Here is a 144,179-nt window from a genome sequence, read left to right as displayed (position 1 = left end):
CTCCTCCCCCCAAAGTGTGTGTGTGTGCATAGATATATATTCTAGGTAAATACACACAAAGGAAGTAAAAGGGATCTATATCAAAGGGGTAGCAGTGATTAGTTCTGGGTGGAATTACACACAATTTTAATTTTCTCAGTAATAAAAATATACTAATAAATACTTGCTAAGTATCTTGTGAACTATCAGGGACTGTTCTAGATTCCTTCATCTACCTATCTATCTATCTATCTATCTAACTAACTAACTATAAATTAAATTGTTTGATTCTCATAAAGACCCTATGAACAAGGGTTAACTAACTTCTTCAAGGTTACACAGCTGGTAAATGGTGAAGCTGGGATTCAAACCCAGAGACCATTTGCAGAGTCTGAGATCCAACCATTATGCTGTAAGATGTTTTTGTTTAATCCATACATTCTAAATTTTCTTTGATGAGCACATCACATGTAAAAGGAAAGAAAGTTACTTGAAAAAAAAAAATCAACCTAACCATAAATTGTAAGAGCCGTCAGCATTGTGGGGAAGGAAAACAGATATTTTTAAATTCTCCTATTTTCCAAATGTCCTGTAATGAATACAAATTGCTTTTAAAATGGAAAGGAAAAACACCTCTCAACTAAGGTAAAACAAAGGATGGGGTCAGATTTTACATGCCTGAAAGGACAAGTCGAAGGACGCTGCAAACTCCAGCCCTGAAGTGACCAACTGCTTATGGACCAGAGCTGGGAGGGAGGGGACAGTGGGAGTCCCGTGTGAACTCAGCTGGTGGAACAGAAGGAGTCCGTTCCACACCCTCCCAAGTGCATCTTGTCCTTACCTCTCAGGGCCTCCGCGTGCTCTCCCTCCAGGACTCTTCGCTGTTCATTCAGTTTCTCTCCAAGCTCTAGTTCCCTCTCCTTCTCCACCTGGGGGCGGAGGGTCCAGAACAGGATAAGACTGAGTAGGTTCAGGGCAGCCTCACTTATTCACTCACCGACACTGGAGCCTTTTGGAGGTTGGTGATCAGAGTCCTACCCGCTGATCGGAGTGATGGGAATGACATGTGCCCAGAGAGGGCACAAGGCCTCCAAGACATAGCAGGTGTGGCTGACTTTGCCCTCTTTAGGGCTTAGAAGGGGGTTCCCAGAGATTTACCAGGTGGAAAGGGATTTTGGAATCTTCTAATCCTGATGCCACTGAGGGCAGGAAGCCCTTTGTTATGTTAGTGTTTCCCCACCTTTTATTGCATAGAATGAATATAATGAATTATATGCCAGCAGTTACAAATATTTGTTCAACAGATAAAGGACTCTCTTCCTGGTAAAACAAGTAAGAGATACTCACACCAACAATAAGGACAAAAGATGGCCTCACTCTGGGATTTAACATGGTCAGCAGAGCAGGAGGAAAAGAGAGGGGCTGGGCCTTACCTTCTGTGCCCATTTCTTCTTGTCCTCTTCGTGTTGCTGGAGAATTCTGGTGAGAGCCTTCTGGTGCTGCCCAGCCTCCTCAGATGCACAGAGATGGACAGTTGTGGCTATAGGTGAGGGAGGAAAAAAACAATCACAGAGCAGAGGCTGGGACCAGGCCCAGCAGAGAGGGTGTATGAGGCTCAAGCTAAGGGCTGGGGAGCCTGTCTCCTCCTCAAGAATGGTCTCAGCTCGGGGGTCAACCTCCAGAGGCAGCTCCTTAAACCTCCCTGGCTTTGGAGACCCTCCTTCATAAAGTGCAGAAGCCAGGGGTCTCATTTTGCCCCTGGGATCTATAGCAGAGCCGGTAACTCACAGGACATGTTCAGCCCATAAAGGTGCTATTTGCTCTACCCCAGGGGTCCCCAACCGCCGGGATCTAATGCCCGATGATCAGAAACGGAGCTGATGTAATAATAATAGAAATAAAGTGCGCAATAAAAGTAATGCACTTGAGTCATCTCAAAACCATCCCCCCCCCGCCCCCGTCATGCCCCAGTCCTTGGAAAAATTGTCTTCCACGAAAACGGTCCCTGGTACCAAAAAGGTTGGGGACGCTGCTCTACCCAATATCTAAATTAAAAACAAATAGTGGCTGACGCTTAATAACTGGGCAGATTTTACTTAATACGACAGATTTCCAACTTATCTTGAAGAAGCCAAAGAAGTGGCGGTGTGTGCCTTAGTGTCAAAGCAGGAGCTGGGCTGAGGGGCAGCTGCCTTCCCCTCCGTCCAGGATGTGGCTCTGCCCTTTGCTCACAGAGGACGCGTGTAAGGGGCCACTTGGTCACACACGTTACTTGCTGGACCCTGTGTCTGAGTGTGTGACCCCTCACCTTCAGCATCCCCCGAAGCGGGGGGCAGAGAGGCTGCTGTGAACAGTGAGGAGACGCAAACAGGAAACCCCCAAACAGGCCTGGTGATGCCACTCTGAGTCCAACAGGCTCTGGGTCTCACCTAAGGCAGGGACCCACCCTCTCGGGGCTTCAATTAAATCAGGATAATGATAATACCTACCTCATGGGGCTATTGAGATAGTTAAGTCAGAAAACAATGGCGATAAAAATAACAACAGCAGGTAAACAATAAAGAGCGCTTACCATGCTCAGAAACACACCCAGCTCTGTTCCAAGTATCTCACAGGTATTACTCACTGAATCCTCACAACCACCCAGAGTGGTGGGCACTGTGATTATCCCCATGTCACGGATGAGGGAACTGAGGGACAAAGAAATCATGCAACCTGCGCAAGATTACCCAGTTCACAATCGGGATAAAGGACTGTGAACCTACACGATGTGATTCCACAGCAGACATTCTGAACTACCACCTTGTTCTACCAGCTTATGCATAAAAAGCAGTAATTGTACAATAGCCAACACGTGGAAGCAACCTAAGTGTCCATCAACACATGGATGGATAAAGTAGATGCAGTATATACGTGTAAAGGAGTATTACTCAGCCATGACAAAGGATGAAATTCTGCCATTTGCAACAACATGGATGGACCTAGAGGGTATTATGCTTAGTGCACTAAGTCAGAGAAAGACCAATACTGTATGTTACCGCTTATATGTAGAATCTAAAAAATACAACAAATGAATGAATTTTAAAAAGCACTAAGTGTAGTGCCAGGCATTTGGAGGTGATCAATAAGTACTCTTCATTGTTCACTAAATGTTCTCTAAATATTCCTCAGTGTTCATGACAAGCACTGGAGGCTAATACTAGCATTGTTAGCATTATTATAAATGTAGTAGTAATAGGGACTTCCCTCGTGGCACAGTGGTTAAGAATCCTCCTGCCAATGCAGGGGACACGGGTACGATCCCTGGTCCGGGAAGATCCCACATGCCACGGAGCAACAAAGTCCGTGTGCGCCACAACTACTGAGCCTGTGTGCTCTAGAGCCTGTGAGCCACAACTACTGAGCCCACGTGCTACAACTACTGAAGCCTGCGCACCTAGAGCCCGTGCTCTGAAACAAGAGAGGCCATTGCAATGAGAATCCAGCTCACTGCGACGAAGAGTAGCCCCTGCTCACTGCAACTAGAGAAAGCCTGTGAGCAGCAATGAAGACCCAACACAGCCATAAATAAATAAATAAATAAAAGGAAATGTAGTAGTAATATTACTACAGAACTTCATAGGCCAGGTTGGGTACAAGATATGACGAGAAATGTGAGGAAAGAGGCTGTGGTCAGTCCATCAGATAGGAAGTCTGAGCCCTGGGTCCTGGGCGGAGGCGGTGGTCATGATCAGCTCTCATAAATCATCTGGCTCGGGGTCCCAAACGTTGGTCAGCAGTACCAGACTGGCCCCAACTGGGGAGAAGCTTATTAAAAAGATTTATCATCCCTAACAATGCAGAGTCTTCAGCCCCGCTCCCAGAGATCCTTATTTAGTTGGTCTGTGGTAAGGCCCCAGAATCTGTACTTTTGAAAATCACCCACCCCAGGTAATTCTTATGTACATTCAGATTGGAGAACCTCTGAATTCTGACCCAGTTGCTTATCTGGTACTTGAACTTCATCTACAATATCCCTGACAGCCTCCAGGTGTTCATGAAACACTTTCAGAGATGGAGAGCTCATCCTATTATGAAGTACCTCTGATGATGTTAAACCAACAACCACATGAAAAATCCTTTGAGATTAAACTGAATTCTGCCAGCCTGTTTCTGCTACATTGAGGCCCTAGTACTGATCTCTGGGTCACTGAACAAGCCTCATCTTTCTTCTCCATGAGGACACTTCAGTCTCTTGGAGAGAACTGTTGTGTTTTATTGCAACATCCTCTGTTTCTTTAACTGTTCCTTCAAGACATGGTTTCCAGATTCCTCACCAGCCTCATCTTTCTCCATTGTACTCTCTCCAATTGTTCTGGATTCCTCTGAAGATGTATTTTCCAGAAATAAACTCAGCACTCCAGGTGTGGTATGAATAGTCAGGAACAGGGAAGAACTATCACCTCCCTGATTTTAGACATGATACTCCTATTAATGTAACCTAAGTAAAATCTTGTGAGATAATTAAATAGCCATATCATGTCTGCTGATTATAAAGTAGGAAATCTCATAGATGTCAGGGAGGGCATTTACAGGGCTGCCTACTCACCTGTGTCACCATTGAGGGGACCCAGTTCCTGCAGCTCTGGTTTGGGAGGCTGATCTGGTCCTTGGCACCTCTGGAAGAGATGAGACAACAATGAGGATGAAGGAAGAAGGTAGGAGGTCAGTGTGAGGATGGATGCTATGGTAAGATTCTTCTAAAGGCAAGACAGGAATTCCAGTCGTGCCAAACCCGGCTCTAGGCCCAGTTCACTTAGGCTTCCTTCCTCACCATGCCGAGGCAGCACTCCCTTTGTGAGGAAAGGGTTCTCAGAGCAGAATTTCTCATCTTGGCCAGGGAAACCCTCCGCGGGGAGTTTGATGCTGGTTGGTCTCTCCTTAGATTCTTGTGATTTGGCTTGGCCACCAACCATGGGCCCCTCTCTGCCCTTATCTTCCTTCTCTAGGGACTTGGCCAGACCTTCTGCTATTACCCTCACCCCAGTTATGGCCTTTAGGTGTCTTAAAACTTCCTAACCCCCAGTTCAGAGACAATTCCCCTTCCCTCTCGGGGCTTGTGGCTACCACAACTTCCAGCCAACTTCCCTGTATTGAAAGCAGAGCATCAAAGTTCGTGCCATGTTTTACTATGCTTCTTCTCTGCTAGAAGGGCTGTTTCCCCAACTATAAGGAGACAGCAGTACTTAACGTGACAGATGGGGGTGAGATACTGCAGCCAGGATGTACCAGGCACTATGCTGTCTTATCTATACTATCTCAGGTAATCTTTAGAAGGACCCTGGGAAATACGAATGCCCCCCAATTTAAAGATGACAAGGCTGAGGCAGGTGAGGAGCCCATCAAGGTAAAGCAGGGGACAACTAGCAGAGTCAAGGATTTGAGCCATACCTAGTGGGCACTGTAACCAACCTTGGCCAGTGTGGGTTGAATCTGATCATAGGAGAGAACTGAGGCAAAAGGGCCTTCTGTACCACAAGGCAGTGTCAGTGGCTCCCAGATTTCAGTTTTCATAAATAATATTTTGAAATAGGAGAATTGATATGGGTTGACAAGAAAGGCTGCTGACAAAAATTATTTGCAGACTATCACTATCATTTCATAAAACAGAAGACATTTTAACCTTCCAAAGTATATTAAGGAAAGCTCAAGATAGTTCTTCCAGGAAAGGTGAAGTAACATCTTACTCAACGTTACACACACATTCACACCTTTCATTTTCTCATTTCACCCCAGAGAGGTGAAAAGTTGGTCAAAGTCTGGCACTGGCCACTGGACCAGGATCTGGGGTAGAAAAAAAATTTAAGCTATTTTGTATACTTTTCAAAATGCTCTAGGATGTTAGCTAGACTTATTGTGATCATTTCACAATGTATATAAATATTGAATCCTTAGGCTGTACACCTGAAATTAATATGTTACTTCTCAACTATACCTTGAAAAAGTGTTCTGATTAAAAAAAAAAGATATTCTAGGCCCCATTTAATTTTTATTAATTAAAATTTATTTATTTTTGGCTGCGTTGGGTCTTCGTTGCTGCATGCGGGCTTTCTCTGGTTGTGGTGAGCGGGGGCTACTCTTTGTTGCAGTGTGCGGGCTTCTCATTGCAGTGGCTTCTCTTGTTGCAGAGCACGGGCTCTAGGTGCGTGGGCTTTAGTAGTTGTGGTGCATAGGCTTAGTTGCTCCACAGCATGTGGGATTTTCCCAGACCGGGGCTCAAACCCGTGACCCCTGCATTGGCAGGCGGATTCTTAACCACTGTGCCACCAGGTAAGTCCCTAGGCCCCATTTTCAAAATCACTTCAATAAGTCAGCCTGTGAAAAGGCTATGAAAGCATTCAATTGTGAATTATCATTGTGAAGGAAAAGCTTTACTTTTTTCTGTAATAATAGATTGCTAAAATAAAAATTATTAACAATTTCCTGAACTTGAGAATGAATGAAATGCTGCTAGAAAGCATACTTCCGGTTGAGGAAGGAAGAGAAGGGAAGGCTTCTAGAACATTCTGCTCCTGCCCCACAGTGCCTGGCACAGGGCCTGGTGCTGTGTGAAATCCCGGCAAACTGAGCAAGGCACAGTGCTTCCCCCAGGCCCTGGTCCCCACATCTGCTCAGTGGCTGGCACGCCTGTCACCCTCCCTCCACCCACCCTGTGAAGTCTCCGCCCTCCTGCCCATGGGAGAGGGGACGCCTGGCCCAGGCACAAGCTGTCAACACAGGATTCTGGGGAAATGACAGGAGGCAGCCTCTCCACCCTGGGCTGGAGGAAGGAGGGAGATAAACACCAACGGTTGTCTTGTCCCTGTTGCCACCACTCGTTACGCTAATCTGGTCAACGTTTTTATGAGAGTGAGATTTCCAGAATTCCAGTCTTGGCTTTTCCACAAATTTGGACAAGTCTCCTTCCTCCTCCGGGCTCCCACTTCCTCCTTTGTGAAGTGGAGGTGAGGAGGTCTTAGTTTCACCCAACGACGCCCATGGCGTTCAAACGCTGAGTGTCTGATTTCAGATCCTCTCAACCGCACTGAGAGGCAAGGGTTATTACAAGGGAGGAAACTGGAGCTGGGGAGGTAAGACACCGTCTAACGGGACCTCGATGTCAAAATCAGCATAAGAACAAGGTCTCAGAACAGTATGGTTAAGAACTGTGGGAGTCTAAAATCACCCAGATCTGGATTCAAATACTAAATCCAACACTGTGTGACTACATGGCCTCTCCAAGCCTTGGTTTCCTCAGGAGGTTATTTTAAGGATTAGATGAGATAAGGCACCTATAACGTCTGGCATATTCTAAGATCTCAAACATGGCATTATGACAGTTATCACGTTATGTTTGAAAAGCACGGCAAGAGCAAAGACGCACAGCGCTTTCCTAGATCTTCTGGGCTGCCACTGGCCTCAGGTTGCCTGAAAAAAGTTCATAAAGCTCATGAGAAACTGTCTTCTCCCAAATAACCACCACAGAAGGTGGAAAACTCTTCTCCACTAACAGCTTCCAGACCTTAGGCAGGACATGGCCTTGTGCTTGAGTCTCCAGATCCTGATGGTACCCCTGCCCCCAGGATAACTCCTTCAGAATGACATTCAACACTCATAATCTGTCCACACTCTACTGTTCTCCTCTCCATTTTCTTGATATTTAAATATTGGTAAACATCTTCTTCCAATTATAGTGGTAATAAATAATACATATTTATTCATTATTGGAATATTATACTTTCTTACATCTTACTTTTTCAAATATGAGCATTTACTACATGGCATTAAATATTCTGTAAATATATTAATTTTAATGACTTGAGTATGACATCCTTACAGGTGAATTTAATCATTTAATCAATAAACCACAGTTGAATGGTTTTTTAATCCATACAACCTCCACTGGTTTTAAATCATTAATTATTACTCAATATCTAATTGAGTGTTTCATTTTCAAAATAGTTTGCAAGAATATGTTGACCGCAAAGAATTTGCTTTTTAAAAAAAATAATGCCTTCATGTATCTCCTTCCACTCTCTAACATTTCTATGAAGCTCCCACTTTGAGTAGCTTTCTGATATTTGTGATCTAACTGTAAAATGTTATTCCCTCCCACATGTGAATAAACATAAATCCAGATGTGAAAAAAAAATCCACATCTTTTTTTTTTCACATTGAGGGAAAAAAAGTTGAGGGACTTCCCTGGTGGTCCAGTGGTTAAGACTCCGCGCTCCCAATGCAGGGAGCACAGGTTCGATCCCTGGTTGGGGAACTAAGATCCCACATGCCACATGGCACAGCCAAAAAAAAAAAAATCCACTGTTGAATATATACATTATTTCCATTTTTTAATTTCCAAATCATGCTTTAGAGAACATACTGATTTATAAAATTTTTCACACATCTAAAATTACTGGCTCCGCCTGTGCTCTGCAACAAGAGAAGTCACCATAATGAGAAGCCCGGGCACCGCAATGAAGAGTAGCCCCCACTTGCCTCAACTAGAGAAAGCCCGCGTGCAGCAATGAAGACCCAATGCAGCCAAAAATAAATAAAATTTAAAAAAAAAAGAAATATAAGATTAAAAAATAATAATAATAAAATAAAATTACTGGCTCTACTCTCCAGAAAGTTCTATCAATTAACTCACCCACTAATAACACACAGAAGGCCAGTTTCACTGCAACCTTGTCTACATGGACTAGTGTCTTTTTTTTTCTTTAATTAAAAAATTTTTTTTTCATGTTGACCAATTTGCTAGGCCAAAACCAAACCAAAACAACCTACTGTGCTCCTGGCCACAAGATGCACAACCGTGTGTTCAAGACCATCCCAGCATGACACATGGTCAATAATTTCTCAGGCCTCCAGGCCCCGCTCATCTATTATTTCTACCTGGTCTCTCCCCAGGGCTGAGTTAGCTCCTGTCAGCGCTACGCTCCAGGGCCTGTTCAGACACCTATGTGAGTAGCTACCCAGTTACCTGTACTTCTGCTAGTCCAAGGGGCTCCCTGAGGACAGGGACCATTTTTGAAATCGACTTTGGATTTGCCCCAGTATCTGTTATGATGCCCAGGAATTTCCAGGCCTAATAGAGGGTCTCCTGTATTAGAACCACCTGAAGTCCTTGCTTAACACAGCTCCCAGGCCCAGTTCTAGACCTACAGCATCCGAGGGTGGTGTGTGTGTGCTGGGAAGCTCTGATCTACCAACCCATCCAGGTGATTTTGAGGCTCGCCAAAGCCTGAGGACACACAGCCCAGAGCTGAGCGGGAATCGATAAGCAACTACTGCATGGAAAATTCCCACGGTGGGGCCTTGGCTACTTCCTCCTCAGAGGTCATGCAGCAGAGTTCACCCTGCAGTGGGAGAGGACAGGAGCTGGGAGGGGGCCACAAAAATTTTCCCTTCCAAAAGCAGAGTGAGGCAGGCCTCATACTGGGAGGGGCATCCGGTCTGAGCTCTGGAAGAGGAATGGCAGCTTCCTGTGTCAATGGAAACTTGGGCGAAGAAAGCTATGAGGTGGCAGCTGGCAGCACGGGATAGAGGGAGAACCCAGGACTGGGAGAGAGGCCAGGAGACCCAGGTTCCAGCTTCACTGTGTGACTTGAGGGAAGTGCTGTCCCCTCTCTGGACCTATCTGTGATGGGTCAGGGTTGGAACAGACGTTCTCCTCAGTCCTTCTGGGCTCCAGGGCAGCCCTTCAACTAAGAGGGCTGGAAACAGGGCCCCTCTATCTTGGTGACATGCACCGTTCGGGGGCCCAGCTCCTTGCTGTCAAGCAGACCAGAGCTCTGCTCTGGGGTCAACCAGAAGCAAACCTGGTCCGCGGTAGAACATGGCTCCGAAAGCAGACAGGGTCCAGGCAGAGCATGAGGACAGGGCCCAGAGCCATGAGGAAACCAGGTAAGCTCGGACTGGGCCTGGTGAGACCCTCTCGAATATGCTTGCATTTTGGAGGGTAAACTGACCGAATGGAAGGTGTGCAAGAGTAGCTGACAGGATGTGGTAGGAGATTCAAACCAAGTGACAGGAGGGACTGTTAACAATAGTTGATCAGCCTCGAGAATAGGCAAAAAACAAAAACAAAAAGAAAAAACTCTGGACTCCGTCTTCAAACCTCTGCAGGACTGCCATGAGGTAGAAGCTGCTAGTGTGTAGTCCACAGCCTTGAAGGGCAAGATGGTGTCCAAGGACTAGAAGTTTCAAGTGCAATATGAAGAATCTCAGAACTGTCCCAAATAGAGAGAGGCTGCCTTATTGGAGGGTGGGGTGGTGGTAGTGAGCTCTCTGTCACTGGTAGCATACAAGAAGAGGCAAACTTCATTTTGCAGGTTGGACTGACTGAGTGATCTCAGAGGGCCCTCAACTCCAACCATCAATAATTCTATAAAATATCTCTGATGTTCAACAAGTAAAGACCTCTGGTAAGCATCAAGTGTTTAGCTAGTGCAGGCAGTACGTAAAACCCACCAACGTTAACAGAGTCCCAGGGGGCTCTGTTGAGTATTATTCAGGTTGCAGTACTTTGGGGTGAATTTTCATAGTCTCATACTGAAGTGTCCAGGATAGACCCCTCACTTCCCTCAAATTCCGAGCCTCATCAGGAAAGAATGAGGAAGGCAGAAGCAACTTGGATAGAAACTTCCCAGCTATTCCTTCCCTTGGGAATCCCGCTAGGATGGAAGCCAAGCCCTGAGGCTGGCTCAGCCTCTCCTGAAGACACTTGGTCTAACCTTGCTCTAGGGACCATCACTCCATCTTCTTCATGGGCCTTTAGGCATCGTGTATTTCTGATTGAACGGTGTGATTTATGGCCTCATTAATCCTGCTTAGCTTCGAGAATTTAGTAATCAAAGGACCCTTAAGAGTTCACCAAGCTCCTCTGCCATCCCCATAAACCACAGCCCTGGCTTCCCGTGGCCGCATAGTTCTGTCACACCCACCTTACTGTCACACCCAGTAAGCTGAGGAAGGCTTACTGGGACCCAGAAGACAGGGATGGAAGGGCCCCTGGAGACAGTTTATTCCAATCCTCACCTCCTATTTCCAGATGGAAAAATTGAGGCCCAGAGGGGAGGTGAGCAGTGCTTGTCAGAGGTCACAAAGCAGGGAGCAGAGCCCTAAAGGAATCCAGACTCGAGGCGGAGCCCCTTCCGCGTCCTTCGCGCACGCGCCAGATTGATCCAAGTAGCCAAACGATTAGGGGATTCTGAGCCTCAAGGGACTCATGTCACAACCCTCTGCAGTATCAGAGCTGCTTTCCGGTGTCAGAACTCAGCGTGGGTGGGGCCCCTGGCACCACCACTGGTTTCGGGATCTGAACAACCACAGCAGAGCCCATTGGCTGAGGGTAGAGGCAGGAAGGAGGTGGCGGCGGAGGCCTGTGGAGGCGGAGGCCCAAGGGGCCCCTCCAGGACTTCGGGTGGGGGAGAGGCAGGACCAAAATATTCAGGGCTGTTGAGAAATGTTAGCGTTCACACCCAAACTACAGAGCCTCGGATGTAAGAACACCATAACCACAGGCCTCAGCTTCCCCATCTCTAAGATGGGCAGAAGTATTTTGCCAAAGCAATGCCTGAATGTGATTTCACTTTCACGCGGCCAGGGATGCCAAAGATTTACTTCAACTTGTTCATTTTACACATGACGGCGTCAGCATCAGCCAGTGCCTGCCTGGGGACATACCGACGTGACCACGCAACCGAATGAAAGGTAGGAGCACCAGCCAGTACCTCTCAGCTGTGTCAGGAGGCCCCGCCTATTCTCTGAATACCTGCAATGCCCCTAGAACACCCCAAGTCAGGGGCGGATGTGGCCTCCATCCCTCCCATCTGACCAGCTGACGAAAGAGATCTCAGGGGAGGACAGAACCACTTCCCTCCCACGCACCTGCTGAGCCCACCCATGGCAGACAGTGAGCGCAGGGCCCAACCCCTCATTCACAGATGGAGGGGCTGAGGCCTAGGAAAGGGTTTCCAGTATACCACATCCCCTTCCTTCCTCCCGAGAGCCCACCTTTTCCTGTCCCGTATCAGCCTCCCAAGGGGTCTGCCAGCTCTGCTCGCCTGAGAGCGCCTGGAGCTGGCAGGAGCACTCGGTACCATCTCCAGCATTTGGGTCAGTCCGCCAGGCAGAAGGACCCTGAAGGAGTGGGACAGAAAACGGTGTCAGTGGCCACAGCGGGGGAAGGGACGGGCTGAGGGCATAGATACACAGCTGGATATCCACCTGTCTCAGCAACCCAATGGCAAACTCCCCAGTCGGAGTCCAGAGTCAGGCCCCTGACTTGCTACTTGCTTGCTGTGTGACCTTGGGGAAGCACCCTCCCCTCTCTGGGCTTCTGTTTCCTCCTCTCTCTGGCATAGAGTTGGGCAATGGGATACATCAGGGCCCTTCTGGTTTTGGTATGCTGTGGGTTGAAAAGAAGGGGCAGAGTGAGGTCACCCTGACACCTCATCCTCTATCAGTCCTGTCACGCTCGCTGGCTCCAGGCACGGCAGAGCTGACAGTTGGACACACTCAGCTGTCAGCCCCTGCATGGAGAGGGCTTCTCTGCAGGACAAGGAAGGAGGGGCCCTTGCTCAGGAGGGTCTGGGGGGTGTCCTGAACCCTTTATACCACCCTCTGTTCTTGTGCAGCTCCTGTGGAGAGGATGTAAAAGGGGGCGCTGCAGTGCCTGGAGCAGAAGATGACAGAGCCCAGCAGCCACCTCGCAAGGTACACGTGGCAAGCACCCCCACCCTGCCATAGCACGGCCAGCAGAGACCGGCAGCCATTAGCGAGGACAGTGGCTCCTCCAGGGTGCTCAGGGCGGGGTCACTTGTAACAGGGAAACGCTGGAAACCAGGCTCATATCCACAACGGGGCACCAGCTCAATACACTAAGGTATATAACACTAGGCAATGCCACTCATATGTTTAAAAAAAAACAAGTAGGAATTTACCAACAAGAGTGGAAAGCCATTTGGTAGAACATGAATAGGCAAAATAAACTATTTCTACTGTACGTAAATGCACAGGAAAAACTACCTAGAAAAGCGCACACTGATGGCAGTCAGTCATCATCTCTAGAGAAAGGACTAGAATTATTGCAGTCAAGGAGGGGGAGCTTCAGTTTTGCCTAAATTCTTAGAATTTTTCAAACAATAGTGTACTCACGTTTGACTTGCGTACAATGAGCAACAACAGGCAGAATAAATACCTCTCTTGGAACCTAAAAGCAGCCATGGCGATCATTTTACTGGTGGGGAGATCGAGGCCCGGGGGACAGAACCAGCTGAGATCACACAGCAAGTTAGTGACAGAGGCAGGAGTGGGACCCACTCCTGACCCCCGGCCCAGTGCGCTTTCCTCTGCAGATGCTGCAGCTGGTATCCAACAGCATTTGGGCCTTGTCCAAGCACCTCCTTGTTTGCAGTGCTCCCTACCTTTCTGCCAAGCCGTGGTTCCAAAGGGGAGGCACTGGGCTCTTCCTGCCCATTTCTACTGGTGGCAAGGTGGGGGAGGGGTGAGAGAGGGTGGGGAGTAATTAACCTTAAAATATATGTTTCCTAGGGCGTTGGTGACTTAAAACAACAGAAGTTTATTCTCTTCCGGTTCTGAAGGCTAGAAGTCCCAAACCGAGGTATCGGGTGGGTTGGGTCCTGCTGGAGGCTCTGAGGGAGCTTCTGTTCCATCCCTCTCTCCTAGTTTCCAGTGCTTGTCAGCAATCCTTGGCGTTCCTGGGCTTGTAGCTGCATCACTCCAATCTCTGCTTCTGTCATCACACGGCCTTCTCCCCGTGTATCTGTGTCCAAAGTTCCCTCTTCTTACAAGGACACCAGTCCTTGTGGTGGATTAGGGCCCACCATCATCCAGTATGACCTCATCTCGACTGATTACATTGGCAAAAACCCTGTTTCAAATAAGGTCATGCTCATAGGTTCTGGGTGTACATGAGTTTGGGTAGGGACACTAATCAACCCATTAAAGGGACTTCCCTGGCGGTCCAGTGGTTAAGACTCCGTGCTTCCACGGTAGGGGGTACGGGTTTGATCCCTGGTCAGGGGACTATGATCCCGCGGGCCGCGTGGCACGGCCACAAATAAACAAACATAAAAAAAATCCATTACACATAACTTGTCTGATGTCAGAGCTGTTTTCTCAAGGAGAGGGCAGGGGGTAGGGTTGCACGGGGTGGTGGAGAAATGACAAGGTTCGTTGTACACTCTGAAAAAGAACTTCACTGCTGGGGAGGAAGGAAAACTGGAAGTAGGTCAGTTTGTACATCATGTATCTGGGGGGAAAGCATGGGTGTGGGATGGATGTATTGTGAGGCATTTGGCCTAGATGTTCTGGAAGATTCAGATTTGAAAATAAAGTGACACAAGATAAATGATTTTTAAGGATTCACATTTACTTGGTGAGAAGTCGATGGCTTGTCTTCGGGTGACGGATAGATTTAGATCTATCTATGCTAAAGATAGGTGGAATTTCTCATTTGCTCTCTCTCCTTCTCTCTGCCTGGGGCGGGGCCCTGGGAGCTCCCCCTGTACCCACCTGCAGGTCCTGCTCCCTTCCTGGCCCAGTCCCTGGTCGATCAGTCATCCGGGGTGGCTCACAGTGCTCTGAGGGTGGAGGACACTGAGAGGACAAAGTGCAGGCCTTGAGGAGGGAAACCCAAGTGCACCCCGAGATGTCAGAGCCAGGACTCAGGCCATCCATCAGACTCTTCCTTTTATGGGGGCTACCCAACTTTTTCCAAGTTTGGTTTTTGAACATGAATGCTCATGAATGTTACACTGAGGTCTCTTGTAACTCTTTTTCAGGTAGATTTCAGACCTTTGCTTACTAGCCAACCTATGAACACTGAGATGTCTAGTGGCAGCCCCTCCTACCAGGAGTGTCACCATCTTGACTTATATGGCATCCTGTTTCCGGATGAACAATTTGAAGTTTTATCTTTTCGGCCCTTTTTATAATTAAAAAAACACACGTGATGACGTGAAGCATGGGCCCCAAACTCAACACCCAACTGAGGCAGCAGTGGAAGTCCTGAGGTGCCTGGGGGCATCTCAGGCTCTCAGGGACCTATGCTAGCTGATTGGGAATTCAGCTACAAAGGAACAGAATTAAAAAACATGTACATGTGCAGAAAGTGTGTTACCAAAGGTTGTGTGTCCAAGGCAAGGATTTATTAGGAATTATTCTGATGGGTTTCAGGGCACAGGGCACAGATGTCTCTTTATAACATAGAAATCTGGCACTGAACCTCACAAGGTTGTCAGAGGTCATATATATGGAAGCCTGTATTGACTTTAACTAGGATGATTTTTCCGGTGTGGGGGGGCATCGTTTGGGGGGTTGGGCAAAGCTCAGAGGCCACATACACAGCAACGTCCCCACAATGTTTGGGACAGAGGACTCAGTGCCAGGGAAAGGCAGTTTCCTTTCGTAGACCCTCTGTCCCACCCTCAGCAAAGCAAGTTCAAAGGTCAGATTTGCCCTGCTCCTACCGACCAGGTGTCAGGGGCCCTGCCTCTTGTGTACCCCATTCACCCTGACACAAGTGTCTGGCCCCCATTCACCTTCAAAACCCAGCCAAGATGACATCTCTCCCTGGAGGCCCTCCCTCCCCCAACCTCTCCCCTCTGACAAAAAGGCACAGTCTCCCGGCTTAGGAGGAAAACACAAGGGTGGGTAGGAGTGGGGAGTGTAAATGACCAAGTGTCCAAACTGGTTAAATGAGCCACAGAACATCCACGGAACATTAGGTGGCCATTAAGAATCACATTTCCGCGGACCATTTAACATGGGAGAACGCCCCCAACAAAATATTAAGTAACTAGAATATAATCATTTAAGATATATTCCCAGGGACTTCCCTGGCAGTCCAGTGGTTAAGAATCCACCTTCCAATGCAGGGGACGCGGGTTCGATCCCTGGTCGGGGAACTAAGATCCCACACGCCGCGGGGTCGCGCTACAACTACAGAGCCCACGAGCTCAGGAGCCCTCGCGCCACAACTAGAGAGAAGCCCACACGCTGCAACCAAGACCCGACGCAGCCAAAAAACAAATGCATAAATATATATCAAATAATAAATAAGATAAAATATTTCCCCAATTCTGCAAAAATAGTCACATTCACATATATCATACATGGAGGAAAACAGTAGAAAGAATGCCACTGAAATGTACACAGAGGCTACCTCTTCATGGTGAGATTAAAAACGACTTTAAAACTTCTTTATACTTTTCCAAATTCTGAAATTTTGCCTCAAACATTATAGTCATCACAATAATGAGATGTCTTGAGTGGAATCCTAAGTGCTTTCTCGTCTGAGGCTTGCGTCCCCTCTTCTATTTTCGCCACAATCGCAGCTGACCTCTGCTTGAACTACTCCAGGATGGGAAACTCACTACCCTTCTTCCTGGTGAGAAGTAGAATCTGGCTCCCTGGAGCTTCCCCTCATTGGCCACAACTCTGCCTCCTGAAACCAGAGAACAAGGCCGTGCCCTGTGCCCGTGCCTCTTGACAACACTTCAGAGGTTGGAAGGCAGTGGCCAGGCTCCAGGCTTAATCTTCCTAACCCAACAGCCTGCCAAGAACATTAACGTCCCCCTGTCTTCCGCAACCCTGTTTGCTTTCCTTGGGTACAATCCAGGCGGTGATGTCCTCACCCACATTCTGTCTTATCGAGGGTGTGCCACTTACCAGTTGGTGTATCAGGGGCTCTACTACATGCATTCTTTCATCTAATCTTAGAACCCTATGACTCAGGAGCTAACATCACACGTATTTTACAGATGAGGAAACTGAGGCACGGAAAAGCCAAGTCCCTTCCACGGTCACTTAATGGATCCATGACGGAGCCAGGACTGAAGTGGCACCTGGCCCAGAGTCGGACAGCTGAGTTAATAAATGAATATGTGGACCCAGTTCTAAAGCCCATGTCCTTAGTGTCTATGGTTTTGTTTCAGAATTAGCTGTGCCCGTGCTAGGCTCTCCCATGGTGTTCACTTCTGCATCTCTGCCTCTCACCTGGCCTGCTACAATGGAAACCCTCCTGAAGGGCTACTGACCACAGAGAACCTGTTGCGCGAGGCATGTCTCCGGGAGCAGTGCTGAGCCAGGGTCTCTGATGCGCTGCTCAGAGCTGTGGCGCCAGAGCTGAAGCCCTGGGGGCACCAGGCACACATACAGGGGACTGACCATGAGGCACTAGCTGTCCCTCCCCACGTTGGGCCCAGACAGGTAACCTGTTGGGGATGGAAGGCCCCTGCGTACTCTCCATGTCACTCCTACAGGCAAGTCCGTGGGCTTGCTTCCTCGGCCCTTCCCCTTTACGTCCGGCCTTCTCCCAAATCCTCCCAGGGATGTGGCCACATCAGCCACAGTCTCTGCCAAAAAGGGTTTCGGAAGGACCACACAATGCAGGTGGTTCTTCGGTATCCACATCCAGCCTGCTAGGCATCCTCACTCATTTTTTCACCAGGATTTCAACTTTCCCCAAAAGTCCCCGTAACAGCCCCAGGTCAGGCCTCTCCGTGGGATCTAGGACGGCTGGTCAGCTAAGGCCACCAGGCACTGTTGACCACAGGACTCAGCAAGCCCTCAGGGCCTGGCCCCTGGAGGGACCTTGAGAAGTCCTAGTGGTCAAGCCCGTCCCTAGCCAGCGGAGTCCCCGCTGAGAGCGCCGGCCTCATTCCTCACAGCTGGCCACGCCCACTCTCCACAACCAGCACTGTCACTCTGCTTCTCGGGCTCAGCCGCTGCTCAGACTGACCTTTCTACCTCGACTGGGTAACTCCTACCAAGCCTTCAACACTCAGCCACGGCGTGCTCAGCCCTCATCCAACACGCCTTCCTGCATCTCTCAAAGCCGGATGAGATACTCCTGCTGCACCCTGGGCTAACCCCTAGTCTGGCTCTCCTGTGGCCCTCATTCACTCACTCAAATATTTATGTAGCACCCGCTCTGGGCTCTGTGCGGGGCAGTGGGCACTAGCCGGGGAGGGCAGAAAACCAGGCCCCACTGCAAAGCTTGGCCACCAACTGGCTAGGGGACATCACCCCTCCCTTGAACCTCAGTCTCCTCCCCTATAAAGTGGGGAAGATTCGGCAGCTCAACCTGGCTTCCAGGCTGCCATGAGGTCGGCAGGATGTGAAAGTACTCTGTCAACTGCCACTCAGGGTGAGTCACTGTTGTCGTGACCTGAGCCTCCTGCGGTCTGAGCTCATTTTTGTACATCCCATCCTCAGAGGCCCCCTCCCCCCCAGGGGGCTGAGAGCCTACTGGGGATGAGCTTGGAAGCTCACGCCTTCTAGGGGTTGGCACTTGGATGAGAAACTGGGCAGGAGCACAGCACAAAGGGATGGAAACGGGCGTGAACTTTAAACAAAATCAGCTTATAAATCCTGCCACTCAGGGGCAGGGGCCTGGCACTGCTGGGGCAGGAAGAAAAGCCAGGCTGCTCTGAGGCAACAGGGTAAAGGCTTTAAATGCCAAAGGGCTTTGGAATCAACAAGAAGCCACTGGAAGCACCGAGTAGGGGCAGAGACAAAGAACACTGGGCTAGGGGACTGGACACCTGGGCTCTACTCTAAGTTCCTCTGTGACCTCAGTCAAGACCCTTCCTTCTCCAGGCTTTAATCTCCCATCTGTATGTTGGGTGCATCAGCCCAGGTGGTACCCAAGGCCCTTTCCCACAGGGATAGTCCCTGCTGACTTCACTTGCCCTTCACAGCTTGAGACAGGGGGTCCAGTTCAGGCTGTGCCAGGGACAGACAGGGACAGCTGGCGAGGCTTTCAGAAAGGCCACGAGGCCGGGGAACCCATGCTCACTGTGGTCTCCTCTTCTGGACTATGGAAGAGTCAAGGCCTGGAACAGGGCTCCTCCTCCAGTCTCCTCCCACCACTGTGTAGATGGAATTCACCCTTGGCCCACTTTGCAGACTGAGAGAGCAGAGAACACAAATTCTCAGACTCTTAGAAATCATCCTGCTCATCGCCCTCCCTCTCCATATAGAGGGAGAAACTGAGGCCCAGAGAGTACTAATGGCTTACTTGGGGTCACACAGGATGCTCGTGGCAGAGCTAGGATTAACGCTGAGGATCATGCCCACCTATCACCAGTTTGTTCTAAGTCTCAAGCCAGGCTCAGGTTTATGTGCGCATCATCCCGTCAGCCAGCCTCTGCTTCCACTGATGGAGGCAAGCCTCAGTTTCCCTGTTGGAGCCAGGGAAGACAGGAGGGTTTCTGGGTCAGAGCTCGGTGAGGTTTTTTGAACTGGGAAGAAAGGAAGAGCAAGGAAAGCGGAGGAGGCACTGTACTTGGGACAGAAACTCTTCTCCCTGGACTAGGCACAGGGCAGGAAATAGAATCACCCAGGTTGGGGACAGTCCTGCATTCTCAATAAGTAGAAAAGCTTGTGCTCAAGCACAGGCAACGCAGCAGACACTCAAGTTCAATGAAAAATGACTAAATAGTGTCACAGGGTGTGTGTGTGTTGGGGGGGGGGCGGCTCTTGAGGTCTCAGGGGACTGATCATCAAGTTTATAGGACCACCTATTCCCACCTGGCTGGAGGGCAGGCAGTCGTAGGAAAAAGGCTCAGGACTTGAGGGTCCTCCCTTCCCTCTCTGTGCCTCAGGGTGTCCTCTGGTTCCAGACTCTGAACCTTCTGGGCTTGTCAGAACCCAAGGGGCAGCTGGTCCCACTGCAAGAAACCCGAGTAGAGTCTCCTGGGCCCTGCCCCAGCTCGGAGGCCCCTTGGGGGAGGGACAGGAAGGGAGGGAAGGGGAGCAGAAGGCGGTAAATCTCCCCCCTCGTTGGCCCCTCCCAGCTACCCTTAGGACAGCCCACATGCACCGGCTCCGGGGCCTGAAAAGGCTCTATACCAGCACTTCTCAAACTTGTAATCACCTGGGCATCTTGTTAAAAGGTTCTATTTTAGTAAGTCTGGGGCACAGCCAGAGATTCTGCATTTCTAACAGGTCCCAGGTGATGCCGATGATGTAAAGCCGTGGACCACTCTGCGTCCGAGTAGCGGCCCTAGAGATAATCTGCCTCTTAAAGGTGGGAAAACCCAAGGCCCAGAGAGGTCGAGTCACATGTCCACGGCCACACAGCGAGCAGCCCCAGACCGAAGGAAAAGGCACCTGCCATAGGCACTAGACATTTCCCCAGCCCGCCAGCCGGAATCAGCTGCCCTTCCCGGGCCCTGGGGCCGTGTTTGTAAACTCGGCTGCCCCGCGCGGCTGAGCCCAGGGCCGTGAGGGAAAGAGCGCCGCCCGGCCGAGTCTTCCCCGCCTCCCTCCGCGCCGGCCTCTAGCTGTTCTGCGTCCGGCATCCCCGGCCGACCCGAGGGAACCCGGGACACCGAGGGTCCCCTGAGGCGGAGTGGTTCCGCACCCGCCTTCCCCTCCGAAGACAAACTTCTCCGCCGGCGCCCTTTACCTTTTTGGGGGGTTTGCAGCAGCTCAGCCTGCTGTCTCCGCAGCCCATCCTCCTCGGGGGACTCCCGGACGCCGCCTCCCAACTCCGGGGCCCCCAGAGGACCCTGCCGTTCTGGCCCCGCTGCCGGCTCCGCGCCCGCCGGCCGGGGCTGCCGGCGAGACCCTGAGACTGAACCTGGAAGCGCAGACTTGAGCGGGAGCTAGGACGGCCGCGCGCCGTAAATACTCGAAAATCAGGGCCTCAGCGAAGCCGGCTGGGCGCGCGGAGCCGCCGCCTGAGCAGGTGACCAGAATCCTTGTAAATGATAGAAAACTCGGGCCAGGGCCGAAAAGATCCCTACGATCAATGGATTCCTTTCCAGGCCCGCAGCAGAGAAAAGGCCAGGAAAAAAAAAATTAAAACAATTATTTAGTAAACGCAACAGCTACCATTTATTGAGTTGTCTCTGTCCCGGCTTCTCTGCACATATTATTTCGATTTCTTGCAATCTCCTTGCAACAAAGGTATTAGTTCCTCCATTTTACAGGTGAGGAAAATCAGGCTCCGATATGTGATTTACCTAAGCTCACAAAGCTAGTAAGTATCAGAGCCCAGATAAAAATCCAGTTCTAACTCCAGAACCTAAGCTTCCAACCATTTCCCTACAAATACATAATAATGGGAAGTTTAATTGTAATGCCTCCCCACTTCTGGGTCCACAGCTCCTTCCAGCTCACAAACACCTGTAATATTCTACTCTATCCATTTTGAATCGATGTTGCCCATCACAACTTCGTGAGGCAGACAGGCAGATGCAGGGAGAAAAAGGGATGTAACATGTCAGAGTCTGGAAAAAAGAACTTTTGTTTACCCTTGCTTTGTTACTAGCTGAGGTTTCTGGGAGTGGCAATGCAGGAAAAAGACACCTAACTTTGAAAATCAGTGTGAGTGTGTACCACTTGGAAAGATGTGCTGATGAAAGGGACTTACAGTCTTGAAAGGGAAAAGAAAGTGAGACCACTACAGAACTTCCCCCTCCACAGAGTAAAAACCCAATTGCAGCAGGTTCAAAGAAAGGAAACTGAGGACACAGGTGATATTAGTTTCTCGGGAAGAAGAATAAGACGGTGGTTCACAAGGTGTGGCCCCCAGATCAACAGCATAAGCACTACCAGAAATCTTTGATAGAAATACAAATTCTCAGACCCCACCCAGACCTACAGATCCTAAACCCTGGAGACGGGGCTCAGCAATCTCTAGCTTCCTAAGCCCTCCCAGTGATCCTGAGCCATGCTTATGTGTGAGAACCACTGCTGTAGGACGCGCTGAACGGGTAATGAGGAAAGAGTATCTATTTAAATGAACAATGATTATGAAACAGTGCTCATGATTTACTAAAAACCCAAACCAACAAACAAGCAAAAAACCAGAACAAAGTAAATATCCAAGAAAAGGAGCTTGGTTAAAAAAATTATGATATATCCATAAAAATAGAATATCATGTAACCTGCTAATATACTTATGAGGATGAGGTTTTTAAATGTCATAAAATGTAACAAATTCATTCTTATTTTTAAAAAGTGTTCATAGTGATTACCTATGAACACCCTCTCATGAGGGTGAGAGTTTGGATATTCATTTTCTTATGTTAAAAAAATGAGTATACACTTCTATTATAATAAGAAAATTATTGTCATAATAAGAAAAATGTTCTCGAAAAAATATGTTTTTAGGGCTTCCCTGGTGGCGCAGTGGTTAAGAATCCGCCTGCCAATGCAGGGGACACGGGTTCAAGCCCTGGTCCGGGAAGATCCCACATGCCGCGGAGCAACTAAGCCCGTGTGCCACAACTACTGAGCCCACGTGCCACAACTAGAAGCCACCGCAGTGAGAAGCCCACACACTGCGCAGCAACGAAGACCCAATGCAACCAAAAATAAATAAATTTTTAAAATACATATGTTTTTAAACCCAGGCATGAGATTGAGACTAGTTTTTCACCATCAAGTGGGTAAGGATGTGAAATCCCAAGGAAATAGACAATGATTGTGAGGAGCTAGGTAGGAAAGCAGTGTAAAGGACAAACAGGGCCAAAAATGTGTAGGGAGATCATAACCAGTAATGTCTTGGGTGATCCTGAACCTGTTGTTTCTCTTTTTGGAGAGTTTCCCATCTGAACATCGAAGAGTTGAACTTTCTAAAAATGATCTGGAATTTTAATGTCAGCAGTTGGAATCAGTAACTTGGGCTGGTGGGTAGGAACCAGGAAGGCAAATTCTGTTCCCAGAGACTCTGTTCTCAGGAGCTCTTGCCTCCGGCTTCTTTAAGCTTCCTGGGAGACAAGGCTCAGATTTCCTATGTTCACACAACTGGCTTTTTGGTTATGTGCTTTGAAGTTCCACCTGAGAAAAAACCCTAAGGAGTTTTTTTTTTTTTTTGCTTTAGGAACTTGAGTTTAAATAAGTTACTAATGAGATTTCTGGTGGTGGTCGTGCCAGTCAGGTTACGTAAGGTTTTGCTGCAGTGATGAAAAACATGCAAATCTCAGCAACTTATGAGTGAAGCTAAGTTTTGCTCACACGACCCGTCTAGCAAGGGGAGGCCGAGGGCTCTGCTTCACAGAGATATCCGACACCATTCTAAGTTGGGATGGATGCAGCCATCCCAACTCCATGGCTTCAGGGTTTGCCAGGCCAAGAGAAGACAGTGTATGGAGAATGGTGCATGGGGTCTTAAATTCTTCCACTCAGGAGTGACACACATTAAGTCCACTCACATTTTATTGGCTAAAGCAAGTCGCATGGTCATGCACAACTTCAAGGGGATGGAGAAGTGTAATGTGTGCCCAGAAGGAGAAGAGAACCAGAAATACTGGTGAACAGCAGAAATGTCTACCACAGTTAGCCATCAACAAGCAGGTACTATGATGTGCCCATTTCTTGGGCAAGTAGGGTAACTAACTCATCCTGGTCTGCTCAGGATTTCCCCACTTTCAGCACTGAAAGTCCCATGTCTCAGGAAACTCCTCAGTCCTAGGCACACTGGGATGGTTGGTCACCCTATGGGCAAGGACAGTGAAGACTCAGTTCTTATCTTGAATTAGTTATAATCTATTTTCTTGACATTAGACCTATACATAGGAAAAAGATGGGAAACTTACAAAAACAGGTTACAAAGCAAATGTCAAGTTGAATATTGCATGCAGGAAGTATTAGCATTAAAAGGAGATAAGAGACAGTGGTGGATGGGGATGGGAAAGGAAGACTTCCTGGAGAAATACTAAAGCCAAAAGCCATTCATGGCAAAAGGAATCCTAGAATCTCAGGCTGGGATGGGATCTGATGCTTCACTTCTGTTGCTTCTAACTCAGATAAATCTCTTTTATAATTTCCCTTCTATAATTACCTTTCCTACTGTATTTGTGCAGCCTATGTTTGAATACTTCCAGTGATGGGGAAATCACTACCTATCCTTCCATATCTAGGGGGAAGAGGAGAAGCAGGAAGGAGTAATCACAAGAGGGAGGAACAGCATGGGTCAAGTCGGGGTAGAGTGTGGAGGCTGGGGAGTTGGGGAAAAAGGAGGAATTAGTGTTGGTGACTAAGTTGTGTGTAAAGGGACAAAAGTGGAGGATGGGGTGAGCAATTTTGGGGAAAGATTGGAAAGAACAATATGGGAATTATCTTGAACACCTTTCATATGAAAAGTACAATATACTCACACATAAAAAGTTTCGCCTAGAATTTCAGGAATTTCAGGGCTCCCTGCAGCCCACACAGTGGGGCTGTGTGTGGATCCCAGGTTAAGAACCTCTCAATGCAATGGTCACTAAACATCATTCTAGCCCTGAAAGCTTTCTCTGTGTGGGTTCCGACTGAGCCCAATTGTTTCCCAAACATGTTGTCTGCCCAGAGTACTTTCTTCACTATCCACCTGTGTGAGTTACCATTCTACCTGTACATCAGGAAAAAACTCAAATGCCCTCTCCTGACAAAAGCCCTGCAGCACCTGTTCTACAACTCTTTTACTTGTTTGTGTGCTCTGTGAGTCCTCCCTAATGGACTACGGGTTACACAGCTCTGCCTCCTGCCTCCTTATACCACCTGGTCCTTAGTAGGTCATGGCAGAGACTTCCAGTCACCTTACTCAACTTCCATTCTTCTCTCTTCCTTAGTGATGGAATCCTGATAGTCTCTGGGTCAGGGGTGTGCTACTTCCTCAGCTTCACTTGCATCAAGGGGTGCTCAGTGATATGTAAGGGGGCATTACTGGTTGGGGCTTCCAGGACAACTTTTAACAGAAGAATGACTCAGCTGGGAGCAGGTCTCCCCCTTTTCTTGCCCCCGCTTTTCCTGCCTGGAATACAGACATGATGGAATACAGCCATTTTATTACCCTGAGCAAGAAGGTGGAAGGAGCCTTGATCTCTGATGAACTGATGGAGCCCCAGTCCCAGCTTTTTTTTTTTTTTTTTTTTTTTGCGGTACGCGGGCCTCTCACTGCTGTGGCCTCTCCCGTTGCGGAACACAGGCTCCGGACGCGCAGGCTCAGTGGCCATGGCTCACGGGCCCAGCCGCTCCGCGGCATGTGGGATCTTCCCGGACCGGGGCACGAACCCGTGTCCCCTGCATCGGCAGGCGGACTCTCAACCACTGCGCCACCAGGGAAGCCCCCAGTCCCAGCTTTGATCAACCACTTCCTAATATTTTCACGTAATAGAATAAACAACAAATTTGTTTAAGCCACCGCCACTGAGATCACTGCCACTGAGATTCTGTCCCTAGCAGCAGAATGCAATTTCTAACCAATTCATAGGTCACTAATTAACGTTTGTTATATTGAATTTAATTAGAATAATTTACTCTTGGAGATACTGTATGTACCCCAGCTTCAGTTCTGGAAGTGGGACACGAGGCTCTGCTGAGAAAGTTATCCTGGATTTGCCAGACTCTTGATGGAAATGTTGGTTTTGACAACTTCCTCCTGGAAATATATGTAAGAGAAGGAAATGAGAGGGGACCTAAAATTGTCGAGTTCTTAGGCTTCTATTGGAGTGTTTCTCAGGGAACGGGCAGGCTCATGCGCTTCAGAATCACCTGGATCCTTTTCCCATCTATTCCGTCAGGCCCTGGAGGGCTGAGTCTGAGGAATTTTCACAATAACATTTGAAGCTTATTGCTCCGGTTGTTGTGGTAGGTTATCTCACCAGGGAATCAAATTATTACATTAATTATATCGAATTGTGTTGAACTGAATTAATAGGGAGGTCCTTGGAAAGGAGAATTGAGTCTGAGTAATGCTAATGAGCAAGAAGCCATCCCTGCCTATTTTCCCAGAAGACCTGTGGCTTGGGTCTTGGGGCTGCCTTGGGAGAGGAGGCAAGATTCACTTTACCACTTTCTTTATGCCAAGAGTGAATTCATGCCACCAATCATTGGTTAATGCTTTCTCTGTTCGATGAAGTTTGGATGGAGGTCTTCAAGGAGCTTCTGTGGTGATGCAGATTAGGAGGGTACAGAGCATCACCTAGGGATTCTAGGGAAAATTACACATCACCTCTTTAAGTGGGCTCTAGGGTCTGGAGGCCGCTAGTAAACATTTCTTTACATCAGTAGTTCTCAAAATGTGGTCTGGGGATCAGCAGCATCGGCATCTCTTGGAAATGGTTAGAAATGCAAATTTGGGGGCTCCACCCCAGACGAGCTGCCTCAGAAACACTGGGTATGGGGCCCAGGAATCTGTGTTTTATGAGTCCTCCAGGTAATTCTGATGTGTGCTTATGTTTGAGCTACTTTCAACCTTTATGTCCTCCTGCCAGCCATTTAAAAAAAATTAATTTTAGGGCTTCCCTAGTGGTGCAGTGGTTGAGAGTCCGCCTGCCGATGCAGGGGACACGGGTTCATGCCCCGGTCTGGGAAGATCCCACATGCCACGGAGCGGCTGGGCCCGTGAGCCGTGGCCGCTGAGCCTGTGCCTCCGGAGCCTGTGCTCCGCAACGGGAGGGGCCACAGCAGTGAGAGGCCCGCATACTGCAAAAAAAAAAAAAAAATTAATTAATTTTATTTATTTATTTTTGGCTGTTGGGTCTTCGTTGCTGCACACGGGCTTTCTCTAGTTGCGGCGAGTGGGGGCTACTCTTCGTTGTGGTGCGCGGGCTTCTCATTGCTGTGGCTTCTCTTGTTGCGGAGCACAGGCTCTAGGCGCACGGGGTTCAGTAGTTGTGGCACGCAAGTTCAGTAGTTGTGGTGCGCGAGTTCAGTAGTTGTGGCGCATGGGCTCTAGAACTCAGGCTCAGTAGCTGTGGCACATGGGTTTAGTTGCTCCACAGCATGTGGGATCTTCCCGGACCAGGGATCGAACCCATGTGCCCTGCATTCGTAGGCGGATTCTTAACCACTGCACCACCAGGGAAGTCCCTGTCATCCATTTTTTAATGGGCACAGAGATGAGAGATGGAGTGAGGTCCTGGGCTCAGTGAGTCTCCAGTAAGCCCCATTTTCCATGTTTGAGACATCCTTGGCTGGGCTGAGTGTCTGGTTTCCAGGCCACTCCTAACCGTGCCCTTCCTGTGACACACAGAGGACTGTTCCATGGGTTCTGAGCCAGGCCCTGAGCCATCTCACATCTAGGGACTAAGGGTGAGTCCTTCCAGATAGAGTCCCCTGATGATCAGCTTGTTCGTTTAAATGTAATTGAATCATGGGACTTCCCTGGTGCTCCAGTGGCTAAGGCTCCACGCTCCCAATGCAGGGGGCCCGGGCTCTATCCCTGGTCAGGGAACTAGATCCACATGCCGCAACTAAGAGTTCGCATACCGCGACGAAGATCCCGCATGCCACAACTAAGACCCGGCACAGCCAAATAAATAAATATCAAAAAATTTAAAAAATGTAATTGAATGAGCAGGACTTCAACACTAGCTGAGCTTTCCGGGCCTACCTATATCAAGGATGGATATTGACTTGTCTGGCTGGAAGTCGGCCATCTACCTGTCCCCTCCTGTATGCCCCAGACTGTTTGCACCTTCCGCACGTTCCCACCCAACATCATGTTCTCAATTCCATTTGGTTCCAAACAAACTTACTGTATATTTTTAGTGCAATCCCAGTTTCCACCAGCCCATCTCATTTGAAAAATGAATATTTTTCCACCTATATCATTTGCTATGTAATCAAAATTTAAGCAACCCTTTTTGAACAGATAACTGCCCTAAACCTCTCCTTTCTGGAAAACTCGTGTTTCCTGCCCTGTGCCACCTTCCTTGCTCCACTCCAATGGGAGCATCTTACCCACAGGGAACTAACTGCAGGGAGAGTTGGAAGATGGTGAGGCAGGGACTGTTTTCCAAGTCAAAAATTGGAGCACACGATTTAACAAAGGAATTTGTGACATTTATATTCTTTATTGACCTGATTCTATTCATTTACTCTTTGCCAACATATTGGAATTTCTAGGACAGCTAAACGGTTTATGGGGACAAGGAGGTGGAATATTTGTAAACGGGAACAGAACACATGAGAAGCATGATCCAGCTCCAAGGCTTAAAACCTAACTGTCTACAAGGCTGGGCAGGTACGTAAATGAGAAGAGGGCATAAGACAGGGGTGGGGTTAAACTGGGGCCACACACCCCTCTAAAAGGAGCACAAGTGGATGTGTTGCGGTGGATGGTTGTTAGAAGGAAGTGAAACTCCAAGCTGGCCTGACCTTCCGATTTGTCAAGAGAAATTAGAAATCTGGGGGTTTTTTTTAATGTAAAATTTCTCTCTCTCTCTCTCTCTCTCTTTCACACACACACACACACACACACCCCATCATGCAAGCTAAACAAAATATTTGCAGGAGGTTACATAGCTTCTGGTTTAGGTAGACAAATAATGTAACAAGGGGTATGGAAAAATACCATGGAAGCAAAAGGAGTAACGAACTCTATCTGGGAGGAAAGGGAAGGGCAGGCTTCCTCAGGGATGTGATGGTTGACCTGGGCTGTGTAGATTAGGCCAGGATTCTTCTTGTCAAGAAAGTGGGGAAGTGTAACTCTGTGAGGGGATGACTGTGTTAACTTACATTATTGTGCTGATCATTTTGCAATATATATATATATATATATATACACACACACATACATACTTATGTATACATATATGTATAAAATTTTAAAAAAAAGAAAGTGGAGAGAACATGCGTGCCCAGTGAGCAGTACTGCATTGGTTTTTAGGGGGGCTCAGCCACTCTGTGTGGCTGGAGTACTGGGTGAGGTTAGGGAAGGAGTGGGACACAGATGGAGAGGACAGCCTCGAAGGCCCTTCTCATGCCGCATGTGGGATCTTAGTTCCCCGACCAGGGAATGAACCCATGACCCCTGCAGTGAAAGCGCAGAGTCTTAACCACTGGACCGCCAGGGAGGTCCCTGACCAAGACATTCTTTTTTTTTTTTTAACATCTTTATTGGAGTATAATTGCTTTACAATGGTGTGTTAGTCTCTGCTGTATAACAAAGTGAATCAGCTATACATATACATATATCCCCATATCTCTTCCCTCTTGCATCTCCCTCCCTCCCACCCTCCCTATCCCACCCCTCTAGGTGGTCACAAAGCACCAAGCTGATCTCCCTGTGCTATGCGGCTGCTTCCCACTAGCTATCTATTTTACATTTGGTAGTGTATATATGTCCATGCCACTCTCTCACTTTGTCCCAGCTTACCCTTCCCCCTCCCCGTACCCTCAAGTCCATTCTCTAGTAGGTCTGCGTCTGTATTCTCATCTTGCCCCTAGGTTCTTCTGACCATTTTTTTGGTTTGCTTTTTAGATTCCATATATATGTGTTAGCATACGGTATTTGTTTTTCTCTTGCTGACTTACTTCACTCTGTAGGACAGACTCTAGGTCCGTCCACCTCACTACAAATAACTCAATTTCGTTTCTTTTTATGGTTGAGTAATATTCCATTGTATATATGTGCCACATCTTCTTTACCCATTCATCTGTTGATGGACACTTAGGTTGCTTCCATGTCCTGACTACTGTAAATAGAGCTGCAATGAACGTTGTGGTACATGAGTCTTTTTGAATTATGGTTTTCTCAGACGTTCTTACTTTATCCTGTGGGCAATGGGAGTGGCACGATCAGATTGGCATTATTCACGGTCACTCTGGGGACTCAGGTGGAGGGCAGACAGAAAGTTCTGTCCTGGAGCCGTCAAACATCTCCTGGAATGGTTCAGTAGGGAACCGGGGCGGTTTCTAAAGGCACTTCGGTCCAGAAGGCCTGCAGCCCTCAGGTCCAACTCTGGCCCTGCCCCCACTGGGCTCCCAGCCTAAGATACTATGGTAATGAGGCAGGTACTGCAAAGGAGGCAGCGGAGCTTGGGTGCCGTGGGGTAGGCAGTGGGCAGTTTCCTTTCCTCTTGGCCTGGGAAGTGGCTGTAGCAGCCAGCAGTGCTGTGGTTACCAGGGCCTTGGGTTTCAACACGTTTGTTTTTGAAGAAACGTTGCAATACCTTTTAAATCAGCGCCTTGGACAGGATCCAAGGACAGTGGCAAGGACCAGCCTCTGTGGTACTTCTTAAAGAAGTAGCTGCAGAGGGAGGGAGCCTCGGAACCTGGATTGCTGGGAGAGCCCGAGTTCAGGCAGGGCTTGGAAGGTGGGCAAGGTGGAAGGAGATCAGATCTCCAGGTCACCCCATTTCCACTCTTCCTTCCTTAGGACACTTTTGCATCCAGAGCACTTGAAGATGAACAGTGTTCCGAGCTGTCCTGGAAAACCAGAACTAGTGGGTAGGGTAGCCCAGGAATGTGGGGTCCAGCTCCTTGGGAAGGAAGACCTTCCAACTGGTCCAAGATTCAGGGGTCTGGCTTGACAGGGAGTGAGGTCCCCATTGTGGGAGGTATGCAAGGAGAGGCTAACATTGATAGGGCATGTTGGAGAAAGTACTGCAAGGGCCTGCTGAGATAGGGGTCCTGGGGGAATGGGTGCTCAGATCCACTGTGATTGTGACTGGAAGGGGTATTTATTGTGGTCCCCCTTCAGAGACAGTAGTTCTTCCTCAAAGGAATCAAGATTGGCATTCAAGGGGTTTCCCTGGTGGCGCTGTGGTTGAGAGTCCGCCTGCCGATGCAGGGGACATGGGTTCATGTCCCGGTCTGGGAAGATCCCCCATGCCGCGGAGCAGCTGGGCCCGTGAGCCATGGCCGCTGAGCCTGCACGTCTGGAGCCTGTGCTCCGTAACGGGAGAGGCCACAACAGTGAGAGGCCCGCGTACTGCAAAAAAAAAAAAAAAAAAAAAAGATTGGCATTCAAGAGACTTTCATTCTAGTACACGTTGATGGGAATGTAAAATGGTACAGTCCCTATGGAAAACAATGTGGACAGTTCTCAAAAAATTAAAAAATATGGTAATATGATCCAGCAGTCTCACTTCTGGGTATATAGCCAAAAGAATTGAAATCAGGACCATGAAGAGTTATCTGCACTCCCAATGTTCACTGAAACATTATTAACAAAAGCCAAGATATGGAAACACCCAAATGTCCACTGACAGATAAATGGTTGTATGCATACAACCAAAGTTTAGTTAGCCTTTAAAGAGAGAAATTCTGCCACTTGTGACAACATGGCTGAACCTGGAGGACATTATGCTAAATGAAATAAACCAGGCACAGAAGGATACTGCATGATTCCACTTGTATCTCAAACAGTCTCAGAGAAGCAGGGAAAGGTGGTTCTAGAGATCTGTGGTACAACATAGGGTCTGCAGTTAACAATACTAAAGTATTGTGCTCTGAAACACTTGTTAAGAGAGTGGATCTCATGTTTCGTGTTCTTACCACAAAAACGAAACCAAAAAACAAAGGGGCACAAGGAAACTTTCGGAAGTGATGGCCATGTCTATTACCTTGCCTGTGGTGATGGTATCAGGGGTGCGTGCATATGTCCAAACTCATCTAATCATGTATGTTAAATATGTACCTTTTTTTTATATATCATTTATACCTCAAGAAAGTTGTTTTAGAAAAGAGAGAGACTTTCATTCTGATCCTTGGCTTGCTATCGATTTGCATTTTGACCCTGGATGATTCACATACATTCACTTCTCTAGCCTCACATCTCCCCACCCCACACTTTACCCAGTGCCTGGCATGGAGTAAGCACTAGCAAAGATTTGGTTTTTGTTTGTTTTGTTTTTGTAAATTTTAAAAACTCCTACAGTATATATACATATATTTTTTGGCCGTACCACACAGCTTGTGGGATCTTTTTTTTTTTTTTTTTTTTTTGCAGTACGCGGGCCTCTCACTGTTGTGGCCTCTCCCGTTACGGAGCACAGGCTCCGGACACGCAGGCCCAGCGGCCATGGCCCACGGGCCCAGCCGCTCCGTGGCACGTGGGACCCTCCGGGACCGGGGCACAAACCCGCATTCCCCGCATCGGCAGGCGGACTCCCAACCACTGTGCCACCAGGGAAGCCCAGCTTGCGGGATCTTAATTCCCTGACCAGGGACTGAACCCGGCCCCCAGCAGTGGAAGCGTGGAGTCCTAACCACTGGACCACCAGAACATTCCCAGCAAAGGTTCGTTGAACAAATGAATGAATGGATGAATTAGCTGGATGGGGTCCGAAGTTGGACTGGGATCAGCAGGCCTCAGAGGCTACCTGAACCTCCTGAAATTACATTTACAGCTCTGCATGTATGAGCAATTCAGGTTTTTTCTGGGTAGAGGGTCTGTAGCTTTAATCACTATTGCCATCGTTTACGGAGGATTTGTTACAGCAAGCTAAGGTCTGCACATATTTTATCACATTTAATCTTCAGGAACCATGAGGGAGGTTGGAGGGGTTACTATTTCCACTGTACTAAAGTGGAAACTTGGGTTTGGGGAGTGTAAGGACTCGCTTAGGGTCATATACTGGAGTCGAACCCAGGTGCACGAGACTCCACAAAATAAGCTCTAAGCCACCGCGGTAAATTACTACAGCTTCTCAGAGGGATCTGTGACCGCAGAAGATGAAAACATTCTAGGACCCTGGAGTTCTATATCTCTGTGGGACTGTGGGGAATGGGGAGAAAGGGGTGGATGTGGAGGAGGAAGCCAGCCAGCCAGCCGGAGCAGGACAGCGCCCATGCCAGCAAGGGCTGCTATTTAGAGCAGCCCCAGAGCCCCCAGAAAGGATGATAAGGGGTAGGCAGGGAAGAGCAGTTGTAAGAGGAGCCCAGGGAGGGGGAGGCAGCCATCTCCTCCCCCGCCTCTGCTGCCTCCAGCTCACCCTGCCGCCTGATGTCTAAATAAGGCTTAGAAGCACATTCTAGGCAGCTAAAAATAAACTCTGGCTCCCCCTCCTGCCCTTGGGCTTTGGCGACCTCCCCAGCCCCGTCAGGGCTCCCCTGGGCAGGACCAGCTCTCGGAGCCCGCCCTTGCCGGAGCTATAGAATCTTGTGTCGCTGAGGACCCCAGGGTTCTGGTGGGAAAGCTTCCCACCGCAAGAAGACCTGGACCAGAAATCAGGACGCCCGACTCCAACTCTCGGCTCTGCCCTAACAAAGCTGGGCAAGTCCCTTTTTTCTTTGAACCTCAGTCTCCCCACATGTCAAATGCGGGCGCTTGACAATGATGTAAAGCGCTGGCATTCTTGAATGAATTCAGGATCCCACACTCAAAACTTCAGAGAGTGCCCACTGGGGTTCTTTAGGGTACATCTGTCCTGCAGACCCATGCCGTCTTTTACTAGGATCTTAATTCGCTGCCCAGTCCTTAACGATTTGAAACATTCACATAAAAATCTGGATTTCCAGCTTCTCTTGAAATATCGGGTCTGTCCACACTGGGCCAGTGTGTCAGGAAACAAGAAGCCCGAATTGGGTAGCTGTCGCCCCCTGCTGGCAGAATTAACGTACTACAGGTGGCGGCTGACGCCCTCACTCACATTTCCGCCCAGCCTTGCAGTTGTGCGAGGCACCTGGAGCAATACGAGTGAGTACTCTGCGTGCTGGCCGATTCAGTTTTACAGCCTAGGGTCGGGACATTGGCATTGCTCTGCCCAGCAAATGCTAACATGTTATCGACAACAGCAATTTTAGTTATCTGACTCTAGCTGATTAGTGTTCAGTTAGCACAGCCTTGAGGTCAGAGGGGACAAGAAAGGGAATAAAGTTTTGGATAGAGAGGGAACTCAGTTTTAGGCGGACTCGGTTTCAACTGTCAAGGTCCCCATGAAGGAGTTTTGACCGTGGTGCTGCTCGGCTGAAATCTGTTGCCAGCGCATTGCAAGCCTGTCCCTGAGTCCAGGTCCCAAGCCCTCAGAAAGCACAAGATCCTCATACCCTCCCCCTTAACCCCACCCCTGGTGGGAGTCATCAGACAAGTAAGGTTCTTAAGTATTGCCCTCCTTCCTGATAAGTCAGTAGGATTGTCCTTGGTTGAAAAATTACTGGCAAAAACAATCAGGGTCGGGCTTCCCTGGTGGCGCAGTGGTTGAGAGTCCGACTGCCGATGCAGGGGACACGCATTTGTGCCCCGGTCCGGGGATATCCCACATGCCGCGGAGCGGCTGGACCCGTGAGCCATGGCCGCTGAGCCTGCGCGTCCGGAGCCTGTGCTCCACAACGGGAGGGGCCCCAACAGTGAGAGGCCCGCGTACCGCAAAAACAAAAAAGCAGAACAGTCAGGGTCTGTTAAACTCAAATTATCTTTAGCACCACTTTGGAGACCAGCCAAGGGGCAGGGAAGGAATCAGGAGGGAGGGTAGCAAAGGTTGAGCAGACCTGTTCAAAGAACAGGCTTCGGGACAGCCTGCTTGGATTCACCCAGCTCTCCTTGAGAAACTCACTGAAGCTAGACACTTCACAGAACCAAAGGATGCTGCATGTGGACTGACCTTCAGACATCATGGAATCCATCCTGCCTCTACAAGCAGTAGGGCGATGAGGTGTAGAGTGAGAACCTGCGAACAGCTGAGGCTTTGTCCTTTCTGCTGGGTTTCAGTAAACAGAGGAGAAGGGGAAAGTTCACCAGATGCCTTCCTTGGAAGGAAATAGTGACTCCATCTGTATCCCAACCCTGCAACTCAGTGGTGGAGACAGTGTCTGGTACTGACCCTTGCTACTCTGTGGTCTTCTGGGTAACAGCCTTGGCCTCATCATCAGCTTCTTAGAAATGCAAATTCTTGGGCTCTGCCCAGCACTGCTGAATCATAATCTGCATTTTAATGAGATCCCAGGTGTTTGCAAGTGTATTACCACTAGAGAAAAGCTGCTTTAGTCCAGTAGTTCTCCAAGTTGGCTGCACCTTGGAATCCTCTGGGGGTTACTTTAAAAAATGTTGCTGCATGTGTCCCACCATGGGCAGCAGTCTGGGCCTGGGCTCCCAAGTGATTTGTTTAAAGCTCTCCAGGTGCTACAGCCATTAAAAAGAAGGATTTAGGGACATCCGTGGTGGCGCAGTGGTTAAGAATCGCCTGCCAATGCAGGGGACACGGGTTTGAGCCCTGGTCCGGGAAGATCCCACATGCCAGCAACTAAGCCCATGCGCCACAACAACTGAGCCTGCGCTCTAGAGCCCGCGAGCCACAACTACTGAGCCCACATGCCACAACTACTGAAGCCCGCGCACCTAGAGGCCGTGCTCCACAACAAGAGAAGCCACCGCAATGAGAAGCCTGCGCACCACAACGAAGAGTAGTCCCCGCTTGCCGCAACTAGAGAAAGCCCGAGCGCAGCAATGAAGACCTAATGCAGCCCAAAATTTTTAAATTAAATAAATAAATAAATAAAAATAAAGCTCTCGAGGTGATTCCAGTGTGTAACCAGCATTGAGAATCACAGCTCCAGGCAAAGGCTCTAATGAGATGAAAATCTGGGGGTATCAAGGCAATGCAAATTTGGGTGGGGCTTCCCACCCTGGGCCTTCCCTTGGCACCTTTCCCAGCCCTGCTGGGCCTGCCCAACCAGTCCAACCCCTGCTCCCCAAGGCACTGTCAGGCCTCCAGCTGCTCTCAGGTTTCAGAAGGGTGAGGTGAGAAAGGGGTTCGTGCTCTTATTAGCTTTGCAATTCTGCCCAGGGGTGTGGCCCTGAGCCGAGAGGCCAGAAACCTGGATTCTCATCCCATTTCAGCTGGGTGGCCTTCGGCAAGGTCTGTCCCTCCCTGGGCTTCAATTTCTTGATCTCTAAAATGGGCTAGTCAGAGGAGATGAAATGACTTCTAGTGTTCCTTCCAGTTTTCTACTATGTAGACAGACTCTCAAAGTTGAAAGGGAACTTGGAGGTCATCTAGTTTAATCGGACCTTCTTACAAATGGGGAAACTGAGGCCCGGTAAGGTTAAAGGCATTGTTTAAGTCAGAAATACCATTACCTTGGCTTCCTTGGTGGCGCAGTGGTTGAGAATCCGCCTGCCAATGCAGGGGACATGGGTTTGAGCCCTGGTCCGGGAAGATCCCACATGCCGCAGAGCAACTAAGCCCGTGTGCTACAACTACTGAGCCTGTGCTCTAGAGCCCACGAGCCACAACTACTGAGCCCGTGTGCCACAATGACTGAAACCTGCGCGGCTAGAGCCCGTGCTCCGCAACAAGAGGAGCCACCACAATGAGAAGCCCGTGCACCGCAATGAAGAGTAGCCCCCGCTCACCACAACTAGAGAAAGCCCGCACACAGCAACAAAGACCCAATGCAGCCATAAATAAATAGATACATTTATATATAAAAAAAGAAATACCATTACCACTGAGAGAAAAGTTTTGACTTCAATGGAAAACTCTTCATTGTCTAGAGCATACCCTTCTACATATCTGCTTCTGGTTCTGTGGAGACTCTGTGTCTGTCATTGAAGGTTATCTACATCTGAAGTTGTAGATAACCCATAACAATAGAAAATAATCTTTGCCTAAAGACATTTCATTTTTGTCCTGTGGAGGTTAAATTGACTTCCCTGCCCCACTATGGAAGAGGCTGATTTTGCCTCCATTTCTACTTTTATCTCAATATTCCTGATCCATACTTGTGTTTGTTCTTTGAACTCTCCTTTGCACTGGTTGTAACAGCTCACAGGTTCCCTCACTGAAGGAGTTAAAAATAAAATCACTACTGCATTTCATATCTGTTCGAGAGTTATGATTTTACCTTCTTTTTAAAAATTACCCTTGGGCTTCCCTGGTGGTGCAGTGGTTAAGAATACGCCTGCCAGTGCAAGGGACATGGGTTTGAGCCCTGGTCCGGGAAGATCCCACATGCCGCGGAGCAACTAAGCCCGTGCGCCACAACTGCTGAGCCGGTGCTCTAGAGCCTATGCTCCACAACAAGAGAAGCCACCGCGATGAGGAGCCCGCGCACCGCAACGAAGAGTAGCCCCCGCTCGCCGCAATTAGGGAAAGCCTGCACACAGCAAAGAAGACCCAATGCATACAAAAATAAATAAATTAAGTAAATAATTTTTTTAAATAAATAAAAAATACCCTTTAGGGCTTCCCTGGTGGCGCAGTGGTTGAGAGTCCGCCTGCCGATTCAGGGGACGTGGGTTCGGGCCCCTGTCCGGGAGGATCCCACATGCCGCGGAACGGCTGGGCCCGTGGGCCATGGCCGCTGGGCCTGCGCATCCGGAGCCTGTGCTCCGCAACGGGAGAGGCCGCAGCAGTGAGAGGCCCGCGTACCGCAAACAAACAAACAAACAAACAAAAAACCTTTAATAACAAAAAGAGTTAAGATTTTAAAACCAGAGGTCCAGGCTAAATTTGGGATTGAAAGCCACAGAGACCAGGCAGTAACAAAAGTGAGAGATGCACAGCTTGTAGGGGCTGTTGGAGGCTGCAGAATCCCATCAGTGACAACTCAGCTTCAACAGACTGTTGCCCTGTAGAAATGCAGGCCAGTGTTTCCAGATTCTCTGAGTTTTTCAGGAAAGCTGGAAGTCCATAATTTAATGAGAAATCACCTGCTTTTATTATACACTGACAACCAAGATAAAAACCAACTACACACACTACTATCTATAAAATAGGTAAATAGCAAGGTCCTACTGTATAGCACAGGGAACTATATTCAATGTCTTGTAATAACCTATAATGGAAAAGAATCTGAAAAAGAATACATACATATATATGTATATACATCTGAATCACTATATGTATATAGTTTCTGGATCAGAAACTAACATATTGTAAACCAACTATACTTCAATTTAAAAAAAAAGTAAAAATTCTAAGAAACACTACATAGACAAACAAATGATATTTGAGGCTTGTGTTGCTGTCTGTGACATCTTCATATGCATTTGAGGTGGTAAGCATTCCTCACTAAATCTGAAATTGAGCAGGACCCTGCGGGACACTCCCGGGTACAACAGCCTTTCCATGTCCCCCGTTTCTTGTTTGTAGAAAAAGGGTTTTAGTCTCCTAGACCTTCCCTGAGTTCCAAAGAGCAGATTCAAGCAGCTACTAATCAGGGAAGTGAGGGAGTGCAAAAACAAAGGAAAAGTAGCCAGCAAAAAGTAGTTCAGCGATGAAACAGAGTCCTAGCTTCTCAGGGGATGGACACAACAATCTGACACATGTCTCTGAGTTGTTCTGCAAGAACTAAGGCTCCCACCCAGATGGAGGGTGGTGAGGACATGCTGAGACTCCAGACTGGTCAGAGCCAGGAGGCTGATGGTTGAGATTCCTGGGACACCACCCTGTGACCTCACTACCAACCAATCAGAAGAAAGTCATGCACCCTGCAGCCGGCACCCAAATGTTGCCTTTAAAAACTATTCCCTGAAAACCACTGGGAGGTTCTGGTCTTTTGAGCAGGCGCTGCCTCTTCACCTTGCTTGGCCCTGCAATAAAACTTTCTCAGCTCCACACTCCAGTGTTTCAGTTTGTTTGGCCTGGTGCGTGACCTTTGGGTTCAGCAACAAGGGCACTTCCCACACCAGGCTTTACGCTCACACTGGGTCTCCAATCACACACAAGCAAGGCTGGGAGGTCATCTTGAGCCATGTTATTCCAGGGCTCAGACCCAGTTGCTCCTCCAGGAAGCCCATGATGATGAACATTAGAGTGGCAACAACTTTCAAGTTGCAACCCATCACTCCTGGAATGTGGGTTCTTCAAGGATAATGGTCTTATTTTAGTAATTGTCACTTTTGTTTGTTTGGGGTTTTTTTTGGCCGCACCATGCAGCATGCAGAATCTTAGTTCCTGACCAGGGATCGAACCCGCGCCCCTTGCAGTGGAAGTGTGGAGTCTTAACCACTGGAACACCAGGGAAGTCCCGTAATTGCCACTTTTAGGTACATGTGTGTCTATTGTATGCCAGATGCTTTATGTCAACCTTGGTCATACATTTGAATCATCTGGGATTAAAAAAAAAACAAAAAACCAACCTTGGGTCCCACCTCCAGAGATTTAGGTGTAGTTGGTCCGGAGTATGGCCTGGCGATTGGGGATTGTAAACGCCCTGCAGAGAAGTGCAGTGTGCAGTCCTGGCTAAGAATGATGGCCTGATGGTCTGGACCATTTAAAATTTTACAATGGCTCTTCTCCCAGATGTTTCTATTTCTCCCAGATGGTCTGAGAGTTATTAGACTCAAGAATGCTGACCACCTGCACTTTGTATTACTTTAACCTGATTTCTTGTCTTTTGGTATTAATACTCTTGGATAGTATCTTGTTTGTCTTGTCAACTAAGAAAAAAAAAAAACAACCAATCAAACAAACCCAAAAATGAGAGTTGTGAGTTTCAGTTTTCTTTGGGGACTTACTGAGGACTGTAGCCGAGGAGACAGCCTCTCAGTCCTGAGGAACTGCTCTGAAGAGGTGGAGGGAGTTGGGGGAGAGGTCAGTATATGTGTAATTCTGGTGAAAGTGTTCATGCAATCAAGCACACATCTCTTGAATAGACCCTAGTTTTTGTGGAGGTGGGGTAGGGTTATAGGAATGGGGGCAGGGCCTTTATTTTGTCAATTCCAAACTCCCTAACTATCCCTTCTGTTCACCCTTCCCCACTGGTAACAAGAAGTTCATTTCCTAAGTCTGTGAGTCTGTTTCTGTTTGGTAAATAAGTTCATTTGTATCATTTCTTTTTAGATTCCGCATATCCTTTGATATTTCTCTTTCTCTGTCTGACGTAACTTCATTCAGTATGACTGACAATCTCCATGTCATCCCTGTTGCTGCAAATGGTATTATTTCATTCTTTTTAATGGCTGAGTAATATTCCATTGTGTATATGTATAAGGTGAAAGGTTAATCAGCAACTACCTGCATGATCGGCTGGACACGCAGCTAATGATGTTTCTAGTCCTCGAAGTAGAACGGCTCCAGTATGTTCAGTTATCAACAGGAAACAGTGGCCCCCTTGCAAGGGTTACTAACCCAAAGAGCTGGGCGGGGAGGGAGGGAGGCTCCAACAGTCCCCCTGGCAACTAAGGAGCCCTTCTGACGTCATGCCCCCTGTAACTAATAGCCTCCTCCTCCCCTGTGTAGCGGAGATTGCAGCTGTGCCCTGCCAGCTGCCATCCGTACACAGTGGGGGGTCGTTCCAGGACATTTGCCTCTGACTTGCAAGATTCCCTGTCCAATAGTTGATGCCTCTGCCCCTGACTCCCTCTGGGTTCTTTCTTCAGTCTCATGGCTGGGCGACTGCAAGGACTGCAGGACTTCGGGGTGCAGCCCTACATCATTTCCTCCCAGCTCCTAAAGTCTCCATTCTCTCAGCCTCAGGCACACTCCTTCACACAAGAAGTCAATGGTCTTGGGCAGTAAAAGGTCAAATCTCCTGGCCACTTAGGAGAACCTCTCAATGAGGGGGCACATCCCTTGGGAATTAGAGTGCCTGACATCTCCATCTGGAGGGCTTTGGAGGAGATTGTGCAAAGCCAGAGACACAGTGACTGGAAACCAAGACCATAAGGAAGATGCAAGAAAGAACAGGACAGTAGCTTGTTCAGGGTGCTTGCTTCCAGTCAGGCAGACCCAGGCTTGTCTTGTAAGAGCCTGAGCAGGGGCCTTAACCTCTCTGGGCTCAGTTTCCTCATTTGCAAAACAAGGATTAATAATAATAATAATAACAGCAACAAACTACCTCCCAGTACTAAGCTATTCACTCATTCAAAAAATATTTACAGATTCAAGTCAGACAAAATAAAGGCCCTGCCCCCATTCCTATAACCCTACCCCACCTCCACAAAAACTAGGGTCTATTCAAGAAAAGCAATCCGCAAGTAAAGAGTAAAACAAAGAATGTTGCCCACCATCCAGTTCTACCTACAGTGCAGCCTGAAAGGGGTTCAGGGAGGAGATTAGGATGAGACACTCTGTGCTCTGGGAAAACTGACAGAACAGGCCTTAGATATTTAGATATGTTCAGGAAGAATTTTTATGAACCTGATTCTTGCATCTTCCTGTAATTAGAAAAGCACTAAAACCATTGACTAAGATATCTGTTCTTTGTGACTAGCAGCAACCTTCTACCGAGATGTGTGCTTGATTGCATGAACCCTTTCATTAGTTTGACACCACTTATAGCTCTGAGGGAACAGCCTCAGGAGAAGTGAGTTCTAGTTTTGCTTCTGCTATGTGACATTGGACAAGTCCTCTCACTCAGGGGGCCTGAAATTGCACTTGTGTATAATGAAGAGGTTGTGCTAGATGAGAGAGGGAAGAATGGGAGGAAGGTGTGCAATTAGAAAAGCATATTAAAAGATCAGGTAAAGTCTAGAGCTTAGTTAATAAATGCTGGTTCCTAGTTTTTATAAAAAAATACCCTTATATCTTAATGTTAACAATGGGGAAACTAGGAGAGAGTTTTGCACTATTTTTGCAACTTTTCTGTAATCTAAAATTAATTCCAAAATTAAAAATTTCTTTTAAAAGATGATTAGGTTGTTTTAAATTCTATTGATGCGTTCATTTACTCAACAAAGATTGCCTATTATGTGTCACATTACTAGTGACCAGAAGTCATGGTTCCACCCCTTGTGGGGTTTACGATCTAATGGTAATTTGGCAGGAATAGGGTCCCCATTGCTTTTAAAAAAATTAAACCTCAACTACGAAGTGTAGTAGCTTAGGGAAATCTTGGCTGATGAGGTATATATAAGCAGAATCCTTGCTCTATCTCTTCTTAGCTGTGTGACCTTGGCAAAGCTAACCTGCTTTATCATGTATGTTTCCTCAGTGGTAAAGTGGAGCAAAAAAATGGATTCCCTCGTTAAGTGCTTAACAGCGCTTGGCATGCATTAAAGCACTTACTAAAAATTATCATTATCATTAAAATAATTATTTAAAAGACACAGTGATTTGTAACACAGCTAAGGGGAAGCGTAGTATCGACAGGGAGCATGATATTTTTGTCAAGAAGGACTTGGGCGAACGAAAACATGACGGCCCTTCCAGCAGCGACGGTTCACAGCGTGAGTTCATAAACAACAGCCCCGCCCCTCCCTCGCGCTCCGGCCCCGCGCCGCCCCGTACTCAACCCGCCCCTTTTCTCCTCAGGCTCTGCCTTCGCCACTGAAGGCGGGGCCTGTCGCCCACGGGCGAAGTGCGGGGCTAAAGGAGGAACCTTTGCGGGGCGGATCCGGGAGAGCTCTGTCCAATCCCCGGCCCCGAAATCTCAGATCCGGAGGGGACGGGACGCACGGGGAAGTGGCCGCACTCAGCTTTGCCTAGCAATGCACAGCTTTGCATAACCAATACAGGCAGGCATTTAAAGGCGTCGTCGCCTCCACGAACCTTGTAGTTAACCCGGTGAGGACTCACCCTTTGCGATGAACCCTCTGATGCAGGCTCCTCTCCTCATCTCCCTAGGCTTGCTTCTCGCCGGCCCAGCGGCTGCTGCACGCGTCTTCTCGAACCGGGTGAGCATCCTATCCTTTAGGAGGCTGCTTCCAGCATCCCAGCCCAGCTCGGGATGTGCGGGCTGGGGTGGGATATGGGGGTGGCCTTTCCGGTCTCTAGAATTACTTCTTTTCAGCAGAGCCTCCCAAAGTCACTAACTGTGGGATTCTGAGTGGGTCCTTTGCTCTCTGCGGGTTTCAGTTTCCCCATCTGTACAGAGGGGTGGGCTGTAAGGCTTTGCTCTGCTCCAGACTGTTTTGGAAGGGTTAATCTCAGTCCCGTCTGTACTCCTGTCCTCTTTCCAAACGTCTGAGTGAAATTTTACGGAACTGCAAGACCAAGGCTCTAATCCCAGGCCCAGAGACGCAGCCCCGTTTACGTGCCCTCTCTTTTCCGCCATGAAAATGCCTGGAACCTTTTCCCTCCCCTCTGTACTGCTCTGAGGCGCTGCTCCTCCTCGTGGGTGGGTGGGTTTGAGAGGCTTTTCAGGCCAGAAGGTCCATACTTGCTCCTCTGGCGACAAAGGTGCAGCCCTGCTCCTGGGTGTGAGGCATGCAGAGGCAACAGCCTACAAGCTTCTCCCTTATCTTCTCACGCACCCTATGCTCCAGACCCTGGGAAAGGGGAAGTTCTGTCATTCTGAGAAGTAGAGAAGCCTAGTTCCTCTTTGCTGCATACCTGGGGGCCAGACACTTGGTATCTCTGGCAGCAGTCAAAGAGAGAGGCCCAGCCTAGGTCCCCTCCTGCCAACCTCCTTGGAAATATTTGTCAGAGCCAGGAACAGGGCGGTGTGAGGGAAAGTGGGATAGGACTAGGAGGCTTGGCTTCTGATTCCTCCTCTGTCTCTAATCCATGGGAGTGGCATTTGGGTTCCTTAAGCCTTGGTCTCCTTATCTGTACAATGGGCTGGATAGTGCCAACCTGCCTTTCTTTGATGGTTGTGGGTGAAGGGAAATGCTTCCGTGGATGGAAAAGCTCTTATATCTTAAACTCATAAAGTGATAGAAGCCAGTGGGCTCGGCCTCACCCTGCCCCAGGGGCAAGGAGTCTATTTTGCCTATTGAATGGAGGAGCAAAGAACTCTTGGCCTTATTGGCCCGGAGGGTTCACAGTTAGTCCCTGAGTGTAGGTTGAGAATGTTCCTCTTGGCTCCAGGTCTGACCACTATGAGGTGGTGTGGCTAAGTCTGGAACCAGTCCTACATCCCCGCTCTCCTACACGTCTTGGCTCTGGATGCCGTCCCAGACCAGAGGGTCTTACGTTGGCAGTTTTAGAGAGGCCATGAGACATCAGGGAGTTCACCCACCTTACCCAGCCCCATAGAGGATGGGGGACTCATCTGAGGTTACACAGCAAGGGGCACTTTCCATTCTTATCTGCTATCACCGGGTCTTCTCTGGGCTCATGTGATGCGGAACCTTACCCTGAAACCCTGGGCCACATGAAGGCTGTGGGGTGATAGTGAGTGTTTGAGCATCAGGAAACGGGCAGTTCCAGTTCCTCCAAAAGCATTAACCCAGTCTCATGCCCCTGGGCTGTGGTGATCCTTAGATAAAAGGGGAGAATGTCTAGCCCCAGGCTGGGTGCAAAATAGGTACTTAATAGACTCTCTGATAACTGTCTAATAGACTCTCTGATAACTGTCTAATAGACTCTCTGATAACTGTCTAATGTCATTTATTGTGCACATACTGTGTGCTATGTGTTGAGCCAGGTGCTTTGCTCTTTATTTCCCTAATAAACCTTTTTAGGGGAGTAATTTTAGACTTACAGAAAAGTTGCAAAGACAGTACAGAGTTCCCACACACTCCTCACTCGGTTTCCCCTAATGTTAACATTTTGTATTACCATGGTACATTTGTCAAGACTGAGAAACCAGCTTAGGTACATGACCACTAGCTAAACTCTAGACTTTATTTGAATTCTACCAGTTTTCCCATTAACATCCTCTTTCTGTTCCAGGATCCAGTCTCGGGCACTACATTGCATGTGTTGTCCTGTCTCCCCAGTCTCCTCTGGTCTGTGACAGTTTCTCAGACTTGTGTTTTCATGGCCGTGACAGTGTCGAGGAGTTGTGACCTGTACTTTCTGTATACAAACTTCTCACTCTTACAGTAGCCCTGTGAGAAGATATAGTTATGCCCATTTAATATATGAGGAAATTGAGCCTCAAGAGGGGTCAACTGACGCATGTTCTCAGCTAGTGAGAGTGGCTGAGGTATGGTTTTAATCCAGGTCTGTGATTTGGACGCATATTTCTGCCTCCACAGCTGTGCCTTTGCCCTCTGCTATACGTTGCCTCTTCCCACGTTAGCCTAGGCTGGGATGACAAGTATCTGGTGCCAGGCCTGCCCTTAGTGGGCATTGCTAACACATCATGCTTCCTTTTCCGGATGAGACTGGACTCAGCTGCAGAATTCACTGCGACAGAAGCCTCTAGTCAGCCATTGAGAAACCACCTTGTTAAGTCTCCCCAGAGCCTGAGGGCAGGAGGAGCGGGGTACTCTGGACACTTCCTCCAGCCTGGAATCAATCCTCGCTGTGAATCAGGCTGCCTTGGAATTTGTAAAAGCAGCTCTAGAAGATGGCTAGTCCTCCTACCCACCCTCCAGCCCAACTCTTAATCCCAGGCATGCTTTCATTTGATAGTGGCCTTCTAACTGATCTCCCGTGTTCTAAACTTAACCCTCTGCAGTCCATTCTCAACCATAAACCAGAGCGTGGCCCTCTCCTGCAATGGCGTTCCATTGCACTTATAGGAAATCCAGCCTCCTGAGGATGACCTATGAGGTCTGGCAGGAATTAAATGACCCTGCCACCCCTCTAAGCTTACTTGGGTGCCTCATCCACTACATCTAGCCCACTGGCCTTGCAGGGCCCAGAGCAGCTGAGCATCTTCCCGGTGCGGGGCCTTTGCCCATGTTCCCTCTGCCTGGACATTCCTTCAGTACTTGCGTGGCTGACTCCTCATCCTGCAGGATTATAACTTCCTCATCACCCTATTTAAGTGAGTCTTGTTACTCTCAACACGACCCTCTGTTTGTTTCTTTTATGGCACCCAGAGATCATAGTGGGTAATAGTCATTTACATTGGACTGTAAGCTCCTCACCGAAGGGCAGGCACATTTCTAATTGTTTACCTCTGTGAACAGCCCTTGGCCCCGGGCCTGTGATCACTGTTTCATAAATATCTGCGGAATGAATGTTGAAGGAAACATTTGTTGGTACCTACCCTGTCTAAGGGGCTGTGGGCAATGCAGGGATGAATCAGGCCTTTCTTAGTCATGGCCCAATGCTTCATTCCAAGGGACAGAAGCCCATTTCAAGAAGCTCAAGTAAAGGGAAGTTTATTCCAGGTAATCTCGTGGAACTAATGGCAGGAAGTGGCGGCTGGGATGTCTAATGGTTGTCATTTAGGGAGCCAGCTCATGCTTTGTGCCTGGCATTGTGTTATGAGCTTTATGTGCATGCTCTCACCCTCGCAACAGGTCTGGGAGGAAAGCAGAAATGACTGCACTTAAAAGATGTGGAAGTTGCAGCTCCAAAGGGGAAACTGGCCTGTAGAGTCACATGATATGGGGGTCGAGCTATGATTTCAAGCCATGCCTGCCAACTAAAGCCTTGATTTACCTATATCTTAGTCTAAAACCATGCCCCTGGCTGTCCCCCCTCACTGCCTATTTAGATAGGGGGCCGGAGGCAGGGGGCGACTCTGTTCTCTTTTCCACAGACCAGCAGAGCCCTTAGTTCTTGTCCCTTTGGCTTGGTCATGAGTCTGGGTGTTCTGGCTCTGACTTAAAGCTTATGACCCCATGACAGCTCAAAGCCCAAAGTCCTCTGAATGATTTTGCCTCTGTCTCACTTCCCAAATTGGAGGCAGAGAGAATCTGTCCACCTGGCCTGGGTTAAGTATTCTCTTTTGGCCCACCTACCCGTGGCTGTGTTGATGACGGGGGTCAACTTGGGGACTTGGTACTGGCAGGTTTTCCTTCTAAGATGGGATGTGCGTGGTGGGAATGCTGAAAGTCTCTCGCAGGTGGCCTTCAGGGGGCTGGGAAAGGTGTGAGTGGGTGGGCAGAGTCTGCATGGTATAGGAAGTGTTAAAGATCATAGACGGGGTTCTGTGGGAGTGGGGAGTCAGTGGTCATGTGTAGTTGGACGCGATGGTGGAATAAGGAATCAGGAGACCTCTTGGGGGATGTGGAGGAAGAGGAGGAGATATGGCTCAGCAGAGGGGAGAGGAAGGACGTGGGGTGTGGGACAGGGCAGGGCATGCGCAATGGGAGTTAAGAAAGCACTGGTTAGGGCTTCCCTGGTGGCGCAGTGGTTGAGAGTCTGCCTGCCGATGCAGGGGACACGGGTTCGTGCCCCGGTCTGGGAAGATCCCACATGCCGTGGAGCGGCTGGGCCCGTGAGCCATGGCCGCTGAGCCTGCGTGTCCGGAGCCTGTGCTCCGCAACGGGAGAGGCCACAACAGTGAGAGGCCTGCATACTGCAGAAAGCACTGGTTAGGATTGTGCAAGTTTGTTCACTAGGGATTGTTCAACAGAGGGCCCACTGGGGATCTTTTCAGGTGTGTCCTAGTCCCTCCCTGGGCTAATTGTGCCTCCTTGAGGGTAGGGTGTTAGATGTTGTTATGTTTCCCACTGTGTTTTGTGTTCCCTATTGTTCCTGGCCCTGGATTGGGCCTGGGCTGTGACGTGAGTAAGGTTCTGGGCATGGGCTGCAAAGCCGAATCCTCCAAAAGCCTCCCTCTAAGGAGATGCCAAGACTAGTTGGAGAGGAGTGGAGAGCAGGGAGGTGAGAGATCAGAGAAGGCATCTACCAAAGATGGATATGGTTAGTCTCCTATTTTGAAGTTCAAGGTCTGTGATTCTGTGCTCTATAGTTCACGCACACTTTTGGGAGATTGTCTTCTAGTTTAGTCCTGCCTATGGAATGGGTAGGACCGATGTTATTCCAGGTTTACAGATGTGGAGTTGCAGATGAAGCTCATAGAGGGCAGGTACCTCGCCGATGGGCACACTGTCAGTAAACTGCTCTGTTAATCCTTCTAACCTGTGACAGTTCCTTTTGTCAACTTTTCTTTTCTCTTCTTTTCTTGCTGCCTTATTGTCCTTAGCTCTCCCAGCTCAGTAGCTTTTCCTGGGATAACTGCGATGAGGGGAAGGACCCTGTGGTGATCAACAGCCTGACTGTGGAACCTGACCCCATTGTCATTCCTGGGAACATGACCGTCAGTGCTGAGGTCAGGACCACTGCGTACCTCAAAGATCCTCTGAAGGTGAGCCCAGGGGTGGGCAGGTTCAGGGAGGTGCTGGAGGGAAGGTGCTATGGGCCAGAGGGAGGGCCCTGAGGCATGTATGCTCAGGGAACTGAATAATTTTGGAATCCTGGAATCCCAGAGCAGCAAAAGAAGCATAGATTTGTTAAATGTCCTTTCATAAGTTTATTTGCCTTTTGTATTTTTGTTTAGGAATAACCAGTTCATTCATGCCTGTTGCCTGCTTTGGGGGTGGATATTTGCATGTTTTCATACAGAACAATAGAAACTTTCTGTGTATCCATTGCAACTCCATATATTGTAGTCCTTTCCTCACTGGTTTGCATTGCTACCTTTATACCATATTATTATTTTTTTAATATTTATTTGTTTATTTGGCTGCATCAGGTCTTAGTTGCGGCACGCGGGCTCTTCATTGCAGGGCACGGGGCTTCTCTCTCGTTGTGGCACGCGGGCTCCGGAACATGTGGGCTTAGTAGTTGTGACATACACTGTATTCTTGTATGCCTTCAGCCTGTCCTGGTGCAGATCTCTTCTGGCACCAGTTTCCTTTTGACTCTTTAAAAGGATTTCTGATTTGGAATCTGTGTACCTGAAACTACCCTTTGACTTGGTTAATCACAGCCCCTACCTCATACATTTCTCTGAGCGATTACTGAGTTAATAACATGGATAGTTCCTTGCACAGGGCCTGGCACACAAGACCAGCTCGGTACATGTTAGCCCTTGTTAAGTTAGTATCAATCTCTTCCTGTGGCTTCTTTGACCCAGACAGAGTCCTGTACGTGCAAACAGCTCTCAGGCTTTGCTTTGCCCAGCACCTCTTCCCGAGTCTTCTCCAGGCTAGGTCACTGCATTTTCTTTAGCTGTTCTTCAAGTGATTTTCTACCAGGGTCACATTTCTACACTACCTCCACTGAGTCTGGAGCAAAGAGCTCTTTAGCGAGCTGGCCATCATGCTTGCTCTTCTGCCACTGCCATGCAAATCAGTTTCCAGGAACACTGATGCAGTACAACTGACTTGGAAGGAAAAAGCTGGTGAACTCGTTTTTCTTCCCCCAGCCTTCTTCTGGCTTCTTTGTAGGCCATTAAGATGGGTTCCCCCCCACCCATTTTCTATTACAGATCTTCCTCAACTTACGTCCCAGTGAACCTAGCATAAGTTGAAAAATCTCGTTAAGTCGAAAATGCATTTAATACACCTAACCTACGAAACATCACAGCTTAGCCTCACCTACCTTAACCACACTCAAAACATGTACATTAGCCTACAGTTGGGCAGAATCGTTTAACACAAAGCCTATTTTGTGATAAGGTGCTGAATATTGAATACTGTACTGAAAGTGAAAACCAGAATGGTTGTCTGGGTACAGGATGGTTTAAGTTGTTTACCCTCGTGATCGCATGGCTGATTGGGAGCTGTGGCTTCCTGTCACTGCCCAGCATCACCAGAGAGAATGGTACTGCATATTGCTAGCCCTGAAAATGATCACAATTCAAAACAGGAAGTACAGTTTCTACTGAATGTGTATTGCTTCTGTACCATCGTAAAGTTGAAAAATTGTAAGTTGAACCATCGTCAGTCTGTACTTTATTACCTGTCATAAATTTGGGCCATTGAGCTTTTTAAAACTGGACTCAGATTCCCACTGCCCCTTCCCTTCCTCCTACATTTCTCTTATGTATATAGTTTTGATTTGGATCCTTTATCTTTTTAGGGTATGTGCATACTAGCTATTAAATGAAAGCCTCTCACCACTTGGGTAGGAGAAAAGATGATGAGTCTCCTTTTACAGATAAGGGACACTGAAGCTCAGAGAAGGATGCAACTTGCCCCAGGTCAGCATTCAAGGCTGCTGTCCTTATCTGTCTAATGTTTCCTATTCCTGAGCTCTTTCTGGCAGGGAGGTGGAATTAGTGCTTGGAGTTTTAGCAGGGGAGTATGCCAGGACTTTCCCCTTGACAGCAAAGAACCCCGCCCCCCAGGAGAGCTGCTAGGATGCAAGCACTGTATGAGCCTGAAGGGCTCTTAAGGTTAATGGCTTCTCTCCTTGTTACTGGGGCCCAGAGAGGAGTGACTGGTCCAGGCCACGCACCTGTTAGTGGCAGGAGAGAAACCTCCTCCTCTTCTGACCTTGTTGAAGTGAAATTTCTTCAATCAAAAGTCCCATTTGAGGCTTCCCTGGAGCCCGAGCTCTGCAACAAGAGAAGCCACCGCAGTGAGAAGCCCGGGCACTGCAACAAAGAGTAGCCCCCGCTCGCCGCAACTAGAGAAAGCCCACGCGCAGCAATGAAGACTCAACGCAGCCAAAAATAAATAAATTAAATAAATTAAACAAAAAATTAAGAGGAAAAAAAAGTCCCGTTTGGAACCTGGGTGGACTTGATGCCAGCTACAATTTTTAGAAGTTGGATTCGCCAGATTCTGTGAGCCATGGGCAAGGTTAGAGTCTGTCCAGGAACGCCTTTTTCTTTTGATGTGTTCCACAGGATTTGGCATAATTTAGAACTCCCTTCTTTGAGCTCTCAAGTTCCAGCCTCTGAGACCTTGGTTTCCCCATCCTCAGGAATCGTAACTTGCTACCACATTTGGCATGTACACTTATTTCAGGCTTTTAGACATGTAGCTTTCAGCCCTGATGGTTTACCTTTTTTTTCCCCTCTAAAGTCCTGTACCTGCAATGCCCCTGCCTGAGCCCTGTGATTGAGATATAACTGCCCCTTCCCTGATCTCATCAAAATGTCTCCCCTTCAAGTCAGTTGCCAACAGTGGGTCTTTTTTTTTTTTTAATTATTTTATTTTTGGCTGCATTGGGTCTTTGTGGCTGTGTGTGGGCTTTCTCTAGTTGCGGTGAGCGGGGGCTACTCTTCGTTGTGGTGCATGTGCTTCTCATTGCAGTGGCTTCTCTTGTTGTGGAGCACAGGCTCTAGGAACGTGGGCTTCAATAGTTGTGGCATACAGGCTCAGTAGTTGTGGCTCGTGGGCTCTACAGCGCAGGCTCAGTAGTTGTGGCGCACAGGCTTATTTGCCCCACGGCATGTGGGATCTTCCTGGACCAGGGCTCGAACCCGTGTCCCCTGCACTGGCAGGCGGATTCTTAACCACTACACCACCAAGGAAGCCCCTATCAGTGGGTCTTTATCTAGAGCCTTGTGTGCCTAGCCCTGAGCTAGAGGCCAAGAGAAAAGTCATTGTTTTCAACTTGCAAGAAACTTGGACTCTTAGGATGTCAGAACTGGTAGGTCTCTTCAAGATCATGAGATCCAAATACTCCATGGTCAAGATGGAGGAGCAGAGGCCTGAGGGGGGAAGGGACTTGCCCAAGCACCCTGGTGGGTACAGGGATCGTGATTCCATTACCCGTCAGTGCCTCTGTCTGTCTTGTGGCACCAGGTCCCATGACACGGGTTTATTTAGGTTGAGCTGTGGAGGTGCTAAGGTAGTCCTGGAGTAGAGGGATTGATGGTCGTTTATTACTCAGCTTTGCTTGAATTTTTTTTTTGCCCACACCGCACGTCTTGTGGGATCTTAGTTCCCCAACCAGGGATTGAACTCGGGCCCATGGCAGTGAAAGCACCAAGTCCTAACCACTGGACAGCCCAGGGAACTCCCCCTGCTTGCTCTTCTGAGCCATAGGAACAAGTAGACTGAGAACAAGGACTGGAAAATCAGCCATGGTTTGTAATCCCCAAACGGCAGGCATGGCTGTTGCCTTAAGTTCGGGGTGCCCCCGCTGAGTACCTCCTGTGCTGTGCTTGTCCTGGCTGGGAGAGGCCTGGCTCCTGGTGGATGCAGCCCCACAGGCTTCCAGTGTGGTAAGAGGAGCCCAGGCAGGACTTGGTCCCCGCTGGTCCCCTCAGCTGGGTGTTCTTTCTTGTTCAGGGCAGAACTGGCTCAACCATTTTCATTGGGGTGTTAGCAAAACAAGGAGGGGTATGGAGGGGAGAAGTCCAGCAGGAAGTAATTTTTGGATTTCAGGCACTATGCTAAGTGTTTGACAGGCATTGTCGCACTCAGTGGGACCTTGTGAGAGAGGCAGACACTCTTAAAATATCCCATTTTGGAGATAAGGGAATGGAGACAGAAGAAATTCCCCAAGGGCACAAGAGTAGGAAGTGGCCGAAGTAGCATTCTACTCCAGGCCCTCAGCTCTTTCTAGGCAAAGGGGTTGAAGCAGGCTTGGCAGGAGAGGAGACAGGAGGGCTGGGAGGGGACCGTGCATGACTCGGGGTGGGGAGTAACATGTGGGTCAGCAGAGTGGGATGAGGCAAATTTGAGTTTGTCCACTCAGCATACAGGCTGCGCGGACTTATCCCTTCCTCCTGGACCTGGATCCTGACACCTGGGGCAGTTGGAAGACTGAGTCCACAGCCTGGGGAGCCAGTCTGAGCCCAGCAGGCTCAAGGGGAATAGTGCCCATCCAGGATTTGTCTCTTAGAAACAAAAGCCCTGAATCAAGTGAACTTGGGGGCTGGGATTCATAGAATGCTGTGATGTTACAGCCGAGAGTGGTTTCCTGCCGTTACACCCACAGAGAATCAGACTTCCTCCTGCCCTTTCCCGACACTTCTCCCTGACACCTCTGGGGGGATACGATCATGGTCCCTAAGGCACCACTCATTTGGCTCTCAGGCAGCTAATACTTAGTGAATGCTTAGCCCGTGCCATGCACAACTGGTCAGCCCCCACCTCCAGAACAGGAGCAGAATCGTGGCAGCACAGAGGTGTGAAGTACTCACAGGTCTCCCCATCCAGCTTCTCTCTGGGTGCAGGAGTCCTTTTGTAGCTTCCGCAACAGGGTCCAGGCAGCCCATCTCTTCTTGAGGTAGTTCCATCTGTTGTAACTTCACTATGATTGTTAAGATCTTCCTAATAGCAATCCCAGAATGATCCCTCTGTAAATTCCTATTGTTTTCAGTTCTGTCTTCTATGGCTGTACAGAGAAAATAGGATCCAAGAATAGCAGATGGGTTTCATCTTGGTAACCAACTCCAATCAGTTGGCGGTAGCTGCCTGAAGTCCTCTGAAGGAAAAGGTTCTGAAGCCAAGATTGGGCTGAGAAGGAAAGTCTAGAAGCAGTGCCACAGTTAGCCAATTAGCAGTTAGATGACAAGTGCATTTCAACTTCAACCAATGGGTAGTGACTCCCTAAAGAATTATAAGACTGTGGTTCAGTGCAGGGGGAAAAATGTTACATTCGATTATTAATGTCAGCTACGGGCACAGGAAAGGATAGTGTTGGAGCATGTGCCACAATACTGTCATTTCTCGATCAGAATATCTCCCAGATCCCATCCAATTAAAGACTCTGTTAAAATAAAAGGCTGACCTTTTAAAGAGGCGGAGGAACTGGTATGTTTGCCTTGGAATTTTACACTTTCTCCAACTCTCTCACCAGGTGGTACTAACTCTGGAGAAGGAAGTGGCTGGCTTTTGGGTCAAAGTCCCATGTGTGGAGCAACTTGGCAGCTGCACCTACGAGAACTTCTGTAATGTGCTTGAAGTGTTAACTCCCGATGAGAATCCCTGCCCAGAACCCCTGCACACCTATGGGCTTCCCTGTCACTGTCCCTTCAAACGAGTAAGTGTAGGGAGGGGAGAGCATTCCCACCGTGACTAGAGTAGAGACATGGGGTTTGGAGACGTTCTCTTGCAGACCTGGATGTCTGTGGGTGTAAATTGATCTGATCTATCCTGAATCACTTATCTTTTGGGGGCCTCGGTTTATCCAGCTGTGAATGGGAGACCTGAAGCTCGATCTGACCTCTGGTGTCCTTTTGCTGTCACATTCTGTGCTCTGCCTGGCTCTTAGGAGGGTGGGAGGAGGGGCGGTTTGCAGCTGCATTCCTAGAGGTCACTCCAGGAGAGAGTCCCATCTGTAGGCTCTCACTGACCTGTGGTCCACTGCCTTTCCCACAGGGTACCTACTCACTTCCCAAGTCTGACTTCTTCCTGCCTGACCTGGAGCTGCCCAGCTGGCTCAGCAGTGGGAACTACCGCTCGAAGATCACCCTAAGCATCAACGGGGAGCATCTGGGCTGTGTCAAAATCTCCGCCTCCCTAAAGAGCAAATAAGGTGGCACCTGCCACAGCAGAATGAAGGGGATGTAGGAAGGCATCCTCTTCTTCTGTCTTACGTTGGCCAAGGCCAGATTCTACTCTCTGTCCTTTCTCAAGCCCCTTTCTACAATGATGACACTCCCCCGCTGAAAGTCATTTTATGCCACCTACAAAATTTTTAGGTGTGGGCCAGCAGCCCTAACCTAAAGGAGAATGAGCCTCGTGGTTTTTTTGTTTGTTTTTTTGCTTTTTTGTTTTGTGGTACACAGGCCTCTCATTGTTGTGGCCTCTCCCGTTGCGGAGCACAGGCTCCGGACGCGCAGGCTCAGTGGCCATAGCTCACGGGCCCAGCCGCTCTGCATGTGGGATCTTCGCGGACTGGGGCACGAACCTGTATCCCCTGCATTGGCAGGCGGACTCTCAACCATTGCGCCACCAGGAAAGCCCCGAGCCTGGTGGTTTTTGACAGCCCAGGACATCTACTGGGCTGGCCACTGCATTTTCCTCCTCACCCCCATGGCTTTCTCTCTAAGAGCTCAACTCATTTTCTAAATGGTCAAGGAAGGGGGCTAACACATTTTGTGACCCCACGTTCAGGCTGACCCAGTCTTGGTCTCCTGAAGTACCTTTATGATTTTTCTCATTGATTTTTTGTGTGCATCGCTGACCTAAAAGCAGAGGGAGAGTACTAACAGTTTTCATTTTACTCCCACCCCCCTCTTACAACGAAGGGTCTGAAGGAGTCAATCTCAGTCTGTTCCTCCATTAACGTCTATGATTTAGTATTCTTTTCTAGACTTGCCCAGTTAACAGTGGGGCACAGTGTATCCTGGAGAGGCAGGGCATGTGATGGGAGAGATATCTGAGAATGCTCTGTGTTTAAGATAGTCTGCGAACTCAGGTACCTGCAGGGCAAAGCGCAAGACATCAGTACGTGATGAGACCACAAGGAACATGTTGTTTGCCAGCACATGTTCCATTTTTTCCTTTGTATAACATAACTGATCTGAGGCAGCTGCTGCCCAGTCTCGAGCTGGGGGTATAATCAGGGATGTGGGGAGTGGGGTGAGTTGGGAAGGGCACATCTGGTCCGTAGGGACAGCTGCTATCTAGCTATAGCTAGTGAGTACCACAGGAGAGTATGGGCCCAGCATTGCCAAATATTCTCAATTTCTTTTTCACTCGAGAAGCCAGAAATCCAGACTTTTATATGAAATCAATTTTTAAATATTGGCAACGAATTATTTTTTTAAATACTGAGCAGGCAGAAGGGGCCAAACAGACTTGTCACTGGGGAAATCTGGTTGGCTCATGGGTGGCCAGTTCGTGGCCTTGGATATAAGAACATGCATGCCTTGTCCTTTTAACCTTGAGACAACTCCTCCACCACTGTGTCTCCCTCCATCGGGTCAAAGCCATAGTGCCTGACCCTAGAATGCTCCTCCAGTGCTGGGGGAGTGGAGGCGGCCTCAGAGCTGTGAGCTCAGGGATCACGAGGCTGCCTGCCCTGGCCTTGGAGCACTGTCAGGGTGAGTGGGGCAGAGGCTGAACAGGCGGACCCACCAGCAGCCACTCTGTGGAGCAGGGATCCAGCGAAGAGAGGTGGACTCATGTCACGTGCCTGGCTTTGTTCACTGTCCTGTCCTCTCATGACAACTTAATCACCCATGACCAGCCCCGGGTTCTGGGCTCACATGAAGGCTAGAATTGTAATAAATCTTTTTAACTTGAGGAGAATTCCTCCTTTGTTGTGGCTGCGTATTTTCTCATTGATCACATCTCAGGATTTTTTTCTTTTTCTTTTTTAAACATCTCTACTGGAGTATAATTGCTTTCCAATGGTGTGTTAGTTTCTGCTTTATAACAAAGTGAATCAATTATACATATGTTCCCATATCTCTTCCCTCTTGCGTCTCCCTCCCTCCCACCCTCCCTATCCCACCCCTCTAGGTGGTCACAAAGCACTGAGCTGATCTCCCTGTGCTGTGCAGCTGCTTCCCACTAGCTATCTATTTTACATTTGGTAGAGTATATATGTCCATGCCACTCTCTTACTTCGTCCCAGCTTACCCTTCCCTCTCCCTGTGTCCTCAAGTCCATTCTCTACGTCTGCGTCTTTATCCCTGTCCTGCCCCTAGGTTCTTCAGAACCTTTTTTTTTTTTTAGATTCCATATATATGTGTTAGCATATGGTATTTGTTTTTCTCTTTCTGACTGACTTCACTGTATGACAGACTCTAGGTCCATCTACCTCACTACAAATAACTCAATTTCGTTTCTTTTTATGGCTGAGTAATATTCCATTGTATATATGTGCTACATCTTCTTTATCCATTCATCTGTTGATGGACACTTAGGTTGCTTCCATGTCCTGGCGATTGTAAATAGAGCTGCAATGAACATTGTGGTACATGTCTGTTTTTGAATTTTGGTTTTCTCAGGGTATATGCCCAGTAGTGGGATTGCTGTGTTGTATGGTAGTTCTATTTTTAGTTTTTAAAGGAACTTCCTTACTGTTCTCCATAGTGGCTGTGTCAATTTACATTCTCACCAACAGTGCAAGAGGGTTCCCTTTTCTCCACACCCTCTCCAGCATTTATTGTTTGTAGATTTTTTGATGATGCCCATTCTGACTAGAGTGACATCTCGGGATTTCTGGAGCTTGTTTTCTGGGCTGTTTCTGCCAGAAGAGTTTGTGGCAGTGGGACAGGTGAGCTGAGGTGATGCCAGGGACTGACTCTTCTGTTTCTGTCTCCTGTGCTGCTTGTTATCTCAGCTTCATTCTGTCTCATCACCATCCAGCTTCCTTGGTTGTTTTTTTGCCTTCCCATCGCACTGTGACCTCTCCAGCCCTTTTCTTCCCCCTCCTGGATCTTTTGAGTTGAGCCTTATTCTCCCAGTTGCATCCTTGCACGGAAGGAAGCTCGATAGTTCGGTTAGTCTTTGTGTGCCATGCCATGCTCTCGGCTCAGATGCTCCTCCAAGTCTTGGTGGGGGGCAGTGAGAGGTTGTGTGGGGAGATGGTGAGAATCTCAAATCACAGGGAAAAGTGAACTTTTTAATAAATGGTGCTGAGCCAAATGGAAAGCCATTTGGAGAAAGTTGAAATTAGATCTATACTTAATGCCGTATGCAAGAATAAACTCCAAGTGAATCCAGGGTCTAAGTGTTAAAAATGAAACCATACAGATACTAAAAGGAAACATGGGTGAAACATCCAGAGGCAATAAAGACTGATACATTTGACTACATATGAAAAAAAAATGCTTGGCAAGAAACACCAGTCAAAAGACTGGAAGAAAATATTTACAGCACATATCATAGACAAAAGGTTAATAATATTCCTACTATAAAGAATTGTCGGGGCTTCCCTGGTGGCGCAGTGGTTGAGAATCTGCCTGCTAATGCAGGGGACACGGGTTCAAGCCCTGGTCTGGGAAGATCCCACGTGCCGCGGAACAACTAGGCCCGTGAGCCACAACTACTGAGCCTGTGCATCTGGAGCCTGTGCTCCGCAACAGGAGAGGCCGCGATAGCGAGAGGCCCGCGCGCCGCGATGAAGAGTGGCCCCTGCTTGCCACAACTAGAGAAAGCCCTCGCACAGAAACGAAGACCCAACACAGCAAAAATAAATAAATAAACTCCTCCCCCCTCCCCCCAAAAAAAAAGAATTGTCAAGGGATCAAAAACCTGATAGAAAAACTGGGAAAAGAATTGAACAGACAAACTCTCACACAAAGGTATAAAAATGACCCTTAAACATGAAAAACAATGTTGAAACTCACTTCAAGATCAGAAAAATGTAAATTGAAACAATATTGACATAACATTTGTCATTTCTTGGGTTGGCAAAAAATAAGTACACCACCACAACCCACCAGGCAAGGCTGTGTGGAAACAGGTCCTCTCATACACAGCTGGTAGGAATGCAAACTGATTCAGTCCTTGAGGGGAATTTGTCAGTGTTACTTGTCATGTAAGGAAAGAGTGTAAGAAAAATACACGTGTGTCTGCTCATTTGTACATAAGGAAAAATGAGCCAGGAACTAATGAATTGCTTATTTACAGAGAGTGGAAAGAAGAGGGAAATGATAACAGTTTATAAAGGATGAAGAGGATGGGATGCTTCTGAGTATATCTTTGCTTGTATCTGACTCTTAGAACCATATAATGTTTCTGATTCCCAAATCATGATTAAAATCAACCAGGAGATAAGAGAAATTTAACATGGAATACAAACTAACAAAACCTATTTCAAATGAAAACCCATTTCAAATAATTCAACCACACTGAAGTGGGTGGGGAAAAAATAAAATTACAGTATTTTGATGGGGTACTATAAAGCAACAGAAAAAAGGAACTGCACACAAATACTGAATGTACTCTAATTAGTCAATTAGTTTTTTCACAGGAGTAGCAGTTAGCAATTTTGAAAGTATTTCATGTGTATATTAGGATTGAGAAAATGAATAAGTATATTATGGACACTGAGAGCATAGGGGCATATTGAAAGGACACAGGAACCAACCTGAGCTCTCAGTGGCCAAATCTTGGACAACTTGAGCAAGAAAAGAAATATTGACAGTAATGGGTTATAATCCATTGAATAAACATCCTTGTGTCCATACACAACAGAATCCCAATTAAATGTAGAAGAAATGGCAAAAATGGGGAAAAAAAACAACGTCATTAGGCAAATGCCATTGTAAGAATTGTTGCAGACAAGAAACATCTATGTGTGCTAAAATTATTGGATAAACGTATGATGAGAAACAGGATTTTGCATGGTCTCAAGATATCTCCTTACAGGATACAATTACAAAGGGGAAAAATATAGTGGAGAAATCTGGCAGACACCACTTAACCAACTGATCAAATTTAACATCACCAGTAAGACATACTGACATTGTGCACTTCCCAATATGGTACACTGATAAAGGACAGTGACACTTCTCTGGTATTGTCCAAAACGTATAATCTCAATTTCATCCCAAGAAAGATCACACATGGAGAACAGTATGGAGGTTCCTTAAAGAACTACAAATAGAACTACCATATGACCCAGCAATCCCACCACTGGGCATATACCCTGAGAAAACCATAATTCAAAAAGAGTCATGTACCAAAATGTTCATTGCAGCTCTATTTACAATAGCCCGGAGATGGAAACAACCTAAGTGTCCATCATCGGATGAATGGATAAAGAAGATGTGGCACATATATACAATGGAATATTACTCAGCCATAAAAAGAAACGCAATTGAGCTTTTGTAGTGAGGTGGATAGACCTAGAGTCTGTCATACAGAGTGAAGTAAGTCAGAAAGAGAAAGACAAATACCGTATGCTAACACATATATATATGGAATTTAAGAAAAAAAATGTCATGAAGAACCTAGGGGTAAGACAGGAATAAAGACTCAGACATACTAGAGAATGGACTTGAGGATATGGGGAGGGGGAAGGGTAAGCTGTGACAAAGCGAGAGAGAGGCATGGACATATATACACTACCAAACGTAAAACAGATAGCTAGTGGGAAGCAGTCGCATAGCACAGGGAGATCCGCTCAGTGCTTTGTGACCACCTAGAGGGGTGGGATAGGGAGGGTGGGAGGGAGGGAGACACAAGAGGGAAGAGATATGGGAACATATGTATATGTATAACTGATTCACTTTGTTATAAAGCAGAAACTAACACACCATTGTAAAGCAATTATACTCCAATAAAGATGTAAAAAAAAAAAAAAGAAAGATCACACAAACCTAAATTGAGAAACAATACAAAATAACTGGATAGTTGTCTTCAAAAGCATCAGGGCCATGAACAGTAAGGGAAGACTGAGGAACAGTCATAGATTAGAAGAGAATATAGAAATTGTGAGAACTTGGATTGGATGCTGGATTAGAAAAAGGACCAGAAATAGGATTTCACCAGTGTTAATTACTTAGTTTTGATCACTGTGCTCTGTTTGGGTAAGATGTTAACATTATTGAAAGCTAGGTGAAGGGTATATGGGGACTCTATTATTTTTGCCACTTCAAAGTTTTTTCAAAATAAAAAGTTGTAGGGAAGCAAGAAGAACTACAATCCTGCAGACTGTGGAACAAAAACCACATTCACAGAAAGGTAGACAAGATGAAAAGGCAGAGGGCTATGTACCAGATGAAGGAACAAGATAAAACCCCAGAAAAACAACTACATGAAGTAGAGATAGGCAACCTTCCAGAAAAAGAATTCAGAATAATGATAGTGAAGATGATCCAGGACCTCGGAAAAGGAATGGAGGCAAAGATCGAGAAGATGCAAGAAATGTTTAACAAAGACCTAGAAGAATTAAAGAACAAACAAACAGAGATGAACAATACAATAACTGAAATGAAAAATACACTACAAGGAATCAATACCAGAATAACTGAGGCAGAAAAACACATAAGTGACTGGGAAGACAGAATGGTGGAATTCACTGCTGCAGAACAGAATAAAGAAAAAAGAACGAAAAGAAATGAAGACAGCCTAAGAGACCTCTGGGACAATATTAAACACAACAACATTCGCATTACAGGGGTCCCAGAAGGAGAAGAGAGAGAGAAAGGACCAGAGAAAATATTTGAAGAGATTATAGTCAAAAACTTCCTTAACATGGGAAAGGAAATAGCCACCCAAGTCCAGGAAGTGCAGAGAGTCCCATACAGGATAAACCCAAGGAGAAACACGCCGAGACACATAGTAATCAAATTGGCAAAAATTAAAGGCAAAGAAAAATTATTGAAAGCAGCAAGGGAAAAATGACAAATAACATACAAGGGAACTCCCATAAGGTTAACAGCTGATTTCTCAGCAGAAACTCTACAAGCCAGAAGGGAGTGGCATGATATACTTAAAGTGATGAAAGGGAAGAATCTACAACCAAGATTACTCTACCCGTCGAGGATCTCATTCAGATTCCATGGAGAAATCAAAAGCTTTACAGACAAGCAAAAGCTAAGAGAATTCAGCACCACCAAACCAGCTCTACAACAAATGCTAAACAAACTTCTCTAAGTGGGAAACACAAGAGAAGAAAAGGACCTATAAAAACAAACCCAAAACAATTAAGAAAATGGTCATAGGAACATACATATTGATAATTACCTTAAATGTGAATGGATTAAATGCTCCAACCAAAAGACACAGGCTTGCTGAATGGATACAAAAACAAGACCCATCTATATGCTGTCTACAAGAGACCCACTTCAGGCCTAGGGACACATACAGACTGAAAGTGAGGGGATGAAAAAAGATATTCCATGCAAATGGAAATCAAAAGAAAGCTGGAGTAGCTATACTCATATCAGACAAAATAGACTTTAAAATAAAGAAGGTTACAAGAGACAAGGAAGAACACTACATAATGATCAAGGGATCAATCCAAGAAGAAGATATAACAACTATAAATATATATGCACCCAACATAGAAGTACCTCAATACATAAGGCAACTGCTAACAGCTATAAAAGAGGAAATTGACAGTAACACAATAATAGTGGGAGACTTTAACCCCTTACTTACACCAATGGACAGATCATCCAAAATGAAAATAAATAAGGAAACAGAAGCTTTAAATGACACAATAGACCAGATAGATTTAATTGATATTTAGAGGACATTCCATCCAAAAACAGCAGATTACACTTTCTTGTCAAGTGCGCACAGAACATTCTCCAGGATAGATCACATCTTGGGTCACAAATCAAGCCTCAGTAAATTTAAGAAAACTGAAATCATATCAAGCATCTTTTCTGACCACAACGCTATGAGATTAGAAATGAATTACAGGGAAAAAAACGTAAAGAACACAAACACATGGAAGCTAAACAATACGTTACTAAATAACCAAGAGATCACTGAAGAAATCAAAGAGGAAATAAAAAAATATCTAGAGACAAATGACAATGAAAACACGATGATCCAAAACCTATGGGATGCAGCAAAAGCAGTTCTAAGAGGGAAGTTTATAGCTATACAAGCCTACCTCATGAAACAAGAAAAATCTCAAATAAACAATCTAGCCTTACACCTAAAGGAACTAGAGAAAGAAGAACAAACAAAACCCAAAGTTAGCAGAAGGAAAGAAATCATAAAGATCAGAGCAGAAATAAATGAAATAGAAACAAAGAAAACAATAGCAAAGATCAATAAAACTAAAAGCTGGTTCTCTGAGAAGATAAACAAAATTGATACACCTTTAGCCAGACTCATCAAGAAAAAGAGGGAGAGGACTCAATTCAATAAAATTAGAAATGAAAAAGGAGAAGTTACAACAGACACTGCAGAAATACAAAGCATCCTAAGAGACTACTACAAGCAACTCTATGCCAATAAAATGGACAACCTGGAAGAAATGGACAAATTCTTAGAAAGGTATAACCTTCCAAGACTGAACCAGGAAGAAATAGAAAATATGAACAGACCAATCACAAGTAATGTAATTGAAACTGTGATTAAAAATCTTCCAACAAACAAAAGTCCAGGACCAGATGGCTTCACAAGTGAATTCAATCAAACATTTAGAGAAGAGCTAACACCCATCCTTCTCAAACTCTTCCAAAAAATTGCAGAGGAAGGAACACTCCCAAACTCATTCTATGAGGCCAACATTACCCTGATATCAAAACCAGACAAAGATACTACAAAAAAAGAAAATTACAGACCAATATCACCGATGAATATAGATGCAAAAATCTTCAACAAAATACTAGCAAACAGAATCCAACAACACATTAAAAGGATCATACACCATGATCAAGTGGGATTTATCCCAGGGATGCAAGGATTCTTCAATATACACAAATCAGTCAATGTGATACACCATATTAACAACCTGAAGAATAAAAACTATATGATTGGGCTTCCCTGGTGGTGCAGTGGTTGAGAGTCTGCCTGCCGATGCAGGGGACATGGGTTCGTGCCCTGGTCCGGTAAGATCCCACGTGCCGCGGAGCGGCTGGGCCCGTGAGCCATGGCCACTGAGCCTGCGCATCTGGAGCCTGTGCTCCGCAACAAGAGAGGCCACAACAGTGAGAGGCCCACATAACGCAAAAACAAAACAAAACAAAACTATATGATCATCTCAATAGATGCAGAAAAAGCTTTTGACAAAATTCAACACCCATTTATGATAAAAACTCTCCAGAAAGTGGGCATAGAGGGAATCTACCTCAACATAATAAAGGCCATATACGACAAATCCACAGCAAACATCATTCTCAATGGTGAAAAACTGAAAGCATTTCCTCTAAGATCAGGAACAAGACAAGGATGTCCACTCTCACCACTATTATTCAACATAGTTTTGGAATTCCTAGCCAAAACTGTCACTGTTTGCAGATGACATGATACTATACATAGAGAATCCTAAGGACTCTACCAGAAAACTACTAGAGCTAATCAATGAATTTGGTAAAGTTGCAGGATACAAAATTAATGCACAGAAATCTCTTGCATTCCTATACACTAATGATGAAAAATCTGAAAGAGAAATTAAGGAAACACTCCCATTTACCACTGCAACAAAAAGAATAAAATACCTAGGAATAAACCTACCTAGGGAGACAAAAGACCTGTATGCAGAAAACTATAAGACACTAATGAAGGAAATTAAAGATGATACCAACAGTTGGAGAGATATACCATGTTCTTGGATTGGAAGAATCAATATTGTGAAAATGACTCTACTACCCAAAGCAATCTACAGATTCAATGCAATGCCTATCAAATTACCGATGGCATTTTTTATGGAACTAGAACAAAAAAATCTTAAAATCTATAATGGAGACACAAACGACCCCCCCAAAAAAATAAAAAATAAAATAAATAAAAAGTTGTAAAAATATACTGCTGAAGTTTTTCTATGACAGCTGAGGAGTGTTACGAAATAGAAGCTTATCGGGAATGGCAGAGCCTGGGTCAGTGGGTGAAGTCAGGGAGGGTTTTCCTGAGGAAGTGATAACTGAGATCTGACAAATGAGTAGGAATTAAGTAGGTAGAGAGGGGGGAAAAGAGTTCAAAGTGGAGGGAATAGCATATGCTGAGGCCCTGCAGGAAGGAGGAGCTGCTTTTCGGAAACTGGACAAAGGCTGGTGCGGATGGAGAGAAAAGGTGCTATTCGTGCCAGAAGAAGCAAGAGAGGCGGGGAAGGACCAGATCACAGGGCCTGTCGTTCACGTGTGAATCTCCCTGACCGGCAGGTCCAACTTCCTAAGTTATGGTCCACCTGAAAATTTTCCCTTAAGAAAATTTTCAGTGCAATATCATAGCAGTGCAATTTCACTTCCAAGTGGTGTCAGATGCCAGGGAGAGGTTCTGTGCTCCCCCGGCCCCCTTTTTATAACATTAGAGCTCAGAGCTCAGGGAATTGCTTGAGGTGCTCCTTCGTGGGTTTGAGTCAGGCACTGTCTGGACATTGTTTGCTAAGTCACAAATCTTGTGCATCTTTATAGAGTTCTCTGTCAGTTTCATTCTCAGGGTCATGGTGGCTTATACGCCACTCATGTCACTTGTGTCCACTTGGTAGCCAACTCTTAATGCCTCAGTTTCTCACGGGCAACTTCTGCTGCCACCCCCACGCAGGGCTTGTGTTGCTTAGCAATCTCAACTTTCTCGTTCCTCTTTCTTTCAATGAGTTGTTGAAGATCCGAATTCAGCCTCTCCTGAAAGTGATTTTGTATATCATTCCCCTCAATGCCCCAACCACAGTCCATCTCAGTCATGTTGAGACAGATCATGCTCGTGGAGCCAAGAAATGCAGTGGGAGATGATTCTGAAGGTTCTGGGGGTCAGGAATCCCCCTACAGCCTCTGTATCCTCCCAGACATCTCTATTCCAACTACCAGGTCCCAGTTTTTGCCAAAGAAGCACATGGCAGCAGAAAATTCAGTATACACTGATGAAACTGGAAAGGCCAGTTTGGGTCCTGTCAGTGCTGGCTGCAGTCAGTAAGTGTGTTCTGTACCAGTCATATGGTGGCCTGGGTTTCCTTGTCTGGTAGCTTACCTCCCTCATCTGATTTTGCATATTGCCCCATTCTGCATTCAAACCTTAGTGCCAGGGTTGGCTATCCACCATCTGCAGATGGTTCAATGCCACAAGAAGCAAATATTCTTGCCTTCCTTTTTCCAGAGGTTCTTTTGCAACCCAGGGTCTATTTGTTTCATTGGGTTTGTGATTGCTCCTAAAGTTGCATGCAAAATTTAGTATGTATGCATAAATGTGAATTTTATGGAAGGAGGATCCATGGATTTCATTAGAATCAACAAGGTGTATGACCCCTCCAAAAGTTATAAACCACTGTCTTATATGCATTTTATTGTTATATATTCTATAGTAAGGCTTCCATATATTCCCTAAAGCCTCACCTGCTCCAGGCTCATGGTCTGGGTCCCCAAAGAGCAAAGATCTTATTATTGGCATATAGCTTTCTTATGTAGTGATAAGATGCTCCTCTCCACCACCCTTTCCTTCATGATGCCATGGCTACTTCACATCTCCTCTGAGAGGTTGTTGCTTGACACCTGACCATCGGTAAATGAATGAAGACGCATTGCAGGATGAGAACTCTGCTAACCCCAGCTGGGATTCCTGTTATTTAGGCCATAGAACTAATCATCAAATAGAAGGTGAGGTTGAAAAGTGATGTTACCTAGAAATACTCATTATACTGTAAATTTATGCTTTGCATACTTTCCTGTATGGGAATTATAGTTCACTATAAAATGTTTTTAAAAAGTGGTGCTTTGGGGCTTCCCTGGTGGCGCAGTGGTTGAGAGTCCACCTGCTGATGCAGGGGACACGGGTTCGTGTCTGGGAGGATCCCACAAGCCGCAGGGCAGCTGGGCCCGTGAGCCATGGCTGCTGAGGCTGTGCGTCTGGAACCTGTGCTCCGCAGCGGGAGAGGCCACAGCAGTGAGAGGCCCACGTACCGAAAAAAAAAAAGTGGTGCTTCCATTAGAGTGAAACAGATCATTAAAATTTTCCCTCACATGAAGTTTCTTTAGTTATAAAATCAACACAGGGACTTCCCTGGTGGTGCAGTGGTTGAGAATCTGCCTGCCAATGCAGGGGACACGTGTTCGATCCCTGGTCTGGGAAGATCCCACACACCGTGGAGCAACTAAGCCTGTGCGCCACACTACTGAAGCCTGTGTGCTGCAACTACTGAGCCCACATGCCACAACTACTGAAGTCCGCACGCCTAGAGCCCGTGCTCCACAACAAGAGAAGCCACTGCAGTGAGAAGCCTGCACACCGCAACAAAGAGTAGCCCCCGCTCATCGCAACTAGAGAAAGTCCGCATGCAGCAGCAAAGACCCAACACAGCCAAAAATAAATAAATAATAAAATCAACACATTACTGTTAAAATTGCAACAACACAGGTAAGCAAAAAAAAAAAAACCCATAAAATTTCACTCATAACTGAACCCACTTGGAGAAAATTCCTGTAACATTTTATGTTGTGCATATCCTTCAAAACTGTTTGGCTATATGCATATGACTGCTTTTTTAAAAGGAACCAAAATGGCATCATGCTTCACATTCTATTTTTCACAGCTTTGAGTTATAATTGTTATATAATAAAACTGTACATACTGTACAATTGAATAAAATTTGACATATATGTACACACCTGGGAAACCCATCCTCACAATCAAAATAGTGAACATATTATCCATCACTTATGAAAGTTTCCTCATGCCCCTTCTCACCTCTCTCACCTTCAAGCAACCAGATTTGCTTTCTGTCCCTACAGACTAGGTTGTATTTTCTAAACTTTTATATGAATAGAATGATACAATTTGTACCTGTTTCATTTTTAAATCTGTATTCTGTCACTCAATATAATTATTTTAAGATTCATCCATGTTACTGTGTGCACCAACAGTTTGATCCTATTTATCACTGAGTTGTATTCCACTGCTTGGATATACCACAGTTTGTTTATCCATTCACCTGTTGATGGGCATTTTGGTTGTTTCCCACTTTTTGCTACTGTAAATAAAGTTACCATAAACATGTATGTACAAGTCTTTTTTTTTTTGGCCGCACCACACAGCTTGTGGGATCTTAGTTCCTCAACGAGGGAATGAACCCATGCCCTCGGCAGTGAAAGCTTGGAGTCCTAACCACTGGACCACCAGGGAATTCCCTGTGCAAGTATTTTTATAGGTAGAAAATTCCTTTTCTTTCAGGTAAATATCTTGAGGTAGAATAGGTGGATCATATGACAGGTGTGTGTTGAACTTTTAAAGAAACTACCAAACTGTTCATCAAAGTGGTTTCACCATATCCATCCACAGTAGCAGCATATGGGAGTTCCAGTTTCTCCACATCCTTGCCAACACCAGTATGGTCAGTCTTTAAAATTTTAGTCATTCTAATAGGTATAGAGTAATATCACATCGTGGTTTTAATTTGAATTTCCCTAAATACTAATGATGTTGGGACATCTCTTCATATGCTTATTTACCATCCATATATCTTCTTTGGTGAAGAGCTGCATTCATATTTTTTTGCCCGTTAAAAAAAATAAGTTGTTTTCTAATTGCTGGACTTTGAGAGTTCTTTATGTATTCTGGATATGAGTATCTCATTAGACACAAACTTCACAAAGATTTTCTCCCACTTGGTGGCTTTTCCTTCCATCCTCTTAACAGTGTCTTTTGAAGAATAAAGGTTTTAATTTTAATGGAGTCCATTTTAGCAATTTCTTCTTTTATGGATTGTGCTTTAGGTGTTATATCTAAGAAATCTTTGCCTAGTCCAAGGGTCACAACATTTTTCTCTCCTATATTTTCTTGTAACAGTTTTATAGTTTTAGATTTTACATTTAGGCCTAAGATACATTTTAAATTGATTTTTTTTTTGTATATGATGTAAAATATGGATCCAAGTTCTTTTTTGGATGGGGGGGTGGGGAGAGCATAAGGATTTCCAATTTTTGCAGCACAACTGCCTTGAAAAGGTGATTCTTTCTCCACTACCTTGCCTTTGCCTCCGCACCTTTGACAAAAATAAGTTGCTCATATGTGTGTAGTTATTTCTTGACTCTCTATTCTGTCCATTGAATCATGTGTCAATTTTGGCACCAATACCATGCAGTTTGATTATGGTAGCTTTGTTACAGTTCTTGAAATCAGATAGTGTTAGCTCCTCAACTTTGTTCTTTTCCAAAGAATATTTTGGCATTCTAGGTCCTTTGCATTTCCATATGAATTTTAGAATCAGCTGGTCAATTTATTAAAAAAAAAAAAAAACCTTGCTGAATTTGATGAGGATTGACATCTTAACTATAATGTGTCTTCTGAGCCATGAAGAAGGTGTATCTCTCCATTTATTTACATCTTAATTTCTTTTAGCAATATATTATAGTCTTTATTGTACATAGGTTTCATATCTTTCATCAGATTTATCCCAAATTATTGCATATTTTTGGTGCTATTGTAAGTGCAATTTCTGATTGTTCCCAGCTAGTACAGAGAAACACAACTGGATTTTATACATCGACCTTATATCCTGAAACTTTGTAAAATCAACTAGTAGTAGCTTTTTTGTAGATTCCATTGGATTTTCTACACTGATGATCATATCAACTTCATATAAAGACAGTTTTACTTTTACCTTTCCATTCTGGATGACTTTATTTCTTTTTGTTGCCGAATTTCACTGTCTAGACATCTGGTACAATGTTGAATAGAAGTGGTGAGAATGCACATCTGTATTTTGTTTTTGATCTTCAGTCTTTCCTTATCAAGTATGATGTTAGCTATAGATTTTTCACAGATGCTTTTTACCAGTTGTAAAAGTTCCCTACTATCCTTAGTTGCCAAGAGTTTTATTCTAGGAATAGACACTAGATTTTGCCAAATGCTTTTCTGTATATATTGAGATGATCATATATTTTTCTCTTTTTAGTTTGTTAATATGGTAAATTACATTGATTATATTGATTTGCTAAAATTGTGTTTAGAATTTTTACATCTATGTCCATGAAGGATTTTGGTCTGTAGCTCTATTTTCTTGTAATGTCTTTGCCTAATTTTGGTTCACAGAGTGCTTTAAACCAGTTTTTTTTTTCCACTGATAAATCACAAATATATTTGCATATCAATAGGTGCATTTTTGCAGTGTTTGGGGTCATCACAGAATTCTATTCTGGATGAATCATAATTTAACTTAATGTTGGATATTTGTTTCCAACATAAATAATGCATAAATTTTTGCAAACATAAAAGATTCTTAGGATAAACTCCCAGAAGTGAAATTGGGTCAGAGGGCTATGCATTTTAAAACTTATGTATTATAAAAATTGTCCTTCAGAAAAGCCATAAAAATGTATTCTGCCATCTGCAGAGTATAAGATTGTTTTTCCAAACCCTTACCAAAACTAAGTATTATTTTTAAAAAGGTCAGTAGTCCTTGCACATGATGAAATCCTTTCCCTCACACAAACTGCTCATCCCCTTTAGCCTAAATCAGCTCTAAGTGGCCTTAAGATATCCGAGAAGGTGGGGGTCGGGTGGGGGGAGAGAGAAGAAGAAAGAGACAGAGAGGTGATGTCCTTCTCAGTAGGGAGGTCACCATAATGAAAGATTGCTAAGAAATATTTTTTTATCCCTTAACCTACTTCTGGTATGCCTGTGTCTCCAGGGCAACAGGGTAACTTGCTGACAGAAAACACTTCGACTTTTACACATGTGTTAAAGGATAAATTCACTTCTTTTCTTTTCTTTTTTTCTTCTTTTTTTCACTTTCAGAATGTCAGAGCTGGAAGAGTCTGTAACAGCCAATTAATCCAATCCTTCAATTCATAGAATGGGAAAGTGAGATGGACAGGGAGAGAAACTTGCCAAAGATCCCATAGGATAAAAATTAAAAAAAAAAAAAAAGATGCCATAGGAAATCAGTGTCAGAGCTATTGGTTAGAAAAATTACTGCTAAGTACTATTTTTGTTCTGTGACTCTTCCACTTAGAACCATACCTAAATAGAAACTCCTCTTTCCCCAATATTCACTTTTCTAAACCTGATGCTTTAAGGGTAGTTACTGCAGAATACAGAAAACAACTCCTTTTGCATTTATATTTTTGCTTGGTCTCTGTTTCCAGGGATATCATGGGCAAATGGCATCCTTTTTCCCATTAAATGAGGCTGATAATACAAACGGTTGAATGTGCTTTTGGTTCGGAGGTACAAAAGGCCTCCAGAGAAATCCAAAAACCAGAAAAGACGTAGCCTGAGAGGTATCAGTACTGACTTGTGTCACCTACGTTTCTCTTGGAAAGATAAAGAAGCCACTAATTAATATAGAGATGTTGGGGTTTGATGAATGTATATAACATCCACAATAGAAGTCAAATTGGGGATGGGAGTAAGGGAGAACTATCAGAATAAAAATAGATAATTATGCATAGACAGCTGTGGAGTTGGCTATGGAATAGTTGATGGGTTGGATCAACTCACAGAGGGCTTGGTATGTTCCAAATACACACCCCAAAAGGCCCAGGATGCTGATCATGATGTCCTTTGCAATGGTGACACAGCTCATGTCTTCAGGGTAAAAGGTGATGAGCTCCAGGAGGGGCGGGATGATGAGGGCCAGGGCACTGCTGCTCACAGAGCCCACCAGGGAGATGACCAGGTCCAGGCGGGGGATGAGGATGGCTGAGACACCTGCGGGGAAAAAGGAAGTTTAGAATTGCTGAACGTTCCTGCAGAAAGGGAGCCCAGAAACAAATCATTTCTTTGGAGACTTGTGTAATTCTACAGGTGCCTGACAGACCATTGAAGAGGTGGGAAAGGAGCCCATTGTGAACTGGAGCAGAACAGGCACGGTGGCTCTGGACTCCCACCTCTGTTTTAGCTGCCAAAACATGCTCTCCTTTTATGTTTTATCTATTGGGTTTTTCACATATAATATTTATTGAAAAGGATCCTCTACCACCTATCTATTATAACCTTGTCATCACAGAGCTGGGGAAATCTAGAGCTCTAGAGGGAATGGGTTGTGCCCAAGGTCACACAGAGCTGAGATGAGAAGCCACTGAAATGTCCAATCTAAGGCCCTTTCCACCCTACTAGTTTGCCTCTAATGTACGTGAAAGAACTTGATATACAGTAGGTGCTTGATAAATGCTTGACTCTTGCCCAGGCACTGCATCTACAGTGAATTTGTACTGATCTACACAATATAGTCGCTGTCTAGAAGCAAGGATGGATAAACAATGAGAGATGGCTCTGCTGCTCTCAGACTCTCAACCACTGGTTTTCCTACTCTTAGAAGGAAACTGGTAATTAAGGAGGATATAAAACATGCAGACAGCATTAGGCGGCTCACTCACCATCTCTTCTCTTCCATAGACACTCTTAGATTTCCACCTTTTATACACACAATGAACATATATCATGGATTTTCAAGGGGAGTCCAATTTTGATAATATTTGAATGAATAAACATATAAATTATGTGACTTAACTTTATACAGCCATATGATTTTCCTATGAATAAATTAGGTAAAACCAGCTCTGGAAAGCACTCAGACTAGCTTTCTGGGTCTTGAAGAAAACATCACCTCTTTCTGAAATCGCTCCAGCACATCTAATCAGAGAACAAGAGAGACTCATAGACTCTCATGGTTGAGAATCCATCACCTCTCTGATGGGATGATCCTCGTCCACAGCTTTCCTTTATCAGATATTTAATAAATTGCTTACTGGAGGAAGTACAGAGAAAATTCAGTGTCTGTTCTTTAGGAGAGCTCATGCAGGCAGGGCAGAGAGAAGATATGCTCAAGGAAAGCTACAATGCATGGTGGACTGGAGGAGTGCTCTAGAAGGGTCAGATCTGGTCATGCTAACCCATTGCTATGGGCCCTTCCCCACTGCCTGATCTCCTTAGCACAAGGTCCCTTAGGACTTGGGCCCTGCCAAATCCTCTGGCTTTGCGTCTTATCACTATTTATGCTTTCAGTTCTCCAGAGAGGCTGTATGTAAGTACTTGCCTCCAATCTGTGCAGAGTCTGCTCACTGCACATGGTACATTCTCCACTGCTCCACCTGCCTCCTAATTATCTTTTAGGTCTTAACTGAAATATCACTCCAGTGGCGAGGACTTCCTGACCGGGCCCAGGCTAAGTTATAGGACCTTCTCAGGTGCTCTTAGGGTAGCCTCTTCTTACAGTCTTAACTATCCTCTGGTACATCACTGTGTACCATCTTAACATTCATCACAGTGTGCTATAATTATTTGCCTGCATATATTTCCCACTCAAACTATAAGCCTCATGGGGGCAGGAGCCATGTCTTTTTCATGATTCGTTATTGTATCCGTAGCACCTAGCACAATGTCAGGCACATAGTAGGTGTTCAACAAATGATTACTGAATGAAGGATAACAGAATTGGCAGATGAATAAAAGAGGAAGAAGTGGTCATTCAGCACAGAACAGAAGCAGGACATGTCATTGAAAGTCAGCTGTCTCTAGTGATGCCCTTTCCCTGATACCAAGTGGCCTGAACTACTCAGTGTTTCTCTTCAATGTACACCCTTCCTATTGGGAATGATCTCAAAACAATGTATTTACAGGTTCCTGATGTCTTGGTACAGACTGGGAACTCTCTGTAACAACAAGTTGGCCTAACAACACCTTAGGCCAAGCTGTTTCTGCTTATAGAACTCCAGTTATGTGGAGTATAGCATCTGGTAGTATATTGTTCTGCTGGTCTGCTCCAAGATTTACACACTTCCTCCTGACCCTGAACTGAGATGGGATTCCCTCAACTGTAAACACTGACTCCTGGAGACTTGAAGATGAAATCTGCCCTCTCTCTTGCACAATAATCCCACAGGTGTTTGAGAACAGATACAGAATTTCCCCACGCCTTTGCTTCTCCAGGCAAAACCTCCATAGTTCTTTCCCTCATTCTTCATGGGACACCTGTTTTGATCTTCTTTCTCTGAACATGCTTCAGAGAAAGAGTTTCCCAGCCCTGTTCACAATGTTTCCCAAACATCTACAATGGCACCTGATGTAGAATGAATGAGGTAATGAATGGATGAATGAATGGAAGGAAGCAGGAAGGAAGGAAGAAAGGGAGGGATGGAGGAAGGGAGGAGAAAATGACTTCCAAGACTGTAACAAATCAGCCCCTTGGGGGTTTTCTCTATAGTTAAATGCCACTTTAAGGAGACTTGACCTTAATTTATGATAGGAAGGAATATGGCACAATGGAAAACACAGACTTTGGTGCTACACAACCTGCATTCAAATCCCAGCTCTGTCGCTTAGCAGCTGTTTATGATGTTAGCATGTTACTTAATTTCCTGGGTCATAGTCCCTTCAATTGGTCATATTACATAGTTAGGCTGTCATGAGTCTTAGATAATGTCAGTGCTGTGCCTGACATATGGGAGGCATATAGGAATGAATAAATGACGCTTCTTTCTCCCTCAAACCAGTCAATGTATTCTTTCTATGTGTAGACAGTAGAGATTACTATAACATTTACTATGTGACAGTTCTGTTAAGCCCATTTTTCAGTTGGAAAGTTGCGGTTCCGGAAAGTGAAATATCTTGCTTGGCTAGTGGCCGAGCCAGTGATGGGGGTAGCTGTCAATGTGGCTGACGACCACAGCTTTGGGCAAAGAGAGCCCTTTTATCTTACTCACAGGTCAGACAGACCAAGGCCGTGCGGACAGACAGGTCTGCAAACAGCACCCAGCTCTCTGACGCCTGGGAGATGACGACGGGGATGATGATCTCAGCTGGCACGTGGAACTGGAGGGCATAAGTGAAGAAGATGCCGATGGAGTACATCAGCTTGACCGACTGGTACAACCTGCAGAGAGAGGGACAGCACGTGAAATTCGACGTGGCTCCTGGGCAGGGCCGCACAGGACTCATCCACTGCTTGGAAGCTGGGACTAGTTGAGTTATAGAATTGCCTAACTTCCACTGACTCAGCCTGACCCGCCACCAGAGCCACCTGGGAAGCTTATTAAAAGTGTACATTCTTGGAGATTCTCGTTCAATAGGCCTGTGGCTCAAGAATCTGTGCCTTTCTTTTTTTTTTTTTTCTTTTACTTTTTAAAAAAGGTATACCTGTATGGAGTAAAATTCACAGTACAAAGGTCATACCAGGACTCCCTCCCACCTTTGATTCCCAATCTCCAGTTCCTCTCTCCATAGGCAACTCTTCAAACAATTTTCTTGAAGCCCTTCCAGAAATAGTGTAGATACAAACTTACACAGAATGTAGGTGTATACACACACACACACACACACACACACACACACACAGAGAAGCATCGTCTACACACCATTGATCTCTGTTTTTAGTCATTAAATATTTCTTAGAGATTGTTCCCTATCAGTACACATAGATACATAGATCTGGCTCTTCTATTTAATAGCTGCCTGATATTCCAATTGCACGGATATACCATAATTTTTTAACCAGTCTCCAATTAATGGATATTTAGCTTATTCCTAGTCTTTTGCCAGTAAACAATGCAGTAAAGAATATGCTTGTACATACGCCCATGCACATACAGTATACGACCCCAGAAGTAAAAATGTTGGGTAAAAGTATATGTGATTTAACATTTTGATAGCTCTCAGAAAAGGGTACTGTCATACAGTGCTGTAAATTAGTGCAGCCACTGTGGAAAACAGTATGGACGTTCCTCAAAAAACTAAAAACAAAACTACCATATGACCCAGCAGTTCTACTCCTGGGTATATAACTGAAAAAAAAAATTGAAACACTAATTCAAAAAGATACATGTACCCCCATGTTCAATGCAGTGTGTATATACATATATATATATGTATGTTACACACACACACACAGATACACACAATGGAATACTACTCAGCCCTAAACAAGAATGAAAATTTGCCATTTGCAAAAACATGGATGGACTTGGAGGGTATTATGTTAAGTGAAATAAGTCAGACAGAGAAAGATAAATACTGTATGATGTCACTTATATATGGAATCTAAAAAATAAAACAAACTAATGAATATAACAAAAAAGAAGCACATTCACAGATATAGAGAACCAACTAGTGATTACCAGTGGGGAGAGGGATGGGGGAGGGGCAAGATAGGGGTAGGGGATTAAGAGATACAAACTACTGTGTATAAAATAAATGAGCTACAGGATATATTGTACCACACAGAGAATATAGCCAATATTTTATAACTAAATGGAATATAATCTTTGAAAATTGTGAATCACTATGTTGTACACTTGAAACTTATATAACATTATGCATCAACTATACCTCAATAAAAAGAAATAAAATAAAAAATAAAAGTTTGGGAGGCTTCCGGGAAGATGGCGGAAGAGTAAGACGCGGAGATCACCTTCCTCCCCACAGTTACACCAGAAATACATCTACACGTGGAACAACTCCTACAGAACACCTACTGAACGCTGGCAGAAGACCTCAGACCTCCCAAAAGGCAAGAAACCCCCCACGTACCTGGGTAGGGCAAAAGAAAAAAGAATAAACAGAGACAAAAGGATAGGGACGGGCCCTGCACCAGTGGGAGGGAGCTGTGAAGGAGGAAACGTTTCCATACACTAGAAGCCCCTTCGCGGGCGGAGACTGCGGGTGGTGGAGGGGGAAAGCTTCGGAGCCACGGAGGAGAGCGCAGCAACAGGGGTGTGGAGGGCAAAGCGGAGAGATTCCCGCACAGAGGATCGGTGCCGACCGGCACTCACCAGCCCGAGAGGCTTGTCTGCTCACCCGCCGGGTTGGGCGGGGCTGGGAGCTGAGGCTCCGTCTTCAGAAGGAGCGCCGGGAGAGGACTGGCGGCTTGAGCACAAACTGCAGGGGGTTAGTGCGCCACGGCTGGCCGGGAGGTAGTACGGGGAAAAGTCTGGACCTGCCGAAGAGGCAAGAGACTTTTCCTTCCCTCTTTGTTTCCTGGTGCGCGAGGAGAGGGGATTAAGAGCGCTGCTTAAAGGAGCTCCAGAGACTGGCGCAAGCCGTGGCTAAAAGCGCGGACCCCAGAGACAGGCATGAGACGCTAAGGCTGCTGCTGCCGCCACCAAGAAGCCTGTGTGCGAGCACAGGTCACTATCCACACCTCCCCTCCCAGGAACCTGTGCAGCCCGCCACTGCCAGGGTCCCGGGATCCAGGGACAACTTCCCCGGGAGAACGCACGGCGCGCCTCAGGCTGGTGCAACGTCATGCCGGCCTCTGCCGCCGCAGGCTTGCCCTGCACTCCGTGCCCCTTCCTCCCCCCGGCCTGAGTGAGCCAGAGCCCCCAAAGCAGCGGCTCCTTTAACCCCGTCCTGTCTGAGCGAAGAACAGACGCCCTCCGGCTACCTACACGCAGAGGCGGGGCCAAATCCAAAGCTGAGCCCCTGGGAGCTGTGAGAACAAAGAAGAGAAAAGGAAATCTCTCCCAGCAGCCTCAGAAGCAGCGGATTAAAGCTCCACAATCAATTTGATGTACCCTGCATCTGTGGAATACATGAATAGACAATGAATCATCCCAAATTAAGGAGGTGGACTTTGAGAGCAAGATTTATGATTTTTTCCCCTTTTCCTTTTTTTGTGAGTGTGTATGTGTATGCTTCTGTGTGAGATTTTGTCTGTATAGCTTTGCTTCCACCATTTGTCCTACGGCTGTATCCGTCCATTGTTTTTTGTTGTTGTTTTTGTTTTTCTCTTAATAATATTTTTTTTATTTTAATAACTTTATTATATTTTCTTACTTTATTTTATTTTACTTTATCTTCTTTCATTTTTCCTTCCTTCCCTCCTTCCTTCCTTACTGCCTCCCTGCCTCTCTCCCTCCCTCCTTCCTTCCTTTCTTTCTTTCTTTCTACTTCTACTAATTCTTTCTTTCTACTTTTTCTCCCTTTTATTCTGAGCCGTGTGGATGAAAGGCTCTTGGTGCTGCAGCCAGGAGTCAGTGCTGTGCCTCTGAGGTGGGAGAGCCAACTTCAGGACACTGGTCCACAAGAGACCTCCCAGCTCCACGTAATATCAAACGGCGAAAATCTCCCAGAGATCTCCATCTCAACACCAGCACCCAGCTTCACTCAACGACCAGCAAGCTACAGTGCTGAACATCCTATGCCAAACAACTAGCAAGACAGGAACACAACCCCACCCATTAGCAGAGAGGCTGCCCAAAATCATAATAAGTCCACAGACACCCCAAAACACACCACCAGACATGGACCTGCCCACCAGAAAGACAAGATCCAGCCTCATCCACCAGAACACAGGCACTAGTCCCCTCCACCAGGAAGCCTACACAACCCACTGAACCAACCTTAGCCACTGGGACAGACACCAAAAACAACGGGAACTACGAACCTGCAGCCTGCAAAAAGGAGACCCCAAACACAGTAAGATAAGCAAAATGAGAAGACAGAAAAACACACAGCAGATGAAGGAGCAAGATAAAAAGCCACCAGACCTAACAAATGAAGAGGAAATAGGCAGTCTACCTGAAAAAGAATTCAGAATAATGATAGTAAAGATGATCCAAAATCTTGGAAACAGAATAGACAAAATGCAAGAAATATTTAACAAGGACCTAGAAGAACAAAGAGGAAACAAACAATGATGAACAACACAATAAATGAAATGAAAAATACTCTAGATGGGATCAATAGCAGAATAACTGAGGCAGAAGAACGGATAAGTGACCTGGAAGATAAAATACTGGAAATAACTACTGCAGAGCAGAATAAAGAAAAAAGAATGAAAAGAACTGAGGACACTCTCAGAGACCTCTGGGACAACATTAAACACACCAACATTCGAATTATAGGGGTTCCAGAAGAAGAAGAGAAAAAGAAAGGACTGAGAAAATATTTGAAGAGATTATAGTTGAAAACTTCCCTGATATGGGAAAGGAAATAGTTAATCAAGTCCAGGAAGCACAGAGAGTCCCATACAGGATAAATCCAAGGAGAAATACACCAAGACACATATTAATCAAACTGTCAAAAATTAAATACAAAGAAAACATATTAAAAGCAGCAAGGGAAAAACAAGAAATAACACACAAGGGAATCCCCATAAGGTTAACAGCTGATCTTTCAGCAGAAACTCTGCAAGCCAGAAGGGACTGGCAGGACATATTTAAAGTGATGACAGAGAAAAACCTGCAACCAAGATTACTCTACCCAGCAAGGATCTCATTCAGATTTGATGGAGAAATTAAAACCTTTACAGACAAGCAAAAGCTGAGAGAATTCAGCACCACCAAACCAGCTTTACAACAACTGCTAAAGGATCTTTCTCTAGGCAAGAAACACAAGAGAAGGAAAAGACCTACAATAAGGAACCCAAAACAATTAAGGAAATGGGAATAGGAAGATACATATCGATAATTACCTTAAATGTAAATGGACTAAATGCTCCCTCCAAAAGACACAGACTGGCTGAATGGATACAAAAACAAGACCCATATATTTGCTGTCTACAAGAGACCCACTTCAGACCTAGAGACACATACAGACTGAAAATAAGGGGATGGAAAAAGACATTTCATGCAAATGGAAACCAAAAGTAAGCTGGAGTAGCAATTCTCATATCAGACAAAATAGACTTTAAAATAAAGACTATTACAAGAGACAAAGAAGGACACTACATCATGATCAAGGGATCGATCCAAGAAGAAGATATAACAATTGTAAATATTTATGCACCCTACATAGGAGCACCTCAATACATAAGGCAAATACTAACAGCCATAAAAGGGGAAATCGACAGTAACACATTCATAGTAGGGGATTTAACACCCCACTTTCACCAATGGACAGATCATCCAAAATGAAAATAATTAAGGAAACACAAGCTTTAAATTATGCATTAAACAAGATGGACTTAACTGATATTTATAGGACATTCCATCCAAAAACAACAGAATACACATCTTTCTCTAGTGCTCATGGAACATTCTCCAGGATAGATCATATCTTGGGTCACAAATCAAGCCTTGGTAAATTTAAGAAAATTGAAATTGTATCAAGTATCTTTTCTGACCACAATGCTATGAGACTAGATATCAATTACAGGAAAAGATCTGTAAAAAATACAAACACATGGAGGCTAAACAATACACTACTTAATAACGAAGTGATCACTGAAGAGATCAAAGAGGAAATTAAAAAATACCTAGAAACAAATGACAATGGAGACACGACGACCCAAAATCTATGGGATGCAGCAAAAGCAGTTCTAAGAGGGAAGTTTATAGCAATACAGTCCTACCTTAAGAAACAGGAAACATCTCACATAAACAACCTAACCTTGCACCTAAAGCAATTAGAGAAAGAAGAACAAAAAAAAACCCAAAGTTAGCAGAAGGAAAGAAATCATAAAAATCTTTATCAGAAATAAATGGAAAAGAAATGAAGGAAATGATAGCAAAGATCAATAAAAGTAAAAGCTGGTTCTTTGAGAAGATAAACAAAATTGATAAACCATTAGCCAGACTCATCAAGAAAAAAAAGGAGAAGACTGAAATCAATAGAATTAGAAACGAAAAAGGAGAAATAACAACTGACACTGCAGAAATACAAAAGATCATGAGAGATTACTACAAGAAACGCTATGCCAATAAAATGGACAACCTGGAAGAAATGGACAAATTCTTAGAAATGCACAAACTGCCAAGACTGAATCAGGAAGAAATAGAAAATATGGACAGACCAATCACAAGCACTGAAATTGAAACTGTGATTAAAAATCTTCCCACAAACAAAAGGCCAGGACCAGATGGCTTCACAGGCGAATTCTATCAAACATTTAGAGAAGAGCTAACACCTATCCTTCTCAAACTCTTCCAAAATATAGCAGAGGGAAGAAGACTCCCAAACTCATTTTACGAGGCCACCATCACCCTGATACCAAAACCAGACAAGGATGTCACAAAGAAAGAAAACTACAGGCCAATATCACTGATGAACATATGCAAAAATCCTCAACAAAATACTAGCAAACAGAATCCAACAGCACATTAAGCGGATCATACACCATGATCAAGTGGAGTTTATTCCAGGAATGCAAGGATTCTTCAATATACGCAAATCAATCAACGTGATATACCATATTAACAAATTGAAGGAGAAAAACCATATGATCATCTCAATAGATGCAGAGAAAGCTTTCGATAAAATTCAACACCCATTTATGATAAAAACCCTGCAGAAAGTAGGCATAGAGGGAACTTTCCTCAACATAAAAATGGCCATATATGACAAACCCACAGCCAACATCGTCCTCAATGGTGAAAAACTGAAAGCATTTCCACTAAGATCAGGAATAAGACAAGGTTGCCCACTCTCACCACTCTTATTCAACATAGTTTTGGAAGTTTTAGCCACAGCAATCAGAGAAGAAAAGGAAATAAAAGGAATCCAAATCAGAAAAGAAGTAAAGCTGTCACTGTTTGCAGATGACATGATACTATACATAGAAAATCCTAAAGATGCTATCAGAAAACTACTAGAGCTAAACTACTAGAGCTAATCAATAAAGTAGCAGGATACAAAATTAATGCACAGAAATCTCTGGCATTCCTATACACTAATGATGAAAAATCTGAAAGTGAAATCAAGAAAACACTCCCATTTACCATTGCAACAAAAAGAATAAAATATCTAGGAATAAACCTACCTAAGGAGACAAAAGACCTGTATGCAGAAAATTATAAGACACTGATGAAAGAAATTAAAGATGATACAAATAGATGGAGCAATATATCATGTTCTTGGATTGGAAGAAACAACATTGTGAAAATGACTCTACTACCCAAAGCAATCTACAGATTCAATGCAATCCCTATCAAACTATCACTGGCATTTTTCACAGAACTAGAACAGAAAATTTCACAATTTGTATGGAAACACAAAAGACCCTGAATAGCCAAAGCAATCTTGAGAATGAAAAACGGAGCTGGAGGAATCAGGCTCCCTGACTTCAGACTATACTACAAAGCTACAGTAATCAAGACAGTATGATACTGGCACAAAAACAGAAAGATAGATCAATGGAACAGGATAGAAAGCCCAGAGATAAACCCACGCACATATGGTCACCTTATCTTTGATAAAGGAGGCAGGAATGTACAGTGGAGAAAGGACAGACTCTTCAATAAGTGGTGCTGGGAAAACTGGACAGGTACATGTAAAAGTATGAGATTAGATCACTCCCTAACACCATACACAAAAATAAGCTCAAAATGGATTAAAGACCTAAATGTAAGGCCAGACACTATCAAACTCTTAGAGGAAAACATAGGCAGGACACTCTATGACGTAAATCACAGCAAGATCCTTTTTGACCCACCTCCTAGAGAAATGGAAATAAAAACAAAAATAAACAAATGGAACCTAATGAAACTTCAAAGCTTTTACACAGCAAAGGAAACCATAAACAAGACCAAAAGCCAACCCTCAGAATGGGAAAAAATATTTGCAACTGAAGCAACTGACAAAGGATTAATCTCCAAAATTTATAAGCAGCTCAGGCAGCTTAATAACAAAAAACAAAAAACCCAATCCAAAAATGGGCAGAAGACCTAAATAGACATTTCTCCAAAGAAGACATACAGACTGCCAACAAACACATGAAAGAAGGCTCAACATCATTAATCATTAGAGAAATGCAAATCAAAACTACAATGAGATATCATCTCACACCAATCAGAATGGCCATCATCAAAAAATCTAGAAACAATAAATGCTGGAGAGGGTGTGGAGAAAAGGGAACCCTCTTGCACTGTTGGTGGGAATGTAAATTGATACAACCACTGTGTAGAACAGTATGGAGGTTCCTTAAAAAACTGCAAATAGAACTACCATATGACCCAGCAATCCCACCACTGGGCATATACCCTGAGAAAACCATAATTCAAAGAGAGTCATGTACCAAAATGTTCATTGCAGCTCTATTTACAATAGCCTGGAGATGGAAACAACCTAAGTGTCCATCATCGGATGAATGGATAAAGAAGATGTGGCACATATATACAATGGAATATTACTCAGCCATAAAAAGAAACGAAATTGTGCTATTTGTAATGAGGTGGATAGACCTAGAGTCTGTCATACAGAGTGAAGTAAGTCAGAAAGAGAGTGACAAATACCGTATGCTAACACATATATATGGAATTTAAGAAAAAAAATGTCATGAAGAACCTAGGGGTAAGACAGGAATAAAGACACAGACCTACTAGAGAATGGACTTGAGGATATGGGGAGGGGGAAGGGTAAGCTGTGACAAAGCAAGAGAGAGGCATGGACATATATACACTACCAAACGTAAGGTAGATAGCTAGTGGGAAGCAGCCGCATAGCACAGGGAGATCAGCTCGGTGCTCTGTGACCGCCTGGAGGGGTGGGATAGGGTGGGTGGGAGGGAGGGAGACGCAAGAGGGAAGAGATATGGGAACATATGTATATATATAAAACTGATTCATTTTGTTGTAAAGCAGAAACTAACATACCATTGTAAAGCAATTATACTCCAATAAAGATGTTTAAAAAAATTTTTTTTGATAGCTCTTGACATATTGCACATTTGTTGTCCCAGCATAATGGAGTGCTTGCTTCCCTCCATCCTTGGCAAAACACAGTGTGTGGGAGGGTGGGAGGGAGGGAGACGCAAGAGGGAAGACATATGGGAACATATGTATATGTATAACTGATTCACTTTGTTATAAAGCAGAAACTAACACACCATTGTAAAACAATTATACCCCAATAAAGATGTTAAAAAAAAAAAAAACACAGTGTGTGAACACATGCTGGTTTGTGCCGTTGTGTTTTGTAAAATTGGCATTGCTATGATTATGAGGAAGACGGAGTAGCTTTTCAAATATATAAAATGTCACTTTCTGAGTTGCATGTGAACTGTTTGCTCAGGCCCATTTCTCCTTGGGTTGTTGGTCTTTCGTTCATTGGGAGGGGATATTTGTTCATTCCTTCTTTAAGGCTCTTCTGGAGAATCTCATCACCAGCCAGGTTCAGAGAAGCTGTGAGGTTCTCACAGCACCCGATGCCCGTTTTTTTCCAGCTGATATCCCAGAAGGAAAGCACCCGCCCTGCCCAAGGTAGCTAGTGGCAGCCCGAATTACCCAGAATAAGAACAGCATATTAGGCTGATATCTTACTCGTGTAAAATAAGTCACCCCTTCAAAGAAATTCTGCGTTTATTATCTCATCTAGTCATTACCACAACACAGTGAAGTGGGTGGGACTGGTGACATTTTTCTCATTTTACAGCTTTGGCCTTATGGGAAATGAACGCCCCACCATCCTACTCACTTCCAAAAGACCAAGGCTGCGCGGAGACATAGCAGTGATAATAGCTAACATGCAATGAGCATTTACTGCGTGCCAGACATTTTTCTAAGCATTTTATGTATATTAAGCCAATTCACCCTCACAGTCACTCCCTGAGATAGCATGGCGGTCATTTGCGCTGCTCGCCAAATACCTCCCAGTCTTCCAGACACATGGTAGAATTTCACTTCCCTGCCCCTTGGAGTGAGGCGTGGCCACTTGCTTTGACGGATAAGTGTGAGCAGAAGAGACATATGTCACTTCCTAGAGAAGCTTTAGCAGCTTCATGGTAAAGGGTATGATTCAATGTGCCCTTTGCCATGGAAACCACCAATGTTTCAGGGAGTGGCTATTCCATCAGTCTAGGTCTTGGAATGGGGATAGTGCAGAGCTGAGCCCCAGCCATCCCATAACGGACATGTAGCATGAACATACAATTAAGCATTTGTGTGTTCAGCCATTGAGACTTTGGAGTGGTTTATTTTATTACCAGAGCACAACCTATCCTGACTGATACAAATAGGCGAGAGTATTATCCTTATTTTATGGAGGATGGAAATGAGGTCTGCAAGATTAGGTTAGCTTATCCAAGGTCACGTGAGAACCAGGATCAAATCCCATTGCTCAGGTGTAGAATCTGTGCTCTTAAACACTTGGTTCTACTGACTGCTTAGTCATTCTGCCCCCAATACTGCCAGAATAATGACAATAGCTAATACTAGATGAATGCTACGTGCCAGTCCCCAAAACACTTCCTGGATGAATGAATGAATGAGTAAGTGAATCAACGACTGAATGCAAGAACTCCAGTCCAAGAACCAAGTGGGGCATAGCAGTGGCAGCTTAGGCCCATTTCTGGAATTGGGGTCCTGAGTAGCAGTCCACTTGCAGGCCCCTCAATCATTACTCTGGAGTTATACTTTTTGTTGTTGCTATTTCTGTTTCATAGACACTCTCAGATCATTCCTGTTTGACAGCCTGTGAACCATAGAGTCAGAGAGATTGAGTTTCAAGTTTCAACTTCTCATGAGCAGTGTGAGCTGGGCAAGTTACTTACAGCCTCTCCACATATCAACTTCCTTATCCATTCAATGGAGTTGATAGTAATAATGCTAACCCATAGGGCTGTTGAGAGACTTAAATGAGATATACACAATGCCTGGGTTATTAAACGTACCTGTTATTATAATACTAATACTAGCAGTTAACATTTGTTGCTAATGGTAACTCAGGGATGCCACATTCTGTTGCCAAGATTCAGACCCTGTGACTCCCCTCCCCTTCCCCCCAACCCCAGATGGGCAGGGACGTACCAGCAATTGGGCAAGTTGCGGGTGATGCTGGCCTGGGTGTTCGACCCAAACTTCATGTAGCCCAGTGTCCCCAGGCAGATGTAGAGGACGATGACAAGGGACATCCCGAAGTACAGAACAAAAGAAAACTGCTGTGGATGCTTCATCTGGTTTTTGAGAGACAGAACCTAGAGATGAAAGGAGGTTGAGAAAGAAAAGGTAGAAAGAAAGCTAGCAGGTTCCCCCACAAGCACAGACATCCTTCACCAGGCAGCCCAGAGTCAGGAAGGGGCCACACCCCCTTTCATCTTCTCCCACATTTTCTACAGCCAGGAGTGCCCCACTCCCTCTGCCCTGATGGTAAATTCTCACTCAGTCTTCAAGGCTTGGTGTGGTGTATGGGGCAGGTGGCACCCTGTAAATGGGTACTGACTTTCCCTTCCACCAGGAGAAGATCATATTCTGCACTTTTCATAAATACTACTATTTAGACACCTAGACCAATGACTGGCTTTCATAGAGAGCACTGGGGACCATTCCCTCAAACCCTATACCCATCTTACCATACCGACGCCTTCAAACGTGAAGATGGCTGTACCGAAGAACAGCAAGAAAGTCTTCCAGCTTGCCATCAAGGGTAGGTTCCTGGGATCTGGAATCTCCTGAAAGGAAGTAGAAGAAGGGCATTCATTTTGCCAAGGCGGAGAAGTCTCCCCAAATCTGGTAGAGAGCTGGGCTTGCCTGACGTCAACAGAGACAGTGTTAGAAGCACCCATGAGGTATCTACAGCTGAGTCAGCCTTTTCATCTTTTAAACAAGTTACTTATTTTTATTGTGGTAAAATATACATGGCATAAAAGTTACCATTTTAAACACTTTTAAGTGTATAATTCAGTGGCATTAAGAGCCTTCACATTGTTGTCCAACCATCACCACATTCCATCTCCAGAACTTTATCATCATCCCCAGCCGAAACTCTGCACCCATTAAATAATAACTCCCTATTACCCAGCCCACTGGTAATCCCTATTCGACTTTCTGTCTTTATGAATTTGACTATTCTAGGTACCTCTTACAAGTGAAATCATATAATATTTGTCTTTTTGTGGCTGGCTTATTTCACTAAGCATAATGTCCTCAAGGTTCATCATGTTGTAGCATAAATCAGAATTTCATTCCTTCTTAAGGAATACATTGTATATATTTACATTTTGATTTACCACATCTTTACATGTGGTGAAAATGGAACCCAGGGAGAAGAAGGGGACTGCCCAAGGCCACTCTGCAAGTGAGTGGCACAGCCCAGATAAGAATTCAGGTCTTCTGTTTCCCAGTTCTCTAATACCTCTTTCCCATCACTTCTCTCGGAGCCGTGAAGTCTTCTGGCTGGCACAGTAGCTATCACAGATCTAGAGGGAATGATTATTTTAATAGACTCCTGTGGGAAGAATAATGTCTACATCCTACTCCCTGGAACCTTGAATATGCTACATTACATGGCAAAGGAGAATTAAGTTTTCAGACTGAATTAAGGTAGCTAATCAAGCTAATTTTATTTATTTATTTAGTTAGTTCACAGTATTATATATTTTATTTGAGAAGAAATTATTCCTAAGAGATTCATGTCGTCCCTTGAGATAAATGGGAATTTCCAGATATTTCAAATCCAAGTTTGGGAATACAATTGGGAGAGTACGAAAATGATAAAGGGAAAAAAACTCTTGGATATCAGAGTTATCACAAAACTTAAAGGTAAGTTACGTGAATTGTATAGAGTCAAAATCAAAGTAGAAATTCCAAGAAAAATAGAAGAGGCATGTTCTACTTCCAAGAGGCATGTTCTACTTCCACAATCTGACCAAAGACTGGCAACACTGGGCTCAGGCTTTGAGCTCTGCTATCACAGGCACTTCTTAAGCCCTTAGGACAATAGGACCTTTTATAGTTTCTTTTCCAAAGAGCAATTTCAGGCCCCTCTTTAAGTCTTTCTCTCTCAGACTAGATGGAGGAGTTCAGCATGGGTGTGATCACAGCGTACATCACTGAGGCTACTGCACTTGAATGTGAGCCGTGAGCAGCAGCAGAGCTACTGTACACTCATATGCCTGTACAATAAAATAAGGAGACAACTGAGAGGTGAGATGCACAGGTGGATAATGCTTTATACTTCCCCTGAAGCTAATTTTAAAATAACGAGATTCTCCTGGATTACCTGGGTAGATTCAATGTAATCACAAGGGACTTTAAAAGTGGAAGAGAGAATCGGAAGAGAGAACCAGAGATGGCAGCATGAGAAAGACTTGGCCTGACATTGCTGGTTTTGAAGAGGGAAGTGGGCCATGAGCCAAGGCATGAGGGCAGCTTCTAGAAGCCGGAAAAAGCAAAGAAACAGATTCTCCCCACAAGCCTCCCGAAAGAAATGCAGTCCTGCCCAGTGAGACTTCCAGAACTCTGAGATAATTTTGTGCTGTTTGAAGTCACCAGATTTATGGTAATTTGTCACAGCAGGAAACTAATACAACCCCAGAGACTTTCAAAGAAATGAAACTATAATGGTGAAATTTCAGGGCCTGTAATGATAGCAAAGCATGGGCTTGGGAGGCAAAATGACTGTAATTAGTGGAAAAATTACTTTCTGTTTATCAGTTTTCTTGTCTGTGGACTGAGGATAAAGTAGTATTACTTCCAAAAAAGCATCATTGTGAAGATTTAATCTATGTAAAGAACTTGGCACAAAGTAAATCGAATTCCTTTATCATCCATGTATCCCTTGTCAACCTATCACTGCTACAATTTTGGTTGGTTATTTGATTGAGATTTATTACCCCAAGTGATTGTAACCTCCATTAAAGCAGACACCTCATCAATTTTACTTACTACTGAATCCCCACCCCTTGCACAATGCCTGGGTCATAGAAGCTATCAATAACTATTTGTTGAATGACCCATTGTCCAGTGTGACGATAATGATGATGATGGTGACTAGCTTTTATAGTTTGACGGGCAGGTGTTCACGGACATCATTTTGGCAGGGGCTGCTCAGAGCAGGAGGTTACCTTCCTCACTCTCATCTGCCCATGACAACAGTGACCCTCCCCAAGGGTCTCAGAAGCCCTGGACACTGACCCCCTTCTGTGGTAGTTTTGGGCACAGACCTGCACGATATACTCAAAGATCAAAGCCATGCTCCACAGGGTGGTGATACTGGCCAGTGTTGAGAAGACGGACAGCACCCTGAGGTTCTGGATAAACACCAGTAGGATCAGAAAGGGCAGGATTGCCAGCATGTAGAAACGAATGTCCAGGGTGGGGGTCAGCGCCAGGATCTTCCTGGGTTGGCAGGTGTTGGAGGTCACATAGGCTTCTTCCACCATCTGATGTGGAACACAAGGAAGGGCAGTGTAGTTAGAGGTGCCACATTAACACAGGATGCCATTAAGTTTCAATTTCAGATAATTAACAGATAACATTTTAGTAAAAGTATGTCCCAAATATTACATAAGGACATACCTGTAGTAAAAAAAAAATATGCTGCTTATCTGAAATTCCAATTTAACTGGGTGTCATATATTTTTATTTGCCAAATCTGGTAACCCTAAATCGTAGTACCCATGACTGTGACAACCAGAAACGCTTAGAATCATCAAATCTCAAGCCTGAAGGGTCCTTTTGTTATCTAGCCAAGCTCTTCTTCCGTACCAAATGGTTTTCTTTCATACATCCAGAGAATAGGAATTGATTACACAGGAATATCTTCTTCAACTTTAGATAGCCCTAAAAGTTAGAAAGTTCTGAATAGTGAGCAAAATCTGTCTGCTTGAATATTCCATCTATAATGGCTTTCATAGTTCTGGCTGTTTGAGTGCACAAAAACAAGTATGCTTCCTTTATTCCATGAAACCAAGAAAGAATGCTGTGATTGATTTATAATGCCTGTTAGGAATGCAATGAAGGCAATGTTGCAACTTGTTTGCCTTAATTTAAGTCGTCTACATGACAACCTTGAGCTGCCTAAAGAAAAGCTCACCAACACTTTTCAGGCTAAAAATTCTCAATTATTTCTGATTGGACAGGATTGCAAGCCTCTCTTTCCGTCCTGGTTACACTCCTCAGATGTTGCTTCGGCTTCCCTATGATCCGTTTAAAGAGTGATTCCCAGGACTGAAAGAACTCCCAAGTGTAGTCTGACTAGGGAGTAGAAATGAAGCCCTCTCTTCCCATGATCCAAAAACTATAATTTTGCTAATGCAACCCTAGCAGCAGGAGGTCTGCTTTCCCCCCCTCTGCCCAGAAGGGGCCTCTTTACCTGTTGTAAATTGTCTGCCATAAACATAAAATAAACACTGCAGAAGCCCAATTGGGTGATGATTAATAAAAAGCTGACAGTGTACCTGAGAAGGAAAACAAGAGGCAGACAGAGGGAGAAACAAATTATTTTTAAATGCATTTTTTGAGACAATTATTTCTTTTACTATTTTTAGTATTTCCTCATTTTTTAATTTTGAAAAATTTGAAGTCCACAGTAAAAGTTGAAAGACTAGTATAATTAACATCCATATACTCTTTAACTAGATATACTGATTGCTAAAATTTAGCCCTAACTGCATTAAATATGTATGGATGAATGTGTTTATCCATACACACACACACACACACACACACACACACACACACACACGTGCATTTTTTCAGAACTACTTGAAAATTAATTGCAGATATTATAACACGTCAACCCTAAAGACTATAACATAGTCCTCCCTTAGGACTATGATGTCCAGAAAATCAACTTCAATATACTCAGATATATAGTCTATATTTTAAATAACCCAATTCTCTCCAAAGTATCTTTTATAGCTGTTTTAAAACTTTTTTTGATTCAGAATCTAATCACACTTCATATATGGCATTCGGCTATGTTTGTTTAGTATTTTTTTTCAGGTAGAGCTGCCCTGTACATATACACCTTTTTTGTTTCCCGTGGCATTGGCTTTTTGAGAAGAGTCTAAGCCATCTGTCTTGTAGAATGTCCCACATCGTGGACTTAAGTGACTGTTTCCTCATGATTCAGAGAAGCAAGCACACACATAGGTGATACTGTGTACTTGTGTGTCATCACATTGGGAGGCACAGGATGTCCACTGTGATGGCGAATGCTAGGCCTCTCTATTGAAAGTGTACATTTCCTACATTGCAACCTGGAGGGAAAAACTTTGAGATGCCACGAATAGCCTATCCTCCTCAACCCAAGGGTTTTAACATTCATTGACGATCCTTGCTGAATCAGTTATTTCACTGGTGGTCGCAAGGTGGTGATTTTCTAGTTCTGTCATTTCATCTAAGTTTATTAGCTAACGTCTAAGAAAGATATATTCTCCTTTCCTCTTTTTTTATCATAGGAAATTCAATTAATTATTCTCTATTTAATATATTAAACTCTGTTATTGTCGTTATTCTTTTGGATTCTTAAATTGTCCCGTATTTGGAGATGCATTTATTTATTTACTTTAATAAATTTATTAATTTTATTTATTTATTTTTCACTGCGTTAGGTCTTCCTTGCTGTGAGCGGGCTTTCTCTAGTTGCGGTGCGCAGGCTTCTCATTGCGGTGGCTTCTCTTGTTGTGGAGCACGGGCTCTAGGCGTGTGGGCTCAGTAGTTGTGGTGCATGGGCTTAGTTGCTCCGCGGCATGTGGGATTCTCCCGGACCAGGGCTTGAACCCATGTCCCCTGCATTGGCAGGCAGATTCTTAAACACTGCGCCACCAGGGAAGCCCTGCATTTATTTTTTAAGAGAAAAAAATATGTTCCTCTACTTAGGTTCTAAGGTTTAGATCCATGTTTTTCAAGACTGGGTTGTAGTAACCATTGCATCAGAATCATCTGAGGTTTATGGTAAGAATACAGAGTCCTGGCTCTCATATCAGCCTATTGAGTCAGAAGCTTGGCAGAAGCTTGGCAGTGTCATGTGAGACTTCAGAATAGGGATGTTTTTTCTCTTTATTGTTGAGATTTTCAAACATACATGAAAACAATGATAATAATTCAATGACTCCTCGTGTGCTCATCCCAGGTTCAACAATTAACTTTTTGCCAATCCTCTTCCATCTATTCCTTCACCCCCACTGCACACAAGCTTATTTTGTTGGTGTATTTGAAGTGAACTGGAGATGTCAAGTCATTCCACCTGTAAATAATTCAGTATGCAGCTTTAATGGGCTAGAATTTAAATAAAATATAACCATCATGTCCTTAATCACCCCTTACAAAACTAACAATAATTTCTTATATCACTTAATATTCCATCCATAGTCAGATTTTTCCAATTTTTTCAAAAATGTCTATTTCACAGTTGGTTTCTAAACAAGTCTATTCATTGCATTTTGTAATTAAGTCTCAAGTTTTTTAATCTGCTATATTCTCCTTGCCTTATTTATTTTTTCCCTTGCAACTTTAATTTTTTTGGTTGGTGTTGAAGATACCAGAAAATTGCCCTGTAGTATGTTTCACTTTCTAGATTCAGACGATGAATTCATAATGTCATTTATCTTGTTCTTCTATCCCCTGTGTTTCCTGTAAACTGATATTAGATCTAGTGATTTGATAAGACTGAGGTTCTTCATTTATCTTTCTGGCAAGGGTATTTCAGAGGTGGTTCTCTGTACTCCCTACTGTATCCTATTATAAGACACATCATGTCCACTTGTCCCATGTCTAGACATGAGTCGATGACTACATGGGGTCAGGTGATGCCAGTGTATTCTTGCTTTATAGTTTTCCAATGACCTTTCACAATGAGCATCAATTGATGACTGTTGCTTATGTGGAATAGGTAATTTTTAATCAAACTCCCCAGGTATTTCTTAGCATACTAAAAATTACAAATCATTCGTTTAAATAAAATAGTTTCCCAATTCTTTCTCAGCTGCTGGGTCTCCAGAGAAATGGCACAGTATAGTGGATGAGAGCTGAATGTTCTGGATTTCAGTCCTTGCTCTGATCCCTGGGTAACTTGAGCAGCCTTACTGTTCTATCTGGTCTTCATTTTCCTCTACTTGAATAGGCATGGATATAGTGATCTCCAAGGAGCCTTCCTGCCTGAAAGTTTTATTCAGGGTGTCATCAGAAGCTGATAAATCTTCGTGAGAAAGGATGGACAATTGCGAGATCTCTATTATTACTGCCCCGTGCCTTTCCTGTCTGACAATCAGAGTGACTCCTGATTGGGAGATCAGTGACCTACTGACATTCCCAAGAGAGGAGCTGCAGGAAGGATCTTGGCAGGTGAGGGACTAACTCCTGAGGGGCTCTGCTGGGAAAGGCTAACATGTTAGGTGCTTGGTCAAAACTCTGCTTCACCAGTATCTATACCTGTGACCTTGGACACATTATTCCGTCTCTGTGAGCCTTTATCACCATATTTCCTCCCAATAAAGATATACCTGCCTACCTCACAAGGTCATAGAGATGATCAGAGGAGATCAGACAGAGAAGAGCATTCTGTACACCATAAACTTTTTATCCAGCGAGGGTTACAACCTAAATGTTCACCATTAGGGGAAGGACTAAATAAAACCACAGGATCGGGCTTCCCTGGTGGCGCAGTGGTTGGGGGTCCGCCTGCCGATGTGGGGGGCACGGGTTCGTGCCCTGGTCCGGGGGGAACCCCCATGCCGCGGAGCGGCTGGGCCCGTGGGCCGTGGCCACTGAGCCTGCGCGTCCGGGACCTGCGCTCTGCAATGGGAGGGGCCACGACAGTGAGAGGCCCGCGTACCGCAAAAAAAAAAAAAAAAAAAAAAAACCCACAGGATCCATCTATACTGGGGAAACATCGTGAGCCTTACAAAATAATGAGGTCAATCTCTATGTCCCAATGTGGAAAGAAATTAATCATATTATTAGATGAAAGAGCAAATTTGCAAAAAATATTCCAATTAATATACAAGAAAATACAAAACAATATATATATTTCCATTTGTACACATATATACAGAGAAAAAGTACATGCAGAGAAAAAGTCTAGAGGAATGTTTACTAACTAGATATCAGTGATTACTTCTTGGGTGAAGAGTGGGATGGGGGATGGAGCTACCAGGGGAGATTCTCTATATTGTTCAATAGTTTTCAACAAGAACATATTCATTTAAAACTTGTGTTACTAGAAATAAAGAAAAAACAGGTGAGGATTATTATTATTGTTGTTGTTATTACTACTACTACTGTGACATCTATGACTACTACCTTCCCCACACTGAGTGGGTCCTCAGCCAGGCACTTGGGCAGGTTTCGAGGCTGTACATCATGGCCTCTCCATAGTTCACAAACGTCTTTTGCAGTCTAGGGAAAGGACAAGCAATGAATAACTTAAAACATTTTTTTTTTAAAGTACAATGTACTTCCAAAGTGAGTAATTATTATATATTCATGTATTAATATGGGACATTCTGGTAATTTTCTAGCAAATTATACTAGTATAATTTTTATACTATTTTTATAATGGTATACTTTTAAAAGTTTCAGAATTCTGCCTTTTTTGTGTAGTTGTCTTTTTTAACACTAATATTTAAGTGGATATTATTATTATTATTTAGGTAGACAGTAGCTGTGAATTGATTAGGTCTGCAAATAAGGGCAGAGAGGATACGAAAGTTGTGAGGTGTGCACACCTGGTTAGAGGGAGGAGAAGGGAGGGGGACGGGGTATGAGTATGGCCAAGACAGTGGTTCTGTCTTTTCTGGACTTACATTCCCTTCTTCCCACTGTTGAGGGTGTTGGAACATTTGGGATGCTTGCCCTGGACCAGACACCATGCAAAGGTAATCTTTAGCCTGCCCAGCACCCCTATAGGATGTGACACCCCAGTTCCAGCCTATCCCTCTTCCTTCATCCCTCCTTCCCTAGGTGGCCCTTCCTAAGGGACAGGAAGGCCCTGCTGAGGACTGTCAACAGAGCAAGTGGGAGCAAGTTGCCCAGGTCCCTGGAGTTAATTGCATGACTCAGGGGAGTAGCTTGGAGAGGGAAAGGGCCCCAGGCTTGTCAGGGACTAGGGTTTAAGTCCCAATACACCCCCTTAGATGGCTGGGAGACCTTGAGCAAGTCTCTTGATACTTCCAGGCTTCAGTTTTTTTACATACAGTCTGGGTTTTGGGGAGGAGCCAGTAAGAGATGAATATGGTGACACACTGAGGACACGGCATGATGCTTCTGTTTTTATTATTACTCAGTGTGCTTGGCATATGAAATATAGACGAGGTCACATTGCATAGGACTGGCAAATACATTACTCTGAGGATTGCAAATTCAAAAGCAATGGGGATCAGAAAGGTATCAGTAATGTGGTGAGAAGTGCTGGATATGAGACAGAATAGGGGATAGTGGAGACAGTATCCTAGGCTCTGGTACAGGTCTTGCTCCAAAAGGAGTTGATCAGGATGTGGCTCCAGCTGAATGATGAAGGAATGAAGCCGCAGAGGTGGCAGAGTGTCTGACTGGCAAGAAGGTACAGATTTTTTTTATGTGAAATCTACAGGTTTTTAAACACTGGCAAAAACCAAAAAACCAAGGGACTTCCCTGGTGGTGCAGTAGTTAGGACTCTGTGCTCCCAATGCAGGGGGCCTGGGTTCGATCCCTCATCGGGAAACTGGGTCCCACATGCATGCTGTAACTGGGAATTCACATGCCACAACTAAGGAGCCCATGGGCCGCAACTGAGGAGCCCGCCTGTTGCAACTAAGACCCAGCACAGCCAAATAAATAAATAAATAATTTTAAAAACCCAGTAGAAGTCCTCCCAAATATATCTGAAAACCATTGTCAGCTCTTAGGCCATGGGTCTATAACCTCTGTATTAGAGGAAAAAAAAAAAAAGGAAAAACAAATAATCAAAAGCAAAAATCAGGAAAAGGTTGTCATAAATGACAGATGTTGGAAACCTGCACGGTGATAAAATGGTCCTGGCAGGCTTGAGGGAAGAAAAAGATTTGCAGATAGGTTAAGGGGTAGAGTCAGACAGGTCTTAGAATACTGGCTCTGCCTCTTCCTAGCTGTGTGACCTTGAGCAAGGCATTTAACTCACCTAAGCTTCAGTTTAATCATCTATAAAATGGGAAAAATAGTGCCTACCATAAAATTTTACTGTAAGGAATAAATAAAAGAAGACTTGCAAAGCTCTTGCCATGTACCTGGCACAATGTAATTGTGCAATAAATTTAATTGCTGAATGAGTAAATGCTCTTAACAGTGTTTCGTGGGCTGGAAAGTACCACACAAGTTAGGTGTGATTGATATATACTCCAGATGCACCTATTTGGGTTATGATAATTTGACTTTATGAGGAGCTTCATTTAATATCCCTACTTTGACTCATGAGGACTTTCTCCACATCTATGAGGACATATTTAGATTTGCCTGCCTTGGGAGAAGCTGAGCCCTGTGGACAGAAAGCCATAATCCTATTGGCTGTAAAGAATTGCTAATCACCATGAATTGCTAGTTTATAAATATGAAATTTTCAGCATTGTTTGTTTTCACAGCATTTGTCTTTTCCTTCTGGAATTTTGTTTTGCATTACAGTTTTAAATATATAAGCGTTGAGTGTTATATGTATACTTTATTAGGGATTGAAGTGAATGACCCCTGTATTAGGGATATCCCTAATATCCCTGTGAGCTATTCATCTCATTGTTAACTATGTTTTTTTACTGTTACTAACTTGTCCCAAGAAGGGTTTACCTGGAAGAAATTCCCCTTCGAAGGTGTATGTATTGGAGTTGGGGGGAGATGGGGGTGGGGAGATTAAGAGGAAAAGAAAGACATCTTAAGTATCTCGCATATTCATGAATATGTATGAGCACATTTGCATCCTTTATCCCTTTTGATTTCTCTAGATGGGGATATTTGGGCTCAGAGAGTTCAGGAGATTGGCAAAGTTGTCCAGCTAGTTAGCAGCAGAGTTGGGTCCAGACCTAGGAGTTCCCAGGTGGGATTTTAATCACTCCCTCCACCGCCTCTGCAGTATCTAGAGGAGCAGGGGTGGTGGCCTGGAGAGGGGGCCAGCTAATTGGGTCAGCGATCCAGGGAAACTTAGCACACCCTGAGATGGAACCCGGCACCAAGTGACAGAGAAGCAGGACTCTCACCTCTGACTTAGGCGGTGAGCACAGTTCAACAGGATGACCATGCAGTGCACAGTGAGGATCCCGATGGCAAGCAGGCTGAAAGGACCGACCTGGAGGGGAAAGGAGACGTGGGCACAGTGAGCCACAGGTGGATTGCTCCCATACCTGGCCCTCTCCCTGCCTGGGTGCTAGGGTCCCTCTCATAATAGAGATTTAGGGATGAGAGCCCCTGCCTGAATGTCCTTGTGCCCCCAGATGCTCTGGCCTGAATACCCTTCTTGGCATCACTGCAAAGTGGCTGCCCAACCTGTGCTACAATACTTCCAGTAACAGAGAGCTCACTACCTCCCAGACAGCCCATGCCTTTCCTCATCGGCCTTTAGTTCCGCTTCTAGATCTCTCATTCCTTCTCACATCCCAGCCCTTACCTCCTCCAAGATGCTTGAAGACCAAGGTTCCTTTTAGGGATTGGCTTCCTTCCTTTAGTACAAAGCTATCAAAAGGGGCACTACTGATATTTTGGGCCAGCTGATTTTCGTTGCTGCAGGGGGCTGTCCTATACATTGTGGGAGATTTAGCACCATCACTGGCCTCCACGCACTGGATTTCAGAAGCACTCCCTCCCCCTCCTCTCCAAGTTGTGGCAACCAAGAATGTCTCCAGACATTGTAAACGTCTTTGGGGAAGGGGGGTGCAAAATTACCCTCAGTTGAGAATCACTGCTCTCGTATGTCTACTTTCCATGTCCCTTTTATTTTTATAACTAAAAATTGTATGCATTTAAGGTGAACAACATGATTTGATATACATACACAGAGAAACGATGACTAGAGTCAAGCTCATGAACAAGTCTCCTCCTCACAGTCTCCATTTTTTTTATGTGTGATGAGATTAAAAAGCAGGGCTCATCATTCATCATTATCTCCCAGATGTGATCACAACAGCACAGAGCAAAGAGGGACTCTCTCGCCCTCTTTGTGCTGGACACCTGTGACTTTATAGATGTGACCTGTGCTAATATCACAAAGAAATTTGAGAGATGAAGAGCACCACTAGATTGCACCAGGATGTAGCCTCCCTATAGCAGAGACTCTTTTGTCTTGTTTATATCTATATTCCCAGGGCTTAAGAATAGTAGGTGCTCAATATATATTTCTCAAATGAATCATGATTACAGGTTCTGATGGGAGATGGAGGGTAAAGAAATCACCTAATAAGTCTTTGGAACCAAAAATCAAAGGATAAAAGAGTTATCTTAAAAAGCAAAGACCACACTGGCAAAGAGAATTTGGTTGAGGGCCATGTGGTAATAATGCTCTTCAGAAGTTCTAGAACCCTGAGAATTCTAAAGGGGAACTTCCCATCTCTGGGTTGGAACTGATTCAGATTAGAAGTCATGTCAGTAGCCAGGGTCTCAATGTGACTTTTTTAGACATGAGGGCCACTTTGCAGGCCTGGAGAGAAGGAGAAATTCGTTTCCACTAAATGGAAATAATCTATCTATTCAATTCCATGGACACAAACTGGGACTTCAAGTGTGCCAGTCTCTATAGCAGGTATTGTGGGGAGGTGTAAAGATGAATTAGAGAGTACCTGCCCTCAGAGCTTTCAGGTAAGTGAGGAAGATAGGTATTTTTCAAAATAAGCATGTTTCATCTTTGTAAGTGCTGGGAGGATTCCAGGTTAGGTAGATATAAGTTCTAGAAAAACACAAGGTGAAGGAATTTTAATCGGAAACAGTCAAATTTTACAGAGGAGGTGGAGTTCAAAAGACAGAAATAAGGGAGGAGGTAACAGCATAAGCAAGAAGACAGAGGTGGGAGGGCACAGGAAGTGTCAGGGGATTGGTAGAGAATTCGTTGTCCTCATCTTCCAAGCCACTTTCTCACCATCAATCACAAACAGGAGTCACACACTCAAATGCCTGGCGGGGCCAGGCTGCTGATATAAATGAATGAAATAACAAGGATATAATCCTAGGGAGCTGGGAGAACTGTGGCAAAGTAGATTCTGCATCAGTATGCGAGTATGGTGAGTCTTTAAGACCAATAGTGGGGAAGGGGAACTGGATGGAGGTGGTCAAAAGGTACAAACTTCCAGTTACGAGATAAAAGGTACTGGGGGTGTATTGTACAACACAATGACTGTAGTTAACACTGCTATATGGTATATTTGAGAGTTGCAAAGAGAGTAGATCCTAAAAGTTTTCATCACAAGGAAAAAACATCTATTTTTGTAACTCTATGGGGAGATGGATGTTAACTAAATTTATTGTGGCAATCATTTTGTAGTATACGTATGTCAAGTCATTATGCGGTACATCTTAAATTTATACAAAGCTGTATGTCAATTATATCTCAATAAAACTGGAAAAAAAAAAAAAGAATGGCTTGTCTCCTCCAGGCATGCTCCATTTAGCTCTGGGTTGGCTCCAGTGGACTGATGCCAATAGGCTCATTTCCTATTCCAAAGGGTGACCCCCTAAGCAATAGGCTTATTGCCCATTGATAAACAGTACTAAGGCCTTAGGGACCCACCAACCCTTTCCCCCAAATGGGTAGACCTGGTCCCCATTGCACAGGTCCATCTTACCAATAAGCCGGCATTTTTCATGGCCAGAGGAAGCCCCAGGAGCCCCGTGCCAATGTTGCATTTCAATAAGTGAATCAAGGTTTGCATAATCCTGTAGGGGGAGCATAAGGCAACAAAAGGGTATGTTAGCGGAGGGAAAGGAGACGCAACTGCTCAGGCTTCTTTCAGCCTCTCCAGGCACCCTGTGGTGGGAAGACAAAATCAGATGAAGGACACTCTGGTTTAACTCTCAGTTCCCAGGATCTGTTCTGGAACCTCTGATCAAGGGCTGGTGCTTGTTCAGGTGACTCAACAAATATTTAACACACACTAGACTCTAAAGAAAAAGTTAATAACCATTGCTACTATTCTGGATAACTCCCTAGTACCAGTTTATTCATCAATGCATTCAACGATTTCTTTCGTGATACTTGCACTCAAAATGTGTTGAGACCTACTAGATGTTTGGCATTTAGATAGACATGGAAAAAATAATAAGAATTTTCTCAATTTACAGGTAATTATCGCTGCCCAGTCATTTATTAATTCATTCACTAGAGAAACAACCGTCTGCCACCACATATGGAGTATTTATTGGTTCTAGTTCACTCTTTCATCCATTTACTCAACAATATGCACTGCAAACTTATTCCATGCTATGCACTGGATACAATTTAATAACAGTTGCTAAACGTGCATATAGAACACTTACTATGTGCCTGGCAGGGTGCTAGATATCAGGGTTCTAAATGTTCTCCACACCAGTGCTGGCAGCGCCTGCTCAGGCACCACCAGTCCACTAGGGAGGGGAAATGTGGAACAGGATCTTGAGAAGAGAATCAAAAAGGAATTGAAATGAAAAGTTGTCTGCAAAGGACTGAACTGCGGTAGGACCACTGGATTCTGAGTTCTAGCTCTGCCATTAACCGACTGTGTTTGATCACTATTTTGGGAAGGCCCCTCAGCTGCTTACATCTTCTGTTTGTTCATCTTGACCTGCCTACCTCCCAAGGATATAATAAGAATCAGAAGAGGTAATGACGTAATGAATCTTGGAATTGTGAAGGGCTTCACAGATGTGAGGCATCATCACCATCAACATCATTATCATCATCATCCTCATCACCACCACCACCTTTGGTTTGGCCTTATGGTGCTCACCTGTTTGAAACGGCTTCCTAAAGAGGAGGCAGAGCTGGGGTGATAGAAAAAAGGCAAGCAAGGGCTGGTTTAAGCAGGTAGTGGGGCCCCCTCCTCCTGTAACAAAAGGTACCTGGAGGAGGTCATTGGAGGCACCTCCTTGTGCAGCCTTTGGACTGTCTGGAGGCAGCCCGGAGGGTGGAAATAAACTGACCAAGGTCACATGGCGAGTCAGGGCTCACGCCTCCTGGTCTTGTCCTGTTGGTTAGGGTGTCAGGGCTGGGTCAGGTTTTGGCATTTCAGTATTGCCCAGGGAGAGGGCTGGGGCTGAGAGAAGACAGTGACTTCCTGCATCTCTGTGAGTTCAGACTTTTCACCTAAGCAAAGGGGGGGGTGGTGGTACAAGTTGTCCCTTCACTTCCAACAGAAATTTATATTTCTTGGTAACTGCAATTTTTGAAAAATATGTCAAAGTCAAAAAAAAAAAACCCACCCTATTTAAAACAATCTTTTGTCAATTCTTTGATAGTAATTTCTCCAAAAGATGTGCCCCCTTCCTGTTCTCCATCCCTCCATCTCTCATTTCTTTCCTACAGCAGCGTCTTGCCCAACCTGATCAAATCTCTTGGGAAGGGTGAGATAAGGGTTTGGAGAAAACATTGCACCTCAGTTAACAGCATCATAGATCAGGGCTATGAGGAGTAAAACACATGTTGGGAGCTCCCAGGGACTTAAAAAAAGTTCCTATTTTTTTTCCTTGAAAAATGATACATTGTCATTATAAAAGGAAATACTCAAATTCCACCAATTGGAAAAAACTACTTTTAACACTTTAACATTCCTCTAGGCATCCTTACTTGTCTATAAATGCACACAGATTGTACACAAGGAGAACCATTATAATACTGTATTTTAATTTTCTTTATGACTAGTATGTCCTACATATTTTCACACAACCATAGATTTCCTTCATCACTCCTAATGGCTGTATTGTATCCCACTATGTGTATCATACTTTAAATAATCTCTCGTTGTTTCTCAATTGTCAGTATTACAACCAGATCTGAGGTTAATATCTGGCTTCAATAAAATTATCATTCATACCTGCATTATTATCTCCTTAGGAAAAATTCCTGGAAGTGGTATAACTGATCAAAGGATTTATTTATTTATATTTACTTACGCTTAAAAAGCCCTAAGTAGGGGACTTCCCTGGTGGCGCAGTGGTTAAGAATCCACCTGCCAATGCAGGGGACACAGGTTTGATCCCTGGTCCGGGAAGATTCCAAATGCCACAGAGCGACTAAGCCTGTGCGCCACCACTACTGAGCCCGCGTGCCACAACTACTGAAGCCCACGCGCCTAGAGCCCGTGCTCTGCAACAAGAGAAGCCACTGCAATGAGAAGCACGCGCACTGCAACGAAGAGTAGCCCTGGCTCGCTGCAACTAGAGAAAGCCCACGTGCAGCAACGAAGACCCAACGCAGCCAAAAAAAAAAAAAAAAAAAAAGCCCTAAGTAACACAGTATGAAATTCAAAAGGTAAAACAAACTAAAAAAGAACCCAAAAAAACCTTATGTAGTGAACATAAATGTCTCTTCTATCTCTGCCTCTCAGTCTCCCAATTCTCGTAGCCAGAAGCAGCCACTACGGCCAGTTGTGTGTGTGTGTGTGTGTACTTTAAAAGAAAGCATAGACCAAATAAGTATTTGTATGTTTTATATAAATATGTGTTAGGATTCGACATATATTACAACATTGCCATCTAGAAAGGTACTAGCTTAATTCTCCCCAAAAGGACATGACAGAGGACGTTTCCTGACATCCTTTCAACACTGGGTATTGTCATTTACAATCTCTCTATACCATGGATATTATCTGATCTGATTACTAAATAATAGTCTGATTGGCAATACAGCCCTGGGGAAAAGAGCCACGTGTCTGAGTTTATGGGAGTAAAAGTAGGGACATGGGTCTAGGAGGTGAACTTCTATTTCCTGGATGGGTTTGTATGAGGAAGGGAGAGGGAGGCTGGTGGGCGGGGAGAGAGGGAGAGAGGGAGAGGGAGAGAGAGTATGAATGATAGCAGAAGTCGACAGAGAGGCAAGCAGCTTGAAACTGCTGAAGAAAGAACAGTCAGCCTGAGATAGAAAATTGTTGTAGGAATTGAGAAGCTCACGTTGGGGACTTCCCTGGTGGCCCAGGGGTAAGACGCCACTCTCCCAACGCAGAGGGCCCCGGTTTCATCCCTGGTCAGGGAACTAGATCCCGCATGCTGCAACTAAGAGTTTACATGCCACAACTAAGAAGTCCGCATGCCACAACTAAGATCCCGGAGCGCCGCAACTAAGACCTGGCACAGGTTAAATAAATAAATTACTTAATTTAAAAAAAAAGAAGCAGCTCATGTTGGGGATGACTCTGCGATTTTGCAAAACCTGTGAAACAGGTGTAATACCCAGAGCCACATGGGTCAAACTTCTTAGATTCTGAAGGTTTCGTCTTTAATCCACGTGTCTCCTGTTCAATGGGAATAAATGTGTTAAGAAGAGAGACGTAGGAAGTTGTGGCCCAGCTCTGTGAAGGCAGCCGTGCCTGACCTCAGATAGAGGAGGGCCGTGCAGCCACTTACGATAATCCATTGGCTTCCTCTTCAGGACGGACACTCTCTGAAGTGATGCTACTTCTACTCTCCAAGAGTGACTTGGCCCCATCATCCAAGGACTTGGGCTCGCTGTTGTTGTCCCTTGCAAGCAATGAGATCTTCTGCATGGTGGGTAGGTGGTGGTGGCTCAGGGTTAAGGACTGTAACAGCCTTGAACCAGCCTCCCATGGGTTTTTCTCCAGAGGAACCAAGGCTGCAGCACGGAGACGCTGGCTCCTAATTCCCAAGGGTGCCTGGCCCTGGCGCTGGTGAGAGGGGGACGCTGATGTCGATTATATGCCTCACTTGGCTTTGGGGACTTACGAGAGTCTCATCTCGGGATGATTCTCAGGGCTCCTTGTGATTGCCCCCGCCACACGCTGGGACTCGCCCGGGCTTTCAGCCCCTCCCAGTTTAGCCCTTAGTGCTTTAGGGCAAAGTGAACTGTGTGACTGGGAGGAAGAAGACAGCATTGGACTGGAGGTTCTGGTGCCTGGATGTAGGGCCAGGCTCAGGGCTTGTCTGTCTTTGGTAAGGAGGAAACCAGAACTACCTCACAATGGAGGCTGCCCGGCCAATAAGGTGCTGCTGACTCGCAGGACGCAGGTGTGGCTCAACAGAGGGTAATCTGGCTGCCACCTTCGCTGCGTGGGGGTCGAGTGGCTTTGTTTTTAAATTGATGTGTAGTTGATTTACAATATTATATTAGTTCCAGGTGTACAACATAGTGATTCAAAATTTCTATAGATTAGCCTCTAAAGTTATTATAAAATAATGGCCATATTTCCCTGTGCTGTACAGTATATTATTTATTTTATACATAGTAGTTTGTACCTCTTAATCCCCTATCCCTGTCTCATCCCTCCCCCTTCCCCTCTCGCCATTGGTATCCACTAGTTTGTTCCCTGTATCTGTGGAGTCTCTTTCCTCACAGTTTGTTATAGTCATTCGTTTGTTTTATTTTTTAGATTCCACATATAAGTGATAACATACAGAATTTGTCTTTCTCTGTCTGACTTATTGCACTAAGCATAATACCCTCCAGGTCGATCCATGCTGTTGCAAATTTTCCTTCTCTTTTATGACTAATAGTCCATTGTATATACACCAAATCTTCTTTGTCCATTCATCTGCTGATGTGCACTTAGGTTGCTTCCATCTTTTGGTATTTGTAAATAATGCTGCTATGAACATTGGGGTGTATGTATTTTTTCAAATTAGTGTTTTTGTTTTCTTCAGATATATACCCAGGAGTGGAATTGCTGGATCATATGGTAATTCTGCTTTTAGTTTTTTGAGGAAGCTCCGTACTGTCTTCTATAGTGGCTGCACCAATTTACATCCCCACCAACAGTGTACAAAGGTTCCCTTTTCTCCACACACCCCCAACACTTGTTATTTTTGGTCTTATTGATGATAGCCATTCTGACAGGTGTGATGTGATACCTCATTGTGGTTTTTTTAAAAAGCATTTATTTATTTGGTTGCGCTGGGTCTTAGTTGCAGCAGGCGGGCTCCTTAATTGTGACTCGTGGGCTCCTTAGTTGTGGTGTGTGAGCTCCTTAGTTGTGGCATGCGAACTCTTAGTTGTGGCATGCATGTGGGATCTAGTTCCCTGACCAAGGATCGAATCTGGGCTCCCTGCATTGGGAGTGTTGAGTCTTATCCACTGCACCCCCAGGGAAGTCCCTGATTGTGGTTTTGACTTGCATTTCTCTGATGATTAGCAATGTTGAACATCTTTTCATGTGCCTGCTGGCCATCTGTATGTCTTCTTTGGAAAAATAAAGATGTATATTTTTAATGGCTATTAATTTTTGCCTTTAAATATCTAATTTTTAATTCTTAATAGAATTCTGGGTTTGCCACTTACTAGTTGTGTGGCATGGCCAAGTCACTTAACCTTTCTGTGCCTTACATTCCTCATCTGTAAAATGAGTATGATAGTAATACCAATGTCAGAGCATTGTTAGGAAGATTAAATGAATTAACATGTGTACAGCATTTAGAACAGTGCTCAGCATCTGGTAAGCACCAATAAGTTATTACTGTTGCTAATACATTTTCTAAATGGCTAGCTAGTTTTCCCAACACCATATATTGAATAATCTATCTTTTCCTCATTTTATTTGAAAGGTTTCCCTCATATTAATCAAATTTCTCTGTAGGCTTGGATATGTTTTTTTGTATTCTCCTTTTCCATTGGTTAGTCTTTTCTAATGCTAGTACCAAATTGTTTTAATTATGTAGTATATTTAATATCTGATAAGAAAGGGCCACTTTACCTTTTTCATGATTTTATTTCCCCCCTCCATTAATCCTTCTAGATAACTTTAAGAATCTCCTAACCCCCTCAACCCCCCACTGAAATCTAGTTGGGTATTTTTATTGAGATTAAGTTAGATTGATAGATTATATTGGGCAAAATGGTCATATATACAATTTGAGTTTTCCCATCTAAAGCATGCATTATGACTCTATTTATGGAAATCTTAATTTATGCCTCTTAGTAGACTTTTTCTTCACATAGATATAGCACATTTTAAAAGTTTGTTTCTAGGTGCTTTTGTTTCCTGTTGTTACGTGTAGGATTTCTAATAACTCCTCTTTTATTTATTTTTATTACTATTTTTGAATTGAGGTAATTCTGATTTATAACATTATATGTTTCATGTGTACAATATTATAACATTATGTTTCATGTGTACAATATTAAATTTCTACTTCTCTATACACTACAGTATGCTCACCACCATAAGTTTAGTTTCCATCCATCACCATACAGTTGACGCCCTTTACCCATTTTGCCCTCCCCCATCCCTCCCCCTCTGGAAACTACTGCTCTGTTCTCTATATCTATGTGTTTGTTTTTGTCCAGTTTGGTTTGTTCATTTATTTTGTTTTTGTTTGTTTATTAGTTTTTAATATTCCACATATAAGTGAAATCATAGGGTATTTGTCTTTGACTTATTTCTTTTTAAAAGATTAATTAATTGTTGACTGTGTTGGGTCTTCGCTGCTGTGCGCTGACTTTCTCTAGTTGCGGCGAGCGGGGGCTACTCTTTGTTGCAGTGCATGAGCTTCTCATTGCGGTGGCTTCTCTTGTTGTGGAGCACAGGCTCTAGGCACGTGGGTTTCAGTAGTTGTGGCATGTGGGCTCTGTAGTTGTGGCTCACAGGCTCTGGACTGCAGTTGTGGCTCATAGCCTTAGCTGCTCCACGGCATGTGGGATCTTCCTGGACCAGGGCTTGAACCCTGTCCCCTGCATTGGCAAGCAGATTCTTAACCACTGCGCCACCAGGGAAGTCCCTGTCTGACTTATTTCACTTGGCGTAATACCCTCAAGTTCTATCCATATTGTCACAAATGGCAAGATTTTCTCTTTTTTGGTGGCTTAGTAGTATTCCGTTGTATATATATATATATCACTTATTCTTTATCCACTGTTTCCGTATCTTGGCTCTTGTCAATAGTAACACAGTGAACACAGGGGTTCGTTTACCTTTTTAAATTGGTGCTTTTACGTTATTTGGATAAATGCCCAGAAGTGGGATACATGAATCATATGGTAGGTCTGTTCTTGTAGAATCTGAAGAATCTTGGAGAATTCTGAAGAATCTGCATACTGTTTTCCATAGTGGCTGCACCAATTTACATTCCCACCAAGAGTGCACAGGAGTTCCCTTTTCTCTACTTCTTCACCAACACTTGTTATTTCTTGTCCTTTTGATAACAGTCATTCTTATCAGTGTGAGGTGATATCTCATTGTGGTTTTGATTTGTATTTTCCTTATAATTAGTGATGTTGAGCATCTTTCCATGTGCCTATTGGTCATTTGTATGTCTTCTTTGGAAAAATGTCTATTCAGCTCCTCTGCCTATTTTTTAAATGGGTTGTTTGGGTTTTGTTGTTGAGTTGTATGAGTTCTTTATATATTTTGGATATTAATCCCTTAATGAATATATCATTTCCAAGTATTTTCTCTCATTTAGTTGGTTGTCTTTTCCTTTTATTGATTGTTTCCTTTGTTGTGCAGAAGCTTTTTAGTTTTATGTAGTCCCATTTATTTTTGCTTTTGTTTCCCTTGCCTGAAGAGACATATCTAGAAAGATATTGCTAAGACTGATGTCAAGGAGGGTACTGACTCTCTTTTCTTCTAGGAGATTTATGGTTTCATGTCTTATATTCAAGTCTTTAATGCACTTTGAGTTGATTTTTGGGTATGGTGTAAGATAATGGTCTAGTTTCATTTTTTTTCATGTGACTATTTATTGAACACTATTTATTGGCCACAGGCACAGCTACCTGTGGCCGCAGGCACAGCTGTGGTCAGGAGGCTGGAGTTGTGTGCTCCACCTCCCCTTCTACTCTTGGGTTCTCTGAAGCTGCGGTTTAGCTGCCACGGTCAAAGGGCTGGGATTGCAGGCACCAACTCTGCTGGTCCCTCAGTTCTGCCTCCTTTATGTGTTTCAGTCTACCCACCTTTAGGTATACAGATGTTTAGAATTCTCTAGTGTCCTGGTGTGTTGGGCAGAGGAGCCTTTGTTGAGTTGTGGATGTTTGACTGATTGTAGATTGAAGGGGGGAGAGAGAGAGGTAGCTCTTCACTCCATGTTGCTGATATCATTCCACTCATTTTGTTTTTTTGATGACGATTAGTATGTAGGAAAGATAATGATTTTGCAGATTATATTTTAATTAATTAATTAATTTTTGGCTGTGTTGGGTCTTCGTTGCTGCATGCGGGCTTTCTCTAGTTGCGGCGAGCGGGGGCTACTCTTCATTGTGGTGCACGGGCTTCTCATTGTGGTGGCTTCCCTTATTGAGGAGCACGGGCTCTAGGTGCGTGGGCTTCTGTAGTTGTGGCATGTGGGCTCAGTAGTTGTGGCTCACGGGCTCTAGAGTGCAGGCTCAGTAGTTGTGGTGTGTGGGCTTAGTTGCTCCGCGGCATGTGGGATCTTCCCGGACCAGGGCTCGAACCAGTGTCCCCTGCGTTGGCAGGCGGATTCTTAACCACTGCGCCACCAGGGAAGTCCCAAAGATGCTTGTATTTATGTTTATATTGGGTCATGGTTTTTCTGTGTGCTTTGTCAGATTTTGGTATCAGAATCAGGATATCTTTGTATAAAAAGTAGGGAAGACTTTCTTTTCTCTCTAGGCCTGAGAAGAGTTTAAATAGCATCAGGCAGACTTGAAGGGTGGCAAGGAAATCCTGCTTTGCTCCTGAATCACCATACAGTCTCCAGAAACCCCCTCTTCAGTTCACAGCTGATTTATTACTTATAAAGAGAGGCTGTGGGGTTTCTAATTTTTTAAAATGTGTAATCCACTGGACACATTTTTCCCATTTTTACTTTAACCACCATCATTCAAAGGTCTCTCCTGGGCTCTCTACAAAGCAGTGAGGAGTGATGGTGTGGAAAGTCTTCAGTCCTGAACCCATTTGTCACTACATGTTTGATCGTCAGCAAGTTATTCAATATTTCTAAGCCTATTTCCTTATCTGAAAATGAGAACAATGACAATACATACCTCATGGTTTCATTGTAAGGATTAAATGAGATAAGCACATGCAAAACACTTAAAAAGTGCTCACTGAGGAATGGAATGATTTTCTCTGATCCTTGATTCAAAAGCAAGCTCCCAAAGTTAAAGAATCAGTAGGGGGGTAGGGAGGGGGAAGCCTCTGTGTGTGTGTGTGTGTGTGTGTGTGTGTGTGTATGTAAAAACCCAGTATCGAACAATTAAAAAATTTTAATACCCCCAACACTCACGCAATTCTAATAGTTGGTATCTTTAGTGTTGCTGACAATTACTAATAAGTTTCCCCAGATTGCTTTTATTGCTTATATCCATGTTGCTAAATTTCTTTCTTTCTTTCCAAGATTTAACTTTAGCCAGACTAGTCTAAATGATAAGATTAACCTGATCATCTTACACAGTAGGGACTTGTCCTTGGAGAATGAGAGTGACCATTTTTTAATAACAGAGAAAACAATCTTAAACTTAGCAAGGTTGGGTGGGGTGACAGTTGAGCCAGGTGGAGGAGACAGGGTCAGAGAGAGGAAGACCACTTTGCCAAGCCTCTGAACCAATCGGTGGAAGTCCTTTGGGTCTTTTACATTTCTGATGTAGAAATGATGACCCAGCTCTCTGGCCAGGTAGGCTGTGGACCACTGCAGAGGCTATGAGTGTCCCATCTCCCAGCAGGTACTCTGCAGACTATGGGATCTGGGTGTGGAGCTTGTGTTCATGAAGTACCTTCTGGAATCCAGCAGGCAGAAAGTAACACACAAAAACAGGAGACCAGAACTTGGGAATTGGGGCAGACACGCCCCTCACCCCTCCGTAACTTCCCTAGGCTGCAAAGGGAGGATGATGGATAAAAGTAAGCAGGAAAGGGCTGTTTAAAATGGTATCTTAAAACTGAGGCTGAAACAAGCATGGGTCACTTTCCAACGCCATACAGAGTGTAATAAGAAACATCCTTACCCCCCACTAAACTACAGATCTGCCTACAACATCTCATTTATCTATATGCCTTTCCCCAATTTTAGTGATTTTAGGGAGGAGGGAGGGAGCCGTCACCACCAAGAAGGGTGAAGTGCTGTGTTGGGTTGAGGGGCTCCTGGCTGTCAGCCAAGGTCAGACATGACAAAAGGCACGGGAATGTCAAGGCAGCAGGATTGAGTGGAAGGACGGTCAGAATCAGTGTTGGGAGACCCAAGTTCTACTCAAAATCCAGCTCTAATGGTGCCACCGGTGGAAAGACATGCTCAGTACTCCAGAGCAGTTAGTGTCCCCCTGCCCTCAAACGGACCTATGATGGTATTAACTTAGTTGATGACCTGTCATTATTCCCCAGTGGAGAGCAGACTAGCTGGAGGACGGAGATTCTTTTCTCACTCATTAGTGTATCCCCTTTAGAGAAATGTATCAGTTAGCTTTTGCTGCATAAAAGCTTCCACATCTTATGGCTTAAAACTAAAAACATTTATTATTTCTCATAATTCTGTGGATCATCTGAGCAATATTTATGGTCCAGGCCAGCTTGACTGGGGCTGTATATAGTCTAGGATACTTCACTCACGTGTCTGGAAGTCGGCAGGCTGGCTGTTCTGGGAGATGGGGCTCAACTGGGATGATTCATTTCTGCTCCACATGGTCTCTCTTCCTCCAGCAGGCTAGACCCGGCTTCTTCACTTGGTGCTCTTATCTACACAGAGCATCACGATGAAAGTTCCAATGCATTAGCCGTCACGAAACCTCTGCTTGCGTCACATTTACTAATGTCCCATTGGCCAAAGCAAGTTACAGGGCCAAGACAAGTTTCTAGGGGTAGAGATATAGATTTCACTTCTTGATGGGAGCTGCAATGTCACATTGTCAAGAGGAATTTGTCGCCATTTTTGCAAACTATTACAAGAACTTTGAACTATGGTTGGTGTGTGGTAGGTAAGAAAGAATGCTTGTTGCAAGAATCAAGAGGTTAAAGAAAAAAAAAGAATCAAGAGATAAATAATGAAATAATCATTGTCCATCCCCACCCTACCCCCCACCCCCCGCCATTGGCACATCCATTTCTGTGACGACTGTCCCTTGTTGAGATCTTTGAATTGGGCCAAAACTTTATCCAGTTGTTTAGAAAGTTTATTGCCCTTGACTTAAATATGGTGGTTCCTTTCTGTCTGAGAGTTGCAGCTCACCATGGACCTGTGGATCCTGTCCATCTTGACGCTGGAGCTGTGCACACCTTGCTGGATTATGGATTATGTCCCCACTCTTAATCTTTGCTCTTTAAACAGATCTGGAAAAGAGGACACCCTTTGTCTACCAAATCACCATCAGCCTTAGCTGGCTGCACAGGTGCTGCCTCTTGGATGCCCCCTGGTGGCTTCCTCTTGCATAGCCCCACTCAAGGTGTGAAATTCATCGTGTGAATTGCCAAAAACCCGAATGGAATCAAGAGCCTTCAGTGAGAGAGCTCTCAGTGTAGTGGAAAGCTAGAGACGGAAAGAAAATAAATAAAAAAAAATTTTTTTAAATTACCATCTAGACCTTGTAGCTGGTGAGTCCGTGCTTGTTTCACTGTGACTTGACTCAGAGAAAGGTAAAGCAGCAAAATATAGATAATGCATATAGAAGAGATTTATATCATTAAATGTCAGGTGCTGGTGGGTAAGAAGCAGTGCCATTTTCACTGAATAAAAATGGTGGAGTTGGAAAAGGTGAGAGTGTCTTCTGACTGGATCAGCTCGTCCAGGGCCTGGTAGGTCCCCATCACAAAGCCCACGAAGCCCAGGATGCTGATCAGGGCGTCCTTGATGATGGTGATGGGACTCATGCCCTCTGAGTAGTAGGTGGTGATCTCCAGGAGGGGTGGGATGATGAGGGCCAGGGCACTGCTGCTCAGGGAGCCCACCAGAGAGAGGACCAGGTCCAGGCGGGGGATGAGGATGGCCAAGATGCCTGCGGGAGATGATACGGGATAGAAGGCTCTTCCCAGGCTTAGCCAAAATTTTAAAGTTTGTTTTAAAAATCTTTTTCTTAAAACATATACCAGTTGTTTCTCATACATTCAGTTACTTAAAGAAAAAGCTGAAACTCCTGTAATAACCCCCAATCACATTCACTAGAGGTTTATACATTAAAATTTTGGTGTGTCTCCTTTCAATCATTTTCAACCAATTATTGTTCAAATATATACATTCATATTGTTGGGGAGAAAAACCTTCCCTCTTCCCATTCAGGTTCAAGTGTTTGAGGGCCTGAGAATTTAACTGACAATTAGGCAATTAACAGGCAGAAAGACAAAGTTTATTTAGGGCTAGGGAGCCTTCAGATGAATTGGCTCTCCAAACAAAGAAGGGGAACTGGATGGGGGAGAATTAGCTTCCATGCAAGAACAAGTGGAATGTATGACATTCTCTGATAATTTAAGTAATTACTCAGTCTGTGATGATGGTTAGTCTTCTTTCTGATTGAAAATCTCCCAGAAAGGGGATTTATGGTGCCTGTATTTTTCAGAAGTTCCTGCTTAATTCAGCAAAGGAAGTTTAGATAAGGGTTTGCAACCCCTGTGGCTGCTTGTTCTAATGCTTTTAGCCTAAGATAATTTTTATGCCACAGAAGTACATTTCGAATCTCTACATGTTCAATGATTAAGCTCTTACTTAATAAATAACACTAAATAACAGTGCTGGGAACTGTCCAGCTGTTTGGAATGTGTCAATGTACAAAATAGACAAAAAAAAACCCCTACCTTCATGGAACTAACATTAATAAGTAACATGACTGCAAGAACCTCTTACTTGCAAACAATTAGAATGTGAAATTATTTATAGAAAGGGGTCTTCAGTGGGAACAAGATCACAGGGTCCTTCTAAAGCAGTATCTTCTCCAGGTTTTATATACATGTCAGAAAACATCTAACAAAGAAATACTAAAAGCTAAAATAAAGATTTTGAAATTATATATATATAATATATACGTATATGTGATTACATAATTATATTTTATAATTATATAATTATAATATGTAACATATAATATAATTATATGTTTAAATTTATATATATAATTATATATTATTTATATATGTATATAGTTTTTTTTGTAGGCTGTTTTATAGGCCTGGGCTTTTACATTTTTTATTTTACCTGATGGACAATTTTCCTAGTTACAAAGAAAGCCCAGAAGGCTCCCCCAGGTCTCCTAGGATGGAGTGTGGTATAACAGAACAAAACAGGACTGGAAGGCAGGATTCTGGTTTCTCCCTGTGTGGCCTTGGGTAAGTCTCCACCCGTTTCTCAGTTTTTTCCCTCATCTGCCAAATGGAGATGGTAGCTATCCTTTTAGGTATTATGGTTCATACTGCAAATGGTGTTAAAGTTGTTTTTTGCTTTGTTTGTTTTTTTGCGGTACGCGGGCCTCTCACTGTTGTGGCCTCTCCGTTGCGGAGTACAGGCTCCGGACGCGCAGGCTCAGCGGCCACGGCTCATGGGCCCAGCTGCTCCGCGGCATGTGGGATCTTCCCGGATCAGGGCACGAACCTGTATCCCCTGCATCGGCAGGTGGACTCTCAACCACTATGCCACCAAGGAAGCCCAGGTGTTAAAGTTTTAAATGAGTTAATTCGTGTAAAACACTCAGAAAAGTTATTTTTGTTATTATTTCATTATTACTTTATTATTATTACTTGTTTGCAAGTAACCGTTTGCATATGTACTGACTGGGGCAATGCATACAGAAGCTTAAGGAATTGTTATCTTCATATCTGGGGCAAATTCATTGATCTTTCTGGAGTCTCTAATATTCTGAAGGGTAGTGTCCCTGCCTCCTAGGACAAATTGGGAACAAATAACTTCAAAGGAAGAAAATCAGTGTCCCATGATTTATATGGGCTGGTCTAGCACAGCAAGAATCACAATTAAAAGGAGGCTTAGGGACAGCTGGGCCATGGCAAACGCAACACAGGAAGCTCTATCATCTTCGCCTCCACTAAAATACTTACAGAAAGGGGCACCCTGGATCATAGGGCCTGGAGCACAAGGAGGGCTGCCGAGGGGGTGAGTGGGGACAGTTGAAGCCAACAGGTGAATACCAGCCCATCGGAGGCCAAGGCACTGCTGCCAATGGGGATGTGACCCTAGGTTTGCCAAATCATTTTATTTTTCCCCCAAACATTAGAAATCTGCATTTGTATGTGAGACCTCTCCCACATTTTTAATGTTGGCCCAAATTTATACAACATTATGAGGGTGAAACAACATACCTCTGATGCCAGATTAGACTCACTGGCCACCATTTTCAACCTCTGTCCTGGAGGTGAAGGGTGATGGGCCTGGACTTGGGTTCAAATCCCACCTCTGGCACTTCCTGCCCAATTACTTATCACTCTCTGCTTCAGCTTTCTCATTTACAAAGTAGGGTTTATCACAGTCCTACCTCATAAGAGTTCCTGCAAGGACTGAATAAAATACTATGAAATATGGAACAGAAAGAGCTTAGCACAGTGGCTGGCACATAGTAGGTGGTTAATAAAAGTCAGTTCTTATTGTGATTATTATTTGATAAGTTGTCACTCCCTCAAGCTGGACACCGGTAAATCTGTCTAATTAGGTACATGTAAGAATTAAGCTGCCCCTAAAGCATAAATGAAATGAATTACTACTTGGAAAGCATTAGAATGGTCCCTGAAACACAGTTAGTATGCAATCAATGCTGGTTATCATGACTATTGTCTACCATCTGGCTGATTCCTGATAACCCTCAGGAAAACAGCAACGAGGTGCTCTGCCTCCTACTCACATGTCAGGCTGACCATGGCGAGGCGGATGAACAATTCCAGAGGCAGTGCCCAGCGCTTTAACACCTGGGAGGTGGCGAAGGGAATGATGATTTCTGCAGGGACGTAGAACTGCAGGGCGTAGGTGCACAGGATGCCAATTATGTAGAGGATCTTGACTGACTGGTACAGCCTGCAGGACAAACCAGAGCAGTGCTCTCAAGGCCAACGTGCTCTGACACCTGACCTCCTTGTTATTTTGTTTTTGCTTTTTTTTTTTTTTGGCCTCTCTGCACGGTATGTGGGATCTTAGTTCCCCGACCAGGGATTGAAAGCCCCCTACACTGGAAGTGTGGAGTCTTAACCACTGGACTGCCAGGGAAGTCCCTGGCCTCCTTGTACATTAACCTCTGACCTTGGAACAGTCCCATAGGCAAATGTTTCCTTGTCTGAAAATGATGGGGAGGGACCTTCTATGAGAGGAAGTCACAGCAGAGCATGCAGTGGAAATAGAGTGAACCATCACAGATTCAAATGGAAACTGTTGAGAGCGTCCTCTCTACATAAAAAGAATCTCAGGTATGGGTATATATAACACCTTCATAAACCATCATCACTTGATGCTGAATTTTCGATTTTAGGAAACAGAGGCTCAGGCCCGGTACCTTGCTCAGGGAGATACAAGTGATAAGGGGTGAAGACCAAAAAACCTGGGTCTAAAAGATCTGCTCTTCTGTAATCTCTTTTCTTAGGAATTCTCTGGATCCCCCAAAGCACCTGGCATGTAACAGGCTCTCAACAAATGCTTCCAGGTGGTTGAATGAACTGCAGAATCCCAAATCCTTGAGGGAAGAGGTAGTCTACACAGAGGATTGTGTGAGGGTTGGGGGATAAAAGGAGAGGCAGGGTTACCTGCAGGCCTCAGACTGGGGGCAGGAGAGCATGTGATGGGGGATGCTGAGTTTTATCGATGCCTTTTTTGACCAATGGAGATAAGGCTTTTTTCATTTAGCCCACTAATGTGGTAGATGCATCTGGCATGTTAAATAAACCTGTATGACTGTGTCTGTGTATATTTAGTCCATTCCTTAAAAAGGCAAACTTCCACATCTCTGTGTTTCTTGCTCACACTCTATCTGCTGCCTGGAACACCCTCTCTACTCCCTTTCCATCTGTGCAAACCCCACCTATTTTTTAAAATTCCCATCTTTAGAGGAGGTGCTACATTGCAGATGCTTTTAGGCATGCCCAACTTAATCCACATGATAACGCTGCTTTTTAGAAGAGGAAACTGAACATCAGAGAAGTTAAATAAACCATCCATGACCATGAGCTAGGAGTTGGTGTAACTGGGTCTTGGATTCAGAGGTGCTGTCGTTGTCCTTGTTTGGACGGAGTTCTCATTGGACAGGGAGATTCCCTGTTCTCCCATTCCAATGTACTTTCTTTCCTTGGGAGTCCCCAAGTGCTCTCCACTATTCTGGAGGGCTTCTTTTTCTGTTCTATGTTGTATCTGTGTACGTACACTATCCATTCCCCATTCCCATTGGACCATGAGCTGAGGAAGATAGTGAAGCTCAAAATCATAGTCTACTCACATCAGCACCCTCCACACCACGTGTCTAGCCTGGCATCTGTGTGTAATTGGGATGCAGTAAATGATTGATGAATGATATTGATCAACTTGGGAAAGGAGCCCCATTTAGACAAATTAAGCCTCCAAGTGACCCTTAAAAAGACAGGCACCTGGTAATTAATGACATGCCTCAGTGTGGGAGAAAGTGCTGCACAATGTGATAGGGGTTCATCTGTCTATTTAAATATCCAGTGTTGAAGTCTGGGTCAGCTAACTGTTATATGAATTGGGTCACTTGATATAAACATTTTCCAGATTCTAATGGTCTTCCCCAATTGGTTCTTGTTTTACTACTTTTTCATCCTAGCTACTCTGCAGGACTTGGTAGTGCAGCCTTAGTAAATGTAATTGGAGCCACCCACCGGCTCCACTCTCTGCCTCTTGCCCTTCTCTGTGCCCCTCCTTTCTCTCTTTAGGTGACCAAGGACTCCGACTTCTGCCCTCTCTTCCTAAATCATGTCCTTCCTCATACTAAGCTAGCTATCAAGGCCTCACTCAACATGGGAGGCTGTTGTTGAAGAAGAGCTCCCTGGACAGAGAATCCAGAGCCCACAGTTTCAGTGTCAGCTCTGCTTCTCCCTGTGGAGACCCTCCAGACCTCAGTTTACCTTCTGCGGAAAGGAGGAGAAAGTGACCTATATGTTCCTGTTCCCACTGGCCCCGAGTCCCTACCACCTGAGAGCCCATAGAGTTACCAGCAGTTGGGCAGGTTAAGGGTTATGCTGGCCTTGATGTCATTTCCGAACCGCAGGTAGCCCAGAGTCCCGATGCTGATGTAGAGGGCAGTAACGATGGACATTCCCAAAGACAGGATGACTGGGAAGTGGCGGGCATCCTTCATCTTGTTTTCCAGGGGCAGAACCTACAGAAATGCCCAATGTAAGAAGAGAGGAGGAGAAAGAGGAACACAAGCATAAAGAAGAAAGGCATGCCTCTTCTGGGCGTATGTACACAAAAGAATCGGAAGCAGGAACATGCACAGATATCTGTATACCTACGTTCATAGCAGCATTATTCACAGTAGCCAGAAGTTGGAGGCAAGCTGAGTGTCCACCGATGAAGGAATGGATAAACAAAATGTGGTCCATACATACAATGGAATATTATTCAGCCTTTCAAAGAAGGAAATCCTGACATATGCCCCAACATGGATGACTCTTGAAAACATTAAGCTAAGTGAAGTAAGCTAGTCACAAAATGACAGATACTATGTGATTCCACTTATATGAGGTAACTGGAGTAGTCAGATTCAGAGTCAGAAATTAGACTGGTGAGTCCCATGGGCTGGGGGGAGGAATAAATGGGGGATTATTGTTTAATGGGTACACGGTTTTGGTTTTGCAAGATGAAAAGAGATGGATGGTGATGATCTTTGTACAACAATATGAATGTACTTTATGTCACTGAACTGTACACTTAAAACTGGTTAAGATGGTAAATTTTATGTGAGGTATATTTCACAATTAAAAAAAAAAAAAAAGAGGGACTTCCTTGTGGTCCAGTGGGTAAGACTCGGTGCTCCTCATGCAGCGGGCCCAGGGTTCGATTCCTGGTGGGGGAACTAGATCCCACATGCATGCTGGAACTAAGAGTCCGCATGCGGCAACTAAGAAGTCCACATGCCGCAATGAAGATCCTGCGTGATGCAACTAAGACCCAGCGCAGCCAAAATAAGTGAATAAATAATTAAAAAACAAAAAAAAAGGAAAGGAAGGCCTGCAGTCACAAGATGATCCCTGGACCGTTCAGAGCTGGAAGCACCCTGCACGTTGACCAGACCAAGGAGCTCAACTCCCTGGGGCGGCCCGATCTGGCCAGCAGGTGCATTTTGTTTGGCCAGTCTTTCAGACAACTGAATATGAATGCCTTTAAGCACAACATTCTTTCTCCACCTACCAGGCCCACCTCTCCCTCACACACTGACATATACCTGGCTTCTCCACCCACGGTGTCTTCCAAAAGCACTTGAGTTTGAGGCTCCCAATTCTAGTGCACTTGCCCCTCTCTGTACGGATGGGAAGGCCAAGACTCAGGTTATGCAGTGGGCTGGCAGCAGCACTGGAACTAGAGCGCCCTGGCTCCCCAGAGGCACATTTCCCCACATACCATGTTCTCAGGATCCTTCTTCCCCAGATGCATATCTGGCTCTAAGAGAATCCAAGCTGCGGCCAGCCTGCCTCTTGGGCCTGTTGGGCATTCCAAGGTCTCTTCTATCTTTGGTTACAACTCTTTGGCCTCATCTCAAAATTTCCTCCTCAGACTTCTACTGACCGAGGGCCCACCCTCACCTTCCCCTTCTCCTTGATCCAGCCATGTGCTAAGCACACTTCATGCACCATTAGGGTGATCTGTGCCTCAGTTTCCTGATCTGAAAACTTACCTGTTAGAATCTTTTGGAGAATTACATGAGCATTGAAATGGCGCACAGTAAGGACTTAGTAAATGTTACCTACAATTATTTTGTAATACTTCAACTCTATGAAGCTGGTACTTGGTGTAATTCTTATTTTATAACGAGGCTCTGAAGATCATATAACTTACACCAAGCTATACAGCTTGGAAGTGGCAGAGGAAGGCTGCAAACCAGGGCTGTCCTCCAAAGTCCAAGTACTTCTACCTGATCTTGCCTAAACTCCCACAGCCCTGGGCTTGTTTATTACTCAGTGAGAACTTAGCACCTATTCCTTTGTATTGTTAAATCCTTCTCTGTCCTGTATGCACCTCCCCTCCCTCCCCATGTGAATGGCAGACGCTTGAGGGGAGTGCGTGTCTGGGACTTTCCACTTTCTTCTGGGTTAGGTGCACGTTCCTAGATGCAGCAGGTGCTTGGGAAAATGTCCAGGGGATTAGGTGAAGAGCAATCCAACGTGAGCTTTCCTACCCTGCAATACATTTTTGTTGCATATATTCCCCAGGCTAAAGATGATCTTTTTACAAGGCCAGCTCATACTAAGTAGAGTAAGTTCCCTACATAAGAGAGAGTTTCATTCTGAGAGCGCGTTCATAAGTCCACTTTGTTCATAGATCCAACAAAGTTAGCCTAGGTACCCAACTAACACAATCGGCTATATAGTGCTGTACTATAATAAGTTTATAATACTTTTCACAAAATAATACATAAAAAACACACAAAAAATAAACATTTTTAATCTTACAGTACAGTACCTTGAAAAGTACAGTAGTACAGTACAGTACGACAGATGGCATACAGGGGCTGGTATGGAGTGAACAGGCAAGAAGAGTTACTTACTGGAGGAGGGAGAGGAGGTGGGAGATGTAGAGCTGAAGTATCGTCAGCAATAGGAGACAGAGGGCAAGCTGCACAGTTTCACTCCTTGCGTTCGCATCTTTGAAAGTTCCCAACTTGAAGGTTTGTATGTAGGAGATTTACTGTAACTGGCTTTCTCCCTCCGCCCCCCGCGCCTCCCCACAATCAAAGAGATTAAATGGCCATTCACATAAAGTGGGAAGGTCTCTGGCTTGGGAGTGAATAGTACCAGCTGTAGCAGTTCCCAGCTGGTGACACAGCTCAAGACCCTGTCCCTATTTGGGGTGAGGCTCCTCTTCTGTAAAATTAGAGACTGGAATAGAAGGTTTCTAAAGGTAATTTAAACTCTGATACTAATAATCATTAGCACATAGTAGATGTTCATAAACACTTACTGAACATGTAGAATCATCATCTTATAGTTGAAGAATTAAGGTTCAGAGATTAGCCTGTGACTAAAGTTAAGATTCCAGCACATTCTGCCTCAAAAGTCATTTGCTCAACCACTCTTCTTTTTGCCATGACTGTTCAAAATTCTATATATAAAGTGCTTCCAGTCCCATTAAGATGGTGTAAGCACATTGCACCATATCTCTCTCACTAATTAAAACTAAAAGCCCTGGACAGAATACATAAAGCAACTATCCATGGACTCTGAAAAGTATATAATAGAAGGTGAATTGCTCAAAACCAGTAAAAATGGCCATCATGGCAGTGAGCTTCCTGATTTTTTTTCTTCTTGTTTCTCCTAGTTTAGACTCAAGGAGAGCCCAAATCCTAGAACTATGTAGCGGATGCGGAGAGAAAAAACTCAAAAAGAAATCCTCTTTCTGGCCAGAGGGACCTAAAATAGGGGACCCTGTGGGACAGAGAGCATGGAGAAAATCCCTATTATTCTGTTTCCTTTTTTACTCTCCAGGCCATACTCCCCAAGGCAAGTCTCAGTCACAAAGCAGCAATCTGTTGTATCAGGGACTGTGGTGGCTACGTAGGCACCTAAAAATCTGAGACAAGACAAACTCTTTCTCTTGGAGCAGAGGAACAGGGAAAGAGGACTTTGGGAGTCCAAAGAGTAAAGGGGGAATCGGATTGGCTACATAATTTGTGGGGCCCAGTGCAAAATGACAATGCAAGGCTACTTGGTCAAAGATCAAGAAATTCAAGATGATGAACACAGGGCATTAAACCAAGTGTGAAATCCTTTTAAAGGCAGGGGCCCATGTGACCACACAGGTTACATGCCCAGGAAGCCAGACCTGGAAGGAATCCCTGTTGCTCTTTTCTTCTCTTTTTACTCTCAGTGGTCACCCTCGAGTTAGGCCCAGTCACAAGAAGTGTATAGGAGTATAAGGAGGCTAAAACCCTGGCTTTGTAGCCAGAGGACCAGAAAAAGAAGCTGCTGGGTGAATGTGCAGCACACTGGTGAGTGTGCAGGAAAACACGGAAAGGAGGGAGCCAGAGAAAGTGATTCCCTTCATCCCTGTGAATGAAGTCTGGCCTTAGCCCTGAGCTGTACACGTATGGAACTGATGTGAAGCATCAAAGTAAAGGCTTTGAGAACTACTGTGTAGACAGACCACGGTCTGGCCCCTGGGTAGCATATAAGCAAGGTGAAGCCAAATATCACTTCAAAGTCTTTGAAAACTAATCTGATACTAAGACCATGGTCTACTGAAGGTATATCAGGACTTGTAGTTTGAATCTAATCAGATTGCTCGCTAAAATACAAAAGTCAACACGCTCCAGAGGATTTTAACAGGCTCCAGAGTCTCATAAAATAATATTCAAAATGTGTAGGATACAGTCTAAAATTAATCAACATACAAAGAACCAGGAAAATCTCAACACTGCTCAAGGGAAAAGACAACAGATGCCAACCCTAAGATTACAGAAATTATGAAAATATCAGACAAAGACTTTAAAGCAAGTGTTATAACCATCCTCTGTGAAGTAAGGGAGAACACTGTTGAAACAAATGGACAGATATAAGTTCTTGGCAACGAAGCTGAAGGAATAGGAACCAAAGAACCAAATGGAAATTTTAGAACTGAAAAACCCCACTGGAGAGGTCCAATGTAAATGACAGAACACAGTCAGTGAACTTGAAAACAGATCAATAGGAACTATTGAATCTGAACATAAAAGAGAAAAAACGATTTTAAAAAATGAATAGGGCCTCAGAAAATAGTGGGACATATATCAAAGTGTCTAACTTTCAGGTCACTGGAGTCCCAGAAGGGGAAGAAAAAGAGATTGGTACAGAAAAACATTTTTGAAAAAGAAAACTTCCCAAATTGTAAAAGACATATATTTACAGATTCAAGAAATTAAGTGAATTTCAAACAGGACAAATTCAAAGAAAACTAATCCAGACAATACAACTGCTGAAAACCAAAGATTTTTAGAAAAGTATCTTGAAAGTAACCAGATAAAAAACAACATCACATATAAGGGAACAATGATTCAAATAACTGCAGATTTCTCACCAGAACCACTGAGGGCAAAAGGAAGGGATACCATATTTTCAAAGTGCTAAAAATAGACTGCCAACCTAGAATTCTATATTGTGCAACAACATCCTTCAGGAATAAAGGCAAAAAATAAAGATATTCTGAGATAAAAAAAAAATGAAAAAAATTTGTCACCAGTCTAAAAGAAATAATGATGGAGTTTGTTCACGTTGAAGGGAATGATGCCAGAGGGAAACTTGTGATTTCAGGAATAAGGAAAGAGCAACAGAAATGGTAGGTACCTGGATAGATACATTAGACTATTTTTCCCTTAGTAAGTTTATCAAAAGGGCCATGTGGCACTACTGAAAGCAAAAATTATAACATTTTTCTGATGGTGTTTTGATATATTTAGATGTATTGGGTTGGCTGAAAAGTTTGTTCGAGTTTTTCCTAAAAAAACCCGAACGAACTTTTTGGCCAAACCAGTAATACATATGGTCATTACAACAAAAAGGGGGGAAAGAAAAAAAAACTCTACAACTATAAGATTTCTATAGTTTACTAGAAATGATAAAATATTAACTGTAAGTAAACTGTGAAAAGTTATATATGTATACTGTAATCCCTAGAGCAACCATGAAAAGTATTATAGAAAGAGATATAGTCAAACCTCTGACGGGTAAACTAAAGTAGAATACTAAATAGTATTCAAAGAATCCAAAAGGAGGTAAAAAGAGAAAATGGGAAAGCAAAAGGAAGGGTAGAACAGAAAACAAATAATAAAATGCAGACCTAATAAACATAATAATTACATTAACTGCAAATGGTCTAACCACACCAATTAAAAGACAAAGATTGTGGTTGCCAGGGCTGGGAGCAGAGGGGAATGGAGACTGACTGCTTACTGGGCATAGGGTCTCTTTTTGGGATGATGAAAATGTTTTGGAATTAGACAGTGGTGATGAATGCACAATATTGTGAAGGCAATGAAAACCACTGAATTATATATTTTAAAATGGTTAAAATGGTGAATTTTATCTCAATAAAAAAATTAAAAGGACGGAAAAAAATGTATCACACAAATATTAATCAGGACAAAGTTGGAGCTCTAATATTACATGATTTTAAGGTAAAGCTTGTGTTATCAAGATATTTTGGTATCGTGAAAGGAAAGACACATTGATCAATGAATCAGTATAGGAAGTCCAGAAATTGACCCATATTCATATATCGATTAGCTTTTTAAAAGATGCAAAGGTAATTCAATGGAGAGTAGATAGTCTTTTCAACAAATGATGAAGGAATAATTGGCATCCTTAAAAAAATTGAACTTCAACCTATAAACACTTTTAACAGAAATTAACTCAGAATATATCATAGATCTAAATGTACAATGAAAACAAAACATTTAGAAGAAAATATAGGAGAAAAGTCTTCGTGACTTTGGAGTAGGCAAAGTGTTTTAGATAAAACTAAAGTTTTAGATAAACTAAGTAGGATCCATAAATGAAAAATTTTGATATGTTGAACTTCATCAAAATTAAAACTTTTTCTCTATGAAAGACAATGTTAAGAGAATGAAAAGACAAGCTACAGACTAGAGAAACTATTTGCAAATTACACATCTAATAAAGGATTTGCATTTGGCATATATAAAGAATTTTTAAAACTCAGCAATAAAAGACAACAACTCAGTTCTTTAAAAATTCACAGATTTGAACAGACACTTATACCAAAGACGATATACAGATGTCAAATAAGCCCATACAAAGATGCTCAAAATCAATGGTCATTAGTAAAATGCAAATTAAATCACAATCAAATAGCACTACACACCTATTAGAATGGCTAAAATTTAAAAAAACACTAAAAACACAGATAAGAACCAGCAAAGATGCAAAGGAATTCTAACACTCATACATCCGGTGGGAATGCCAAATGGTATAGCAATTCTGGAAAACTGTTGGGCAATTTTCTATAAAGTTAAACATACATTAACATGTCACCTAACAAACCTACTCCCAGAGAAATGAAAACATATGTTCACACAAAACCCTGTACACAAATGCTTACAGTAGCATTACTCATAATCGTCAGAAACTAGAAACAACCTAAATGTCCTTAAACAGGGGATGGTTCAACACATTGTGGTACTGCTCATACAGTGGATGCTCAGCGGTAGAAAGCAGCAAGCTCCTGATGCATGCAACCACGTGGATGACTGTATATGCAGCTAAGTGAAAGAAGCCAAGCTTAAAAGGTTACATACTGTATGATCCCATGTGGATGGCATTCTGGAAAAAGTGCAACAATAGAGACAGAGAACAGAAGGTGGATGCCAGGGGTTAGTGGGAGTGGGGGGAAGTTGACTACAAAAAGGGCAGCACAAGGGAGCTTTTTATGGTGGGGGAATTGTTCTGTGTTCTGATTGTGGTGCATCTATGACTCTGCACTTCTCAAAACTTAAAGAGATGTACACCAAATAAAAGTGAATTGTACTGTATATAAATTAAAAGTAAACTTAAAAAGCATAGAGGTACAAACTACTACTTGCAAAATAAATGAGTCACAGGTATGAAATGTACAGTACAGGGAAAACAGTCAATAACTATGTAATATCTTTGTATTGTGACATTTATCATAACTAGACTTACCATGGTGATCATTTTGAAAGCCATAGAAATATCGAAGTACTATATTGTAAGTAATAGGAACTAACATACTGCTGTAGGTCAATTATAAATATAATTAACACTATTCTATATATGAAAGTTGAGTAAATCCTGAGTTTTCATCACAAGGAAAAAAATTATTTTCTATTTCTTTAATTTTGTATCTATATGAGATGATGTATGTTCACTAACCTTATTGTGATGATCATTTCATGATATATGTAAGTCACATCATTATGCTGTACACCTTAAACTTATACAGTGCTGTATGTCAATTATACCTCAATAAAACTGGAAGAAAAAAATTATACACAGCACTATCCTTCCTCAAGTGTGGAAGTAGAGACTATATAATAATCCATTGTAAATAAACTGTACTTTCCAGTTTAAAACTCCTTTATGTTTCATAAAAATCCTGTAATTTAAGTTGTATACCTCTATTTATCTTGATTTTTAAAGATTAATAAAGACATGTTGATATGAAGATAAATGTTTAACAAATGTACTGGGACAGGAATAAAACTCTCCCGACTGCTCTAACCTCTCTGCTATAACCTACTTTCTCCTGCTGGTCCAAAGTGAGGTCAGAGGTTAGTTTCTCCACCTGACCCAAGTGAGGTCAGAGGTTAGTTTCTCCCGTGCACACAGAGCCCAGAGCTCCCAGCTCCTGTTCAGAAGGCCACCCACAGCACCTTGGAAAGTCTACCCCAATTGAAACCTTACCACACCAATGCTTTCAAATGAAAAAACGGCTGTTCCGAAGAAGAGCGAGTAGGTCTTCCAATTTGCTACCAGTGGCAAGCGGCTGGGGTCTGGAATTCCCTATGGGGGAGAGAAATGTGGTAAAGACATTTTCTCTCAAAGCATGTTTGGGATCCCTTAAGAGAAGAGTATTCTGAGAGTAAAGCTGAATTATAAAAAAAATTGAATATCAAGTAATTCAGAAAACTTCACAAGGAAGTAGGCCACAATCAGAGTTGATTTTAACGCTTCCCAATAGCAAAGAGCCAGAGGAAAGAAAGATTAAGGTATTCTCAAAGTACTGAAGGATCAGGGATCTCACAGAGGGAGTCTGGTTTATCAGAATCCTTCAGAAGACAATCTTGCCCACCACAGGTTAGTACTAGCCTAAAGTGCCCAAGAACACTTTTTTTTTTTTTTGGCGGTACGCGGGCCTCTCACTGTTGTGGCCTCTCCCGTTGCAGAGCACAGGCTCCGGACGCGCAGGCTCAGCGGCCATGGCTCACGGGCCCAGCCGCTCCGCGGCACGTGGGATCTTCCCGGACTGGGGCACGAACCTGCGTCCCCTGCATCGGCAGGCGGACTTTTAACCACTGCGCCACCAGGGAAGCCCCCCAAGAACACTTTGAATGTACCAGTGGTTATAGACGTGGGAAATTACTTTGACTATAGTTACAGTGATATTCTAGGGAGCCCAAAGTAATTCGTTACATATGAAAGTCCCCTTTTCTTCTTCAATGAGCTGTAAACAGAAGAAGAAAAGTGTGTGGAATAAATATTTTATGTACCCTGTGACCTAGTATGTGAAAATAATGACAGAACAATTTCTCTAATTGAGCAACCTCTGGAATAGTCCAAAAATAAATCAGAGGTAGCTATTTCATTGGGAAATTCAATTTTGTAGAATCTATCAATATTGCCTTAAGACTTATCTGTGGTTATCCTAAAATATTTGGCTCATGTCTTATTTTTACTAAATTCCATGGACAAAATAATGTTTTTTTCTTGTGACTTCTGAAAGAGGAAAACATCTGAAAGGTATTAGGCATGCCAAGGGTCTTCTGGATTTAAATTTCTACGTAGGCTTGTCCATTATAAAATGAAAATTAGAAAGGAGAGAAAAGTGGGAAACTGAGGGAAAATGAATATCCATACTCAACTTCAAAGACGTGTGATTTACATCATGATAGATTTGTTTGTGGTCTTTCAAGACTTTCTATTTATACCTCTGTGACTAAATATTAGTTGTTGTTGTTTTCTCTTGAGTTCCCTAGGGGTAATTTTGCAATTACTTGGAATTATAGCTTAGAGTATGTAAGACTAGTTCAATAAGGTTTAGCTGTGGTAGAAAAATCCTGCTTTTTATCTGCCTTTTGCTGCTATCTAACCATTACAGGAATGGTCTGTAGTTAACCAATCAAGATATTTTCCTTGCAAAGCATAATTTTTTTCTAAAACCAGGACTTGACATAAAACGAGTATTGGAGAAGCAACATCAAAGAGGAGATACCCAGAAAAATGAGAGTGCGCAGAGACAGCTTTGTGGAAGAAATGTTACAGTAAAGTGGGCTCTAAGCTGAAGAGGGAAGTGCATATATATCTACCCTCAGGGCTGGCCCCAGGTGTCAGTCTATCATTGATAAAAGGCTCTGCCCACTAGAGGAGTGAGGAGTGTGGTGTGCTAACCTGGATGATGGACTGGGTGATGATGATCAAGCTGACCAGCATGGTGATGTTGGCCAACAGGGAGAAGATGGACAGGGCTCGGAGGTTTCTGACGAACACCAGAAGCACCAGGAAGGGCAGGAAGGCGAGCATGTAGAGTCTCGAGTCCATGGTGGGCATCAGGATCACTGTCCTGTTGTAATGGCAGTTGTTGGTTGTGCTATTAACCGCTTCCACTACCTGGGAGACGAATGGGAAAAGCAAGGAGAAGATTCGATGAATTTTCTGGCCACATCATTAGCTCAGAGCCTGGCCCATAATCAGACCCCCTCACAAAAAGCTGGCATGTCTCACGTGCCAGGGTCTTAGAGTGAGTTAGAGTGACTTTAGGATTTCTTATTGTAAATCTTCTGCACCATACTTCCTCAAAAGAGGCTGCAGAAATAACTTTAATAAAAAACGAACTTAATAAACATAAATACCTAAACTTAGAGTGGCCATTCATTAGCTTTTGGCAACGCAGAATCCATTCCTCCTGATTTTCATTTATTTTTGGCGCATTCTCTCTCACCTGAATACAACCTTGGTGGACTGTAAATCACAATCATGTGGCAGAGCCAAAGCACTGCCTCTGACTCAAGCACAGGCACTCACATCTCTCCCTGGAATGTGAATCTAAATAACAAGCAAAGTGACACAAGGCAGACCTAGAAAAGGGTAAACAGTAATTACAATAGGGAATCCCTGAGGAGACTGCTCATCAATTCTATCGACATGCCCCTAGCTGCCCTGGTTCCTGTTCCTGTCCTTTTCTGAGACCCATTTTTTTTTTTTTTAGTTTTCTCTGTCATTTTGGAAGTTAGCTAATATTCTTCCACTAAACTCATTTTCTGCTGAAGTTCCACTGAATCTGTTTCTTTTGCTTATAACCAAAAAAGCTCATCACTTACTGTTTCTTAATTGGACCAATACTGACATTTTGAGTGAGAGAACTCTTCCTTGTGAGCATCTGACCATTCACTGCAGGACATTTAGCATCTCTGGACGCCACCCAGTAAAAGGTATTAGCATCTCCGCGTCACTGCGACAAACAAGGAACACCCCCTGCACGCTGTACAAATACCTCCCAGCAAAGTGGGGGTAGGAGGGAGGGTACCACCCTCCTTTGGAATCAACATGACTTAATGACTACAGTCTTATTGTGCAAGCAACACAGTCCACTGCAGAACAATTAGCAACTAGATTTAAGCAAGAAGAAAATGTAAAATCAATGATAATCTCAGTACCTATGGGTTGCCATGGTAATGCCTTGCAATATATTCATCTGTACATTTTCTATGCAGTATCACAAATTACATGTATTACACGCATCCTTTATATTTTACAAGACTGAAATTATAGTATACACTCTTATTTTGAAATCTCCTTTCTGGGACTTCCCTGGTGGCGCAGTGGTTAAGTATCCGCCTGCCAATGCAGGGGACATGGGTTCGATCCCTGGTCCAGGAAGATACCACATGCTGTAGAGCAACTAAGCCCGTGTGCCACAACTACTAAGCCTGTGCTCTAGAGCCTGCGAGCCACAACTACTGAGCCCATGTGCCACAACTACTGAAGCCTGCACGCCTAGAGCCCTGCACCGCAACAAGAGAAGCCACTGCGATGAGAAGCCTGCACACCGCAACGAAGAGTAGCCCCTGCTCACCGCAACTTGAAAAAGACCATGCACAGCAACGAAGACCCAATGCAGCCAAAAATAAATAAATTAATTAATTAAAAAAATAAATCTCCTTTTCATTTAACACATCATGAATACTTAAATAAATCATTGTCTTGTTTTTTTCTGATTCCTCACTACAGTAGGAAAAATACTTGGAACATTAGCCAGGTATTTAAGGCCTTCCATAAATGGACCCATTCAACCGTGAAAGCTCTTCCTCTCCCAAGGCCCACACCTTCTTCTACAACCACTTGTATTGCCTCTCCTGAGCAAGTCCCGTACATTCCTGCCTTCAGGTGTTTATTCCTCCTCCCACCTTGGCTGCCACTACTTCTCCAACCTGCCCTTCAATGCCCAGCTCAGGTGCATCTCCTCAAGGGGGGCTTCTCTTGCTCCAATGATCTCTCCTGCTCCCATACATTTCTGCCCCTTAGTTCACAATTAAGCATCCCCAACCTCAGGGTGTTAGTGGAGTCCTGACCCAACATTGACATATTATATGGATATTTAGCTTTTTATATGTCTTAGAGCACATCCCACTTAGTCTGCAAACTCCTTGAGACAGTGCTTACCTTGTCTCTAGACAGATGATTGATAAAGTTCTGCTAATGTCAGATTGATTTCCAAGCAGCAATCTGGCAATTAAGAGCCTTCAAATCAAATTCCTTGACCCAGTAATTTTACTTAAAAAATACATATACTAAAGTAATAAAGGGTTATACAAAGACTTGTACAGATTATAGTAGAAAAACAGAAAATATCAGATGATAAAAGACTAAGTCATCTGTATGATGGAAAATTATAAAACTATTAAAAATTACACTAAAAAATTTAAGGACATCTAAAAATGCTAATCAGTTAATTCTCATTTAAAACCATCCATGAGTGGTTGGATTAAGAATAATTTTGTTTTATTTTGAGAAGCAGTATAGCATAGTGTTTAAAAACTTGAGCTGTGATGTTAAAAAGGCCTGTGTTTTTAACCTTTGTTCTGTGACCATATTTATATACATTATAGAGTTCATAACATCAGTTTTCTCTTCTGCAAGATGGGAATAACCATAGTATCTACTCTGATAAGACCATGGAGAGAATTAAATGAGGGAAAACTTATAAAATGATCACTGTACCTGACACATAATAGAAGCTAATTCTGAATTCTTACTATTTTTTTCCTTCTTTTTAATTTTTTGTTTACATTTCCAAGTTTCTGGTATTACTATAAACAGAAAAAGAGCCCTGAAGAATAATTTTCTTTTTTAAGCTTATTGATTAAGGATAGCCTCTGTTATTACCCACATTATTTTGCTCCAAGATAAATATTGGGTTAGATCAGAAGAATTTCTTGGGGACAAAAAAACTGTTAAACCAAGGAGATTAAACAGCTAAAGGTAGATACAGATGGCCCAAAGATTAGGTATTATTCAAAAAGACCTGTATCAGTTTAAGAAGAGTTAAGGATGATTACATACCAAGGCAGGACGATTGACAAAATCCAAGGTTACTTCCAGCTCAATTTTAAAGACCAACCTTGAGGACAGGTCCAGTTTTAGAGACAACTCTTGGACAAAGAGTACTGTGGATAAAGTAACCACTTACAGAAATCTGCAGATATGTGAACTGGGGGAAGCCTGGGTTCTTTGATAACACTCAGTTTAACTTTCTTCATTGTATGATGAGGATACTAGGGCCCAAAGAGAAGAAGCTATTTGTTGAACAACTAGAAAAAAGAGGACCCTCCTTTTCCATGTTCTTTTCCCTCCCGCCTTCTCTAGAAGACTCTACCTGCTTTAAATTATCAGCCAGAAACACAATGTACACGCAGCAGAAGCCCATCTGGGTGACTATAAGAAAGAAGCTCACGATACGCCTGAAAGAGAGGAGAGAGAGAAAAAGAAAAAAACTTGTTATAAAAGAAGAGCTGGCTTGTCATTTCCATTTCTGTTCCCAGGGGTTGGTAACCCTCGACCAGCACCCTCGGTCCTGCTACCACAATCAACAATGGGGCAGTAGAAGGGATGTAACAATAGTTCTTTGAAAAACATGTTTCTCAACCACCTCCACACTCTCAACTCAGCAGTGGTAAAATTCTTCATCATCAGGAACCTTGCCCCATACCCAGCTCTGTGTTGATACTAACTGATGTAAGGCAATAGGCACAACTTATTAGCAATCATTAAAATTTTTTCCTACCATGTGCCAGACACCATATTCGGCACTGAAGATACACAGACAAATAACACATGGTCTTTTCCTCTAGTGGTTTAGAGACTAGTGGGTGAGATGGATAAAAAATAATATGGCGGGACTTCCCTGGTGGCGCAGCGGTTAAGAATCCACCTGCCAATGCAGGGGACATGGGTTCGATTCCTGGTCCGGGAAGATCCCACATGCCGTGGAGCAACAAATCCCACGCGCCACAACTATTGAGCCTGTGCTCTAGAGCCTGCGAGCCACAACTACTGAAGCCTGCACGCCTAGAGTCCGTGCTCCACAGCAAGAGAAGCCACCACAGTGAGAAGCCCGTGCACTGCAACAAAGAGTAGCTCCCGCTCGCCTCAACTAGAGAAAGCCCGCATGCAGCAACGAAGACCCAGTGCTGCCAGAAATAAATAAATTTAAAAAATAATAATATGGCACTAAGGGCCATGGTAAAAAGGGCATTTTATCCGAATTAAAGAGCAGACAGCCTTCTTAGAAAAAACCAATACCTGAGCGGGAGTCCCTTGGGAAGAGGAAGAAAGAGAGTGAGAGAAGAAAAAAAAGGAATAAAGAGGAGGGGCAGATGGTGAAGAAGTACTGAGGAAAAAGCATTTCAGCAGAGGGATTAGGCAGATTTCTCTAGCTGCCATGTGGAGAGTGCATTGGAGGGGGCAAGACTGAGGATGGGAAGACCAGATAATGGAGGTGAAAGATGGCAGCCACCTGGACAAAGACGTAGCTGTTAGGGTGAGAGAATTGAAAGCATTTTAAGAGATACTAGGGAACTAGAATTTACAGAACCTGGTGACTACCTACATCTAGGGGAAGGAAAAAGGAAGTGACTTAAGGTGAGTGACAAGTTTTTAGCTTGGACAACAAAATGAACTGGAAAACTCAGAAGGAAGAACAGGTTTTAGGGGAAGAGGAAGAAATGGCACATTCAGTACCTGTATTGTTGAGCTTGAGGTTCCTACAGGAGACATTCAGGAGACAACCACATATTGGGGTCTGGAAATGTTGATTTGTCAGTGATGGATAAAGCCTTGAGAAGGCAAATTAGTGTTGGAAAGTGTGCAGAGTGAGAAGAGAAGGCAGCATTCCAAACCCTAGAGAACACCAACATTTAAAGGGAGGACAGAAACAAAGAAGCCTGCAAAGCAATGACCACAGAGGTAGGTGGGAAACTAGGATGAAAAAGGGTTTAACAGAAGCCAAGTGAAGAGAGAATGTCTGAAGAAGAGAACAGTCAATTGTACCCACTGCTGCTGAGAGGTTCTCTAGGGCAAAGAAGGTACAATAGGGAGGTCCTTTAGGACATTGGTGGAAAGGACTTCAGTAGAAGTATAGGACAGGAAAGCCAGGTGACCCATGAAGGAGGTGTGAATGGGGTGTATGGATGTAAAATTAGAGGGTGGGCTATCCTTTCATAAAGCTAGAGTGTGAGTTCCAGTCTTGAAGGTGCCCGTTTTGTTCATCGTAGTAAACCCACTGCCTAAAGCACTTCCTGACACACTGCAGGTATTCAGTAGATATCTGTTGAATAATCAGATAATGAATATGAGATAGAGGACGGTATAAGGTCCAGGAGGCTTTATTAATTTATTTTATTATTTTTAAGATGGAGATACATGAACACATTTCAATGTTGAGAGGAAGAGCCCATAGTTCAAAAAAGAAGTTCAAGTTATAGGAGAGGAGATAATTAGTGGAGTGAAATTCCTAAATAGAGCAGGAAAATCTACCTTACATGCCCAACAATAAGTAGAAGGATCTGACACATTGCGACAGGCAAAAGCCACCTCTTGGGTCACACAATTGGGAAAATACTAGAAATCATCCCATAGCCTTCCTAGTCTGCTCATAGGCTGAATTTATTAATTCAGTATGTGAATGGGCTTTGGGTCAAGAGACGTGCCAGACCCACGATGCTCATGAGCAAGGCACGCCTCAGGTAGTGCAGTTTGGGGTATCACAGTTCAAGAGAGACTTTGATAATCTAGAGGTGAGTAGAAAAGAGTAGACAGACAGGGTGGGGAGAGGTGGGAAAACAAAGACCAAAGGCTAGGTTTAGTCCCAAGTACCAGGAGACAGAAGGCGTTGACTGTTTCCATCATCTCCAAAAGCAAAAAAGTGGAGGTTGCAGGAGGTAGACTTCAGCTCACCAAGGAACCCTCAACGTCTTGGTCTTTTTCTCTCTTTTCTTCTCACTATATACTCTCTCCCTAAGGGACCTCTTCTGTCCCCTGGCATCATAGCTGATGACTTCAGTGTCTCCTGCATGAAGACAGGTTCAAACCTATACATATAACTACCCACTTGACATCTCTGCTTGAATACGCAAAACAGAAGGCATCAGAAGCCTGAGTCAACCTCGACTCTTTCTTTCCTTTCCCCACAACCCTGGGGCCCAAATCATGACCAAATTCACTTTTCTCCATCCCCACTGCCACCAGCTTGGACCCAGCCATCACTGTCACCTGCCTGGACATTGTCAACAGCCTCTTCATGGGTCTAAGTCTATTCTTGCTCCCTTACAATCTCTTCTCCTTACAGAAGCCGGACAGATCTTCAGACAATGCAAATATGATTAAAACAGGAAAGCCTCTGATTAAAACCCTCCAATGGTTTCCTGGATGCTTTTAAGAAAAGAACAAGACCTTGAAGAGGGTCTAAAATGTACAGCTTGTTTGGGCCCTTGGATCCTTCTTCAGCATCATCTCCCTATCTGCCCTCAAGCTACCTGGTCGTTTTTTACCCTGAAACTGTCACATACTCCCTCTTGCCTCAGGACCTCATAGCTTGCTCCTCTTCCTGGAAGGCCCTTCAGGCTCCTGCCCACTTTTCCCTAGGTAATTCCTCATTCCTAAGAATGCCTTCCTTCAGAACTCATCTCAACTGTTCCATCCTAGGAAGCCTACCTGAACCTACGTACATCTCCTTACCTACTTGGTAGCAACTAGTACTTCTTTCCTTCACGGTACTTATCCCAGTGGCTATTAAGTAACTGTGTCCTAAACTGTTTAAGGTCTGTGTTTCCCATTGGACTATGGATTCTGCACAGGCAAAGCTTTGTTTGCCTTGTTCCCCACAGTATTTCTAGGGCCTGGTACATAGTCGCAACTAGATAAATGTGGTTTAATGAAAAAGTGAATGATATTCAAGTTGCATAGCAAAGGAATGAGAACCCTGTATATACAAGGAGTGGGGCTGGATCAGGAAGACTGCCATTGAATCCCTTTCATGTGAAGTCCAGCGTTCTGTGTTACACGAGCCAACTGTCCAGGGAAGAGAGCATCCCTGACAGCCACATGTCTTCCCTACTTTGGGCAAAGCAAAAACAAGGTACCTTCCCCAGTGTGCGTGGTTCCGGAGCCAGGTGCTGGGGCTGGCTTCTAGTCCATGCATCACCGTATCCCCGTAGTCCATAAAGGGCTTGTTAAGTCTGCAGGAGAGACTGCATACAGTTACCAAGAGGCAGTTTAAATTAAGATAATATACTGAAAAGTCAGGAGACCCATAGAAAGACAGAACCCAGCTAGAACGGAAAGAACACTGGGGCAGAAACCCAGGTTCTAGTTCAGGTTTTGACACCTGGTGGTATTTCCTCAGTGGCTTGTTTTCCTTACCTGTCAAGTGGGATGGTGACTATATAACATGGGTAATAATACACACCTTGCATGGGTACAGTGGTTCTCATATCCTTGATCCCATTGGATCCTCATGACAATTCTCTGAGGCAGGGTTAGGCATGGATTGTTTATGCCCAATTTATAGATGAGCCAAGCAGATAAGCACAACGGCCTGATTGAGATCACCTAATGAGTCATGTGGTAGAGCTGCATTTAGGTCCCTGCCCCAAATGCTTTTCTCTTTTTCTTGGCCTTGTTGGAAGAAATTAAGAAGTGAACCCTTGTTATATGTGGGATGCTTCTGGGATGTCCCTGAGAACCAAGTACCAAAGGAAGTGACAAGAGGACGGTGTTTTCCTCACCTGTGGCAGAAGCGCTGGGCACACCTGACCAAGATGTGCATACAGTGACAGGAGATGAAGCCCATGGCCAGCAAACTGAGAGGGCCCACCTGGAGGAAGGGCCAAGGGGCAAGGGAAGAGAGAAGAGAATGGACTTGTGAATAACTCGGCCAGGAGAGATTTGGTAGTGCAGATAATATTCCGGACTCAAAGAATTTTCTAGCAAACTGGTTTGCAAACCCTTTTCAGCAGTAACAGCGATTCTTTCTTTTCTTTTTCCTTTCTTGAAGTATACTTGACTTACAATGTTATCTATTCTTGCAAAGATGCCCTCAAGTCGTACTCTGGGAAAGTGCAAAAGGCAATCACAATGGGGTATTGTGGAAGGAGTAAGGGCTCAGAATTGCGGTCCTTAGTGGCCTCTGAGGTGCCCCTGAGAGCGAGTGCTCTACAGAGCACAGCTGGAAAACTAGTCGTAGTCCAACCCTTGCATTCCACAGGGGAGGAAGCTGAGGCCTGGACAGTGGACAACTGACTTGCTGAGGCCACTCAAAGTCTGTGGCAGGGTCAGAACTCAAACCTAGGCTAGATATCTAGACTCCAAGTCTGGACCAAGCTGCCTTTCCGAAAGATTGCTCACTGTAGGCTACTAAAAACCTTTAGAGGCTGTCCTCCTACCTCCTTGCTACCATCCAGTTGTACTGGCCCCACCTGTGGCAGCCCCTCTTACCAGGATGCCTGCATTCTTCATAGCCAGGGGTAGTCCCAGGACCCCTGTGCCTATGTTACCTTTCACCAGGTGAACCAAGGCCTGGAATGCTCTAAAGGAGAGGAAAAAGACATGAGCATATGGGTGTGCAGAGGTGAGGCGATCCAACAGGCATTCTGTCCCAGCGTGCCCACACCTGAGCTGAGCTGGATAGGTGGGCTCCTGGTTGTCTTTCAGTCTCCACGGCCTTTGCTGGCACTCTGGGTCTCGTGTAGGGTGACCAACCATCCCAGTTTGCCCAGAACTGTCCTGGTTTTATCAGCTAACACTCGATATATGCCATTAGAACACTTACTATATAACAGACATTATGCTAAGGATTACATGTATTATCTCATTTAATCCTCTTGTCAAGACAAGGAAGCAGGTTATTGCCCTTATTTTGCAGATGAGGAAACTGAGGAATAGAGATTTTTAAAAAATGACTTACCTAAGGATATATTGGGGAGCCAGAATTTGAACCCAGAACTGCCTCAGAGTCTTTGTTCTTCACCCAATTTTACTGGACTGCCTCCCGGAAAGGAGCCCAGAGAGATGGGTTAAAGGGACAGCCCCATTTCATAATTGAGGGAAATAAGGCTCAGAGAGGGCAGAGAACAGCCCAAGGTCATAATACTGGTAGCAGATATAGGACTGAACTCAGAGAAAAGGAGAAAGGGCAGGCAGCAAAGAGAAATCATTGTGACTAATGAAGAGGTCAAATGACTTGGTCCCCAGATGGGGTCTGTTGGGACAGGGTTGTTTAGGGTTTGGGCTCCAGAGGGATTTTTTTTTCCCTCAGGCCAGGACATCAAACTGGGGAATGGCAAGTCTCCTCCTACCTCCGGCAAAAACAAAACCCAACACTCAGACTTTTAAGACAGATGTGAAGGTGGTCCAGAAGACAAGGTCTAAGCCAGCCGGGGTAAAGTTCTAGGGAGGTATCCTCTCTGGTGGTGAATTAACTAAACAACCTACTTTTACACCTCTTTGTACCTGGACAAGGTTAAACTAAGATGAGTATCGGGTTAACATTTATAACTTGAGAAACCTTGGAAATTCCCCATGACAGCCTTCCAAGTGAAGAGACTTCCTATGAAGAACAGCAGAGGTATTATGGAAGGAGCCTGGTCTCTGGGGTTGGACAAACCAGGGATTAAAACCCAAGGCTGCACTTCCCTGCTGGTCCAGTGGTTAAGACTCCACGCCTCTACTTCGGGGGCATGGGTTTGATCTATTACTTAACTAGCTGTGTTATCTTGGGCAACATGTCCACTTTGCTGAGCCTCTATGAATGTTAGGAGGAATATTTTTGGAAGAACTGCCTCAAACATTCAGGGATTAATATAAATGTTCTTTATATTAATCCCTGAATCCTCTAGCTTCCTGAGGACCTGCCCATTTATTTGTTAAGGGTTAAAGAGAAAAACTGTGGGAGAAAGAGGGTGGAGAGTCTCTGCGTCCCTTTCTCTCTCCCTGTGGGTGTCAACATCGCTGATTGAGCACTGCACCCCACGGCCCTCCAATGATGGACTTGTTTTGCAACTAGGGTCAAAGGGTCACTTGGAACTTTCTAACTAAAGGACTTAGGAGATCTGAATTTAACTTTGGGCCACTCAGACAACTTAATAATGTGGTGAGCTGTGCAAAGCACTGGGCTGGGAGGCAGGAGACCTGGGTTCTAGCCTTAACTCCTTTGGTGACTTCGGAACGTCACTGTAGTCACAGAAGTCGGCTTACGGGCACTAAGCTTGGGGGCTTCCTGCACAATTTGTCTTTGCAGCCACCCTGGGAAGGAGCCAACTGTTATCTCACAGGGGAGAAACTAGAGTACTACGTTCTATCACTTGCTCAGGCTGGTAAGTAGCTAAAGTGGGAATTCAAACCCCGGTGAGCTAACTCCATAGGTACCATGCTTACCCAACCTGTTTATTGCCTCCCTCCAAGCCAGGAGCTAGTTCTGACTTGCTTTCTTTCTTTGATTCTTAAGTAGCTAAAGTTGCCATCAAACCATATCTTATTGGGTTGGCCGAAAATTTCGTTCGGGTTTTTCCATAAGATGTCACTATTCCAACCCAACCGTTCAGGACTGGTTCCCTCAAGGCCTCCGATGGAGAAATAGCCCACCTCAGTAGTGGATGGCCCCAAGGCCTGGAGATCTCACCCTCAGGATCCTGAATTCTTAGCAACCCTGGGGGACTAGTCCTGGGGCAAGTGAACCCGGTCACAACGTCAGTCATTGTGTCCATCCCTGAATGGTCCCACAGGGTGGCAGTGGGAGGAGCTTTGCCTGCCTCTTTCTCCCTCTTTGCTGCACACTCTCCCCCGACCCACACAACACTCAACCTTTCAGATGTAACTGCCACAGGCAACCTCCTTAAATTCACAATGTGTCCCCATTTTGCATATGGGGGAAACGGAGGCTTCGAGAAAGAAGGAGCAGACTCACACCTTGGATGCAAGTGACCTTTCTACTACACCGACAGGGTCAACATTTCCGTCATCAAGCTGCGGAATCTGACCACCACGTCAGCCAGTCGCCCCACCCATTTTCCTCAGTGAACTAGCCACGCTGCTTGAATGGTGGAGGCGAAGGGAGCTGGAGCTTGGCTTTCCTGCCGAAACTCTTCCAGTACACCCCTCCTTATCACGGTCTGAAAGCCTCATGAGTGACCCCCCCCCTTCCCCCCACACATACCCCAGGGAGGTGGAAGAAACTAGACTGTTCTACATACTGTGCTTTTGATGTTGTCACTGCAGTTGTCAATGGAAGTACAGGCCCGGGTAACTGCAGGAAGGAGGCAATGCTTGGTTGTCTGTGGTCTTAGCTCAAGTGTCACCTTCTCCACCAAGAGGCTGGGGATTCTGCCCCTCTCCCGGACATTATCAGGACTGGCCAGGAGTAAAACTGACTCTAGGGCTATACTTCAATGAAAAAGAAACAGACAGACAGACAGACTCTAGGGCCAGCACTGGAGTCCAGCCCCCATCCTGCCAATGAGCCAGTGCGTGGCCTGGGGTAACTTGCCTTAGTTTCCCCACCTGCACATGTTGGGGGCTACATCACTCTATCCTAAGGGCTTTCTGACAGTCTCCCCTCCTGCCCCTTTAAGTTCTCAAGTTGACTCAGTCTCTGACTGTACCTTTTGCAGCTCTGGTTTCCCCAAGGCTGCATGATGGGTTGGGGGTCAGACACACCCGCCTCAGGGTTTTTGCCACTGCAAGCTTCCAGGCTGGAAGGCAGAACTGGGGATGGCAGAAAAGAGCACTCACGTTATGCCCTTGGTCGTTTCCAAGTCCGGCGACTCAGAAGGGCTTCCATCCAAGAAACTGGAATCCTTGTTCTGAAACTTCTTGGCACTTTCGGAAGAGGGCTTGAGGTCCAGTTTGAGGTCAACAGCTCCCTGGGGACCCCCGGCACTCTTTGTCATGGACATGGCTGTTCACAAAGAGAGGGCTCCCGGTGATGGTGGGGTCTGCACTGAGCAGGAAGGTGTCCAGTCAGGTGCAAACCCCAGCTCAGCGGCGGCTTGTGCCCTTAGCAGGCGCGGGCCAAGCGAGAACGAGGCCCCGCCCACCTCCGCCGGAGGGTGCGCCTCCTGCCCCGAAGAAGCCCAGTGGAAGAGGAGCAATGGCCAGGAGGAGGAGGAGAGGAGGGGAGGGCACTGCGGAGGGAGTCATCCCCGCTTACCTAGCAACAGTAACGGCAACAGCGACTACGACACTGATCATTTTGATAACTACTATTTATTAATCATTTCACTAAGGGATAGATGCTCCTCTAAGTGCTTTACCTATATTTTCTCACTTAGTCCTATAAATTAACTAATGAGGAAATCAGGCTCTGAACTAAAGGGACCTGCCTAAGGTCACATACCTAAAAAAGTGACAGAGTAGGGACGAGAGCCCAACGCGTCAGGCTTTTTAGCCAATAACCTATTTCTACATCCAAGAGAATATCTATCCCGCCCTGCCACCTCCGTTGGGGCAGGGGCTCCGCTTCTCACTGGCTGCATGCCTGCTCTAAGGCATCCTTCTGGGAGCTCCCTTTCTTAAGCTGGAAAAAAAAGGAGCACTTACTCACCTCGAACTGCTTCTTAGCTTCTGTGAGGCTCCAGGGAGAGAGGAGTGGGGATTCTTTTGCAAAGGGACGGAGAGGCAGAGATTGTTCAACCCTTAGCCTAGCGCTGGCCTCAGGAGAGGGTGTGAGTTGCCTAAGGTCACATGTGGCAGTGAGGACAGAACTCTGCAGCTAAAGAAGGCTTTGGAGGTTTCCGTTCTCTGTCATTATCTCTGCTTCAGTGACAGATGAATGGGCCAAAATTTCCTCCTCCCTCAAAATTATAGCATTTACTCAGGACACACCATTCCCCATGTCATCATCTCATGTGCCACGAGCTTTATTTAAATGGTCTCACAGCTAACTGGTAGCATTCAAGACAGATTTGTCTGGGCCCCTCCCTCACACGGGACCCTTTCCAAGGTCCTACATGCAATTTTGAATTTGTAATTTTGTGTTCTTTTTCTTAAAGAGGCGCTCTCCACCCCTTACTGCTACCCCCAATCCCCTTCCCAGTGGTATAAGCTTCAGACTCCACAAAGCCTGTCTACTTCTCTGGGTAGCACTGTTATTTTGTTTTTACAGATGTGGAAACTGAGGCTCAGGGAAGTAAAGAATAGCTTGCCCAAGGCCGCAGCAAATCCTCTGCAGAGCCCAAACTCTACCCTAGTCAGATCTTTCTATCTCTGAAGGCTGAGGCTTTGACCACTACACTGACCTATTGGTTTGAATCCTTGCCCCACTCTTCAAGTTTCTTGCCCTGAATCAACTGAAACACTCACTGTGGTTTGAGAAACATCCTCTATTCCCTCGTCCAGCACCATTTACATGGCAGTATTCCTGGCCTGTGGGGCGGCAGAGATTCCATAATGTGATGTTAATCTCAGATCTCATCCACCGATAGTTCTTTATTCTTGTTCAGGCAACAAGATCAGTAAATAAGATTGTCTTGAGATGTTCAGATATAAGAATAGTTCTTGGGGGCTTCCTTGGTGGCACAGTGGTTGAGAGTCCGCCTGCAGATGCAGGGGACGCGGGTTCGTGCCCCGGTCCGGGAGGATCCCACATGCCGCGGAGCGGCTGGGCCCGTGAGCCATGGCCGCTGAGCCTGCACGTCCGGAGCCTGTGCTCCGCAACGGGAGAGGCCACAACAGTGAGAGGCCCGCGTACCGCAAAAGAAAAAAAAAAAAAAAAAGAATAGTTCTTGGGACTTCCCTGGTTGTCCAGTGGTTTGGACTTGGCGCTTTCACTGTGGTGGTGGCCCCAGGTTCAATCCCTGGTCAGGGAACTAAGATTCCACAAGCTATGTGGTGTGGCCAAAAAATATATATATATACTAGTTCTTGCTTTCTTCTCCAGGTTTGGAGAAGAACCCTGAGTTAATCTTCAAGCCTTTGGGAACAGGGCTGCTGGAATATCAGAATTTGGCTGGGGCCCTTCCCAGATATCATCACCTACAAGAAAACCTGCAGGGCACGGCCTGCAGACTTCCAACTTGTTGTACCACCTGTCAGCAGGCAAGAGGGATTCTTCCAGGACGAGAGCCTCCAAAATAAGCCCATCTAACACTGGTCCAGGCATCTGTAGCTCTGGGTTCCACTACAGCTCTACCATTGTGATCCTGGGAAAGGTATTGCTCCCCTTTCCCCCTTGGTGAAATAGGTACTAGATTATAGAGGGCCTCCACGGGACTGAGGACCCCAGGGCCTGTGCTTTTCATTCCCACTGGATGCTGAGATGCAGGTCCAGCTCCTCTTGGGTTGGGGCACATACAACTTATGTGAGGACAGCCTGAACTGCCTGACCTCTCCATAGAAGGTGGAACAAATGGGATTTAAGTAATGAGAATCTTTATGACCCTTTAAAGTAAACAGAGAACCTTGTGTTTTTTATTCTTTTATCGCAGTTTGGAAAGTTGGTGTGTTATCAGAATCACCTGGGGAGATAGTAAAGCACACAGAGACCCAGACTTATTGAAGTACGGAGAATTCGAGCCTTTCTATTTTTACCAAGTTCCCCAGGTGGTTCTGATACTGGCCAGAGTTTGAGTTCCACTACTCTATGGACTAGGAAGAATTGCCCCTCTTTAATAGATTAGAGAACTGAGGCAGACAGCCGGGGAATGCTTTGCCTGAGGTTGTACTGAGTTGGCCAAAAAGTTCGGATTCCTGTAAGATGTTACGGAAAAACCTGAATGAACTTTTTGGCCAACCCAATATAATCTGGTGGAAATGAACACAAGTACTCTTTTGGGCTGGAAGTTAGGGACTTCAAAAACAACCATGAAACCAATACTCAGGTGGAATTTATTACCCCATCCTTGTTTCCTCAGCCACCTTTTCATAGCCTGTGGTTGTTTACTATGGCTCTCCTGTTGCCTAGATAAAAATGATGATACACTCACATGTGCCTAGCTCTAGACTAAGTGTGTTACATAAGGTAGGCACTCTTATTATCCTCATTAGATGAGGAAACCGAGGCTCAGAAAAGTTTACTTCACTTGCCTAAAGGCAGGGATCTGATTTGAATCCAAGACTCTGAAGCTGTAGTTTAGTTATTCCCATGTTCCCTTATATCCCTAGTGCATAGTAGAAACTCTAGAATTAAAACAAAACAAAACAAAACCCTCCCATGTACATAGTTTATGTGGTTCAAGACTTTGGGGTTTCATGCATCAATCAAGTTTCCAAATGAATTTTAGGGCCTGCCATTCCAGTTCTGCAAGGATTAGGCCATGAGCCACTGCAGTCGCCCACTGACAGTTCACCCTGAAGGAAATTCAGGAAGCATTCTGTGCTTTGACTGGCTCTAGATAGTTAAAATGCATATCTAAAGAATAATTTCAATGAACTCAGATGCTTGCATCTTCCCATACAAAGGAAAACACTAAAATTGTTAGCTTGAGATGTGTGTTCTTTGTGATTATCTTTTGATGCTTGACTATGTGTTTTTTTTTGTTTTTCCAGCAGAAAAACTCATATATCCTGGCGCCTCCCTTATCTCTTTGGATAAGATACCTCAGAGGTATCTGAGAGGCTGTCTCTTGGGCTACAGTCCTCAGTAAGGTCCCTGAATAAAACTTAACTCGCAACTTTTACGTTGTGCATTTTTCTTTCAGTCAACAGTTTTGGTGACCATGAAAGGATTCAGAGAAGACTTCTCCTTTGAACTCTATGAGGATCCAGAGTCTTGGTACTAGCAGACGCCCCTTGTGCCTGTCTGCCTCGTCAGTGATTCCAGATGAATTTGGTTGAGTCTCTCCTGGGTCCTGGATCTCCCGTTATTGGCTGATGATCCTAAGTTTTATTTGGTGGTGGATAAACCCCTCCCTGTGAGGAGTAGGTCTTCCTTGAACTTAGTTTCAAGAAGAGGTACCTGGGTTGCCCCAGTTGAAAAACACTGAGTAGGTTCAGACTGAGTGATTAGGTAGGAGACTGGCCTGTTATTTTCCCTCGAATTGGTTACTTTAATTGAGTTTGTCAGAATAAAAGTAAAAATGTTACATGAGAGTTTTCAGCTCTGAAGAAGAAAAGGGACATCTCCTCCTGGCCAGCAATGGCTTTCTCAGGCAACTGAGAAACTTGCAGGAGTGGTGGAGGCAAGTCCTCATACCAGGTAGCAGTCCCATAGGGAAACCCAGTTATTTAATTTAAAAAACTTGCTCCTCTGGGGAACCACGTATAAGAGCTGGCCACTCAGTGATCTGAGCAACCACGGCGGTCTTAGATTGCCAAAGGGAAAAGCCAAGACATGTAAAAGAGCTGAAACGACTCTAGGGTGACACCTAGAGGAGTTAAACTCACAGACAGCACCTTGGCCCACCACACAATCATCTGTAGCAGTTCATCCTGACAAACCAACCCAGAATGGGAAACAAAGCTTTCAAAATAAAAAAAAAAGGAGCAACAGATTGCCAACCTCCAGCTAACACCCCAGCTTGGTTCATGTATGCTACCTGTGAAAATTATACTTACAAATGCTTACTTAATTGCGGAAAGTATACTAAAGGAAACCTCAACCTAAAATGGCCAAATTGGGGCTCTTTTCACGTTCCAAAATTAATTTTTGTGTGTGGGTCTACAGTTAAAGAGCAGACTGAATGGAATGCTTATTTTGATTGGTATTTAAAAACTTCTGGAAGAGGAAATGATAAACTAACTTCTTTGTAGGAAACCAACCAAAAAATTGCTTGAAACAACATCAGAATTTTTAAAAAGTTGCTAATGTTAACCATGCCTCACTCTCTGCTCCTCCCTCATATCCTCTTTTATACGAACTGCCTGATCCAGATGCCATCTCTCTCTCTCTCTTTCATCACCTTTGCCTCCTGCTGCTTCCTCTTTCCCCAGTAAAGGAGAAACTTGCACTTCTCTCCCCATGCCTTTAAGATGTAAACGTTCTAACTGATCTTTTTAGGCATTTTGTTCTGTGTTTGGAGAGCTTGGTCTCTGCCGTCCAGAACGTACACATACATTTGGCAGTCAGTCAAATAGACTGGGATTCCGAGCAGTCTCTTTAACTGTGCCAATTTTCAGGGAAATTTATCAGAAGGGGTCCCAGCCCCTAAGGAGCCTTTGTCATCTCCGCCTTTGTTGCATCGCCTCTACAATGCAGGCCTTTACTTTCTTAGACTATTTTGGGGAGTAAACTTTCTGGATCTTTGTGAAGGCTGCATCTGTAACAGGGAAGAGCCAATTCTGAATCCATGTTGGATCTGTTTGTTTTACTTTAACTTTTCACTGCTTTTGTTATTATAATCACTGTCTAAGGCTGTAAGCATCCTGCCACAGGGTACCAAAGTGTCTTTGCTCAGCTCACAGAGACATTTTGACCCTACCCACCTGTGAATGGCTGCAGAAAAGAAGAAATTAACAGATCCCCTCCTATTTTGCAAGATAAATGGCCTTTTTACTTTATTTCCTCACCTCTTCTCCCTCTCTGTTCTATAAAAGAAACTGGCATCCAGACCCTGATAAGATGGTTTGGGGGGACCCTAGTCTGCCATCTTCTCGGTCTGCCGGCTTTCCAAATAAAGTCGCTATTCCTTGCCTCAACACCTCGTCTCCTGATGTATTGGCCTGTCGTGTGGCGAGCAGAGTGAGCCTGGACTCGGTAACACATCCTCTGAATTCTCTCTTGAGGATGACTCTTGTGTCGTCTTGGTTTGAGTTGCTATTAAAATACTACTCATCGATGGCCAGACAATGGACCTTTAAGTTGGAGAAACTTCTAAATTGGTAAATTTTTAGAGAGTTCTCTTATAAATAGCTGTTTTATTGGTACCATGGAAAGACCAAATTAGAAGCTAATCTTGAGAACACCCTTAATTTAAAACAAATTAAACAAACAAAAAGTGGTTTAGGAAGCCTTATTTGTGGTCTTGGCTTCCCTTCAATGGGTCTTAGAGATGCTAATAAAAATATTAGATTAATTAATGTTAATTAAGTTGATTAACAAAGAAGAAGCTGAGGAGAAAGTCAAGAGACTTCTCCCCAACAAGGTGGAAATTTTAAAAGTACTCCTCCCAACAGGACAGAAATCTTTAGATGGTTATTAAGCAGTGGGATAAATAAAATGAATTGATGGGATTAAAACAAAGGTTTTGATACAACACCACCTAAAGTTGGATGAGCCAAAGAGACCCTATTAGCATTCCCCCCCAACATTAAAGGGACCCAAACAGGTCTGCTCTATTTACCCCAGTTCAAAAAAATTTATAAGGCTGGAAGAAAATTACCCTGAGATACTTGAGCAGCAATTGTTTGGGGCAACAGTTAGAACAATTAATCAAGTTAAAAGATTGACAAAAGGGCCTGAGTCCCTTGGCTCAACCCATCACTGTGGACCTCAAAGCCTTTTACACAAAAATGGATAAAATGGCCAGGGGATAAAAATGAAAGTTTCTGAGACTCCTTGTAAGACCAAGTCTTGTTAATGGGTCCTAATGGAAGCTAAAGTTAAAGATATAAGAGTTAATAGAATTGAGATGAAAGTTAATAAAAATTGATAGGCTTTATATAAGATGGTTACATCTCTTTTGCCTAATTATATTGTGGGA

The 144,179-nt window shown here is 44.5% G+C and overlaps 4 protein-coding genes across 5 annotated transcripts in view; 1 reads left to right on the top strand and 3 right to left on the bottom strand.

Annotated features, from left to right (window-relative positions):
- The window catches only part of CCDC69 (coiled-coil domain containing 69), a 40,542-nt gene extending 13,138 nt beyond the window's left edge, over positions 1-27,404 (bottom strand). Inside the window, exons 1-5 of the mRNA XM_027081393.1 lie at positions 27,359-27,404; positions 20,441-20,679; positions 4,568-4,637; positions 1,413-1,519; positions 821-908 (exon numbers count right to left, since the gene is read on the bottom strand). Of these exons, the coding sequence (XP_026937194.1) occupies positions 821-908; positions 1,413-1,519; positions 4,568-4,637; positions 20,441-20,679; positions 27,359-27,404 (550 nt within the window). The remainder of the gene's footprint in view (positions 1-820; positions 909-1,412; positions 1,520-4,567; positions 4,638-20,440; positions 20,680-27,358) is intronic.
- Positions 27,405-42,053: 14,649 nt separating this feature from the next.
- On the top strand, positions 42,054-53,835 carry GM2A (ganglioside GM2 activator). The gene is made up of 4 exons (XM_027081500.1): positions 42,054-42,253; positions 47,356-47,517; positions 52,917-53,099; positions 53,438-53,835. Exons 1-4 carry the CDS (start codon positions 42,164-42,166, stop codon positions 53,591-53,593), a joined length of 591 nt encoding a protein of 196 aa, XP_026937301.1. The 5' UTR covers positions 42,054-42,163; the 3' UTR covers positions 53,594-53,835.
- A 12,025-nt stretch (positions 53,836-65,860) lies between these two features.
- Positions 65,861-102,347, bottom strand: SLC36A3 (solute carrier family 36 member 3). The gene is made up of 10 exons (XM_027081501.1): positions 101,687-102,347; positions 97,936-98,026; positions 95,365-95,453; positions 92,467-92,562; positions 88,535-88,619; positions 87,384-87,602; positions 84,792-84,890; positions 84,250-84,416; positions 73,276-73,445; positions 65,861-70,282 (listed from the first exon to the last, which is right to left on the bottom strand). Exons 1-10 carry the CDS (start codon positions 101,824-101,826, stop codon positions 70,014-70,016), a joined length of 1,425 nt encoding a protein of 474 aa, XP_026937302.1. The 5' UTR covers positions 101,827-102,347; the 3' UTR covers positions 65,861-70,013.
- A 6,323-nt stretch (positions 102,348-108,670) lies between these two features.
- LOC113606836 (proton-coupled amino acid transporter 2-like) lies at positions 108,671-139,196 on the bottom strand. Of its 2 annotated transcripts, XM_027081498.1 has the most exons (11): positions 138,904-139,196; positions 137,335-137,500; positions 134,044-134,134; positions 133,335-133,423; positions 132,690-132,785; positions 128,927-129,011; positions 125,443-125,661; positions 123,739-123,837; positions 115,318-115,484; positions 113,010-113,179; positions 109,774-110,168 (listed from the first exon to the last, which is right to left on the bottom strand). In XM_027081498.1, exons 1-11 carry the CDS (start codon positions 139,013-139,015, stop codon positions 109,897-109,899), a joined length of 1,566 nt encoding a protein of 521 aa, XP_026937299.1. In that variant the 5' UTR covers positions 139,016-139,196; the 3' UTR covers positions 109,774-109,896. The 2 variants fall into 2 exon arrangements, with proteins under 2 accessions (XP_026937300.1, XP_026937299.1); XM_027081499.1 differs by lacking the exon at positions 115,318-115,484 and having other exon boundaries at positions 108,671-110,168.
- Positions 139,197-144,179: the final 4,983 nt, after the last annotated feature.

This window comes from Aethalodelphis obliquidens, unplaced genomic scaffold (genome assembly GCF_003676395.1).
Source record: "Aethalodelphis obliquidens isolate GAN/ISIS:26980383/991018 unplaced genomic scaffold, ASM367639v1 scaffold45, whole genome shotgun sequence".
Taxonomy (NCBI): Eukaryota; Metazoa; Chordata; class Mammalia; order Artiodactyla; family Delphinidae; genus Aethalodelphis; species Aethalodelphis obliquidens.
Note: the sequence above shows the minus strand (reverse complement) of the source record. Positions and strands in the feature narration are given on the sequence as shown.

What these genes read in the sequence shown, in the direction of transcription:
- LOC113606836 (XM_027081498.1), bottom strand. Translation starts at nt 139,015, where the DNA reads ATGAGATCTGAGATTAACATCACATTATGGAATCTCTGCCGCCCCACA. An exon ending in AACCACGCACACTGGGGAAG is followed by an intron (nt 129,012 to 132,689) that starts GTACCTTGTTTT and finishes CCTCTCTTTCAG; the next exon opens with GCGTATCGTGAGCTTCTTTC. An exon ending in CATTTGAAAGCATTGGTGTG is followed by an intron (nt 115,485 to 123,738) that starts GTAAGGTTTCAA and finishes GCATTTCTGTAG; the next exon opens with GTTCTGCCCCTGGAAAACAA.
- GM2A (XM_027081500.1), top strand. Translation starts at nt 42,164, where the DNA reads ATGAACCCTCTGATGCAGGCTCCTCTCCTCATCTCCCTAGGCTTGCTT. An exon ending in CACGCGTCTTCTCGAACCGG is followed by an intron (nt 42,254 to 47,355) that starts GTGAGCATCCTA and finishes TATTGTCCTTAG; the next exon opens with CTCTCCCAGCTCAGTAGCTT. An exon ending in GTCACTGTCCCTTCAAACGA is followed by an intron (nt 53,100 to 53,437) that starts GTAAGTGTAGGG and finishes CCTTTCCCACAG; the next exon opens with GGTACCTACTCACTTCCCAA.
- SLC36A3 (XM_027081501.1), bottom strand. Translation starts at nt 101,826, where the DNA reads ATGCAGAAGATCTCATTGCTTGCAAGGGACAACAACAGCGAGCCCAAG. An exon ending in TGGCAGACAATTTACAACAG is followed by an intron (nt 87,603 to 88,534) that starts GTAAAGAGGCCC and finishes GTTCCACATCAG; the next exon opens with ATGGTGGAAGAAGCCTATGT. An exon ending in TCTTTGAGTATATCGTGCAG is followed by an intron (nt 84,891 to 87,383) that starts GTCTGTGCCCAA and finishes ACTTCCTTTCAG; the next exon opens with GAGATTCCAGATCCCAGGAA.